The sequence below is a fragment of the Schistocerca gregaria genome, chromosome 6, assembly GCF_023897955.1.
Source record: "Schistocerca gregaria isolate iqSchGreg1 chromosome 6, iqSchGreg1.2, whole genome shotgun sequence".
In the NCBI taxonomy this organism is placed as follows: Eukaryota; Metazoa; Arthropoda; class Insecta; order Orthoptera; family Acrididae; genus Schistocerca; species Schistocerca gregaria.
In genome coordinates, this window is record NC_064925.1 from 435422728 (window position 1) to 435564770 (window position 142043).

Sequence of the window (142043 nt, forward strand, 5' to 3'; positions counted from 1 at the left end):
GCTTTACAAGACGGTAAATGACAGAATCATCTGCAGATAACCTAAGAGGGCTACTCAGATTGGCTCCTATGTCGTTAATATAGATCAGGAACAATAGAGGACCTATAACACTTCCTTGGGGAACGCCGGACATTACTTCTGATTTACTCAATGACTTTCCATCTGTTACTACGAACTGTGACCTTTCTGACAGGAAATCACGAATCCAGTCGCACAACTGAGGCGATATTCCATAGGCACACAGTTTGGTTAGAAGACGCTTGTCAGGAACGTGTCGAAAGCCTTCTGGAAATCTAAAAATATGGAGTCAATTTGACATCTCCTGTCGATAGCACTAATTACTTCATGAGTATAAATTTGTGTTCCGCAAGAGCGATATTTTCTGAATCTGTGCTGACTATGTGTCAATAAATCGTTTTCTTCGAGGTACTTCATAATGTTCGAACACAGTATAGGTTCCAAAACCCTACTGCAAATCGACGTTAGTGATATGGGCCTGTAATTCAGCGGATTATTCCTATTTCCCTTTTTGGGTATTGGTGTGACTTGAACAACTTTCCAGTCATTAGGTACGGAACTTTCTGTGAGCGAGCGGTCGATTAAAGCACCATCTTCATGTCAGAGCTAAGGAAACAGTTGTGTCACCAGTGATGTATCTGTGAGCTGAGAATTGGCCCATTGCTTTCACAGGCTAATGGAAGAGTGGAACACAACCACTGAACAATGAATAAGAAGCTGAGCTATTTCATCAACAGTCACCACGACGACTTTACTTGCCATATGGTGTGGTAGCATATAATCTGAAAGTACATGACAGCAGTTGTCTCCTGCCATACAAGGTAGCGTACAGAAGGAAAATGCCATCACCGTCTGAGATTATTAGGAAATAATGGTTACTTGAACAGAACTTCGGTGAACGTTTAATGGTATGAGGAAGCCAGTCCAGAAGCGAACACTAGCACACTCAAATGTCAGGAAAAAGTGGAATGGCATATTGGTAAATAACCAGTGTATGGTGTTGGCTAACTATCCCATATACTCATCGTGGATAGGAAGATGTAATCGCGAAAGCGTAGGAGTAGGCTGCCATGCTGTATTTTAGGGGTGTCCACTGTGTGTGCTTACTTATATAGAAAGAGGGGGATTCATGGGGATGTTACTAATGGCTTTGCCTTGTTTGTGAAACTTCTCTTGCTTTAACATGGAAAGATATATGTTTATTCATTTTGATATATTTTGTGCTATTATGGAATGGGTGGTATTTATTTTACTATGAATTAAGTAAGACGAGAGTGTGATGATACAGCAGAAGGATTTATGTCATTGATGATGATGATGATGATGATGTGTGTGTGTGTGTGTGTGTGTGTGTGTGTGTGTGTGTGTGTGTGTGGTCTGTGGATGGATTGCGAGCATCAGATCTTTTCAGAAAGGGGAGGGATCGTGAGTGTTACTTCCTTTCTCCAGTTAGCTTCACCGCCATGAATGACTACAATGTGTGCTGTAGTTCTGACAGTGCTACACATCTTCAGTGGGGAGAGTTTAGGCACACTGCAGAATCAACAACTGGAAGGAAGGGTACTGTTCTCCAGGCAGAAGGATGTCATCCTAACCAGCCAGCATTGGATGCCAAAGTTAACATGCAAAGTATGGGAAGTGAGGTCCAAAGTATGGAGGCTGGAAGGGATATTCTCAGAGCTACACTTTGAGCCCAAGAAAACGGGAATGTTGAAGGAAATACGAGGGAAGTAAGAGGGATTGCATTGCTCCTACGAGAGATTGTGAGAGTAGCTATGCTAATCAGTGAATCTGGTACCATATAAGTGGGGGTTATTTGAAGCAGGTTGTAGGTTGCCAAAGATAGTCTTTGGGACCACAGATACTGATGATATTTGAGAGCTGAGAGACATCTGGGATGAGTGAGAGAAGTATCAAATAGACAAAGCTTTAATTAAGTGACACTTTACACAATTGGCAAACTGGAGACAGTGCATACTGAATAACAGTTGAACACTACATGAGCTGACAGCAGAATTGGAGAGGTATGTGAAAACGACCATCAGTATGGTGAATCAAGTTCTGAGGCTGGTGCAGACCTGGTTAGATTTGTTAAATGCTTGCATATCTATCAAGCATAACTATCAGAAGACACTTTCCGTCACTATCTTAGAGTCTAGAGGATGCTAGAATAGATGTGACAGTGTTGCAGGAAGCCATATGGCTTGCAGTTGATGGGCAGTTAAGACCTATACGTTACTCCCAGAACAATTCCTAGCTGGCAATCTAAGGTCCTGAGAGAACTGACAGCTGTACTAGAGCACATATCTACCCTGAATAAACAGACCTTATCATTATTCTATCACACTGCAATAGTGGAGATGAGCACCAGTGGGTCCGACTCTATTTACTGCATCCTTACTCTCTATCTACTGCTTCTTACTTCCAAAGAGTTGGTATATATTGAATACTAGCATTTACCCCACAGCTACAGCTGGGTACATGTTCGACATACACTAAGAAGCCAAAATATTATGACCACCCGTGTAATAGCTTGTTTAGCCATCTTTGTAACGCAATATATCACCGATTCTGCGAATGATCGATTCTACAGTTCGTTGGTCGATTTGTGGAGCTATGTGGCACCAGGTGTCTATGCACAAGTCATGTAATTCCTGTAAAAAACTGGCTGCTGGTAAGTGTACACGATGATGGCACTCGATAGCAACCCAGAAGGGAACAATCAGATTTACGTCAGCTTCACTATCATGCTCCTCAAAGCACTGTATCACATTTCTGGGTCCGAGACATATACAGTTGTATTGCTGAAAGATAACATTGGGGAGATATCAAGCATGAACGAATGCAAGTGGCTCGCAGCTGTCAGTATGTCTTTGATTACCACCACAGGTCCCATGCAAGCTCAGAAGAATGTCTCCCACAGCATAATGCTGCTCCGACCATCATGTGTCCGTGGTGTGCTGCACATTTCAAGCACCCACTTGCCTGGATGATGGCGTTTGTGGAGATTCACCCAAAGAGTCAACATGTTTCAGTTGAACGATAGTCAAATACGAACGGTACTGTGGCCACTGCTACCGTAATTGACGTTGCAGTTGGGAATAACATGTGATCACGTAAGAGTGGTCTGCTGCAGAGCCCCTTGTTCAACAATGTGTGCTAAATGGAGTGCTCGGAAACACATGTGCGCCCGTCGGCTCTGTATTCTTTCGCTACAGGTTCCACCGATCGCTATCTACCCTGCTCTATAGAGCAGACTAGTCTCCAAACCCCATGTTCTGTGAAAAGTCGTGGAAATCCAACCACTGACAATAGCCGTGCGGTCTGAGGCGTCTTGTCATGGTCCGCACGGCTCCCCCTGCCGGAGGTTCGAGTCCTCCCTTGCCATGGGTAAGTTATTTCAAGTTAGATTAAATAGTGTGTAAGCTTAGGACCGATGACCTCAGCAGTTTGGTCCCATAAGACCTTACCACAAATTTCCATTTTTTTTATTTTCTTTTTTTATTTTTTTTTCTCACGACATAGCCGTTCAGAGATACTCAGTCACAGGCTCTGTATAATAATAATCGGCCCTTTGGAAAAGTCGCTTATCTCAGTGGATTCTCCCATTTGCAGCATATCGTTGCTAGCGTAATCCCCAATCCGTCTCTGCTTGGCTTACATACTTTGCTCACTGCATTACATGCCTGAAAAACCACTAGGAGGCATCCAACCTTGCAGTAGACAGTGGTCATTACGTTCTGGCATATCAGTGTGTATATTGTACTATTTCCTCCTCCCCCATTCTTGGTCCATCTCCTCTCTTTCCTCTGTCCTTCTTTTCCTTTTCCCATCTCTATGCCAATACCTCTTTCCCCCCTGCCCATCTCCTCCTCACTGCTCCCTCTCTGACATATCTCGCCCTTGCTCCTCTTTTTGCCCATCTCCTCCTTGCCCTGGTCTGCCTGCCTCCTCCTCACTCACTCTCTCTACCTATTACTCCCCCATTTCTGCCAATCTTCTCCACAACCATCTCTGCCCATTTCCTTCTACCCCCCTCACTCTGCCCATTTCCTCATGTCCACTCTCTCTTTCCATCTCTTCCTCCCGCTCTTCTCTGTACATCTCCTATTCCCTCCCCTTTCTGTCCAAGTATTCCTCTTCCCCATGTAACTCTATCCATCTCCTCCTCTCCCTTCTCTCTCTGTCCATCTCGTCCCTTCTTGTCCATCTCCTACTTCCCCCTCTCTCTCTTTGTCCATCTCTTACTCCCCCTCTCTCTTTGTTCATCTCTTCCTGCCCTCACACCCTATCAATCTTCTCCTGCGCCTCTTTCCCTTCACCTTCTTCTCCCTACCTCACTCTATTCATCTCCTTCTTCCCCATCTTCCCATCTATCCTTTCCTCTCTCTGTCCCCCTCCTGCCAACCCTCTCTCTGCCCATCCTCACCTTCTCCCCCCTCTCTGTCCATCCACTGCTACTCCCTTTCTCCTTCCATCAGCTACACTATCTATCTCAAATGTCCCCTAGCCATGCTCATCTGCACATATAGCCCCAGCACAATATGTCGATAAAGTAGGCCAAGACAACTGGAACAATATGTCTGCCATGCAGGGCAAGCTACATGTTGCAGCCCAGAAAACCATTTCTTGCTTTGACATGTAGGCTGCCCTTCCAAGCAGGTTGTTTTGATAGGCCAATACTATTACCAAAAACTCATCTGTCATACAGGGGCGCCTATACGCCAGGGAATGGAAAAAAACACGTTTTTGCCTGTGTCTCTGCTCCTATTGGAGCTAGGAAGTTGTAAATCTCACAGTGCTGATATTCGTGAGTTCTGCTGCCTTTTTGCCAAATCGATCCATGGATTTGGCAAGAAATACTGGGGACACACACACACACACACACACACACACACACACACACACACACACAGTGCTTTATATAACAGGTAACAGATACTCCAAGTACAACCTCGAAGTAGTTATGATAAATTGCTATGAGGATGGATGACCTAGGCACATGACATGACTAGAACTACACAGCAGTTGGTTGCTTATTACATGGATAGCCTCTGACATCTCAGCAGCAGCTTTTCATTTTTTATCTTCCAGCAATCATAACCGGGACTACTACTATAAATATGGCACAGTGTTTGTTGTTCTGGACGTATAGACCACTGGAGGTAATTTCATCCCAGAATCTACCCTACCATAATGTCACCTTGGAACCTGACCTTCTCCATTTACTGAATGAACAAAAAGAATGAATTACTGTGGAGCAGATGTTTTGGCACCAACAACAGACTCTGAAGAATGACATAGTAAAGTCATAAGGATGAGTGTCTCTATTTCCAGAACCATTGTGGTTCTTACTCTACTCTGTGTAGCTTGAATTTACTTCAGGTAGAAAACTGCCCATTCACTTGTGCTCCCAGTACACCAGTTGCCTGCAGACTGAATTAATCTTATAAAATTATAATTAATGTAGCAAGCAACCAATGTACATTGTGGTTCAAGGAGGATTAGAATAAGTGGAATGAAAATGTATTGCACATATATTTCAAACTATGAGATATGTTGTAAAGAGTTGTAGATGGTATATGAGCCAAAGCATCATACCTTCGAAATAAGGGAGGCGTGAAGTGCCAGGATCCAATTCAGTGCCGCAGCAGTCTCCTGTGACTGTTTCAGCGAAAATACATCCTCAGAAGGATGCCACAAGTAGTAGGTGTTCTTGCACAAGAGGACATATTTTGCACACTGACATCGCGGAAGTCGCCACCCAGGGCTTATAAAAGGAGAATTTGCGACATTATCATAGTACACCAGAAGCTGCTGACACAATGAAAAAAACCGGAGCAATGATGTCATGGTTGCTCAACGCCTTGCCCTAGATGGAAAAATTGCTACCATTTCAGAAATGACAGTGCACTGGGCTTTCATAATACTGCCAAATTTAGATATTCAGTCGTAGCAACCTGCTAGCCACAAGGGGACGTCCACAGAAGACTGCAAGCCAAGGTAATTCAGCAAGCTGCCACGACTAGACTCTGTCTTCATTGGCTGCTGGCCGCTGCCTGTGCTAAGTCTGAATGTTGCTGACATGGTGCCTATCCAACAGTGGGTCACCTGCTGGATGACTGTGATCTGCAGTTGGCCACCTACCATGGTAGACTGTGGTTTGAACGTAAGTCATCTGTGCACCCAGTCGTAGCCACCCTTAGTGGGAGAGTCTGTTCGCTGCCAATATGCACGGATGGTACGAAGATTTTGTTAGCTGTGTGCATTTTGTCAACTGTGTGCATTTTAACTAGTGGATTTTTATCAGTCTGTGTCTACATGTGGAGTGCATTTTATGCTTTGACTTCACGTAATGCAACTTAGCAATTTTATGACAAGTTGCACAAGGTCAGATGATGGTAGCATAAGACTGTTGAAACCAGTCATCTTGGGACAATAAAAATGCCTACACTGCGGTTGCAGTGTACAAAGTGTGTTCTTCATTTCCAGTCATACAGAGATCGCCACATCACAGCAAGTATATCTTATGGGAAACAAACGTCGCTGTTTATCGCCCTTTGCAGGCACACGATGCTACTGTTGGCCATCGCCCTGTGCAGGCACACTTTGCTGCCATAAGCTGCCATTATCCACACTGGGGACTGTGGTTTCATTGTCCCTGACGTGGCGCACTTCGTGCTGAGTAGTGGGAATGGGCCAGCTGCTGCAGATGCTATGCACTGTGCATTGTGCGCTGCTCCTCCCCAGAACTATAACAACACTACAACCACTGTAGCTGCTGTCACCATCAGTGAGAAGATATCATACACTGCCTATATGATGAGCCATTTTTGTCCCCAGCTCTCTTCTGTCAGCTGAGGCCAACCTGTATCGTGAAGGGCACTGACTGGCTTCCAGTACCAACATGTCTGTGTAATTTGTTATGGAATAAAGGGATTGTCTGACAATTCTACTTTCATGATGGATTGTGGGGCAACCATCTGACACTCACCACTAGATCACCGCAGATATGACCAGGGCAGTGATTTTCAGGCATCCTGAAATATCACAGCTGCCCTCATCACCCCAGTCACTAAAAATAACACAGTAAAAATAGTAATAACTGAGAGGGGAAAATGACATCATTTAAAGTCTACACCGACCTGTTACCATCCTAGCAACCGAGCGAGGAGGGGCAGTGGTTAGCACACTGGACTCGCATTCGGGAGGTCGACATTTCAATCCAGCATCTGGCCAGCCTGATTTAGGTATTCCATGATTTCCCTAAATCGGGATGGTTCCTTTGAAAGGGCACGGCTGACTTCCTTCCCCATCCTTCCCTAAGCCAATGAGACTGATGACCTTGTAGTTTGGTCTCTTCCCCCAAAACGCCCACATCTCATGGTCGTGCGGTAGCATTCTCGTTTCCCATGCCCGGGTTCCCGGGTTCGATTCCCAGCGGGGTCAGGGAGTTTCTCTGCCTCATGATGGTTGGGTGTTGTGTGATGTCCTTAGGTTAGTTAGGTTTAAGTAGTTCTAAGTTCTAAGGGACTGATGACCATAGATGTTGAGTCCCATAGTGCTCAAAGCCATTTGAACCATTTTTTCCCCCAAAACAACCCATCCATCCTAGCAATGTTCTCTCAGTGGCTATTGTTATACCTACATGATGACTCCAAACACTGGAACAAAACTTGAGAACTGGTTGCACTAGGGCATTAAAAATTAAATAGCACAGCTATTCTTTTAGACATGCACTGCACTCTCTCAGAATCCTTCTCCTCATTCAGATTTTACGTGATTGTCACATTTGTCTCTTCTTAGTATTACTTCAAAATCCATGTATCATGTGATATGCTCAAAATGTTCACTATTAATCTTGTAATCAGATAATATTATGAGCATTCTCATTTTTATAGGCGCTAAAATGAAATTATTATATGGAATTATTGGCTGGGAGAATCCATCTGGGGTTGTTCACCTATCTAGTGCAAGTCTTTCTGTTTGAGGCCACTTTGGCGACTTGTCTGTCCTTGTGATGGATGTGAGACGATATGATTAGGACAACTGAAACACACCATCCATGAGCAAAGAAAATTTCTGACTCAGCTATGAATCGAACCTGAGACCCTGCAATCTAGAGGTAGAGACGCTAACAAGTAGACCATGAGCAAGCATTATCTTACAACTATACAAACTTAACCAGAGCATTGATTTATTAACTCAAGTCTAACAGGTTCTCTTTGTGCCCACGACAAAACTTTCTTGTAGACAACACAATCGTCACATAATATCCCTGTGGGGCTACTGAAACTGTCTGGTAAATAGTTCATATACACTGAGAACGTTAAGTTTCCTATTACACTTCCTTTGGGCACACCAGATGTCACTTTCGTTTCTGTAAAAAAGTCGCCATCCAGTACAACATACCGAAGCCAACCACATATTTATAGCTATAATCTGTAAGTTTGAATCTTGGTTAATAGCTGACGATGTGTAAAGGGGAGACGTTCATGATATTGACCGAAAATGTAAATTTTCGCCAGCCAGTGTGGCCGAGCTGTTCTAGGCGCTTCAGTCTGGAACCGCGAGACCACTACACTTGCAGGTTCGAATCCTGCCTCGGGTATGGATGTGTGTGATGTACTTAGGTTGGTTAGCTTTAAGTAGTTCTAAATTCTAGGTGACTGATGACCTCAGACGTTAAGTGCCATAGTGCTCAGAGCCATTTGAACCATTTTTTTTGTAAATTTTCAGTTTATTTTTTATTTGTTGGAAATTATGGCCAATAATTTCCCAAAATTTGGCACGACCTTACCGCCACAATCACTTTTTGAAGCAACACTTTAATACTACATCAGTGGACAGCGATTCCATGGATTACTTTCGAGCAGACTTGCACAGGATACATCTAGGGCGCTGAACTTCTAAAAAAAGTGTGTTCATAGCAAAACCTAGTGTCCAAATGAGTCTCTAAATTCACTCATGTGGGAACAAAGTCCTAAAACCACATTTTCTTTTGCTACAGATCTCAGAGTTGCAACTTATGACGCAGCTTTTGTATTTACTGATGGGAAAAATGAGAAGATTTAGGTATTAGAGGGAATTTGCTTTAAAATTGGAAATTTCACTCAAGACAGCTCGAGAGAAGTAGATTTACAGCGCCTCTTTAAAGCTGAAAAGTCAATTGAAGGCCTGGTAAAAGAAAGAAGACAGAAAACAAGGAACCAGAAGAGAAGCCTTGTTCAAGAGAAAGAGGATTCTGAGAACAAATCTGAAGCCTTTTGAAGAGGAGACATAACAAAAACATTAGGTTAAACTTCAAATTGCATTTCGTGAAAATTATGGTTTTTAAAATTTGTGTACCTTTTTCCTCAGTATCTGTGAAAGCTAGAATTATGAAACTTTGTACACTTATTTCTGCAAAGCCAACAGGTGTTGTCTCAAGAGCACATTTTGAAATTCTGTGTTTAATCTGAGATATGGGGCAAAGTGCTTGCAGTTTTTCATGTTTTTCTTATTATACTTACATAATTATATTTAAAAAGTTATCGAATTCGATACATTCAAAACAACTTCATGAGAGAAGCTTCCTATATTACAGAAATTAAACAGATAAAAATTTGTAAAAATCTCTTGAATAGATTCTGAGAAAAAGGTACTTTTTTTAAATAAAACTTTTAAATTCTATAACACGAGATAAACATATATAATTTAAGAAATTTTACAGTAAATGTGTTAATTTCATGCAAAACATGGTACATATCATTGCTGTATCTTTAAAACTGAGAATTTGGTGCATCTTTCGAACAGTGTGTGTTTTTCGTGAACATCCCCCCTTACAGCAGGGACGGTCAAGAATTCTGCCAGTAAGCAGGGCTCTGGCTTGTGCACTGTAGCTCTCTCGTCTGACTGCTCACTTCCCTCATCGCCACGCCATACTATTTGAGTGTGGAGAGGGGGAAGAGGGATACCGAATACTTCCAAGAAGGACCAAGAAAAGCTGAGACATGCTGAGACTCGGCCTGCAAATAACCTGCACATCATGACTGTGTACAGTTCAGCTTGCCATGGTTGACCATTTGTTAAAGTTTCGAATCCCATTGGGAAATCTACACCTATTGGAAATCTAGTAAGATGGAGTCTACCTGTTCACCTGCACCTGTTGTTTGCAATGTTTCATGTATAAAAGAAACCTATGATTAATATAAGGGGTCTTTCCAGAATCTGTGGTGAATATCAGAGAGAAGCTTGTTTTCCTCTAGGCACAGCATAATGTTCAAGCATAGAACATGCTCTGAGATCCTGCAACAGACAGATGACACTAATATTAATATGTAACTGTGCACGTCCTTTGTTTTATCCTTTTTAACACAGGAATAACCTGTCCTTTTTTCCAATCACATGGGACAATTCACTGTGCAAGAGACTCTCGATAACTCTGAACTGGGAAGGGAGCTAATTTTGCAGTGAATGCAGTGTAAAATTTAACTGGAATTCTATCAGTGCTTGTTTACTTTAAGGGGCCTCCATTACTTTTCAGAATTGGAGGTGCTAATATCATTATCTCATACTTTAGAATCTATGTGGGACTTAAAAATTGCTGCAGTAGTATCCTCATGCGAAATTTAATAGTTCTTTTTGCAGTTTCCATACCACTGTCAATGAACATTTCCATCAATTCACCATCTTTTGGACCAACTCATAATGTAGCATGTGATAAGTGCACATGACTTTTGTTATACACCAACATAACATTTAGCATCCAGGAAGAGTTTTCACTCTGCAGTGTAGTGTGCACTGATATGAAACTTCGTGGGTGTTCAATTAGGGCTCGAACCCAGAGAATTTGCCTGTGGGCAAATGCACTATTGAGTGACCTATCCAGGTGTAACTCACGAAATGCTCTTATTGTTCTGTGATTTAGTGCAAGAACAACCAATGTTGTTGATGTTGTTGTTGTGGTCTTCAGTCCTGATGCAGCTCACTATGTTACTCTATCCTGTGCAAGCTTCTTCATCTCCCAGTACCTACTGCAGCCTACATCCTTCTCAATCTGCTTAGTATATTCATCTCTTGGTCTCCCTCTACGATTTTTACCCTCCACACTGCCCTCCAGTACTAAATTGGTGATCCCTTGATGTCTCAGAACAGGTCCTACCAACCCTTCTTCTAGTCAAGTTGTGCCACAAACTCCTCTTCTCCCCAGTGCTATTCAATACCTCATTAGTTATGTGATCTACCCATCTAATCTTCAGCATTCTTCTGTAGCACGACGTTTCGAAAGATTCTATTCTCTTCTTGTCTAAACTATTTATCGTCCATGTTTCACTTCCATACACAGCTACACTCCATACAAACACTTTCAGAAACGACACTTAAATCAATACTCAAAGTTAACAAATCTCTCTTCTTCAGAAACGCTTTCCTTGCCATTGCCAGCCTACATTTTATATCCTCTCTACTTCGACCATCATCAGTTATTTTGCTCCCCAAATAGCAAAACTCCTTTACTACTTTAAGTGTCTCATTTACTAATCTAATTCCCTCGACTTAGGTCTTTCAGTGTTCTGTCACACTCTTCATGCAGTATCATATCTCCCATTTCATCTTCATTTACCTCCTCTTCCATTTCCATAACATTGTCCTCAAGAACATCGCCCTTGTATAGACCCTCTATATACTCCTTCCACCTTTCTAATTTCCCTTCTTTGCTTAGAACTGAGTTTCCATCTGAGCTCTGAGCTTCAGGAACCACACGTTTGTCTGGCCTCTCAACAGATACCCCTCTGTTGTGGTTCCACCTACGGTATGGCCATCTGTATCGTTGAGGCACACAAGCCTCCCCACCAATGGTAACAACCAGGGGCGGAACAACCAATGTCAAAAGGTATATCAGTCTTTGCAGGTATATTCTTCTTTTTCGACAGCTGCATAAATAGAGTCAGTCTCTATTTAGGTGTGACCAGGTTTAAGAAACTTATGATTAATTTTGTATCCTGCCTGGAGGGCGGCGCCTGGATCTGCTCCTGTAAACTGAAGGGTAGGCCGAATCTAGGAAGCGAATAGGAGCAGGAAATTGTTGTCCTAAAAGACACAGATGTAAAAATTTTGTATGGGCTTTCATGACTGACAGCTGATACGAAGACAGCATCCACTTCACAAAACCCAGATCCTTCCGGTCACATTTCTAATGGCACCCAGTCAAATTTGTCCCATTTCAGTTGGAAAACCCACCAATACCTTCTGGGAACGCTAAACGCAATTTTGGCAGTCTGAAATTAGTTAAATTTCACGAAATGCCGATCTTTTCCTTGCCTTATTTTATCCAAACACATCCACATAAAACATCAAAGCTGTTTTTCTAATATCTAGGTCGCTCTCAGTGTTGCTGTCAAGGTGGCTAGAATGTACCTGTCACTTGTGATCGCAAACAGCAGCGTACAATGGTCGTTTTCAAAATGGAAGTTCATCAAAAAAGCTTTGAACCTTCATCTTAGTAGACAGGCTCAACATTTTGGCTTTGACCAGTATTGAAAATGGTATTTTAATACAACCCACCTTATGAAGAGTATCTTCATTAGTATGAAGTGTAGGCTTAAACCGATTAACCAATAAGATTATTTGCAACTTTCTTCTTAAGCCTCATTATTTGGAGAAAGTACTATATTTAAAATGAATATAGGCAATATGTAAAAACCAAAGCAATCTATTATAAATATTTGTTTTATTCAGTGACTGATTTCAGTCATAATAATCACCTTCAGTCCGATCTGTATTCTTGAAATTAACAAAAGAGGCAAATAAAATATATACCCCTGATTTGCATCGTTACATGGTATAAAAACATCACAGAATTTTAATAAAACACTAATGTCCCGTAATGCAGGGTCATCATTGGCACACTCACGGTGTATACCATCATTTTATTATGTTTTTGTACCATGTGACGATGACAGTCTTGTTTATATATCTCATTTACCTCTTTGGTTAACTTCAAGAAAGCAGATCAGTCTGAAGATGATCATTACAATTGAAACCAGTCATTGCATAAAACAGGTACCTGTGATCATACACTTGTGGTTTTCATAGAGTGTCAAACTTTGGTTTGTTGTTATCTTCAAAGTGACTATGTCGTCCCTCATAAGAATTTGCTAAATTAATACATTCTTTTCGTTATTTTGCATTTGCCTAAAAAATATGTTTGCTTTCAAGTACAATATGTTATCCATAAAACTGAAATAATTATTTTTGCATCGACATGAACCTCAACTAATAGTTCTTTTTTAAACATATAGTTGTTCATAGCGATGTTAATTACAAAATATAAGTGTGTATCTGTACACATTTTCTGCAAGTTACTTTGAAGAACTTGGCAGAGTATTTAGCATTGTAGCTGGTGTTAGGCTTTCTTCCCACTGGAAGAATGCCTCTGTGTGTGCTTTAATTAGTTTAATTTTGTCTTCACAGATCTTATAGGACCGATACATAGGGGCTGAAGAATATTTCTAGATTCTTCTTTAGACACTCGTTTTCGGAACTTTGTAAGTATGCTTCCATGAGATAATTTGCGTCTATCTCTCCCAATTCAAGTTTTTCAACATTTCTGTGGTGATCTTCTTAAATTAAACAAATCTGTGATCATTTATGCTGCCTTCTTCGTATACATACGATATCCACTAATATACCATTTGCTATATGTCCCACAGACTTGAGCACTTTGTTTGTTGAATTCCCTGACGATTTCAAACGTTGTGGGGCTAGCACTCCTGGAAGAAAGGACTTTGGAGAACTGACTTCACAACAACCTTGGAGATTGTTTCCAGAATGAATGTTTCGTTCTGCAGTGGAGTGTGCACTATTCTGAAATTTCCTTGCAGATTACGTCTGTGTGCCAGGCCAGCACTGGAACCAGAATCTTGCCTTCCTCATTCAATGCTCTTACCAACAGAGCTGACAAGTCTTGACCCATGATTCACCCTTACAGCTAAGCCATTGCTCTGCAATGTCCTTTCTTCCAGGTATGCTAGTTCCACTATGTCTGCTAGTGAGCTTTTGTGAAGTTTGAAAACTAGCAGAGGCCTATCTAGATAAGATAACTCTTTTAACATATCCAAGAAAGCAGGTTGTTTAGAGACTATGAATCTCTTAAGGTAGCCTTGAAAGAATACCTGTTTAGAAACTGTGACTCTTTAGGTAGCCAAGAGGGCAGGCGCCTATAGTAACTATCATTCTCTCAAGCAAATCAAGAGAGTAGGCATCTTTAACAATTATGACTCTCTTAAGACAGCTAAGAAGACTACTGGATTGATAGTTATAACTCTCTTAAGGAAGCCAAAAAAGCAGGCTTGTTTAGTATTGATGACTTTCATAAGATAATGCAGAAAGTAAGTGATAGTAGTAATTATGATTGTCATAAGAAAGGCAAGTGAGATTAAGTAAGAGGCTGCTTATGATATTCTTCAAGTCTTTTATTGATCAGTAAATAAAATATGATAGTTGTTTTTTGGATTTTCCATTATTACAATAGCTGTTAAAAAACTCTACACCTTTATTGGAAAAGGAAGTGTGTTTCAGGCATTCACTCATTAAGCAATAATTAGAAACAAATTATTAATTACATACACAGGTGTTTACAGAAGTAAAAGTAAATACATACAGCAGAAATATTTCATAGTATTTTTAGTTTTTGTGTATGAAGACACAATGTCTGTAGTTTATGTGTTTGCACATACTTATTATAGCTCGATGATCCCAGTTGTATGGGTTTTGTATTATCTGTTGTCCCACTTCTTGACAGATTTCGTTGGTATATTACTGTAACATACAGTCAGTATTCAAAGACGATTGCTTAGGAGACATTCACACAATCCGTCCTAGAATACTGCTGACCTGTACAGGACTCATAGCAAATAGGACTAATGTGGGATAGTGAACACATAAATACATGGGTATACTAATAATCCTAAGACCATGCATGGAACATTACGGGATGATAGTAAGTTCAAGAGTGCATTTTTAGGAGATCAGCGACAGATTGCTTTAGGTAAAGAGTTGTTTGATGAAAGAGTAGATTCTGAATGAAAAATTTCAACGTGATTATTACAAGGTTTTATAGGATGGAAGTTAGTATAATTTTTATTGGACACAGAGAGTCAATTTAGTTAGTTGTCTAAGGATGTATACAGAAGAAATAAAAATTACTCAAGATATCCCTCTTTCCTTGTCACCACTGTATAAGCTCGGGATTGATTGTACTGAAAGGCAGTATACTGGTGGCATTCTAAATATCGGGAATACTGTCCACCAACCCATGTTACTAGTAGTTGATGCCAGTCTATCTGTGTTATTGTGTGTATTGACTGGAAGATGAGTCGCAGTATGTTATTGGAATTACTAGGGAAGTGACATAAATAAATGCAAATATTGATCAAACTTCAGTCAGGTTAAACAGAGGTCCGATACAGAGAGACCTGACTGATTATGTTAATAATTGGAAGATGAAACTCAAAAAAGGCTTAGATGCCAGCGACAGTGATGAATAGAGAGGAAACGTTGAGGAAGAATGGAAAACATATAGAAAAATAAGGTTAAGACTAAATGTAAAAGATTGTTAGGATTGAAACACAAGAAAAGAGAACAGTTAAAGCAGGTTTAATCATACAGTGCCTAGACATTTACAGTGAGACAAGGTGTAATTGAGAGTTATAATGTAAATTTAAAACTAAAGATCACATATCATTTTTAAACCATCTTGTACTCTTACCTGTGGACAAGAAAATATATAACATGACCAAAGGGGTACCATTGAGAAATCTCATAGTCCTTGGGTAACAAAGCAGTGGTAATAAGAAAGACAGTAATTGTTAAGATTAGATTGGTGCTGGATGCTCACATCCTCAATAAAAATTATAGACATTGAAAGAGACAGACCCATCCCTACGAGAGAATTGTTACCTGTTTCATAGATAGTACTCATGACAGATGTTATGATGAGGAACATGTCAATGGAACAGACATACAACATCTTTGTATGGATGTGTAGTGGTTATTTGCATGTTTTTTACTGTGTAAATGACTATTTGTATTCGAAAATTTCTCTGTGGTAAAGAAGGAGTTGTGAAGGCGAAACAGTCTTAATCTTTGTTTGATGTGCTGGTTGTATCTCAGAGTTGGGATGGTCACGTATCCAGTTTAGAAATTTTATTGGATGAATGAATAAAGAAAGGTTTGCCAATACACAATTTGGATGCAGCAAGATTACATTTCTGAGGATCACATTACTGCACTGAATTTCTACAAAAGTCAGATTACACTAACACTCACATTGTTTGATATTATTAGTGACATACAAACATCAGTTAGTTCTACAAAGAAATTCGTCAGTGGACTAGAAGGAACTGGTCACCAATAAATCCTTTAGCCTCCTCTCAAATTGAACTTTATTTGTAGTTAAACTTTTTGTGGCTGTTGGCAGGTTATTGAAAGTTTGTATTTTTGAAAAATGGACGCACTTTTGGCCAAAGTAATGACTGTTTTAAATCTTTGTGAAGTTTACTCTTATTTCTAGTACTCATTCCATGGACAAAACTGTTGGTTTGAAAAAGAGATATTTTTAACTAGGAATTTCATTGAAGAATGAATATACTGGGAAGCTGTAAGTAACATCCATATTTCTCTAAACGGTCCTCTGCAGGTTGTTCTTCAGTTCACACCACAAGTAATTCCTATCACACGTTCCAAAAAATGGTTAAAATGGCTCTAAGCACTATGGGACTTAACATCTGAAGTCATCAATCCCCTAGACTTGCAACTAATTAAACCTAACTAACCTAAGGACATTATACACATCCATGCCCAAGGCAGGATTCAAACCTGCGACCATAGTAACAGTGCAGTTCTGGACTGAAGCACCTGGAACCTCTCGGCCACAGCGACTGGCCCACACGTTTCTGGGTCCACAAAATTTTAGCTTAGCTTGATGAGTTACCCCAAAAAATAATCCCACATGAAATAGTGTGCAGGCTTTTTTTATTTTTATATCACATTGCAAATAAAGATTTGCTTAGGTGCTTCAGCAGTTCGATGGTGTGCTCTTCCCAGATGAATTTATTACCAAGCAGTAATTTCAAGAATTAAACACTGTCAACTTATTCTATCTGTTTCTCGTTATGTTTTAGGTATATACTTGTGGGAAACCTCTTACAAGTCCTGAACGGCATGTCATTTGTTTTTTCTTAGTTTGATGATACAGAATTGACTAGGTACTATTTATTAATTTCTATGAAATTTTCATTAACTGATCTCTCTAAGACCACTTGAATTGCTATTTATTGCAAAGTCTGCATAATTTTCAAACAAAAAACTTGGATTTTGATAATATAAAAGGTCATTCGTGTTTTATTTGATTTTTATTTTTTGGTTCATTTGTAACTGGATTGAGACCATACAATGACTTACAGTAATGTATTTAAAAAAATTTATACAAACCCTCAGTGCTTGAGTATGGCATTTTCGTTAGAGGTCTGTTCATGTATTTTTAACTGTGTTGCTTTTCTCTGTGTTTTCACTAAATTTGGACTTTGTAATATGACTGCATCTGAAGACAATGGTGGATCGAGCTGGACGAGTTTTTGCTTAAAAGTACAGAATATTTTTCCGTGCCAGTCCATCCAACAATCTTACAATGACTAAAGACACTAAATAAAATATACATAGATTATTAATAACCATGTATTATGAAATAAAAACACAATTTGAAAGTACACTTACATAACATGATTACGAGAAATGTTTGGTTGTGACTGGTGAATAAAACAATAAAATAATGTCGTATTAATGGCGGTGTGCCATGTATATCCGATTTGGACAACACCTAGAAAACAAAAGGTGACTCTTCCTCTTTCGCCAATAATTCAATGATCAAAAACCTTCAAATGTTTCCAACAGCTGCATACAGTCTTTATACAGACATGGACTATATCTATGGGTTAAATTATTTCTTTTTTTATTACTTATAACTACGTTTCCTGCTAATATATACCATACAACAAACCATAGGAGTACTAAGATAGAACCCTGTGGGATACCACATGCAATTATTTGCCAGTTGGATCATGCCTGATAGGTTAGTACACGTCTCTTGTCTAGTGAAACCCTTTATCTCCCTTCAGGGATATAGAATTTGAACCACTTTGCAGCATTTCCTGTTAACCATAATCTTATAATACTTGCAATTTACTTAAAAGGATATTGTGGTTTCATAATCAAATGCCTTTGACAGATCATGAAATATACTAGTAGCCTGTAATTTATTGTCTAATGAAGTAAGTACATTCTCACTGTATATTTAGGGAGCCTTCTCAATATCCGAACCCTCTAGAAATTTGAACTATTAATTCGACCATATCCTATTTGCTGTCAGACGTTTAAGAAGCCAATTTTATATAAACTTTTCTAAAATTTTCGAGAATGCTGGCTTAAGTGAAATTGGGCAGAAATTTGATCATATTTTTTATCTCCTGTCACAAACAGAGTCATAACTTCAGCATATTTCAGCCACTCAGGAAACATTTGACTGATAAACGACTGGTTACTCAGATAGCTTAATATGTTACTAAATCCAGAAGCATAATATTTAATTAACTTTGTATTTTATCATGACCAATATAACTTTATGATTTTAAAAATTGTATTGTGGACATTACTTCTATTGGTGTAGTAAGAGGCACATTCATATTAGTGAATTTATTTGCAATGACTGATGAGAGGTACTCCATGGCAGCATGTACTTAACGTACGAAACCCATCGTTTCCGAAGCAGTTATGAAATTATTGATAAAACGTTTTGCAACAGAGCAGTACATTACTTTAAGTGAACACTGATACGTCTCAAAATGAGAGATGATGAGAAGAGCCGCAATTAATTAAAAAGGAACTTAGTAATCCAAGAATATTATGACACTGATATGGATAAAGAATTTTGTTTAGGTGTTGATGCCTCTTAAATTTAAAGTTTTAGGTTATTTTATCATTAGAATTAGCATTGTAATACAGAAATGTAAATTCATTTCACTGTACTGCACTTAAACTAAACATACATTTTTGAGTTCTTTTCACATACCAATACACACCAGAGATCTCTCCTCATGCGATCCATGAAATATGATAAAAGACCGATTCACAGTAGACATCAACGAAATGAAACAGAATGGCAGACAATCTGATTGGCAATTGGCGTTCTCTCTAGATTGAACGTCAGCACAACATCTCTTCGCTTAACCCTGTAAGAAGTGGTGAATATGAAGTTATATATCAATGATATAAAAAGTCGGAATATACGAAACCTATCCCAAAACAATCGTCTGGCGATAATAGGTCTGAATGAAGTTTCATACATGCAGCGTTGTCTACTGACGCCTTAGGTAACTACTACAATGTTGGTTTGATTTAGTAGTTGTTTGCCAGTCGGTGAGAGCAGATCATAATGGCCGAGACAATAATACATCCCGCCAATTGTGAAGTGCGCAATGTGATTATATTTTGTAAGGGTAAAGGATCTTCAGCTGCTGACCAATCGTGACACATGCCTAGTCTATGGACCTTAAATAATGAGTTACAATCAAGATCGAAACTGCCGACAAGGATTTCAAAATGGCCGCACAAATTTTCCCGATGAACAACGGAGTGGGCAGACCTAGTATTAAGACCGATGACATCGTCGATCAAGAGAGCCAAAGACAAATCTGTACAAATTGTAGACGTTTTCGCTATCCACTTACTTGAAAGGTCAATCATCTGTCGATTTCAGATATCTAGCTTCTCTTGTAGAAGAACACTCAATTGAAAAAATGTTCAAGTCGTCACGAAGCATCTGCAATGCGTTGCGAAAACAAAGCAAAAGAACAGAAATAAAGAATAAGAAAACACAGAAGCATAAGATCCACTACTATAACTCAACACATCGAAAATATCTTAACTACTGATATTAGCAGGCAACAACTCCAGTCACCCACCAATGTCAACCTCAAAACTTTCTGCGATTGAAACTTTGTCCCAGACGTCCTGTTCTATCAATTTCCAATCCTTTGACGGTCTGCGTGAATACCCCATTTGATATGTATTATGGATTTTTTTGAAGTTCCGTTTCAATCATTTCCATCACGACAAGCATGAATGGATGTTTATGTAACAATGTACCTCTTTTATTGTGGCGTTCGTCACTCCTTTAATATTTCTGTGGGAAATGCACTTTCGTACCAAATATTTGTAGGACCATTAGCCATTCTGTAAGCTCTTGACCCAGAATCTGTTTAACTAGTACGAATTATTTCAGATGGCTGCATCTTGCAAACTTCCTGTTTCGTGATCGCGCTTTCGGTAACAGATCCTGACTTCCGAAGGCGATGATGCGCAAGTTTTCATTGCCTGTGGAAATCTGGCATATGAGAGGTTGGCAGTTCAATATTTACAGTTTTCACTTCTCATCAGAGATCACTGCTTCTCATGTGCACTTGCGGCAAGTACAACATCTATGAGCAGAGCTGTCACAGGAGTGTAACGCGATAAAAAAAAAAAATTGTTTTTGTTTGCATTCAGTAACACGAAGGAATGTGAAATAATAGTTTATCGTCGCCATGGCTGTTTGTGTTGCTATTATAGGCAAAGATGTGAGGAATCTGTTGTTATGTCTTACCACATCTGCTCACAGTAACTTCTTAGTGCCTACAAATCGTATTTTTTCTTTTCAGAATTCGCCAAAATATATATCATGCTTGAACCCAGAACTCGAACTGCAGTTTCACTACAAGGTTCATACTTCTCTAGATGTAGTTGAAGAAAAATTGACATCAGTTGGTAAAACTACGGCAGATGTTAGAGAATTATATCTTGGTTTGTTATACTCAACAGAAGAACATAAAATGTATCCTGTGCGCTTTTTAAATGTTAGACATAATTAGACATATTACAGTTAGTTATCACCTGTTGCCCAATTAAGCTGCGATATTGATAGTTTGGAGTTATTCTTCTTCCTGACTTCGAAGGGACACGAAGCTCCCATTCGGATCTTACATGCCGCTTTCGAATGTGAACCTTGTTACAACCATGGCATATGTGACATATTCGTAATCGCATAGTTCCCCTGTTATTGGTTATTAGCTCTGTGTAGGACACCCAACCTCATAAACTGAGTGTTTTTCTGTAGGTGCTTCCCATCCTTAGCCCTTGTAGATTGCTCTGCGCACCACAAAGAAGCAGTGCTGGTTTTGGTCCACCCAGAGTATTTTACTTTCTCAGTACCACACATATCGGATGGGCATTCAACCATCTGCTTCCTGGGGAGGTTCCAGTTTGAATACCACCAATTTCAAATTTTGGTTTGTTCAGTATCAGTAGGACCCCAATATTTAGATCTATATGGAACCTTAGATCTGGGGTAATGTGTTGTGGAACAAACTTTTATATGTTTGTGATGCATGCATATTTAATTAAAATTTTTGTGTTCTTTGGCTGTTGTTAAATCTAAGAATGCAGCTAAAACTTCACTATATTCAGCCTGAAACAAAACGAGAAAGTAAAATGTAGTAATAGGCCTGCAGATTGTTGGCATACAAAAGTAGACACAAGTAGTGCTAGTGGCTAAATATGTAGCCCAAATAAGTGTCCCACTTAGGTAGAGAACTTTAAATCGTAGCAAATCTTCCCTTGTAGGTATGTTATCAAAATCATAGTTCACTATATTTATTTATCCAAGAAAAATCTTGTCTACATAACCCCCCCCCCTCACACACACACACACACACACACACACACACACACACACACACACACACACACACACACTCTCTCTCTCTCTCTCTCTCTCTCTCTCTCTCTCTCTCTCGTTAGGTCCATATTCTAGGAAAAAGAAAATATTATTTTTGCCCTTGATTTATTGATAATTTAAGCACATATTATTGTGTATTAAGCTTTTATCAGGACCAAACGAGATTGTACCAAAAAAATGGTTAATTTCATGCTAAATAAGACCCATTGCTTTGTAGAGTTACTGAATGGAGAGTGCAAAACAGTATGACATTGTTATTCCATGTGAGATTTTGGAAAATGCCAAGAACCTACCGTAAAAGGTGACTAAATTGTAGTTACACTGTAATTGAAGTCGAGGGCTGTTTTATAAATAAAAATAAAACATTTAGGGACATAGAAGGGGCTTATGGTGTTCCAAAGTCAGGCATATACTACTAAATTAAAGGTAAGAAATCATATTTTTCCAAGATTCTGCAGTTAAAGAATGAAAAGAAGAAATTGAAACTAAACCCTTATACTGGATTATCATAATTCTATTGCGTCCACAATGAGATTTTCATTCTGCAGCAGAGTGTGCGCTGACATGGAACTACTTGGCAGATTAAAACTGTGTGCCGGACCGAGACTAGAACCTTTGCCTTTCGTGGGCAAGTGCTCTACCATCTAAGCTACCCAAGCATGACTCATGCCCTGTCCTCACAGCTTTACTTCTGCCAGTACCCCATCTCCTACTTTCCAAACTTCAAGAAGCTGTCCTGCAAATCTTGCTGAACTAGCACTCCTGGAAGAAAGGATACTGCTTAGACATGGCTTAGCCACAGCCGTGGGAGATGTTCCCAGATTGAGATTTTCACTCTGCAGTGGAGTGTGCACTGATATGGTAGAGCACTTGCCTGCGAAAGGCAAAGGTTCCGAGTACCAGTCTTGATCTGGCACACAGTTTTAATCTGACAGGAAGTTTCATAATTCTATTGTAATTTTTTTCCTTTGTGTTATAAGATACCATTGGATAAATTAGACCTTGGGCATCCTTAAGCTCTTCCTCCACATCTTGAAGCTACACTGGTCAGCTGATTAATGCTCATGCAGAAATAGGATATCAATGTGACAAAGAACAACTTAAATCATTTGTGCAACAATACGTTTAACAGAATTTATGGAACTCCATTTAAAAGTGACTGTCCTGTGGGAATCAGTATCAAGTTTTTATGAAACGCAACCTCCATATTTCTTTGAAGAAACTTGAGCACCTTCAAAAGTCCCAAACACTTAGAGATCCATTTGTAACTTACCCCTTCTATAGTGAACTGAAGAATATGTATGAAATGTGTGGGCTAAAAGATGATGATAAAATCATGCTACGACTACAGTTGTGGTGGTTCTGGGTTTGACAGAGACCTAACTAGGGTAAGAGCTCTTCGGGTAAAGGAAAATCTACTGAATAGGGCATCTGCGGGATCAGGTAGGGATTCAACTAGTATTGTTGCCTACATTGCTGCAGACAGTAATTCGTTGCTGTCACTGATCATAAGTAAGTATAGTGCAGTTCCATGGACTTCAAGTAATGCCTACCCAGGAATATTTTATGCTCCTTCAACAAGTGATTGGATGAAGGAGCCTCAGTTTTATCTATAATTCACTAAAATTTTTATCTCTCACATACAGACATGTAATACAAATCAAAATCTACATCCATACTCAGCAAACCACTGTGAAGTGCATGGCAGTGTGTGTCCTATTGTACCAGTTGTTAGGATTTCTTCCAATTCCATTCAAAATTAAATAACTTCATGCCACAAGTACTCATATACAAAATACAAAGGTTAATTCAGCAGTTTAGACTAAAACGAATGAGTGTCTTCACTACTTGAATGCCAATATTGCTCTGCAGCTTACAAGCAGCCAAATACATATGAGCAGCTACTTAAACATTATATAGAATGGAGTCTCTGCTCATCTTGAAAATGGACCACAGAATTTGGCCAAAAGATAAGCTTATCGTTGTAATCCCTGCCCAGCTCTCAGGCACTTAATATATACTGTATCTTAATAAGTCACTCCCAGCTTGGTGGTCAAACATAGCAGTCATGCCAATGAACAAGCTTAAAGTACTCTTCATAAAATAACTAATACGAGTGGTATTACTAAACTTTGAAATCAATGAGACAACCATACTTTGCATTCAGTTAATTAACAACAACATAATTCTTGCTGAAAATAAATATTTAAAATAACTGCTTGTAAGAGGTCTTTCAACACTTCCTGTGGACCTTTGTGTTCCAAAATTTTAAGTAAGTTTAACACACAGACCACCAGGTTTAGCTATTGTCCAGTATGCAACACCATACAAATGAGCAATGTACCATTCACTTACAACCCTCACAGTGACAAGTTCCAACATACAACTGACCCCAGTACATCACTAGCTGCATTTGTAGCTACAGTAACCAGTCTGGAGTGACACACATGCTAGCTCCATTGTAAGCCCATTCCACAAACGACCTCCCACCCCCACCTGAGTCTGGAAACTGGCTATAGGTCTTCCTGACAAATCAAATCAAAGAACTGAGAAGAGGGAACACACCAGAAAAACACTCAACAATTAAGAGCAGTGAGAACATACCACTAGCATTCCATACGTGGTTCAGTGGAGTGCAGCTATCCACAAAATATTTGCTCTCGAAAATTCAGCTACGCTCAACTAGATGCACCATGTTTTATGTTGGAAGCTTAGTTTCATTTCAGGGCAGATTAAAACAAACAATGTTCTGCAGGTACCATTGCAAACAATAATGCCATTAAGCCACCATCTTCTCATATAATACTATTCCACTCAGAAATATCACTCAAAAGCTACAATAAGCAGTTCATTAACTACTACCCCAGCCAACCTTCTAGTTTGGAAACCCACACAAGACTCCTCAACAGGCTGCTCCAAGCTTCCTCCTCAGTTTCAGCACACAGGGGGTGGCACTGCTCAGAGACAAAGATTACAAGCAGCTCCCAACAACGAAAATGTGTCACAAAACGGCACAACATTAAGTGGAAGTTCCTTACCATTTGAATTTTTTCAGTAGATTTGTTTGACCCTGTTGATTTGCAACAATACAGACATTCTGTTCATAACACACTGAGTCCTACCTCTTCCAGCACTTCATGCACCAGTTCATTGGGCACATGACTTGAAGGTGGTGAGCAGCTGCTAGTACTTAATTATGAACTTGAAGATGAAGTTTCTGGTGAACATGACCAAGATCATTTTGATTGATCTGTCCCAACATAATCTTCAATTAAAGCTGCAGCAAATGTACTGCTCAGTTCTTTCCGGAAAAGGAGACTCCTATTAACTATACCTATGCTGCTGTGCTGTGACATAATTAAGAAAATATTCCAAGCATAGCAAGACCACATATTTGCTGTTGATAGGAATGATTTTTTAGGTATTTTGCAGCAACCAGCTCAGCAAAAGTGTAGAGAACAAATTTAATTAGTTTATGAAAATTCCATTGATTTCCATGAGACATAGCCGCATATTTTCGTGTTGTGTTTGTGTGTACTGACAAGGTGTATGTTACCCACTGTCTCAGTTTTACTATTATTTGATAAATTCCTTTCAAAATTGCTTATTTTGGAATTTTTATCATCCAGTCCATGTTTTGAGATTGCAGTTTCTATCTGTCCCTGACCTAATTGGTAAATATAAACTTATTGTGATGTCATTTAGAACCAACAGTTTAATGAATCCAACAGCATAATTTGTATTTCAGGCCTGTTAACCCTTAAAATTGCAAAAGTAAATGGCTCACGTTAAGCAAGGTAGTAATTCAAAGTCGAAACTTTACAAAATCATTTTTCATGTTACCTTACCAGACCCCATAGATACACCTTTTCTGAGTTACGGAAATGACGGAATTAGATGACATACTACCCCATAATTAATTCCTTACAGAATATAATTCCTTACATGCTGTGAAACTGGGCAAAGTAGGCAAGTCTGACAGCGTGAAAAGTTCTTGTAACAGGAAGTTAACATAGACTACAGTGTTTTATTTTGTGTGCCATTTATTTTGTTTATATATGTATCCCATTTGAAGTCATTTTGAGGCTAAATGCTTAGAATTCTTTTTCTATGTGATTTTGTTGGAGTTTGTCACATTGGCATTGCAAGCATCAACTTGAATACAGAAGTTCAGGAATGTTACATCTTTGACATTTTTCAATCGCTTATTCCCCTCAAACCATCCATTTAGTTGGGTTTCTATTTTATTTACACTTGCTTGTAGTCGCTTTGGTTTTTCTTATGAGTAGAATGCTTGTCATCTGCAACAACAAAAAAAGTTATGTTTTTGATTCAGTTCTAAGTCATCTTTGTACAGGAGAAGAGGACTGGCCCAAGAATGGATCCTTGGGCACCTCCTTTTGTTAGAATTTCTGCGACTGAGAAACATGTCTTAGTACTCTCCTGTAGTTCATATTTTATTTATATTCTCTGTTACCTGTTAGTCAAGTATCATATGAACAATTTTGATCCAGTGCCCCTAATGCCATATACTTAGAAATTCTCCAGCAGTTTGTTGTGATCCAGAAAGTCGAGAGCTAAAAAAAAATGTCAGTGGAATTTTGCTTTTTGTCCACTGTAGCTATAAGGTTTCATACAAATAAATAGTTGCCAATTAATTTTCTTCAGTCCTGAGACTGCTTTGATGCAGCTCTCCATGCTACCCTATCCTGTGCAAGCTTCTTGATCTCCCAGTTCTTACCGCAACCTACATCCTTCTGAATCTTCTTAGTGTATTCATCTCTTGGTCTCCCTCTATGATTTTTACCAATCGGTCCCTTCTGCTTGTCAAGTTGTGCCACAAATTCCCCTTCTCCCCAATTCTATTCAATGCCTCATTAGTTATGTATTCTACCCATCCAATCTTCAGCTTTCTTCTGTAGCACCACATTTCGAAAGCTTCTATTCTATTCTTGTCCAAACTATTTATCATCCACGTTTCACTTCCATACATGTCTACACTCCATACAAATACTTTGAGAAATGACTTCCTGACACTTAAATCTATACTTGATGTTAATAAATTTCTCTTCTTCAGAAACGCTTTCCTTGCCATTGCCAGTCTACATTTTATATGTTCTCTACTTCGACCATCATCAGTTATTTAGCTCCCCAATTAGCAAAACTCCTTTACTACTTTAAGTGTCTCATTTCCTAATCTAATTCCCTCAGCATCACCCGACTTAATTCGACTACATTCCATTATCCTCATTTTGCTTTTCGTGGTGTTCATCTTATATTTCTACTAGCCCTCGTCTTTTTACCTACTTGATCCTCTGCTGCCTTCACTATTTCATCCCTCAAAGCTACCCATTCTTATTCTAATGTATTTCTTTCCCCCATTCCTGTCAATTGTTCCCTTATGCTCTCCCTGAAACTCTGTACAACCTCTGGTTTAATCAGTTTGTCCAGGTCCCATCTCCTTAAATTCCCACCTTTTTGCAGTTTCTTCTGTTTTAATCTACAGTTCATAACCAACAGATTGTGGTCAGAGTCCACATCTGCCCCTGGAAATGTCTTACAATGTAAAACCTGGTTCCTAAATCTATGTCTTACCATTATATAATCTATCTGAAACCTGTCAGTATCTCCATGCTTCTTCCATGTATACAACCTTCTTTCATGATTCTTGAACCAAGTGTTAGCTATGATTAAGTTGTGCTCTGTGCAAAATTCTACCAGGCAGCTTCCTCTTTCATTTGTTATTCCCAATCCATATTCACCTACTACGTTTCCTTCTCTCCCTTTTCCTACTCTCGAATTCCAGTCGCCCATGACTATTAAATTTTTGTCTCCCTTCACTGCCTGAATAATTCCTTTTATCTTATCATACATTTCATCAATTTCTTCATCATCTGCAGAGCTAGTTGGCATATAAACTTGTACTACTGTAGTAGGTGTGGGCTTCGTGTCTGTGCTTTCACTATGCTTTTTGTAGTAGCTTACCCGCAGTCCTACTTTTTTATTCATTATTAAACGTACTCCTGCGTTACCCTTATTTGCTTTTGTATTTATAACCCTGTATTCACGTGACCAAAAGTCTTGTTCCTCCTGCCACCGAACTTCACTAATTCCCTCTATATCTAACTTCAACCTATCCATTTCCCTTTTTAAATTTTCTAACCTACCTGCCCAATTAAGGGATCTGACATTCCACACTCCGATCCGTAGAACGCCCGTATTCTTTCTCCTGATAATGATATCCTCTTGAGTAGTCCCCGCCCAGAGATCTGAATGGGGGACTATTTTACCTCCGGAATATTTTACCTGAGAGGACGTCATCATCATTTAACCGTACAGTAAAGCTGCATGCCCTCGGGAAAAATTACGGCTGTAGTTTCCCCTTTCTTTCAGCCGTTCGCAGTACCAGCACAGCAAGGCTGTTTTGCTTGGTGTTACAAGTCCAGATCAGTCAGTCATCCAGACTGTTGCCCCTGCAACTCCTGAAAAGGCTGCTGCCCCTCTTCAGGAACCATACGTTGTGGTTGCACCTGCGGTACGGCCATCTGTATCGCTGAGGCACGCAAGCCTCCCCACCAACGGCAAGGTCCATGGTTCATAGGGGGAGGGATTTCACTAATATCTGACAATAATCTCAAACAGTAATTGCAAAAGCGACCCGTAACAGTAGTCTGCCACAGTTTGATTCATTAATGTACAAGTGACTTGTTCCACGACCATGATGCTTATATCTCTCACAAATCCAGTGAATGGTAAAGCTCTTACATGAAGTACCACAGCACCGCAGACTTCACTGACTTGTGGCTCACATTCATCCTTGCACAAAATCATTTAAACCAAAGGAACACTGCTGAAACTTAAAATATTATGTCAACCATTGTTTAATGAAAACTGCAGTACTCCCACTTGTAACTATTTCTGTAGAAATAATTTACTTGTATGTAGCCTGGTATAGAAAATGAAATGTGGTCAATCTTTAGCCATTAGTTTGTGATGGACAGAACGCTAGTAAAGTGTCGTACATTATTTAGCTGAGACAGATGACCTCACCGTTTGTTCCCCTCCCCCAAATCAACCGACCAACATTCTTTAGCAAAAACTATACAGGATGAGTCACCTAACATTACCGCTGGATATATTTCGTAAACCACATCAAATACTGACGAATCGATTCCACAGACCGAACGTGAGGAGAGGGGCTAGTGTAATTGGTCACTACAAACCATAAAAAAATGAACGGAAGTATGTTTTTTAACACAAACCTACGTTTTTTTTAAATGGAACCCTGTTAGTTTTGTTAGCACATCTGAACATATAAACAAATACATAATCAGTGCCGTTTGTTGCATTGTAAAATGTTAATTATATCCGGAGATATTGTAACCTAAAGTTGACGCTTGAGTACCACTCATCCGCTGTTCGATCGTGTGTATCGAAGAGCACCGAATTATGTATGGATCCAAAGGGAACGGTGACGGGCCTTAGGTACAGAAGAGACTGGAACAGCACATTACGTCCACATGCTAACACCTTTTTGTTGGTCTTTTTCACTTACGCACATGTACATTACCATGAGGGGGGAGGTACACGTACACACGTGGTTTCCGTTTTCAATTACGGAGTGGAATAGAGTGTGTCCCGACATGTCAGGCCAATAGATGTTCAATGTGGTGGCCATCATTTGCTGCACACAATTGCAATCTCTGGCATAATGAATGTCATACACGCCGCAGTACACCTGGTGTAATGTCGCTGCAGGCTGCCACAATACGTTGTTTCATATCCTCTGGGGTTGTAGGCACATCACGGTACACATTCTCCTTTAACATACCCCACAGAAAGAAGTCCAGAGGTGTAAGATCAGGAGAACAGACTGGCCAATTTATGCGTCCTCCCCGTCCTATGAAACAGCCGTTGAACATCCTGTCAAGGGTCAGCCTAGTGTTAATTGCGGAATGTGCAGATGCACCATCATGCTCGTACCACATACGTCGACGCGTTTCCAGTGGGACATTTTCGAGCAACGTTGGCAGATCATTCTGTAGAAATGCGATGTATGTTGCAGCTGTTTGGGCCCCTGCAATGAAGTGAGGACCAATGATTCCGCACCATACATTTACAGTCCACGGTCGCTGTCACTCTACCTGTCTGAGCCAGCGAGGATTGTCCACGGACCAGTAATGCATGTTCCGTAGATTCACTGCCCCGTGGTTTGTGAAACCCGCTTCATCGGTAAACAGGTAGAACTGCAACTCATTCTCTGTTAATGCCCATTGACAGAATTTCACTCGATGATTAAAGTCATCACCATGTAATTGCTGAGCGACACATGAAACAGGTGAAAGCGGTGACGATGCAGTATGCGCATGACACTACTTTGACTCAGTCCACCGGCTCTCGCAATGTCCCGTGTACTCATGTGTGGGTTCATGGCAACAACAGTTAACACACCAACTGCACCTGCTTCCCCTGTGACGGGCCTGTTACGGACCTGTTTGCGTGCTACGACCATACCTGTTGCATACAGTTGGCGGTAGATGTTTTGCAATGTGCGTCACGTTGGATGCTCTCTGTCCGGGTACCATTCTGCATACACCCTGCAGGCTTCAGCTGCATTTCATCGACACTCGCCATAGATGAGTATCATCTCCACCTTTTCAGAGTTCGAATACACCATGGTCACAGTTCCTACAACACTACGCTATCACAGACGTCTGGTAACTCGGTGTACTACAGTTGGTCTGCATGCGGAGACGAATGCAGCAAGCGCTACATTCGGACACTGCGACAGCTAGACCAAACCACAACAGTGCACTACAGCCACACTCGTAAACACGGTCGTCATCGTAAACATGTCCCTGCAGATGCTGCTCACTGACCGTGGCCCATGTTTGTTACAACACGCAACTGAACATCGGAGGTTTCAAGCGTCAACTTTAGGTTACAATATCTCCGCCTGTAATTAACATTTTACAATGCAACAAACGCCACTGATTACGTATTTGTTTATATGTTCAGATGTGCTAACAAAACTAACGTGGTTCCATTTTAAAAAAACGTAGGTTTGTGTTAAAAAACATACTTCTGTGCATTTTTGTATGGTTTGTATTAACCAATTACACTAGCCCCTCTCCTCATGTTCGGTCTGTGGAATCGGTTCGTCAGTATTTGATGTGGTTTACGAAATATATCCAGCGGTAACGTTAGGTTGAAATGAAATGTGTGTGAAAGTTTATGGGACTTAACTACTAAGGTCATCAGTCCCTAAGCTTACACACTACTTAACCTAAATTATCCTAAGGACAAACACACACACCCATGCCCGAGGGAGGACTCGAACCTCTGCCGGGACCAGCCACACAGTCCATGACTGCAGCGCCTTAGACCGCACGGCTAATCCCTCGCGGCGGTAACATTAGGTGACACACTCTGTATATTTAAAACTTTGTGATTGAGTCAGATGGCAAATAGAGTTTTCACTGTGTAGTGTTAAGTCCTCACTGTAATCTGATCTTGAGGCGACTAAAATAGTGGGATAGGTAGAGGGGAGAGAGGAGATATAAGTTCATCCTTCATCATCATGTGATTTGCTAACGTTAATCAGTTTTTGTAATTCTCCCTCGTCATACGAAAGAGACCAGTATATTTTCATGGAACGTCATTTCTTTATTTTTAAAACATATGTTATGTCTGAGGTTCTTGTTGTATCTAATATCTATAATCTCCAACCCGCCCCCCCTCCCCCTTGCATCCAGTCACTTCTAGCAACCATACTCTGTCCTGTTTGGTGTTATGTATCTCTTCCAAATCCCCTAACCTATCCTGAAATCGTAGCCTCCTAAGCTATTACTCCTGTCCTTGGGTAGGAGGGAGGAATACATTGGGTAAGGTTAAAAAGGAAGATCACGCCACTCAGACCATTGGATGAAAGGATCCCTACAGTTGTGAGGATGATCAGAGACGAAAATGAAGCGAGAGATGTCAGACAGAGTACGAACTTCCCCTTTTATCCTTGTCTCCCCTCATCCTCACAACAGGTGAGTCCCTATCATCTTAGTGTTGTGACCCTCTCTTTAATCTTCCCCAACATATTCCTCCCTCCTCTCCAAGGAAGAATACAATAGTATGAAAAGCTGGGATACCGTAATACTTCTGTAGCTACCAAATGTTTCAGCTCTTAAAGTTAAATAATGACCAGCATTTCTACTTCATAACTTTGTAGTTTTCTCAAGTGAAGTTTTCTTATCCTGAGATCATAAAGTTATGCAGTTTATTGTTCCTCTAAAAATACATGTGAAATATTGATGTTTGCCTTAATGATTTAAAAGATTCGGGTATGTAACAAACACAAAAATCAAATTTATAATTGTTGTTGAATCCTCAAACACTCTCCTGCGAGACAATGAAGTCAGAACGGTAAGTCATATAAGCCTGATCGATACTGAAAAACTCATATATTCTGCAATTAAAAGAGCGATTCCAAATGTGGCATTTTTCAGATGTTTCGGAAACTACACAGCCTATATACTGATGTGGTGTGTAATCCATTTTACATACCAGGGGATGTTATTACATCAAAGTAAGTATTTATCATTTTATACTCAAAGTATTAAGGTTTACCCAGCACATTCAGATATAGGATATGCATGTAATTGTAATATCATTGTGAAAGCTATGTGGCTTTGTTTTTATAGTGATACAATTGCTGTCACAACCTATCCAACCAACACAAGTTGTCACTATGCAGCTGTGTTTTCCAAACAGCTGAGGTATAGGTATGTTCGACACATGGTAAAGTGAATGATGATGGATAAGTCAGTAACGCAAATTATTCAAGGGCTAAATCATGAACTGGCACATCCAGGTCGCACTTACATCATACAGTGTAGTATATGTCATGTTATGTATAGATAAGCTGCAGTTTTTCCCTGTTGTGTTACTTGGTACGCTGTTTGTGTTCATGTAGACAATCACCTATGTATATTAATAAATGAAATACTTTGTACCGTATTCAGTTTCATACAGTATCATCAGTCAGTAATAACTTTAAAATGAATGTTTCATTCTGAAGTGAAATGTGTCTATAAGGAAATTTAACTGTGGTCAAGAAAGGTGGAACAGTGATTAAAACAATGAACTCATGTTCAAGAAAAAAAATCAGGTAAAATCATCACACAGGCAGCCATATTTGATCATAATCTCTTCCCTTTCTCAAGCGATGCTCTTACCAGCTGCAGTGTACGTACCCAACACACAGCTCTGTTAATTATTTCATTTATTTATATGCTTCAATAGATCCCATTAGAAAGAAGCACCTTCAGGGATGTGAAACAAGTGAATGTACACCTTAGAAAATGAGCAGCTGTTAGAAACCATATTAATAATTAACTATTGTTAAATTTGTGCCTGCACAAGCTAAGTTTAGTTAAGTAGCTGCTGCTCTCTCAGCTGTATTAAGTAATTACTGTTTATCTTGTGTTTCCGGCTTAGTATCTACATGACCACACTGAGATTTAAGACAGATCAGTGGTTCAAAATTGTTAAGGCTTATGAGGCCACTTGTTAACAAACTGCCTATTGGCTTTTGTCTCGCGTTCTTTGGCCGACGTTCATCTAATGATTTTTCTGACATTTCGCCAGCACTAGTGGCTGGCATTGTCAAAGCTTCACCCTCCATTGCCGGTGGTGAACTGGAGCCGAGCTCGCGGCCGTAGACTATATGTACCTGGCGCGCCAACATCCGAGGGCTTCTCCGCGGTCATTTCCATGTGGTTCTCCTCTTGCTACCTGCGATGGTTGTTCGCTGCAGTACGGGAAGTCAGGATCCATTTGCCTTTGTGCTTTCCTCTTTCTTGTTGAAACTGTTCGTTTGTTTTTGTATTTCTACAGCTTCTCTGAACAAGTGCGTTTGGTGGTGCTTCTCTACAGCCAGAACTTCTGTGTCGGCCTTCTCTACAGCCAGAACTTCTGTGTTGGCGAAAAGAAATCTCAGGTATGGCCTTTCTGCCATACATTCCCAGAGTGATGGACAGAATCGGCCGTATATTGCGCAAAAACGGCGTAAAGTACTGGGGAGATGAAGTACTGGGAGATTATGAAGCCTGCACAGGATAGGGTAGCATGGAGAGCTGCATCAAACCAGTCTCAGGACTGAAGACCACAACAACAACAACAACATGGCATAAAGACGATTTTCAAACCGACAAGGAATATCAAAGAGTGTCTTAGATCGGTGAAGGAGAAAAGAGACCCACTTGCAATGTCGGGAATATACCATATACCATGCACATGCGGAAAAGTTTATATCGGAATGACTGGACGATCAATTAACACCAGGATCAAAGAGCCTAAGCGACATTGCAGGGGTAGATGGAGAAATCGGCCGTGGCAGAGCACCTACTGAATGAGACCGACCACGTAATAAAATTCGCCGACACAGAAGTTCTGGCTGTAGAGAAGCACTATCACACGCACTTGTTCAGAGAAGCTGTAGAAATACAAAAACACGCGAACAGTTTGAACAAGAATACCATGGTGTACTTCATTAATTGAATGCTGTAACTGTCATTCCCTCGAGGGGAGGTGCCTATAATGCATCTGCCAAACAGTTTAATAATTTGTGCCATTCACCCTCTACACTCTCCTTTGAAATGGAAAAAAATCTTTTTTCCCTATTTCTGTTGGAAGCCTATTGAAAATTAAACCTACAGAATAGCAGGTGTTATCAAAGTGCAAATTGTTTTTCCATCCAGCATTCACTGAATATATGTGGAAATTTGTTTTGAATTGGTCCAAAATCCCATGAGGGAATATATGTTCAGAGATGGCAGCAGATTTAGGATTTCGAGACAATTGAACAACAACATGCATCAATTGACATGTCAGAATGTTCTGAACGCCCTTTTATGGGCGATAAAAATTCATTGGCATTACTTTTTACATGTTTCACATTGTCTTGTCACCTTTAGATTATTTTTATTTTATTATTATTATTATTTTTTTTAGTGATATGCCTGCCACACTGAGTGGCATATTATTGATATTTATGAGGAGTAGTGTTCCAGTTATCACTTTAGAACAGTGGTTTCCAACAGGTGGTCCGTGGACCCCCTGGGGTCCACAAACTATGCCAGAGGGGTCCGCAAGATGCTATTAGAATAAAAAAATATTTTAAATATGTTTCATATGATAACAGATTTTTGTTTTGGCCACTTCCTGCATGAGCAGAGCCTTAGCGAACACCTTCTGCTTCCAGCGTCTTCCTAGAGTGTAAAGAAATCGGCAGTGAGCCTGAGCAACTTCTTCATACGGAAGCAACACGGCTTTCTCGAGATAGGATCTTGTCAAGATTTTTTGAACTTAGAGACAATGTTTGTGTCTTCCTTCTTGACACAAAGTATGCGGATTTTCTTATTAACTTCTCTTGGATTTGCTCATTTCCGTACTTACGTGATGTGTTTGACCACTTGAATGTGTTAAACTTGAGTTTACAAGGAAAAAATGTAGACATGGTTAAAGTTGAGGATAAGATTAGTGCTATGGTCAAAAAGTGTCAGATCTGGGCGCCAAGGATAGAAAACGAGTCACAAACTAACTTTTCTACTTTAAAATAATTCTTGGAGTCATCAGAAGAGAGTTTGCCTGACCAGATCAAGAACAATGTAGCCGAGCATCTACCTGACCCTGATGACAGATGGATTCGAAATCCCTTCAGCTGTGAAGAAATAGACAAAATCCAAGGCCTCAGTGAAGAAGAACAAGATCAAGTTGTGGTACCTTCTACAAAATTAGTATTTTCTTATTTTTCACACACGTCTACTCAATGCAATCTCAAGTGTAGTACACTTGAAAGATCAATACACTCAGTTTATATTTTTTTTTCCTGTCATTTTGAGTTCATACTCTATTTTTATTTTTTTAAGAAGTTTGTTATACTAAACATCTAGATTTGAAGACAAATATGTTGAGCAATAATCAAAAATTTAACAATAACAATGATGGCTAAATTGAAAAAGTTTAAAGCTCAATATTTTTTCAATAATGAGGTACCAAAAATAGAACATTTATAAAAAGATTCTTAATTTGGCTTTTTCAAATACACTCCTGGAAATTGAAATAAGAACATCGTGAATTCATTGTCCCAGGAAGGGGAAACTTTATTGACACATTCCTGGGGTCAGATACATCACATGATCACACTGACAGAACCACAGGCACATAGACACAGGCAACAGAGCATGCACAATGTCGGCACTAGTACAGTGTATATCCACCTTTCGCAGCAATGCAGGCTGCTATTCTCCCATGGAGACGATCGTAGAGATCCTGGATGCAGTCCTGTGGAACGGCTTGCTATGCCATTTCCACCTGGCGCCTCAGTTGGACCAGCGTTCGTGCTGGACGTGCAGACCGCATGAGACGACGCTTCATCCAGTCCCAAACATGCTCAATGGGGGACAGATCTGGAGATCTTGCTGTCCAGGGTAGTTGACTTACACCTTCTAGAGCACGTTTGGTGGCACGGGATACATGCGGACGTGCATTGTCCTGTTGGAACAGCAAGTTCCCTTGCCGGTCTAGGAATGGTAGAACGATGGATTCGATGACAGTTTGGATGTACCGTGCACTATTCAGTGTCCCCTCGACAATCACCAGAGGTGTACGGCCAGTGTAGGAGATCACTCCCCACACCATGATGCCGGGTGTTGGCCCTGTGTGCCTCAGTTGTATGCAGTCCTGATTGTGGCGCTCACCTGCACGGCGCCAAACACGCATACGACCATCATTGGCACCAAGGCAGAAGTGACTCTCATCGCTGAAGACGACACGTCTCCATTCGTCCCTCCATTCATGCCTGTCGCGACACCACTGGAGGCGGGCTACACGATGTTGGAGCGTGAGCGGAAGACGGCCTAACGGTGTGCGTGACCGTAGCCCAGCTTCATGGAGACGGTTGCGAATGGTCCTCGCCGATACCCCAGGAGCAACAGTGTCCCTAATTTCCTGGAAAGTGGCGGTGCGGTCCCCTACGGCACTGCGTAGGATCCTACGGCCTTGGCGTGCATCCGTGCGTCGCTGCGGTCCGGTCCCAGGTCGACGGGCACGTGCACCTTCCGCCGACCACTGGCGACAACATCGATGTACTGTGGAGACCTCACGCCCCACGTGTTGAGCAATTCGGCAGTACGTCCACCCGGCCTCCCGCATGCCCACTATACGCCCTCGTTCAAAGTCCGTCAACTGCACATACGGTTCACGTCCACGCTGTCGCGGCATGCTACCAGTGTTAAAGACTGCGATGGAGCTCTGTATGCCACGGCAAACTGGCTGACACTGACGGCGGCGGTGTACAAATGGTGCGCAGCTAGCGCCATTCGACGGCCAACACCGCGGTTCCTGGTGTGTCCGCTGTGCCGTGCGTGTGATCATTGCTTGTACAGCCCTCTCGCAGTGTCCGGAGCAAGTATGGTGGGTCTGGCACACCGGTGTCAATGTGTTCTTTTTTCCATTTCCAGGAGTGTACTTGATACTGTGATATGACAAGGTACCAATCATGCTCGATGAGGGGGTCCTTGAAAAATTTTTGTTGGGAACCCCTGCTTTAGAAAAATGAAACTGTGTTTGTGCTGGTGTTAATCCTCCTCTGCATATTCTCCCTTCAGCACAACTCTTCCCAACAGCAGATGGCTTGGAGATCTAGGTATTGGAAGTAGGGATTTTGGCTGTGCAGAAAAAATTCTACTTAAAAAACACCTCGTTGTCATTCAGTAAATGTCTGCCACACACTGGTTTCTTCATCTGCGTACAGAGGAAAACATCATTTGGTGCCATTTCAGGAGATTTTGGGGCGACGGGAGGGGGGGGAGGTGGAGCGAAGGGAGGGAGACAAAATTGATTAGCCCAAAGCAACAGCATGTGAGACTGTCTAGTGCAAAAAGAGGTGGGACATTGGAACCAAAAACATTCACAACACTTTGACTTGATTCCATTATGCAGCCTAATGAGGAGATTTCACTAGTAGTCCCCTGTGCTCCAAAAAAGCATTGATGGTTGCATCTTCTCCTTTTTTGCTGGCTATGAATTCACATGCTTGCACTGCTTCCCTTGTTTTGAGGTTATAATGATCACCCATCATTTGACTATAGTGATTAGGCAGCTACAGCAGTCATCTAGATTAGCCCAACACAGCTGCAACATTCCTATTGCTGCCCTTGTTTGGCAGGCATTTTGAATGGATAGAAGTATTGTGGATCTCAGTAGGCGACAACTTTTGTTCATTTTCAGAATATGACATACTAGATTAAGAAAACTGTTCCACAATTGATATTTACTTTTTCAACTATGCTATCTCAATTATAATATGTCTATCTTAGAGCACCAGGTCCTCCACTTCTCTTGCGATTCCCAGTTCTTCACAGATAGGTGGTCTGTCACTCGTTCTTCATCATTAAGAATTGTTTGACTTCACTGACACTGTGAAATTCCACCTCACCCAACCAGTGAGCCATATGATAGTGCATTGTTGCCATTCACTTCTATCAACTCACCATTTACATCTGTGTTCCCTTTCGAATGCAGAAAATTAATTACCACATTATCAATGGCCTGTACTTAACTACAGCACTGTGTTGGCCAGCATTATCACAGTACATTAAAGTTTGCCCACCATATATAATATTAGCTGTAATCCCTTTTTTTAATTCGCACACTCAGATCTTATGATAAAACGACTGTTATTTATGTCCTTATATGTTTTGTAATATTTGAGCGACAATATGTCATTCAGACATGTATGACACTGTCTTTGTAAATGATGCGCCTTAAATTGTGCTTATCAAATGTTATCATGTTATAGTGAAATAAATAATGAAAACTTGCAGTCAAATGGTGGCAGTGATTTAATTTAAAAACTGGAATATGTTTGTGGCATTTGTAGACCTAGAGAAAGCCTTCAGGTAGCATAAGACTTTTAAAATCCAAACTTTAATTAAATACGAAGGTACCCCAGTAATCTGATAGGTGTGCAGAAATGATGGACTAGGGGGAGGAGGAGATAATGAAAAAGACAAATTAGTCTTAAACAAAATATAAGGTAATACAGGAGTGCATAGTTTCATGGCAATATGTACTAATAAAAGTTTCTCAGGCTTCTGGCCACATCAAGTGATTTAAAATCCATGAGCTTATGGCCGAGTATTCCTCGGCCATTGTCAAGTGGTGATTGTCTTCTGGTTGCTGCTACCATCCTTATATAGCGGCAGTGCCTTCTGTGACATCACTGGTACCTGCTCCGGCACCATATATGGTAATGTTTGTGTTGTGTGACCACCACGCCCGCTTCAACCTTCCGATGGAAAGGTCCCATGCTGTGCTTAGCTGCAGGCCGCCGTTTTTATGGAGCGTGTTGTCACAAAATTTTATTTCGATTGCTTCTTTTATATCTGTACCCTAACAGCTATCATCATTCATTTCGTATTTCGCAAGCTCCCTTTCCGAACATACGTTAGCAGAAAGACTCTGAGGAGGGCTCAAAGAAGTTTGCGTTTTTGCAGTTCTGTGGCTCAATAACAGGAAAGATAATCCAGCTCCTAAAGAGGTATAAAATCGATTCGGTCTTCAGGGCTCCAGCAAAAATGTGACAACTCTTGAGGCCTGTGAAAGACAACGTAGGCCTCAGAACGCCAGGAGTATATAAAATACCATGCGGATGTGGACAGTTATATAGCAAACAGACTGTGCATATGATTGAACAGTGCTGTGTAGAACAGAGATGTTTTTGTCTATGGTATCCAGAGAAATTAGCGGTAGCAGAACATGCATTAAAAAATGGTCATTGTATTGTATTCGACGAGACATCTGTTATCACACGGACTAATAGTTTTAGTGATTGCATTATAAAAGAAACGATCAAAATAAAAATTTGTGTCAACACGCATAATAAAAATGGTGGCCTGCAGCTAAGCAGAGCGTGGGACCCGACCATCGGAAGGTTGAAATGGGCACAGCGGCCGCACAATGCAAACATTACCATACATGGTGCCGGAGCTATATAAGGATGGCAGCAACTAACAGAAGACAGTCACCACTTGACAATGTCCAAGGAGTATTCGGCCGAAAGCTCGTGACTTTAAACCACTTGACATGGCTGGAAGCCCGAGAAACATTTATTAGTAAAATATAAGCTAGTATGTTAGTTTATAGCCACTGTTGTTTGTATGTTGAAGTGGTAGAATCTAAACTAAAAGCAAAGCCCAGGATGGAATTAAAAATTCAACCAGAAGAAACTGCTAGATTTTGCTCTGTCCAAGACACAGATGCTGTGCTGGGCTGCCTAGTGAGGATGTGGGTTATAAGGATTAACAGACCAAAAATTAATGTTATGAACTATAATTAAAAGAAGCATAGCAGCATTCTAGTACCAGCTGAACCAAGGTGCAGCAGGAATGTTGCAGCTGTGTTGGGCTGATCTAGATGTCTGCTTCTTAATGGAAATGGTCACAAGTGATTTGGCAATAATCAGCAAAGCTACCCTCACCAAAAAAGTAGTAGCAACTAGTATCATGGAATTGAGGAAGAAATTTCTGAGAGTGCATGTCTGATGTATAGCACTATGAGCACTGTGCGAAAATTGGAAACATTTCAAATAGGATGCTTCAGAACTGTATTAGAAATGAGGTCAACTGTTTAACTACAAAATATAAACCACAAGGAATAATTATGAAAATAAATCTTTGCACACTTATGAGAAGAGAGCATAAGTTAGTGGAACATATGCTAAAACTTTCAAAAATAGTTAATTTTGGAGTGGAAGAAGCAGTAGGGTAAATGTTAAATTATGTAAACTAAATTAGCAAAAACATTGGACATAATAGATATGCCGAGACGAAGAAATTAGTATATGAATAAAAGAGGTGGAAGTTAGTGTGAAACCAGATCAGATGTTTGGACTTTCTTTTAAATCTTAAAATGATGGAAAACAATTTAGTTTGAAGGTATTTCACTGTAATCACTTTTTATATACTTGCACATTCATATTCCTTACCTCCTTCCCATCCTATTCAATTATGCATTATATTATAACACTCATTGTAATGACTAAAAACATGTTTGAAATATTCTTTTTTTTCTGCAGAAATTTCGACACAACAGTGAGAAATATGATGACTGGAAATGCATGACTGTACAACACCTTTATTTATTTGAGGCTGGAGTTGAAGCTAAGGAAAAATTTGAAGTGCAGATGTATGCTGGAAATATACGAAAACAAAGGATGCAAATACATTCCCATGCCTCTGCTATTGAAAATTTTTAATCCTTTTTATGTGGGACCCAAACACAGCATTGCACTGAATAAGGTGTGATTTCATCATTATACGATAGTTGTTCTGTGATGGATATATTGTGCAGTTTTTTCCCTATGTAATATTGTAGAATATGTTATAACTTTTCCTTTTGATAAAATAAAATTATTTTTCAACTCATTTCTTGTTTAAATAATTGGTAATCCCTTGTAAAGCTTGCCATTTTATAGAACCAGAAAAATACAGAGTTATAAGTAGATAATATGACACCTCACATTCTATATTGAAATACAAACTAAAAGCAGTGTCAGAGAGAACCAATATATGTGCAAGAAAACAGTTAAGCAAACTTCAGGGCAGATCAGATTGCCCGTCGGGTCCTAGTAAACGGTGATCAGCTAGAATCATCAAGACTGAAACAAAAATATTGGTGATAAATCACGACTAAGTGCCTAACACTTGATCCTTGCCTTTTACACGTGTCACACTGGATTTTACTCTTTTCAGTTGGGAAAACAGCTGGCCTAGATAATTCATGGGTTGAAAATATCATAAACTTTGTCATTGTTTCACAAATTTTTCTTCTGTATGTTATTGGAAAAGTACCAGAGCTTCAAGCACTGATAGAAAGCACTGAAGCTGAAATCGTTATAGGAACAGAAAGGTGGTGGCTAAAGCTGGAGATAAATTCTGCCAAAATTTTTACAGAGGCACAAACCGTGCTCAGAATGGATACATTAAATAAAGTAGCTGGTGGTGTGTTTGTGTCTGTTTGTAGTAGTTTATCTTGTAGTGAAGCTGAAATAGATAGTTCCCGCGAATTACTATGGGTAAAGATTATACTCAATGGCTGTACCAAAATAATAATTGGCTCCTTCTACCGACCCAGACTCAGATGATATAATAGCAGAGCGCTTCAAAGAAAATTTGAATCTAAATACAAATAAGTACCCCACTCATACAGTTATAATTGGTGGCGACTTCAATCTACCCTCGATTTGTTGGCGAAAATACATGTTCAAAGCTGGTGGTAGACAGAAAACATCTTCCGAAATTAAACTAAATGCTTTCTCTGAGAATTACTTTGAACAATTAGTTCATGAGCCCACACGAATTATAAATGGTTGCAAAAACACACTTTACCTCTTAGCCACAAATAATCCTGATCTAATAGATAGTGTCATGATGGGTACAGGGATTAGGGAACACAAGGTCATTGTAGTGAGACTCAAAACCATATCAACCAAATCCACTAAAAATAAATCCAAAATATATCTATTTAAAACAGCAGATAAAAATTCGCTTGATGCCTTCCTAAGAGAGAGTCTCCATTCCTTCCAAGCTAATTATGTAAGTGTAGGCCAGATATGGCTCAAATTCAAACATACCGTATCGACAGCAGTAGATAGATTCATACCACATAAGTTAATAAAGAGACGGGACTGATCCACCATGGTACACAAAACACGTCAAACACTGTGGCAGAAGCAATGAAAAAAGCATGCCAAATTTGGAAGAACGCAAAATCCCCAAGACTGGGTAAGTTTCACAGAAGCTCGAAATTTAGTGCGGATGTCAATGCGAGATGCTTTTAATAGTTTCCTCAATGAAATATTGTCTCAAAATATGGTAGAAAACCCAATGAGATTCTGGTCGTATGTAAAGTACACCAGTGGAAAAAAAAAAACAGTCAATACCGTCACTGAGCAATGGTGATGGAAATGTTACCGATGATGGTGCCACTAGAGCAGAGTTACTAAATACAGTTTTCCGTAATTCCTTCAAGAAAGAAGATGAAGTAAATATTCCAGAATTCGAAACCAGAATAGCTGTTAGCATGAGTGACATAAAAGTATACTACTGGCCATTAAAATTGCTACACCAAGAAGAAATGCAGATAATAAACAGGTATTCATTCGACAATTATATTATACTAGAACTGACATGTGATTACATTTTCACACAGTTTGGGTGCATAGATCCTGAGAAATCAGTACCCAGAACAACCACCTCTGTCTGTAATAACGGGCTTGACACGCCTGGGCACTGAATCAAACAGAGCTTGGATGGTGTGTACAGGTACAGCTGCCCATGCAGCTTCAACACGATACCACAGTTCATCAAGAGTAGTGACTGGCGTATTGTGATGAGCCAGTTGCTCGGCCACCATTGACCAGATGTTTTCAGTTGGTGAAAGATCTTGAAAATGTGCTCGTCAGGGCAGCAGTCGAACATTTTCTGTATCCAGAAAGGCCCGTACATGACCTGCAACATGCAGTCATGCATTATCCTGCTGAAATGTAGGGTTTCACAGGGATCGAATGAAGGTTAGAGCCACGGGTATTAACACATCTGAAATGTAACGTCCACTATTCAAAGTGCCGTCAATGCGAACAAGAGGTGACAGAGACGTGTAACCAATGGCACCCCATACTATCACGCAGGGTGATACGCCAGTATGGCAATGAGGAATACACGCTTCCAATGTGCGTTCACCGCGATGTTGCCAAACATGTATGCGACCATCATGATGCTGTAAACAGAACCTGGATTCATCGGACAAAATGCCGTTTTGCCATTCGTGCTCCCAGGTTTCTCGTTTAGAACACCATCGCAGGCGAGCTGATAGTCCATGCTGCTGCAAACATCGTCGAACTGTTCGTGCAGATGGTTGTTGTCTTACAAATGTCCCCACCTACTGACTCAGGGATCGAGACGTGGTTGCATGAGCTGTTACAGCCATGCGAATAAGATGTCTGTCATCTCGACTGCTAGTGATACGAGGCCATTGGGATCCAGCATGGTGTTCCATATTACCCTCCTGAACCCACCAATTTCATATTCTGCTAACAGTCATTGGATCTCACCCAACACAAGCAGCAATGTCACAATATGATAAACTGCAATCGCGATAGGCTACAATCCAACCCTTATCAAAGTCGGAAATGTGATGGTACGCATTTCTCCTCCTTACACGAGTCATCACAACAACGTTTCACCAGGCAACACTGGTCAACTGCTGTTTGTGTATGAGAAATCAGTTGGAAAGTTTCCTCGTGCCAGCATGTTGTATGTGTCGCCACCGGCACCAACCTTGTGTGAATGCTCTGAAAAGCTAATCATTTGCATATCACAGCATCTTTTTCCTGTTGGTTAAATTTTGCACCTGTAGCACGTCATCTTCGTGGTGTAGCAATTTTAATGGCCAGAAGTGTAGATACGGTGTTGCAAAACAACTCAAAAAACTTATGAAAGGCAAGTCTTCCGGTCCAGATGGTATACCAATCAGATTCCTCTCAGAGTGTGCAGACACAATAGCACCTTTCTTAACAATCATATACAACTGCTCACTTGACCTAAAGTCTGTTCCTGAAGACTGGAAAGTAGCACAGGTCACACCTATATTCAAGAAAGGAAATAGGGGTAACCCATTTAATTACAGAACCATATCACTGACCTCAATTTGCAGTAGGATTTTGGAGCATATACTGTACTCGAACATTATGAATCACCTTGAAGAAAATGACTTATAGATATGTAACCAACATGGATTCAGAAAATATCATTCTTGTGCAATACAGCTAGCTCTTTATTCCCATGAAGTAATGAATGCTGTCGGCAAGGGATCTCGGATCGATTCCACATTCTTAGATTTCCAGAAGGCTTTTGATACCATTCCTCACAAGTCACTAGTAATCAAATTGCGTGCATATGGAGTACCGGCTCAGTTGTGTGACTGTATTCATGATTTCCTCTCAGAGAGGTCACAGTTCATAGTGATAGAATGGTAAATCATCGAGTAGAACAGAAGTGATATATGGCGTTCTGCAAGTTAGTCATACGCCCTCTGCTGTTCCTGATTTATATATATGATCTAGGTGATAATCTGAGCTGCCCCCTTAGATTGTTTGCAGATGACACTGTAACTTACCATATAGTAAAATCATCAGACGATCAATTCCAGTTACAAAATGATGTAGAGAGAATTTCTGTATGATGCGAAAAGTGGCAATTAACACTAAACAAAGAAAAGTGCGAGGCCATCCACATGGGTACTAAAAGAAATCCAATAAATTTTGAGTATACAATAAAATTCACAAATTTAAGGGCTGTCAGTTCAACTAAATACCTAGGAATTACAATTACGTGCAACTTAAATTGGAAAGGCCACATAGATAATATTGTGGGGAAGGCGAAACAAAGACAGAGCTTTGTTGGCAGAACACTTATAAGATGTGACAAACCCACTAAAGAGACAGCCTACGTTGCATTTTTCCATCCTCTGCTGGAGTATTGCTGCTTGGTATGGGATCCTTACCAGGTAGGATTGACGGAGGACATAAAAAAGTGCAAGAAGGGCAGCTCGTTTCGTGTTATCGCACAATAGGGGTGAGAGAGCCACTGATATGATACGCCAGTTGGGGTGGCAGTCACTGAAACAAAGCCGGTTTTCTGTGTGGCAAGATCTATTTACGAAATTTCAATCACCAACTTTCTCTTCTGAATGCATAAATATTTTGTTGACACCCAACTACATAGGGAGAAATGATCATCATAATAAAATTAGAGAAATCAGAGCTCAAATGGAAAGATTCAAGAGAGGAATGGTAGAGAAGTAGTATGAAAATGATTTGATGAACCCTCTGCCAGGCACTTAAGTGTGAATTGCAGAGTAACCATGTAGATGTAGATGACAGTCGATTGTTGACTTCTCATAAGAACTACTGAGCTAGTGGTTAATGCACTGAACCCACATCTGGGAGAACGGCAATTCAAATACTCGTCCAGGCAAGAGTTTTTCACGGATTTCCTAAATAACTCCATTTTAGGTATAATTTCTTTTAAAATAGCATTTTCTTCTGTCAGTCTGAGCTTATGCCGCGCCTCTAATGACTTCACCACTGAAGGGATGTTAAGCTCTTTTAGTCTTAATAAAATCTGTAGTACCGCCAAAGTGTATCACATTTATTCAGTCAGTAATATTCTCAAAAAGTCAGACTAGTTCATGGAATTTTAAACAGAGAGAAATATGCAAGGAATTTGGATGAATGGATCAACTGAGAAGAGTGCCCTTGATCCACTGTTGTTTATTTAGCACTATCAGGAGCAGTCCAGTAACTGCAATTACTGCTGTAGCTGAATTTTTTGAAAAGGTGGAGCAGAAGTTATCTGAAGCACTGAAGAAATTATTTCCATATTGTTGGAAAAATCAGTCCAAGCCAAGCCCATTCAACATTCAAATGTGCATTTCCACCTGAGGAAAAAGCAAGCTGTCAAAAACTTGGAGACCACGTGGGATGTGACAAGGTCCATGCAAAGTTATGGGGCCTACAGTCATCCACATCGGAGACATCAGCAGCATTTGCATTATATTACTGTATTACAGAGCTGATAAGCTCCTATCTTATATGGTATACTCTAGTCACACAGAAACCCTTTTAGTCATTTGGAAAACTGAAGGATATGGAAGTCGCTTCACAGACTGTGCTCTGGTACCACAAAACGCAAGATGAATGTGTAGAAGTCAGATGTTACAGTTGGTCAATATTTGGTGGATGTATAGCTGTACAAGTGAGGGACACCTCTTCCCTTGTGTTCATTGAGGAGGAATGTGAACTCAGTAGAATCTACCAAGAAGAGGACGACATGCAATTCATATTGTCAATTGTTGGTTGTCAGTTGTGGTTATAACGCCCTGAATATTGGCTGACAAAAAGGTTTATTGCCTTAGTTTTTAATTATTGTCATCTGTCATTTGCAGTGTTGTGCTGAAAGTGACTCTGAATTTTGCCGATTTGAGGTAGATTGGTGCTGTTTGAAAATTAGACATTGTGAAGCCTGTTTACAGGATCTGTATCTGATTGGTCTTTTTTTTAGTGAATATGATTATTCTTTCTGTGTGTTTATTCATTGTGTTCTACAGATCCCATTATGATGTCTACATAATGAGTCAATGTTTATTAACAGAGAGAACTAGTTTTTAGTAACTGCATCAATAATTATCATTAAACTGCTATAAAAAGTTTTTGCTTCAGAAAAAATTCAAGTGTAGTTTGCTCACAACATCCTGAATGAATTCTCAGGGAAGGGCAGGGAGTTGAGGTCACAAGTTCTGCCTATCGACTCCCAGTACATTGGCTTACGAGAAGTGCAGTGCCAGCTGCCATTACGCATGTACTCACTGGTTCAGCAAGACAGATCAGATTAGATTAATACTAGTTCCATGGATCATGAATACGATATTTCATAATGATGTGGAACGAGTCAAATTTTCCACTACATGACATAATTAAGTTAATTTAACAACATAATTCAGTTAATACAACAACTTTTTTATTTTTTGTTTTTTTTTAATTTTTTTATTATTTTTTTTGTTTGGTTTTTTTTTCTCTTAATTTATATCTAAAAATTCCTCTATGGAGTAGGAGTTGTCATTCAGAAATTCTTTTAATTTCTTCTTAAATACTTGTGGGTTATCTGTCAGACTTTTGATACTATTTGGTAAGTGACCAAAGACTTTAGTGGCAGTATAATTCACCCCTTTCTGTGCCAAAGTTAGATTTAATCTTGAATAGTGAAGATCATCCTTTCTCCTAGTATTGTAGTTATGCACTCTGCTAACACTTTTGAATTGGGTTTGGTTGTTAATAACAAATTTCATAAGAGAGTATATATACTGAGAAGCTACTGTGAATATCCCTAGATCCTTAAATAAATGTCTGCAGGATGATCTTAGGTGGACTCCAGCTATTATTCTGACTACACGCTTTTGTGCAATAAATACTTCATTCCTCAGTGATGAATTACCCCAAAATATGATGCCATATGCTAGCAATGAGTGAAAATAGGCATAGTAAGCTAATTTACTAAGATGTTTATCACCAAAATTTGCAATGAACCTTATTGCATAAGTAGCTGAACTCAAACATTTCAGCAGATCATCAATGCGTTTCTTCCAATTTAATCTCTCATCAATGGACACACCTAAAATTTTTGGATATTCTACCTTAGCTATATGCTTCCGATTAAGGTCTATATTTATTAATGACGTCATACCATTTACTGTACGGAATTGAATGTAGTATGTCTTATCAAAATTCAGTGAGAGTCCATTTACAAGGAACCACTTAGTAATTTTTTGAAAGACATTATTGACAATTTCATCAGTTAATTCTTGTTTGTCAGGTGTTATTACTATACTTGTATCATCATCAAAGAGAATTAACTTTGCCTCTTGATGAATAGAGAATGGCAAGTCATTAATATATACACTCCTGGAAATTGAAATAAGAACACCGTGAATTCATTGTCCCAGGAAGGGGAAACTTTATTGACACATTCCTGGGGTCAGATACATCACATGATCACACTGACAGAACCACAGGCACATAGACACAGGCAACAGAGCATGCACAATGTCGGCACTAGTACAGTGTATATCCACCTTTCGCAGCAATGCAGGCTGCTATTCTCCCATGGAGACGATCGTAGAGATGCTGGATGTAGTCCTGTGGAACGGCCTGCCATCCCATTTCCACCTGGCGCCTCAGTTGGACCAGCGTTCGTGCTGGACGTGCAGACCGCGTGAGACGACGCTTCATCCAGTCCCAAACATGCTCAATGGGGGACAGATCCGGAGATCTTGCTGGCCAGGGTAGTTGACTTACACCTTCTAGAGCACGTTGGGTGGCACGGGATACATGTGGATGTGTATTGTCCTGTTGGAACAGCAAGTTCCCTTGCCGGTCTAGGAATGGTAGAACGATGGGTTCGATGACGGTTTGGATGTACCGTGCACTATTCAGTTTCCCCTCGACGATCACCAGAGGTGTACGGCCAGTGTAGGAGATCGCTCCCCACACCATGATGCCGGGTGTTGGCTCTATGTGCCTCGGTCGTATGCAGTCCTGATTGTGGCGCTCACCTGCACGGCGCCAAACACGCATACGACCATCATTGGCACCAAGGCAGAAGTGACTCTCATCGCTGAAGACGACACGTCTCCATTCGTCCCTCCATTCACGCCTGTCGCGACACCACTGGAGGCGGGCTGCATGATGTTGGAGCGTGAGCGGAAGACGGCCTAACGGTGTGCGGGACCGTAGCCCAGCTTCATGGAGACGGTTGCGAATGGTCCTCGCCGATACCCCAGGAGCAACAGTGTCCCTAATTTGCTGGGAAGTGGCGGTGCAGTCCCCTACGGCACTGCGTAGGATCCTACGGTCTTGGCGTGCATCCGTGCGTCGCTGCGGTCCGGTCCCAGGTCGACGGGCACGTGCACCTTCTGCCGACCACTGGCGACAACATCGATGTACTGTGGAGACCTCACGCCCCACGTGTTGAAGAATTCGGCGGTACGTCCACCCGGCCTCCAGCATGCCCACTATAGGCCCTCGCTCAAAGTCCGTCAACTGCACATACGGTTCACGTCCACGCTGTCGCAGCATGCTACCAGTGTTAAAGACTGCGATGGAGCTCCGTATGCCACGGCAAACTGGCTGACACTGACGGCGGCGGTGCACAAATGCTGCGCAGCTAGCACCATTCGACGACCAACACCGCGGTTCCTGGTGTGTCCGCTGCGCCGTGCGTGTGATCATTGCTTGTACAGCCCTCTCGCAGTGTCCGGAGCAAGTATGGTGGGTCTGACACACCGGTGTCAATGTGTTCTTTTTTCCATTTCCAGGAGTGTATTAAAAACAACAAAGGACCCAAAACCGACCCTTGTGGAACCCACTTCTTGATAGTTCCCCAGTTTGAGGAATGTGCTGATCTTTGCATATTGCTCTGTAACAACCGCGATAGACGTGAGTACTGTATTCTCCCAGTACATTGGCTAACGAGAAGGGGGGGGCGAGCAGAGGGAACAAACCTCACTTTCATCATGCAGTGCCAGCTGGCACTACGCATGTACTCACTGGTTCAGCACGATATGACAATAGCTACAACAGTCATGAGTACTATATTATTAATTCTCCAGTGTTCGCACCAGCCGCATTCAATATATTATGAGGCGGAAGTCGACTGATTTCTGCCAATCCAGAACTAGGCAGTCATGGTTTTTTTACTTATAATTACATCACCCTTCCTATTAATATTTCCTATGTATGGATCAGTCATCTTGCTTCTCTTAACACAAAAATAATTAATTCAATATATGCACATGATACTCAATGTTAATTACAGGATTTCAGCATAAGTATTGCTTTACAGTATTTAATTACAAAGGAATTGAAAAAAATATTCTATATCTTAACTGTACGTGTAACAAAAGTTGACAGTGTTACAAACTCTTCTGATACACTGTGGGACAAAAAAAGTGAAGCACCCAGAAGACATGTCAGATCTCAGTGTTACTTTAGGCATATATACACCATTGACGGGTATGTAAATGATTGACATTACAGTTCTCTGTACCATGTAGAACGGCTACCAGAGTGCATTCATGTTGTTACCAGGCCTGGTGGGGCATATAAGGGGAGTGAACAGTTTCAGATGTTGAGTGATGACTGGGGAGGACATGGAGATGCCACATACTCGTGTGGGACAGTGTTATCACCACCTGACTGAGATTGAAAGGGGCCTCATTGTGGGTCTCCATTTGACCGGCTAGTCATATTGTGCAGTATCTAGATCTGTGACACATTCAGATGTCAGTGGTCCTATGTTGGACTGAATGGGATTGTGAGGTCAGCCACACTCAAGGGGAAAAGTTCTGGTCAAATATGTCTGGCCACCACAAGGAGGGGTAGGTCTACTGTGCACATAGAACATCATAACTATAACATCTGTGCCTGCCATCTGATAACAAGTAATGAACTCCTTGCAACATTCTGTGTCTTTCTGCACATTGGTCAGATACTAGCAGCAGCTGCACTATGGGACTACTGTCTTAAGCACAGGCTGTTGTTAACACTGTAACAGAAATGGTTTCATTTAGAGTGGTGCTGTCACTGGGAAACATGGACTGCCGATAAAAGGTGTAGCATTGTGTTTAAGTGATTAATCATGGTTCTTCTCTATTCCAGATGACCGTCATTGGCAAGTACAGCAATGACATGAGGAAGAGGCGCCATTATTCAGTGTTTTGGATTGGCAAAGCAGTGTTATTTCTGCATCTTGGAGTGAGGAGCTATCAGGTATGACTTCAGGTTATGGTTGGCAGTGTTTGAGAGAAGTCAAATGGCACAATGGTGCATCACAGACATCCTGTGTCATACCTCATAGTGTCTTTTTGAACAGGACAATGCTTGTTCACATTGCATGTGTCTTTATGAAGTATCATCATGATGTTAAGGTACTTTAGTGGCCTGGAGGATCCCTAGATCAGTCCCCGATAGAACATGTGTGGGACCAGCTTGGAAGCCAACTTTGTGCCAGTGCCGGTGTACAGGACATCAAGAACCAGTTAAATGAGGCCCTATTAGACCAAATAAGTGCATGCATCTAGGGCATAGGGGGTGCAGTGCTGTACTGATAAGTGGGTTTATACTGCCAAGTTCTTTATAAATTTGCAGTTTTGTAACTACTGAAATAACATCACATACCCTCTTAGCGCACAATATTTCATTTTGTTTCTTCCTCCACTTCTGGGTATATAACTTCTGTGGTAGGCAGCGTTTTTTGAATATCTACATCTTCATACTTACTCCGCAAACCACCAAACTGTGTGTGGTAGAGGGTACCCTGTACCACAACTAGTCATTTCCTTTACTGTTACAATCGCAGATAGAGCAAGACAAAAACGACTGTCTATATGCCTCCTTATGAGCCCTAATGCCTCATATCTTATCTTAGTGGTCCCTACACAAAATTTATGATGGTTGCAGTAGGATAGTTATACAGTCGGCTTCAAATGCTGTTTCTCTAAAACTTTCTCAGCAAGGTTCGAAATGAATATCTTCTTCTCTCCAGGAATTCCCACCTGAGCTTTTGAAGCATATCCTAATACTTGTATGATGAGTGAACCTACCGGTAACAAATGTGGCAGCTCGCCTTTGAATTGCTTTGATAGCTTCTTTCAAACCGACCTGGTGTGGATTCCAAACACTTGAGCAGCACTAAAAAATAGGTCACACTAGCATCCAATATGTGGTCTCCTTTACAGATGAACCACACTTTCTTAAAATTCTCCCAATAAACCGAAATCAACCATTCGCCTTCCTTTCCACAATCCTTACATGCTCATTCCATTTCACACAGCTTCGCAACATTATACACAGATATTTAAACAGCATAACTCTTTCAAGCAGCATGCTACTAATGGTGTATCCAAACATTAGGGGTTTGTTTTTCCTACTCATTTGCATTACTTTGCATTTTTCTACATTAATAGACAGGTGCCATTCATCACACCAACTAGAAATTTTGTGTAGATCATCTTATATCAACCATAGGGAGTGCAGTGCTGTACTGATAAGTGGGCTTATACTGCCAAGTTCTTTATAAATTTGCAGTTTTGTAACTGCTGAAATAACATCACATACCCTCTTAGCCCACAATATTTCATTTTGTTTTTTCCTCCATTTCTGGGTATATAAATTCTTTGGTAGTCATTGTTTTTTGAATATCTACATCTGCATACTTACTCCGCAAACCACCATACTGTGTGTGGTAGAGGGTACCCTGTACCACAACTAGTCATTTCCTTTCCTGTTCCAGTCGCAGATAGAGCAAGAGAAAAACAACTGTCTATATGCCTCCTTATGAGCCATAATTCCTCATATCTTATCTTAGGGGTTTGTTTTTCCTACTCATTTGCATTAACTTGCATTTTTCTACATTAATAGCCAGGTGCCATTCATCACACCAAGTAGAAATTTTGTGTAGATCATCTTATATAAACCTATAGTCACTTATCAAAAACAAAGATTCCAAGACTTACCAAGCGGGAAAGCGCCGGCAGACAGGCACATTAACAAAACACACAAACACACACACAGAATTACTAGCTGCAGATGTCTGCTTGTGTCTGTGTATGTGCGGATGGATATGTGTGTGTGTGTGTGTGTGTGTGTGCGCGCGAGTGTACACCTGTCCTTTTTTTCCCCTAAGGGAAGTCTTTCCGCTCCCGGGATTGGAATGACTCCTTACCCTCTCCCTTAAAACCCACATCCTTTCGTCTTTCCCTCTCCTTCCTGAAGAAGCAACCATTGGTTGCGAAAGCTAGTAATTCTGTGTGTGTGTTTGTGTGTTTTGTTCATGTGCCTGTCTGCCGGCGCTTTCCCGCTTGGTAAGTCTTGGAATCTGTTTTTAATATATTTTTCCCATGTGGTAGTTTCTTTCTATTTTATTTACAGTCACTTATCTTTTGACACCTTCCTGTACACAACAGCATCATCAGTGAACAACTGCAGATTGCTGCCCACTCTGCCTGTCAGATCATTTATGTATATAGAAAATAGCAACAGTCTTGTCAAACTTTCCTGAAACACTCCTGACGTTAGCCCTGTGTCCAATGAACAATCACCATCAAGGACAACTTTCTGGATTCTATTACTTAAGAAGTCTTTTAGCCAGTCACATACCTGGGAGCCTATTCCATACGCACATACCTTTGTTAACGGTCTGCAATAGGCTACTGTGTTGAATGCTTTTCAGAAATCTAAAAATATGGAATCTGCTTGTTGCCCCTCATCCATAGTTCACAGTATACCATGTGAGAAAAGAGCAAGCTGGGTTTCGCAGAAGCAATGCTTTCTAAAGCCTTGCTGATACACGGAGGTGAGCTTTTTTCGGTCTGTAGCAAATTTATTGTATTCAGACTCAGAATATTCTCTAAAATTCTGCAGCAAACCAATGTTAAGAATATTGATCTGTAATTATGTGGGTCCATTCTTTTACCCTTCTTAAATGCAGGAGTCACCTGCACTTTTTTTTACAGTCACTTGGCACTGCGCTGGCTGAGATATTCACGGTAAAAGAAAACTAAGTAATGGGCCAATGATGTAGAATACTCTTTGTAAAACTGAATTGGGACTCCATCCTAGCAGAAACTCTCTCCTAGCCCTCTTAACTGGTTTGTTAACTTTTGTAACCATAATTGCTATGATGATGACATCATGACTGCTAATCCCTGTCTCTATGCTGACACCATCAATAAAGTCCGGCCTGTTTGAAGTGACAAGGTCCAAGATGCTTTCTTTATGTGTGGGCTGCCAAAGTAGCTGCTCAAGACAGTTTTCGGAAAACACATTCAAAAGTATTTCTCAAGACTCTCTGTCTGTACCCCCTGCAATGAATCCAAGACAGTCCCAGTTTATACCCAGCAGGTTAAGGTCATCACCAACTAGTATTGCATGATCTGGTTATTTATGCACAACTGACCAAAGACTTTCTTTGAATTAGCCTAGAACTGTCACAGCGGAGTTGGGTGGATAGTAAAAACATCCAACAATTAACTTGGTTTCATCTAGACCTGTTATGCTTGACCAGATGCCTTCACCATCACATTCAATTTCAACCTCAGTAGAGACAATATTCTTGTCAACTGCAGTGAATATTACCCCTCAAACGGCATATAATATGTCTTTCTGATAAACATCCAAGGCTCACTAAATACCTCGGAACTTTTTACTTCGGGATTTAGCCAGCTCTCAGTCCCAAGATTAATTTAAGTTTGAGAACATTCCTGGTGGGCAGCAATAGCTACAGAATTGATGATAACAAGATTGTTAGAATGAGGAAGGAGAAGAAACGTGGACATCCCACAAATTATGGAAGCATAAGACGATTCCAAAATTTACATAAAAATTTCGTAAAACTACTTTTCGACCTCATACTTGAGAAGCTGGTGCGTATGAATGAAATGTGAAACTATTTCCTAATACGCATTTGATATTGGTACTTCGTCGATTATATTTTGTCGTTATAAAAATGGCCATTTGTGCCAAAACAGTCTCGTTTATTTGGTGTGTTACAAAATTGCTGCTATATTATAAGGGCCTATTTTGTTTTATCTAGCAGACAGTGACAAAATAGACGTAATGAGATCAAGAAACCACACTAGTCTTGGGTATTATTCGTATTAACAGCTTTTTCAGTATTAGATAACGACATTTCGATTTTTCATGTAGCAACTTTGACGAACTTTGATGAGGTAATAGATTCTTTCGCAGAAAGGAAAGCACGCCATGTAAAGCTGTAGCAAGCTTAGAGAGAAAAAATGCTAGGAGCTAAGGTTTGAAGAAATGTGTAATTTCTTGCTTATCTCTTATCAGTGTTGGTTTTATATATCCTATATTTAATTTTATGTCACACAAAACAACAAGTTATTAACTAATAGGCAATAAAGATTACAGATTTTCTGAAGAGTACTTGTTCTCTCGATTACAAATAATCCCATCCGGTATTAATTGCCAGATTTTTCTTTTTTTTTAAAAAAAAAAAAAAAAAAGGGGAGAGAGAGAGGGGCAGGCTGTCAAACCGGCCGACTGGGACCAGGAGAGGCACCACAGGGCATTTCAATTTCCACTCTCCTGAATATAGTTTGGACGTGCGGTAGAAAAATGCTTTACGAAGAGGCGTGGCACTGCACTATGGCATATTTACAACCAAATAATATATCTTACATTTCTTCGAATACATATGTTTTATGTTTCAGACTTTTCAGAAAGATGTGCGCTACAAGATGAACATACACTCCTGGAAATTGAAATAAGAACACCGTGAATTCATTGTCCCAGGAAGGGGAAACTTTATTGACACATTCCTGGGGTCAGATACATCACATGATCACACTGACAGAACCACAGGCACATAGACACAGGCAACAGAGCATGCACAATGTCGGCACTAGTACAGTGTATATCCACCTTTCGCAGCAATGCAGGCTGCTATTCTCCCATGGAGACGATCGTAGAGATGCTGGATGTAGTCCTGTGGAACGGCTTACCATGCCATTTCCACCTGGCGCCTCAGTTGGACCAGCGTTCGTGCTGGACGTGCAGACCGCGTGAGACGACGCTTCATCCAGTCCCAAACATGCTCAATGGGGGACAGATCCGGAGATCTTGCTGGCCAGGGTAGTTGACTTACACCTTCTAGAGCACGTTGGGTGGCACAGGATACATGCGGACGTGCATTGTCCTGTTGGAACAGCAAGTTCCCTTGCCGGTCTAGGAATGGTAGAACGATGGGTTCGATGATGGTTTGGATGTACCATGCACTATTCAGTGTCCCCTCAACGATCACCAGAGGTGTACGGCCAGTGTAGGAGATCGCTCCCCACACCATGATGCCGGGTGTTGGCCCTGTGTGCCTCGGTCGTATGCAGTCCTGATTGTGGCACTCACCTGCATGGCGCCAAACACGCATACGACCATCATTGGCACCAAGGCAGAAGCGACTCTCATCGCTGAAGACGACACGTCTCCATTCGTCCCTCCATTCACGCCTGTCGCGACACCACTGAAGGCGGGCTGCACGATGTTGGGGCGTGAGCGGAAGACGGCCTAACTGTGTGCGGGACCGTAGCCCAGCTTCATGGAGACGGTTGCGAATGGTCCTCGCCGATACCCCAGGAGCAACAGTGTCCCTAATTTCCTGGGAAGTGGCGGTGCGGTCCCCTACGGCACTGCGTAGGATCCTACGGTCTTGGCGTGCATCCGTGCGTCGCTACGGTCCGGTCCCAGGTCAACGGGCACGTGCACCTTCTGCTGACCACTGACGTGTTGAGCAATTCGGCGGTACGTCCACATGGCCTCCCGCATGCCCACTATACGCCCTCGCTCAAAGTCCGTCAACTGCACAAACGGTTCACATCCACGCTGTCGCGGCATGCTACCAGTGTTAAAGACTGCGATGGAGCTCCGTATGCAACGGCAAACTGGCTGACACTGACGGCGGCGGTGCACTAATGGTGCGCAGCTAGCGCCATTCGACTGCCAACACCGCGGTTCCTGGTGTGTCCGCTGTGCCGTGCGTGTGATCATTGCTTGTACAGCCCTCTCGCAGTGTCCGGAGCAAGTATGGTGGGTCTGACACACCGCTGTCAATGTGTTCTTTTTTCCATTTCCAGGAGTGTATTTTGAAAATTCGATTTCTTTTTAGTATTGACCCAGTTCGCAAATGTCATAAATCCGGGGCTGATGCGCAGAGCAGTCTGAGTTATAGTGGGTAGTCACCACGTGACCTGTGTTTACATTTAGCGATTTTGCTGTTTCCCCTTCGTTTACTCTCACGTCAAATGAAAGCAAAACGGACATTTGTGGCCGGGAGCTATCAAGTGAATAAAACATATTCACATAATTACGGTAGGCTAAAATATGTCATTAGTTTCAGATTTTATTTTATTTCCCCTTCCTGACAGTCAATCATTAATCGCCTTGCGGAAGAATGAAGTTATTTTTGTCTGTTTGCTAAACTAAAGAAATTTGGCTTTTATTAACCTTTTCCGCAGAGGCAGTCAACGTATTTGAAACGAAATGTTTAATTCCACAGTACTTGCTAGTTCCAACTGTTCGCTGCATTTCAAGTGCACGTTTTCATTCTCTATCACGTATGGCATTATGCCATAATAAAGAACCAGACATGATATAATACAGTACTGGTGCTCCAAGAAAATTTACATCCCGAAAACCACACTGAAAAGCTTAATATCAGGTCGAGATCTACTTCATTGGGAATCTGGACATACGAATGCCGTGTAAGCATGCACTTTAAATGTGCACATTTTAATATGGTTCACGAAATTCCGATGCTCTTGCAGTGTCCTCTGATGTCTTGTTTCTTTTATGACATGATGTATGATCTTTCAATGTTTTACACGTACAACATCCGGGCTTTCTACGTCATGATAGCTACCCAAGCACGGTGTCGCCGTTATCCGCGCTCTGTGGCAACTGCTGAAACGAACCTATTTCTAACAGGTTGCGGGAAAATATTGCGAATAGTGGTTTGAAAAGCGTTACTTCCAAAGTAAATAACCTTTTACGTAAGTTGAACTATGTGCAAGAATGTGCCATGAATTTATGAAATCACAGAGCATTTGACTCTCATCCAACTCTTTGATGACGAACCATTAAGAAGAATTTCGAACCCTGGAGATCACACATTCATGTCATTATTAAAAATTTTACTCGCACATTTTTGTGATATATCTTAAAGTGTAACACGTGCATAAAAAGATCAACAGTATATGCGAAAGCTTCTCTTGCAGCTTGAGACCAATATTATATGAGAAAGCTTTTCTTTTCTTGTAGCTACACTATGTATGTTAATTTTAACTATTAACTTTTCCTGTTTGTGTGTTCATGCTACTTAACAGTGATGTTGCTGTTGGCTGACTACATCACGTGTCCTATGCTCTGAACATTTATACACAATTGACAATCTTTGCACCTCACTGAAATCTTATCAAGATTGGATTGAATATTTCTGCAGCTTCATTATAGATAACTGCATCATTTGCCTTAAGTCTGAGGTAGGTTAGTTTTATATTATGCAGAGATCACTAACGTACAACATGAACAGCAAAAAATTCTAACGTGCTTCCCAGGGACTCATCTGAAGTTACTTCTGTATCTGTTGATGACTCTCCATAAAAGTCAACATACTGTGTCCTCCCTACTAAGAATTCCTCAATCAAGCCACAAATTTTGCTTGGTACCCCTAAAATCATATTTTCCCATAATAAGCATAGATGCGTTCAGGTTAGATGATTTTCAGCAACAAGAAATTCTGCAGCTACCTTACTACTTTAAGCTACAGCTTTCAAGATGTGAAGAACTGAGTTTCACATGATGTTTCCACAGCCCATGCTGGTTGACATGGTGGAGGTCACTACTTGTGAGGCCTGCTGTACGCCACATCAGGAGAGTAAGGACTACACGTCTGGTCATTGCAAGTATCAGGTCATGAGAAAAACTGCCAAGCAACGCCACTTCAAGAGAGAGTGCCACACTCAGTAAGCAGTCAGATTTTAATATCCACAGAAGCAAGCACTACTTTGCTCTGCACTAACAGTTGCTCAATTCAAAAGGAATCTGGAATCTGCAAAAGGCTGGCATGTATGTAACAGAACGATAGTTTGTAATAAGCACTCCACAACGTTGGTAGGTGCCTAAGGCCTTGTGCACCTATTTCACCACAATTCCCAATCAGTGCAGCAGCGAAAATAACATGCTGTTCTGCTCCATTGTTTCCTTCAGCCCCATGCTGTACATGTAAACAAAACCTGGAAATGTGACTCAAATTATGCCCTGAGTGTTGCAGCAAGCACTGACACTGCATTGCACAGGAGTCTGCTAGGTTTGCGATAAGAGAGAACCTCTGACTCACGTGTGTCTCAGTCATATAAAATCATCACCAAAATACAACACTCCACGGCATAAGATCAAGTCACTGTCCACAGCATCCACTGAAACTTCTGGCAAGCTGGTGATTACACTTAAAATCAGCTTCTACAAAGTGGAGTTTCAAGTTGGAACTGGCGCAAGTGTCACTCATCAATTTGAACTTGTATTGGCATCTATGCGTGCCACTACTATAAGTCAAATAACTTATGATAATCACTCAGTACCTCTCAAAGGCCAGAGCAGCAACAGATAAGTATGTGAATGTATATAGATCATTTATTGCCAGTACCGACCAACCTTTCTGGGCTAGATGCATTTTCACTAGTCAGATTCCAGATCAATGTGCTATTTAATTTAGTTGCTAACTACATTCCCAGAAATATTATGCCAAAACTGTGGGCATTTCTTTGATCCGATGCTGGGCTTTGAAAAAGAATATTTTGCTCAGGTATCAGTAGAATCTTCATCCCAGCCACATTTGCCAGTAAATTTTACAACGCAGAAGGTTTTAAAAATGGAACTCGACGGACTGCTGGTCATGAATGTCATCACTCCCGTCACATAAAGTTAACTGGCTTCACCCATGGTAATCATTAAACTGAATGAGACTACTGATTTGTGGTGACATCAAAGTCAAGTAAATGCACAGTCTAATATAGATCGATATACAATTTTGCATCCCAAAGACTTGATAGCCAAGTTAGACATCGGGGCCACTACCTCAAAAAATTGATTTGGTGGACTCAAATTTGCCTGCCAGTAGATCTGGAACCGCAACAGATACTTTGGCAATGAATAAGTTCAATAGATAACCACTTGAAGTCACAAATGCTGCCACTATTTTCCAAAAGTATTAAGAGCAGTTCATCCAAAAGATACCACAGTGTTCCAGCTGTTTGGTTGGCATTATCATTATGGGCTACGTGAGCAACACTTGCAGATTCTACAATCACTTGTACATTGACTTTAATCCAATGCTCTCCACTGTTGACTCAAAAAATGCATTTTTTTCCAACCTCAGATTAAATATATGGGACATGTATTAAACAAATTGGGGTTAGTGCTGACAGCAGATCTTATCAATGCCATAGACAAATTGCCAGTTTCCAAAAATCGGAAAGAACTGAGTTTGTTCTTTGGTAAGGTTACATACTATGGGAAATTTATGCCCAAGTTGGCCCACATTATGTACCCATTCAACCAATTATGAAATAAATGCATCAAGTTTGTATGGTCCACAACTCGCCAAAAGACTAAGTAGCTGAAACAGCATTTTAAATGCACACCATGGCTAGCGACTTTTACTATAGACAAAACCCTTACACTTAAAATAAATGCCTTGGATTATTGGTCTGGTGCAATATTGTCCCCAAAAAATACTGACAGAATAGACCAACCAATTGCATATACCTTCCAAACAAGAGCCACCACAATTTATGAAATCAATAATTTACACATTTGCTTGTATGGCATAAGATTCCATTTGATCACAAACCATAAACCCATGATTTCACTGTTCAGTCCCCTGTCCACGCTCCCAGAAAAAATGAAACAATAACTGCAGTAGAGAGCACATACATCATCATCCCACTGCTCAGTATATCTTACTTGTTAGATGAATTTCCTTTCGCATCCCATAATGTAACTCACTCTACATGAAATTTTCTGAGTACTGTCATTGACACAGCACAGAGGGCAAGAGCATGTACCTAAAACAACAGGCCAAATGCCCGCAACAACTTTGGCACATCATCCATCCAGCCACTGCCTCTCATCATTACTTAGCTTCCCAGCTGGCATAGAATGTCTCCCCCATGCCCACCACCTGCCCCATCTCAATGTGAACTTCACTCTAGCAAGTGTGGTCCACTGCAGTGCCAGGCGGAGACCTGTCATGGCAGCCTATGGGCTCCTATGTCAGCCTGAGCCACAGCTTTTTCCAAAGCTGTTTCACAGAGGAAGACTGCACTGTAGTTCCTTCTCTAGATTGTCGCACAGATGACAAAATGGTAGATATCGAAATAGACGACAGAGGGATAGAGAAACAATTAAAATCGCTCAAAAGAGGAAAGGCCGCTGGACCTGATGGGATACCAGTTCAATTTTACACAGAGTATGCGAAGGAACTTGCCCCCTTCTTGCAGCGGTGTACCGTAGGTCTCTAGAAGAGCATAGCGTTCCAAAGGATTGGAAAAGGGCACAGGTCATCCCCATTTTCAAGAAGGGACATCGAACAGATGCGCAGAACTATAGACCTATATCTCTAACGTCAATCAGTTGTAGAATTTTGGAACACATATTATGTTAGAGTATAATGACTTTTCTGGAGACTATAAATCTACTCTGTAGGAATCAGCATGGGTTTCGAAAAAGACGGTCGTGTGAAACCCAGCTCGCGCTATTCGTCCACGAGACTCAGAGTGCCGTAGACGTGGGTACACAGGTAGATGCAGTGTTTCTTGACTTCCGCAAGGCGTTCGATACAGTTCCCCACAGTCGTTTAATGAACAAAGTAAGAGCATATGAACTATCAGCCCAATTGTGTGATTGGATTGAGGAGTTCCTAGATAACAGAACGCAACATGTCATTCTCAATGGAGAGAAGTCTTCCGAAGTAAGAGGGATTTCAGGTGTGCCGCAGGGGAGTGTCATAGGACCGAGGCTATTCACAATATACATAAATGACCTGGTAGATGACATCAGAAGTTCACTGAGGCTTTTTGCAGATGATGCTGTGGTGTATCGAGAGGTTGTAACAATGGAAAATTGTACTGAAATGCAGGAGGATCTGCAGCAAATTGACGCATGGTGCAGGGAATGGCAACTGAATCTCAATGGAGACAAGTGTAATGTGCTGTGAATACATAGATAGACAGATCCCTTATCGCTTAGCTACAAAATAGCAGGTCAGCAACTGGAAGCAGTTAATTCCATAAATTATCTGGGAGTACGCATTAGGAGTGATTTAAAATGGAATGATCATATAAAGTTGATTGGCGGTAAGGCAGATGCCAGACTTAGATTCATTGGAAGAATCCTAAGGAAATGCAATCCGAAAACAAAGGAAGTAGGTTACAGTACACTTGTTTGCCCACTGCTTGAATACTGCTCAACAGTGTGGGATCCGTACCAGATAGGGTTGATAGAAGAGGTAGAGAAGATCCAATGGAGAGCAGCGTGTTTTGTTACCGGATCATTTAGTAATCGCGAAAGCGTTACGGAGATGATAGATAAACTCCAGTGGAAGACTCTGCAGGAGAGATCCTCAGTAGCTTGGTACGGGCTTTTGTTAAAGTTTCGAGAACATACCTTCACCGAAGAGACATGCAGCATATTACTCCCTCCTAATTATATCTCGCGAAGAGACCATGAGGATAAAATCAGAGACATTAGAGCCCACACAGAAGCATACCGACAACCCTTTCCACAATCAATACGAAAAGAAGGGAGAACCAATAGAGGTACTCAGGGTACCCTCTGCCGCGGAGTATGGATGTAGATGTAGCTGTAGAATCTCAGTGGATCCCCAGCCCATATCAGTGAAGCAAGCATGGACAAGCTACCTCCAGGGATGAAATATTCCACTACAATAGACAGCCTGAGCTCCATCATGCTAATGCCCATCACTGATCCCTTGACAGGCATGTTGCCCTGACATGGTACAACAAATTTTATTAGTGTGCGCAACATACAGTTTTTACTTTCCTCCAGAAAGAGTTGCAAGTGAATGTCTTGAAACATTATAAATAAGATACTAAAATGGAAATGAAATAAAGTTATTTTAAATAAGAATGAGAGAAGGGATGAGAAATCAGCTGAAATGTTCCATTTCTCTTTCATTTGTGTCAGTGCAGAGTGCCAAGAGAATATTTTTCCAGTTGATGGAAATGCAATTTATGAACAGTATTGTGAAACAAATAGCAAAAATGATTGTAGTTAACGCCAACAGAGAGCAGCAGCTGAGCCTACGAAAATTAAGAATTGGAAGTGCAACAGGGCAACCTCCAACTCATGGAACATTTATTGAGAAAATACTTTTTATGAAAAATCAGTAAATATTGTTATTCTAAATGTGTCTCTACTCTTGTTTTGTCTTCAGTCTCTGATTGACATTTAGAGAAGAATACTATGAGTGGACCGCCAAAGGACTCAGTATTATTAAAATATTAAATAATTCTGTGTGTCAGTATGACTGAAGTTTAATTTGTAACAGCAACTTCATGTAAGTAATAACATGATGGTCTATCTCTTGAATTATTAATGAATGTGAGTAAGAATTTCATGTGGCTCAACAGCCTCATTCAAGTTTTTTCACTAGACACCACAATCTCCTTTTACATTTCCCTAAACTATCCCAGTAATTCTACCAGAAATCAAAACCATTTGTCATTCCTGGTGAATCTTTACATTAATAAGAGTTGACGGCTAGGTTAAAGGCAGACTGAAAAATTCTGTGGTGCAACCAGGATGCAATCCTCCTTCCTTTCGCTTTCCATGTACCCACTTTGCCACTAGATCACCAGACCCAACAATGAGTAATGATAAATTAATTTTCGTTTTAATCCAGCTGCAGCAAATGAACTGAAATTTTATTCAACTTTTTTTTCTTTTTACATGTGGAAGTATTGTTGTGATCTTTATTACCAAGGCAGATGAAATCTAATAGAGTATCGCAAATATTAATTATGGACAATACAAAAGAATTTGACATGTTCTTTTTCAGGTCACTTTCATGTAACAGTTTTGGCTGTGAGAAATATTTCACGAATTCAGTCACTTTGCACTTTCACGGTCAGACATACAAAGCAAAGCTGTATTGAACATAACAAGTGTATTGGAAAGATCAATTATACTAAGATCTTGCTTTTCTTATTGATCAGTTTGTTAGTGCTGGAGATATGCTTAGAAATTGAACTATGACATTCAGCATACATATTACAATGTTGACCCAACAGTCATTTTTCAGAACGTCTTTTAGGAGAGCTCTGTTTTCATTGAGATCACTAGTGCAATTGTAAATATACACATCACACATGCTAATAGAGACTATGTTGATATGCTTTATATGCCTAGGGATGAGTATCATGAAGTTATGTTAAAGCTTGTTCTTTAGCTGTGATGGTCAGGCACCCTAGGCACCAGTTATAATTTTGTTGTATTTTAACAGAGATGTGATACTTCCAGCAGCTCTCCCACCCCTGTGTCACCAGCTCAGGTGACATCCCATGCAGTAGGCATTGACAGCAAGAAGGAAGTGATATTATTGCGTCCCTGATGGCCAGCAACAGTGATAAGGAAATGAAGTCACTGGCCAGTATAGATTCTACAGCATCACTAACTATTAATGCCAGGGCCACTGCAGCTGCTGCAAGCTTGAACCATGTGTGATGTGGGTGCAGCTACTTGCTATTCAGGCATGGCCAAGTTAGTTTGCAGGAGTATACGTCACTTTGTTGTTTGCTTCACACCTTGTTTGCTATCTTTGGCCCTGGTGTTATTTTGAACTTCACGCTGTATCTGCTTGGAATGTTATTTCTAACTCATGATGACTTTGGCTTTTCCCACACTTTGTTCAGACTTCTATGTTCATCCCACTTTCCTTTAAAGCATGAAATTTGAACTTAGTATTAACTCTGCTGCACTTTAGGGTGTCATAAACAACAAACAGTGCTTGTGTATCTTCAGGGATACAAAAATATCATCCACAAAGTCACTGGTAATTTATGTGTACAGCACTTAAAGTGTTCATCTTCAAGCATCTTATTCACAAGAACAATAGTTTTGATGTAGTGCAATAAACGTCATTTATGCTGTAACATATTTGCCATTTGGTTTGGGGAAACAAACCAACTTGATTATCAGTGCTGTAGTTTGTAATTCTCATAATGCTGCAGTCCATGTTGTAGCTCCTCGTGGAGAGGTATTGTAGCAGCAATGGTTGGTAGTTTTAAGCCCCTGCCCCCTTTCCAATCCAGAATGCCACAATTGAAAAACTACTAACAGTGGGGGCACTTAGTGGGCACAGTGGACTTCTTAATGCCATTTTGTCAACAAAAGTCTTAGAGGGTGTTAATTTTTTTCCAATATACTTGTATGTACATTTTGAGCAAATGAAATAACAACTTTTTTTGCCAAACTGCTTGCACTTCTGTAACTTGGTCCATCTAAAGGTAGCACTAAGCACATTCCAATGGCATTCCAAATTCCAGTAGAAAAACCTGTGTTTTTATTACAAGATATCTATATCCACACCCATACTCTGCAAATCATCGCAAAGTCCAAGGATTATGGTTTCTTCTTGTTCCATTCACATATGGATTGCTTCTGTGCACACTGCAATTAGTGTTATCTAGTCTTCATGATCCCTGATGGAATAAAGTGTAAGGATTTGTAGAATGTTTATAGATCCCTTACTTAATACTAGTTGTTTGTGTGTTTTAAATAGGTTTTAACAGGGTACATGGCTTCTATTTTCAAACATCTGTCAATTCAGGTTTTTCAGCATTTCTGTGACACCATTTCACAAGTGAAACAAACCTATGACAATTCATACACCCCTTCTTCGTACACACTCAATATCCCCTGTTAGTGTTATTGACTATGTGCCCCATCCACTTCAGCAACATTATAGAAAGGGATGCAGCAGCAGTTAGAAAGCAATCTCCTTTGTACCGTGGCTGCATCTCCCCAAAATCAAACCACTGAACTAAAGACTGCCACTTGTTTTACGAATAATTAAACCTATGTGATCATTCCACTTCATATCCACGCAAATTTTTACACCTAGGTATTTGTATGAGTTGACTGATTCCAATATTGCCTTGTTGATATTGTAGTTGTTGGATACTGTGCCTGAAATCAAGTTGCCAATTTGTATATCTTAAAGAGCTGGATATTTGAGCGGATTTTTTTTTCTTTCAGATAATTCTTCAATGTAGGTACCTGTGACACTAGCAAAAAGTCAGAAGTTACTATTTATATTGTGTGCCAGGTCATTAATGTGCTACATGAACAGTGCAGACCCTAACAAACCTTCCTGGGGAATATCTGAAGTTATTTCAATATCTGTCAACGACTCTCCATCCATAACATGCTGTGGGCACCTACTGAGAAACACCCATTTCAGTCACAGATTGCATTTGATATGCCAACTGATACTATTTTTGTTAACAATCAGTGTTGTGGTACAGAACCAAATGCTTTTTGGAATTCAAGAAATACTGCATCCACCTAACTGATTTTCAGATGCCATGTATGAAGAGCAAGAGTTAAGTCTTGTATGATTGGTGTTTTTGGAATCAATCCTGGTTGAGATGGAAGGGTTTGTTCTGTTTCATTATGTTTCATTGTGTTTGTCCTCTGTTTCTCACCCTGCAAAATTTCTTGGGTTTCTTTCTGATGAAATGTCAACTTCAGCGCCTGTTGTTGTAGATATAATGCAATGTTTGCTTTGTATTAACAACACTAGCACTTTGTGAATCACTTATCAACCAAGCAGTTCAACTATGTTCTGTTGCCTCATGCTGTGCTCGCCTTCAGATACCTCCAGTTCTGCCAATTTTGTGGTTGCAAAATAGACAATATGAAGGGTGTCAAATGCTCTAAGGACACAGAGAAGCATATTTAATGCATAAATCAACATATTATAAAGAGAACCTTCATTCAGAAAGAAAACATCCCTCACTTAACTGTTTGTATAGTAAAATCCTATTGCCTAGGTAAACTGTTTGGGAAACACACTTTTTGCAGATCAATATAGTGCTGTATTTGTTTCTTGCCTGATCTTCAAGATTCTTCTCAAAGTGTTTACTTAACTTCTTGTACTCTTCTTAATATTTTCTTCTATCTACTGCGAAAATTGGTTACAGTTGACGAACAATCTTTTACTTATTACTGAGGCACAATTCCTTTCACTGCTGACTTCATGAAATAGGATCTTGTAAGTGCAGTGCCTTAATAGATATAAAGATTGTGTTACTGCCAAACCCCAAATCGTGTGACATTATTCTCAAGCTAACAGGTATAATGGAGCAGTTGTACTTATTAAATGTAACACTGAACTTACTATTTTACCTCTCCTCAAAAAACAATATCAAAATAGTTGTTATAAAAGTTATGGAAGTAAATATTATAAGTGACACTTTTTATTGCTGGCTGTGGGCTTGCTTCAAGCAATTCATGAACAAACTTGAGTTTCTCTTGCTTAAAATAAGAAATTTGTGACATAGTGGGGATTTGAACATTTCTCTCACTAAAGGTGAAAAATTTCATGAAAGCATTTATCTATTTAATAAAGTGAGGACCCTGACTAAAATAATAACCAATTCATGGACCAGATTATTGTAAATGGGGCTACAAAAAACATATCATTGAAATCACGTGTTTAAGGACACACTGGCCATCTTGCACAAGTATACTACACATCTGTTTTGATGTGCATATAGTGAGCTTCACCATAACAAAAACCACTCATAGGTTTTTCAGTGATATTATGAACTTATTTAATAGCTATGCAAAGAAAATTGTGAAGTATTTATGAGACTGACGTGTTACATTGCTAATGGCATCCATGTTGCATGGATGGAATCTCACGTCAATAACAGAAATCAGAGGATCTCATTAACACACTGTATCTCGGGCACGAAAATAACTTCAGATTGGGGGAACATAACATGTGGAGTGCCACATGGATCAGTACTGAGCCCATTCTTTTTTCTAATCTTTATAAATGATCTTCCAATGATTATAAGGGAAATTCAAAAGCTGTAAGGTTTGCTGAGGACACAATCATCCTAATCGAGAGTACAAATAAATCTTAGCAGACACAGCTCAGGTGACAACTGAACAGGCCTACAAGTGGTTCACAGCTAACAGTTTAAATCTTAACCTCTCAAAACCTCATATAATGCAGTTTGAAAAAAATCAATAATGATCTTTTAACTTCAGAAATAGAAATTAATGGTCACACACTCACTCAATAAAACGCAATGTGTGAAATTTCTTGGGAGTCATCTGTATAACAAATTACAATGGGGTCAACACATGGATAAATTAATCAAAAACCTCAATTCAGCATTTTATGCTCTTATCTGTTTTGTATATTTTCAGTTCCTGTTGTTCTATGGATTTATCTTGTGGGGCAGTGCACATAAAGTAAATAAAATGTTTGTTCAGCCGAACGGAGCAATAAGAATATTGTGTAAAGTAGATAACAAACAGCCTGTTTAGGGATCATAAAATTCTTGCATTCACTTTCCAGTACATTTATTCCTTAATGGTTTCTGTCATTAACAGTAACAGTCAATTTCAACTGAACTGTGCTCTACACTGTCACAAAAATAATCTTCCCATAGGCTTAGCCTCTTTGTTCACAGTTAAGAATGGAGTTATGTGCTCTGTTGATAAGATTATTAATAATCCCCACTAATTTAAAAGAAAATTAAAGCGAATCTCATTAACCACTTTTTCCACAGATCATCTGAATATTGAGACTGAAAGGTTTATTTTCTTTCCTGTTTTTGTTATAAAGATGTATGAAAGGTAATAATGTACTATAAATAGGACTCGTCAATTATAGATGCTAAAACATTTTCTTCAAAAAAATCCTTTGTAAAGAAGTAGGCCTAAATATTACACTACTAACAACAGATTAACAGCAGCTATAAAACTAAAACTGAAGAGGCACATTTTTTTTTTTTTTTTTTTTTTTTTTTTCAAAGTAGCAGCTTCCTTCAAAATTAACTCAATTAAATTTTGATGGTGTAAGCGTGACTATCATTAAGCAATATAGTGACAGTTTATTGTTAATACAGTACACAGATTGAATTTGTATTATGTCTACATCTTATGTTACGTATACTTTGACTCAGTTCACAACCCTGAAGATTCTCCTTCTTGATGGGATCTATGGAACATGATGAATGAGTGAACGAACTAACTTCAAAATGATGTTCCCATTAAAACTGTAACTATAACAAGTAAAAATGTCTGTAAAATACCTGCAGCCACAAAAAAAGACTTCCACTCAAAACGTTGAAACAAACCAGTGCTTAACCAGGATTACATGTTTACTTTAAACCATGTAAATAAAATGTTAAGGCTTGCGAAAGAATACACTACAACAATTACGTAAATAGATTAGCATATATGATTTGATTTTTATTGGTCCATTTTTACCATATCAGTACAAGAGATATTGGAGAGGTCAAAACGAAGACACAGTTATATTTAGTATCAACTAAAAAGAAATGAAAGTAAGTAGTAACCATTCTTATAATCTAAGTTTATCAGTAACTGCATATTCAGAAAATGATACCATATTGAATCAGTTCAGTATGCACCAGTAACAATTCAGCAGTGGCACTGCAGAAAATATGATAAAATAAAACCTGCATCTACCAAATATAAAGTTAAATCATGTTCCAAGAAAATTTTCATTTGCACTGTCACCAGAGATGCAGTTGTGAGACCAATGAGATAACTAAACGAATTCCTACAATAATTGAAGAAGTGTAATCCCTTTAACAAGGTTATGCAGTTCTTCTTTATGAGTGGGCGCTTTTCCGAATTGCAACATTAACTCATTTTCAAAGCTGCAGGACAGAACATGACAACATAGGAATTTTTTTCTGTTTATTATTAGGCCAAAGATTATAATTGATGTTAAATTCAGGTAGTTATGTAAGGAATTCCTTAAGAATAGTCAGTGCATAATTGCAAAGTATGACATGTTCAATATCTGTAACATGCAGTGCTAATATTGGTAGAAAGACCAACAGATAAATAAATACAAGTAATAATATAAAATACTGTGCACTGAGTTTGCTGCATCAGAGCTGTATACCCAATTCTTAGTCCTCAAAGTAGTGTACTAAAGGACTTAAGGAGAAAAACTTTATTACGCATGCTGTTCCAGAACTGTCTGATGCTAATTAATGCTAATCTAGGCTGGTATGACGAAATTCAAAAAGCATATGTTGTTCAGCATGTACTCTTCTGTTTACATAAACAACAATACAATATCAATATCTCTCTCATTATTGAAAAGACCTGCTTAACCATTGTCTATTGGAAGTGCAAGAAAAGCCCCATTACTGAAATTAATAAATATTTAGCAAAGTTGCTGGCTGTAATTACAGTGCTTGCAGATTATCATTGTCTCTCTCCTGCACTGCCCCCCACTCTCCACTCCACCTGCTCTGTCTCTGAAATACTGGAATAGCTCTCTCTTAAACAGTAGCCAGTGAAGCAAAACTGTGTGGCTTCACCAGTAAACTTTCACTCTCCTTGCCCAGATTTCACTTTTCTTTCCTGATGTCCAGCTCCAGATATTCAGTAGTCATCATTTGTTGGAAGCTTTTTGCACCAAGAGTGAACTCTCTCCTCTTGTTTTATCAGGCAACAGTTTTTGCATGAGAAGCGTACCATTCCGTGCTTGGCTTCAGATTTTCATGGCTATATAAGAGGCAGAATAGCATCTCCTGTCATGCATTCCAAGAGGGAGATCACAACAGACAACATCATGAACCACTTGGTGAGTTTGTGTCAGCACAAGCCTAACTCTAGTCTTGTAATACTGTTAGTAACAAAATTCAATAACAACGGCTTATAGCAAATTTCATTGTAAAATTCTGTAAGCAAAATTCAATTGTCAACAGGCAATTCTTTCCTGTGTTGCTGTCTGCGTGTGTGTTGGGCTGGTTTCAGCTGCAAGAGTAGAACTTGTACCTGTGTATGATCAAGTCGTTGATGAATCATCATTTGTTCCTCAAGTTATTCCCAGAAGTGCTTCAGATTTAGAAACAGCTGCAAGTGGTCATGGTGAGTTGTTAAGTAAAAGAAACAATTATTGTGCAGTTCAGTTATCACTTTGAAAAATTTAATTACATTGTTCAACAAAGAAAAACATTATACTGTCAGGTATCTGGTTCATTACTGTATATGCACTTATATTAGAGTTTCATACTGTCACCTAAATACTTTGCTAATGATTTTATGTCACAAAATGTTATGTTATTGCCATATATTACGACATAGTTGAATGGGTTCTCTAGAATGCTTCTGATGGTTCATTATAGTCTGTGGAGGACAAATTCAAGAGTGTCACGACTTTGTTTCAGTACACAAAGAGCCTTGCTGCTGGCTAAATTTTCGTTTTGTAACATCTGCACCAGGACCTAACATCACGTGTTTTCTTGAAATTCAATTGTGGTTGGTCATTGTTAGTTGCTGTACACTACTACTACTATCTCACAGTGGGAGATCGGTGCACTTCCTATTTAGTACTGGAAGTCAGATATCACTATATTGAATGCCTTCATCTTCCCAGTTATCGTATAATAATACAGAGGAAGGCTTTCATCTCAGTGCTATTTGGCTTCTGTGACTGAAAGGAAGTGCACCAGTCCCTCAGCTGGACAGTATTGATAATAAATGATCACAACTAACAATGGCTAGCTGTGCTCAGTTTTCAGAAATAGGTCATGATAATCACACCACAGTGTGGATACACCTTGCTACAAAATGTCGCTTCAGTCAGCAGCAAGGCACTGCTCACAGTGCCTCACAGGCATGACTTTACGATACACTTTGCAGATTGGCATAAAACATGTTACCACAAAAAAAAACATTTGATCACAACCACATAATAGCCCAGAAATATCTCAGTAAATGTAATAAAACCAATAGATAAGCAAGTGAGAAGATGAATGGAATATCTTGTCTGTATTTAACATTTTATATCAACGATGTACAGAAGAGACTTATTGCTTACCATAAAGATGCGGAAAAATAAAAACTTACACATTAGCTGGGGGTTGGCAGTGTGTGCTCATGTGAATGAATTACGATTGTTTCTCTCCATTTTTCTGATGAATGCTGAGGCTGGAAGCTAATGTGTAAGTGTCTTTTAATTGTGCCTGTCTGCAACTTAATGTATCATCTTTACAGTAAGTAGCAATATAACTTTTCCTTACATTGTTGATATTCCAACCTGGAGTTTCCATTGTTTGATTTAACATGTTATAATGCCATAGGCATTTTCAAAATTTCAAGTATGTATTTGTGTGTTTTATACCTTTACTTGTGGCAATCTTGACAACAGATGTTTTAGCCTAGACTAAATTAAAATATGTCAAAGGATCACAGTCATAATTTGGACATAATCCCATACTTGAATGCATGTGTGTTCCCTATAAAAATGGGTGTTTTTTTTCCCACAGGTCACTATGGTCGAGTGCAGATCAAGGTGTACAGAGGACCTACAACACATGGACACCATGAACACTTTGCTCCTCATGGATTCTGGGTGAAACAACCAGCTGATGACCATCATTAACTGTGTTGCTGCAGTACTTGTTGATCAAAGCAAGTGTAATAATTTGTTATCTGTTTTTACAATAAAGATGTTGAAATAATTTTAAAATCTTTTTGTACCAGACTGTAAGTCACTGATTTACACTTCTGGGTCAGTCACAAGAAATTATGCTATACATGTCATGTAGTATTCACACTTTGGGAAGAAGGGGGAAAAGAGAGCTAGAATGAGGGAATGAAAATTGTACCTCTATTTACATCAAGTAATAAATATAGTAAGCAGGAACATACTGGCAAAGAGTATTTTTGAATCATTTTTTAAACTATACAAGAATGTACCAACAGATTACAATGTACATAATATGCTAAAATTACTTTTATCAGAAAGCTGTAGAATGTTCTTAAACAAAGATCTAGTTGTCATTAGAATTATCAACATCTTACACTCACAAAATTATGGCTGACTTTGACTACTGCTGCCTTAAAAAATTCAGTTCAGACAGTTATAAGAACTGCTTGCAAAAAGGAGGAAATTATATGTTAAACTGCAAATATTAGTTTTGTATCACTTCATATAATTATCCGATATGTACTGCATGAAGGGGCTTATTTACAATGTAAACACTGCACAATACATGTACTGACACACAAATATAAGAACTCTGGTCTTTAAATTTTAGGTCTCTGACCAAGGATTGCAGACATTGGCATAATAGACACTACACTAAGTATGGATACATTGCTCCAGACAACAGTGAACACAGACATCAGGGAGTGAAAGTATGCAGATACCACAGACATTTTACCTTGCATTCAGCTGATTGCGCTGTTTATTTCTGTGTTAATTCCATCTTATATATATCAGTGTAGCCCTGGCCATTCAAGTTGCGAGCAATTCGTATCATAATATCTATGCCTCCAAAGTTAAATTTTATAATCCACATCAGTAATGATTTTGGCAAGGTTACCGAAAATGTAACCAGGATACCTTCTTCTCTTATTTGTGAATTCGAAAAGGAAGTCATACTGCAAAGTTGTTAAGTAAATGAATGAAATCATATGTAATTCAGTAAGCATTTTGATTTTTTAACATGATTATAATTAAAATGTCATGTATGGTATTTGCCTTGTAAACATTGTTTTTAATCTTAATACATTAAAATATCATTAACTGTCTGCAGATATATATATATGAAATCTTATAACCATTTGGTTTGAGGCAAATGCATAAGATTGTCTTGGCATTGTATGACTTTCTTCACAAGCAGATAGCATCAGTGTTTTAAGTCAGTGCCATGTAAGGAGTTAAAGAAGCTATCTTTAAAATAATTTTACAGATTATGATAAAGATCTAACAGAAATCACCACAAAATACATAATATTACAGCTTCCATTTGGAATACACTTTAAATTGAAACTTGCTTATTAAAAGTGCATGTAAATGAGAGGCCAGATAAATTTCACTCCACAGGTACAATATAAAGGAGTGACTCCCTAATTGGTTCTCATATATTTTCTGCTACTGTTCTGTCATCCCAGATAATGCTTAGTGGATGTGACAGAATCCAATTACATCTTTCAGATTTAATTATCTGTGAAGTTGAGTGGCCCCTTGTAATTGGTTAGGTGGGTAAGAAAAAGTTCGTTGAATGCCATTTCCAATAGGACCTATAAAGAATTGGAGTGCTCGGTCTGCAAGTGGAAGATGGTTCATTTGTACGGTAAATTAAAGTATGTGAAACTCTTGACACAGATTAAAGAAAAATATTATCAAATGAAACAGCATGAAAGGCCTATAAAAGCACACAATATTTTTGGCTAGTTTTGTCAAAGTTCTGGAAGCTTGGAAGTATGTATTATTTTAAGTAATTGGCTCTCATTAAGCATACTGTTTCCAATACATATCATTATTCTTGAATTTGATTTTACTCCTGTTGTGGATAGCTATTCTGTTTGTATTTTATAAGTAGGGTAATACAAATGTTTCCTGATTTCCACAATTTGCAGGTCTCCTACAGTTCCGATAGCTCAAATGACATTATTTAAAATTGCAGAAATAATTTATTCTTGAGCCACTTTTTAAAGTGGAGACCAGTCATGTGTCAAGAAAAATATTCAGTACAAGTTGCTGGTTTGACCAGTGACATAAAGTTAGTGGCTGCTGTAATATCACATTTTGGTGAATAAACTCACAGTTTTGTTGTTAGGTGACAAAGCCAACGAATTGGGGAGGGGGGGTGACAAAGTGATCTGTAATGTAGCCCATTTGGAGAGGGGGGGGGGGGGGGGGGGGAGAATCGCCACTGATATCGTATTATAGTCATCACATTGTTTACGCCATTTTATCATGTTTCCTGCATCACTAGTCACAGCAGACAATTTGTATCAAATACTCCTCTTTATCTTCAGTTAGCTGAGTCAATTTTTTTTTCATCTATTCTCTTATAATTATTGACTGGAGCAGTAAAGTGAATAATTTGACATGCCTTCACTACTGACAGGCACTCTTACCAATTTACAACAATAACTTATGTCAGACAAAATGAAGAGGAAATGGCAGCAATTGGTCAAAAGATCACATAGATTAAATATGCAATAGTATCACAAAAAACTGTTTACACATTACAAAACGGGTCCCCTTGTAACGTTTTATTGAAATACTCTTTCATTTTGCCGTCAGTCCACTTTCAATCTGCAGCAGCCTCATATTCACATGGTATGAATTTACAGGCAGTTTATGTGTCATACCAGGGGCAGCTAGTCGCTGGAAGCAAGTTGCTGGTGAAAATGTTTGGAATTTATACAGATTTTGCTGTTATGCACGTAAATAAATCACTGCGGTGGTATTTAGTTACTTAGACATTATGTAATTCAAGAAGTTATATGTAACATAATAACACCACTACCCTTTATTTATTTTTTTTGTATATAAATTCCAACTATTTTCACTGGATCCTCTATTCCAGCAACTAGCTGCATCTGATACAAAACATAAACTCCCTGTAAATACGTAACATCTGAAGATAAGCATGCTGTGGCTCAAAAGTTAGTTCATGGAAAAACAAGAGCGCCTTTAAATTAATAATAATAAAAGCAGTAACAGTGCAAAGCGTTTTAACCACGGCTGCAGGCTCAATGTCCATTATGGATAAATCTATTAACATGCAAGCAAAAAGGAAGTAGATGAAGATAAGCTGGGAAGTATGATACTGCAACAAGACTTTCACTGAGTTGAAACACCAAAGTCAAAACAACGCCCTTGGTACATGGAACTTCATCACAACCATAATGCTTGGGAAAGCTTAAAAACTAATGATTAACAGTGTGTGCCATCAGGCAGGAAATATATTTGTATTTACTTAAATGGATCTCATCACAGCTGTTGCATTTTCAATGTGCACTTTTTTTAAAAAAAATACCTTCTGAAAATATAATATTCCAGTAAAAACAAAGGTATATCGTGTCTGTTTCAAAAATTTGTACATTGTTTTCGGTTATTTTCTAATATGACGGGAAGATAATTTAAAGCTTGGGCTTCTCTTTCTCCTGCACAGTGAGTCTTTAAAAGTACTTTTTTTAATTAACATCTCAGTTATGAAAAAAAAAAATCTGGTCAGAAAAAAGGGCGGGGGATGGGTGGTATGTGTTTAAACAGTACTACTTCTCTCCCTTCCCGTGTTTTGAAGTTTATGTATGTGCATTATTTGCATCAAAATACCTTTACATAATATGCATTTCCTGAATCTACCTTGCTGATTTAGTTTTTATAATGAAAAGTCCATTATAATGGATGGCGAAGTGTGTTAAAATACAGTGTTAACATACACAGTAGGTCACGCGACGGGTCAGTGTGTTAGCGAACTTTATCTAGCATTCACATTTCCTGGTTTTGGCAAACAGCAAACAAATTATCGTCTTCCACCTAACCTAGAGACCTCAGGCTACGTTACAGATCAGTCACCAAAACGACGTCCTCGGGGATGGAGTCAATTTCACACTCGTGCCCGTTCACAGTTTTCCTTCATTTCCCGAAGGAAAAACAGCATTGTTAACTGCTGTTCTGCCTACCTCCCAACCCTTCTTCGAAATCCAGTTCAAATTATACCAAATGGCTAGCCAAACATTATACACTCACAAGTGTATATATGTACAAATTATAGCTTTTGTAAATACTATACAAAACTAGATAAACTTGTCATTGAAAAAAATGATGCATGAGTGAACAAATAATTATAAGTTCGATTTATTTGGACGACAAATAAAACTTTAAGAGGCAATTCACTCTTCATATCAACAGCTACAAAACCTTCGATGCATTGATACTTCCGCATCTTCACAAATTTTATTGCATTCTCCCGATGATATCCGCATATATTAACGTTCCAGCAGCGCATATCCGCATACACTACATGGCTGCCCTCTTGCGGCCAATGTTCGAACATCGTGTGCCAGCATATTCTATGGACTAGGTTTGACCATTCAGATCGCTAGTTGTGTCCATTTTGTTAGGTGATTGGAGAGTATCTCATATTCGCAGTGATTGGTGCTGGGACAGTTCTTACAAACGCGGGTTTTGTAATTCTACTGTGTAAAATGCTGTAACTACATACCTGCAAATAAATAAAACTGATAAGGAAGTGTGCACACCACCAATCATGTCCGTTTTCTTCGTAAATACGTACGTATGCTTGTTGACAAGATGGCCTAGAGTGTAACACGTTTATAACCTTTTAAATACGTGTGGTTGACAAATGCATTTTGACGTGAGAACGTATGATCGTCATAACAATGTCGGATGTGCACTGTCAGGATATATTTGTAAATAAGCGTGACAGATTGACATAGTCTGGACGACACAATAAATTTACATTTTGTTGATTCCAGCGCTGAAGGGGAGAGTGAGCCTGATGCATCTTCAGATGGTAATTCAAACCCACAAGCGCAATCGGAGGCACATCAGGCATTGGCTACGTTTTGGGATCGTGTTACAGATGAAATAAAAAAGATTGGAACGGTGAGTACGACGATGAAATTTGGCAAAACGTCTAATTTTCATTCCGCGCCAGTGTAATTTTTTCCCAGTTCTTCGAATTAATAAACCTGTTCAGGTGGTTAAGCCGAATTTCCTCATTACAGATGGACTTGAAAACGCAAGCACTGCCTTTAGCCAGAATCAAGAAAATAATGAAATTAGATGAAGATGTTAAAATGATAAGTGCCGAGGCGCCAATGCTATTTGCTAAGGCTGCTGAAATCTTCATTCATGAATTAACGTTAAGAGCGTGGATACATACTGAGGACAACAAGAGGAGGACATTACAGGTAATATATTTCTTGTTTGATGACGTTAATGTTCACATTACAGTAGAAGTATTTCATGGTCCCCGGAGAGTGGTCCCTGGGATGTGGAAACAATTTTAAGGCACATTTTATTTTGAGTGCAGTAGCATGAAATGACTTCACATTTCTGTTTTTCAGTATTAGTTGTAGTTATAAAATATTGCAAAACTAAATTTAAGAGCTTCTATTAAAATATAGTCTTCAATGGACTTAGAGTTGCTCAACCGTAAGCTCTTTAATTTATAAATTCCTTCACATTATTAATGTGCTCAGGTAGATTGTTAAATACATATTTACCTACAATGATTCCTTTCTGTACTAACATTAACACCTTTGTGGAAGTTGTTTTTCATCTAGGGATATATATTCATGCTTTTCACTGTTTTTGTGAAAAGCGAAATGCTGATAACTAAGGACATTAATGAATATAACTCGAATTTCTGTAGACAATGATTCCATAACTCATTAATGAATGGAAAAATTTCAAACAAACTTTTTTTTCATTTTTAAATTGCCTTTAGCACTAATTGTGTGCACTGCAGAAGTAACTTAATCACTACTTCTTGTACTGAAGTTGTTTTCACCCACAGTTGTCCCAAATTCAAGAATGACTCTGCCAGAGATATGGTTCCTGCAGAGACACGATTGATTTTAAGATGGAAGTTTGTAAGACATTAAATTGACTAAGAATACTAGTATTTTTGTTAATTTTATAATGAATCTACAAGACTTTTAAAGAGCTGTAGACTACAGTAGACCATTAGGGTGCCAAGATGTAACGACAGAAACAACGTGGTTTGTTGAATGACAAATTGTGAGAGTACATGTAAGCATCTGCTGATGAAATTTGGTAAATATAAGAAATGATCAATTATATGTACACACATAAAGATTTTCCTTACTCAAGTATCTGTTCTTGGTTACATAAGTTGTTATGGAGCACTTGTAGGTTGTTGTTGTTGTGGTCTTCAGTCCTGAGACTGGTTTGATGCAGTTCTCCATGCTACTCTATCCTGTGCAAGCTTCTTCATCTCCCAGTACCTACTGCAACCTACATCCTTCTGAATCTGCTTAGTGTATTCATCTCTTGATCTCCCTCTATGATTTTTACCCTCCACACTGCCCTCCAATACTAAATTGGTGATCCCTTGATGCCTCAGAACATGTCCTGCCAAATGATCCCTTCTTCTAGTCAAGTTGTGCCACAAACTTCTCCCCAATTCTGTTCAGTACCTCCTCATTAGTTATATGATCTACCCATCTCTGTAGCACCACATTTCAAAAGCTTCTATTCTCTTCTTATCCAAACTATTTATCGTCCATGTTTCAATTTTGTGCATGGCTACATTCCATACAAATATTTTCAGAAACGACTTCCTGGTACTTAAATCTATACTCGATGTTAACAAATTTCTCTTCTTCATAAACGCTTTCCTTGTCATTGCCAGTCTACATTTTATATCCTCTCTACTTCGACCATCATCAGTTATTTTACTTCCTAAATAGCAAAACTCCTTTACAACCTTAAGTGTCCCATTTCCTAATCTAATACCCTCAGCATCTCCCGACCTAATTACACTACATTCCATTATCTTCGTTTTGCTTTTGTTGATGTTCATATTATATCCTCCTCTCAAGACACTATCCATTCCGTTCAACTGCTCTTCCAAGTCCTTTGCTGTCTCTGACAGAATTACAATGTCTTCGGCGAACCCCAAAGCTTTTATTTCTTCTCCATGGATTTAAGTACCTACTCCGATTTTTTTCTTTTGTTTTCTTCACTTGAATAACATTGTGGAGAGGCTACAATCCTGTTTCACTCCCTTCCCAACCACTGCTTACCTTTCATGTCAGTTGACTCTTATAACTGCCATCTGGTTTCTGTACAATTTGTAAATAGCCTTTTGGTCCCTGTATTTTATCCCTGCCACCTTCAGAATTTGAAAGAGAGTATTCCAGTCAACATTGTCAAAAGCTTTCTATAAGTCTACAAATGCTAGAAATGTAGGTTTGCCCTTCCTTAATCTAGCTTCTAAGATAAGTCGTAGGGTCAGTATTGCCTCACGTGTTCCAATATTTGTACGGAATCCAAACTGATCTTCCCCGAAGTCGGCCTGCACTAGTCTTTCCATTCATCTATAAAGAATTTGCCTTAGTATTTTGCAGCTGTGACTTATTAAACTGATAGTTCGGTAATTTTCTCATCTGTCAACGCCTGCTTTCTTTGGGATTGGAATTGTTATATTCTTCTTGAAATCTGAGGGTATTTTGCCTGTCTCATACATCTTGCTCACGAGATGGTACGGTTTTGTCAGGACTGGCTCTCCCAAGGCTGTCGGTAGTTCTAATGGAATGTTGTCTACTCCCGGGGCCCTGTTTCGACTTACGTGTTTCAGTGCTCTGTCAAACTATTCATGCAGTATCATATCTATCTTTTCATCTTCATCCATTTCCATAATATTGTCCTCACGTACATCACCCTTGTATAGACCCTCTATATACTCCTTTCACCTTTCTGCTTTCCCTTCTTTGCTTAGAACTGGGTTTCCATCTGAGCTTTTGATATTCATACAATTGGTTCTCTTTTCTCCAAAGGTCTCTTTAATTTTTCTGTAGGCAGTATCTATCTTACTCCTAGTGAGATAAACCACTATACCCTTACATTTGTTCTCTAACCATCCCTGCTTAGCCGTTTTGCACTTCCTGTCGATCTCATTTTTGAGACGTTTGTATTCCTTTTTGCCTGCTTCATTTACTGCATTTTTATATTTTCTTCTTTCATCAATTAAATTCAGTATTTCTTCTGTTACCCAAGGATTTCTACTAGCCCTCGTCTTTTTACCTACTTGATCCTCTTCTGCCTTCACTACTTCATCCCTCAAAGCTACCCATTCTTCTTCTACTAGATTTCTTTCCCCCATACCTGTCAATTGTTCCCTTATGCTCTCCCTGAAACTCTGTATAACCTCTGGTTTAGTCAGTTTATCCAGGTCCGATCTCCTTAAATTCCCACCTTTTTGTAGTTTCTTCCATTTTAATCTACAGTTCATAACCAACAAATTGTGGTCAGAGTCCACATCTGCCCCTGGAAATGTCTTAAAATGTAAAACCTGCTTCCTAAATCTCTGTCTTACCATTATATAATCTATCTGAAACCTGTCAGTATCTCCATGCTTCTTCCATGTATACAACCTTCTTTCATGATTCTTGAACGAAGTGTTAGCTATGATTAAGTTGTGCTCTGTGCAAAATTCTACCAGGCGGCTTCCTCTTTCATTTGTTATTCCCAATCCATATTCACCTACTACGTTTCCTTCTCTCCCTTTTCCTATGCTGAATTCTAGTCACTCATGACTATTAAATTTTCTTCTCCCTTCACTATCTGAATAATTTCTTTTATTTCATCATACATTTCTTCAATTGCTGTGTCATCATTAGCATATAAACTTGTATTACTATAGTAGGTGTGGGCTTCGTGTCTGTTTTGGCTACAATAATGCGTTCACTATGCAGTAGTAGCGTACCAGCACTCCTATTTTTTTATTCATTATTAAACCGACTCCTGGATTACCCCTGTTTGATTTTGTATTTATAACCTTTGTATTCGCCTGCCCAAAAGTCTTGTTCCTCCTGCCACCGAACTTCACTAATTCCCACTATATCTAACTTTAATTTATCCATTTCCCTTTTTAAATTTTCTACCCTACCTGCCTGATTAAGGGATCTGACATTCCACGCTCCGATCCGTAGAATGCCAGTTTTCTTTCTCCTGATAACATCATCCTCTTGAATAGTCCCCGCCCGGAGATCTGAATGGGGGACTGTTTTACCTCCGGAATATTTTACCCAAGAAGACGCCATCATCATTTAACCATACAGTAAAGCTGCATGCCCTCGGGAAAAATTATGGCTGTAGTTTCCCTTTGCTTTCAGCTGTTTGCAGTACCAGCACAGCAAGGCCGTTTTGGTTAGTCTTACAAGGCCTGGTCAGTCAATCATCCAGACTGTTGCCCCTGCAACTAATGAAAAGGCTGCTGCCCCTCTTCAGGAACCACACATTTGTCTGTCCTCTCAACAGATACCCCTCTGTTGTGGTTGCACCTACGGTACGGCTGAAACACACAAGCCTCCCCACAAACGGCAAGGTCTATGGTTCATGGACTTGTAGGCAAATAGTGTAATAGCGAAAAGAAAAATACTTTAACATATTGAGTAACCAAATTAATTAGCATTGCAGTAGCCAATTGGATGACTGCACAGACAAATTCAAGCAGACCATCAAATACAGTTAGTGTCATTTGATATTGTAGCATAGATGTTAGTGTGCAAGACTGTTACGCCTTCGGATCGAGTTCGAACCTTATTGCCATCACATGTCCAATGTTTGTATTACCCAGACAATATTGTGAAACTGATAGATTGATCACCATATAGTGGAGAAGACTTGCAACAAAAACCACAAACACACACTTTTACATTTTTAGCAGTCTTTTTGTACCTGTCTGCGGCTCAGCTTCGTCACTATATATATCCTTTTCATAAGTTTGCTGTTGTCTGTCCTGAATTTTCCATTGTTTTGTATTGCCCTCCTGTTCAGTTTTAGGGAACCAAAAGAAGAACACACTTGGCAACACCATTTCTGGCAGCCCACTTGAATTTGCACGCACAATGACATGATTGACTAATATAAATACTAATTAACTCTGGAATGGTGTAACAAATTGAGTTGTTTCTTAACACTTCATTTCTCAGTGCAACCGTCCATGTAACAGGCTGTCTCTGACCATCCTGTAGAAGCAATTTATGATAGCTAATGCAGTCTAAACCATTACTGGTATTTGAGTAGTTGTGTAAGTATAACGAGCATATTTTTTCCCTACATATGGAGACATCATTACTCCTAAACTCATATACTTGTATCATTCATTTTTCTTAATTTCTTCACCAAGCCAGGTGGCACAGTGGCTATCACACTGGACTCGCATTCGGGAGGACGACAGTTCAATCCCGCATCCGGCCTTGCAGATTTAGGTTTTCTGTGATTTCCGTAAATCGCTCCAGGCAAATGCCGGGATGGTTCCTTTGAAAGGGCACGGCCAACTTCCTTCCCCGTCCTTCCCTAATCCGATGAGACCAATGACCTAGCTGTTTGGTCTCCTCCCCCCGTACAACCCAGCTTTTCAAGACAAGTCAACCTTTAATTTTCCTGATGTGCATATTCCTGTCTGTTATTTCTATGTTTGTTCTAGATGTGTTCCTTCTACAAAATTTGTAACACAGTCATATTCTCTAGTTTCACTCAATGAAAGAACATTTATTCTGACGCTTTCATTTGTGTGATACACAATCGATTGATCTATAGAACCTCAGATGTTTATACCTAGAAGTTGATATCTTAATTCTGAATATTTTGTTGATAGAGCCATTGAAGAGTAATTCATTTAGGCAATCATGAGTCATGTGGTACTTTCTGATGATGCTGTGAGGCTATGATGCAGCTGTTGCTAACAAGACAATTCTATTTGTGTTAGTATAGTGTAGATTAAATTTCTGGTTTTGTCTTGTTCTCCGTCAAATTTGTCAGTAAAAGAGCCCCTACAAAGTCTCCATTTCCTGCCCTTCTTTCCAAGTGTTTACTATTTAAATCAGATCTTGGAAAGCATTGTTTCTTCTGTAATATGAGAAGCCCTACTTTGGCAGCTCAGCTACTTTTTGTACAGATAGTGTCTTTCGGAAATGTATGTTTTGTTTACTAAAAGTGTTTGTCACATATTTGTGTAATGGTAATGTCATTTTGCACAGGATTTTTTTTTTGTGCTCTGTGACAAATAGTCTAGTGTTCATACATTTATGAACTCTCCTATTGTAATTATAAAAAATCAAGGACGACTTCAGAAGAGCATTAACTCTTCATATGAGATTGCCAGTTTCTCCTAAACCCAGTTGAACTATTTCTGTAGTTGTAATGGCTATGCTCACAGTCACCTAATGAAAACAAATTGCTATATTAACAGAATTGTGAAAGGTACACTGCTTTTCTATACATTAATACTCTCTGGCTTTAACTGTGAAATCATTCACATTTGTTGTGGATTTGTGTAGTAAGTTATGCTCTTTAGACCCCAACACAAAGGAGAAACTTTAGAGTGATTAGAGGCTAGGCATGCATCAGTACACAAAAGTAGCTGTAGTGCATGCCACACTAAATGCTGATTTATTGTATATTTATTACTGTGCTAATAGTAATAAACAGCATTTTCATTATTGCGGACAGCCAAAAGAATGTTTGTATGTGCATTAAGTTCTACTTTGAAAAAAAGTCACTATTTTGCCATAGTATGATCCCTACTCTTTGTGGGGATATGGATATTTTCTTTGTTGCTTAGTGTAAGAATTCAGTGTGTTCACAGTTTAGTCTCTGTTGGTACTAGGGCTTTTGGTTGTTGCTTCATGCGGTTTTCACTGGTTTTTTTTTGGGCTTTGTTGGAATGGGAAAAAAAAGTGTATCATAGTTTGGATTCTACTATAAACATTTGGGCTTCTTTTAACTCTTGGAGTTGATCCACAGGTGATAGAATGGAAATGCTTACTACCTCCAGTAAGACAACAAACAGAAATGGCTTTCAGGATGTTTTGTGAGAAAAGCACAACTTCGATTTTGTGCGATCAATATTTTTGAAAACCATGCTGGATGACATCATTTGATTCGAAATGCCATTACAATTCAGCACAGACTGTACTATAAGATTCTCTGACAAATAGATATCAAGGTTATTGGTCAGTATTTATGGATCACTTCTGTTCCTCTTCTTGTAGACAGATGTTATCTGTGCTTTCTTCTAGCCACAGAACACAGTTTTTTGTTCTAAAAATTTGCGACTTATTGTGGTTAAAAGAGAAGTAAACTCACCCACAAATTCAGTGTAGAATCTGATAGGGATTCTTATCAAGCTCTGGAGCTCTGTTCAGTTTTAAAAATTCCAGCCTGTTCTCAGTGACAGTGGGAGTATTATCTCCATTATTCACCTTTGCAGTGATGCAAGAATTTAATTAGGGCAGTTGTCCTGGATCTTCCTTTTTCCAGAAACGTGCATAAATTTATGGTTTGTTAAATATCAATAATTCAAATGCACAGTGAGTTATGGTACCCCATAGGGAAGTGGCCATAAGCAATAACTAGATGATCGCCTAGTCCACTTAGTGTGGATACCTAGACCCCTCATTCAACATGTTGCAGAGGCTATTCAGACAGCCATTGATAGAAGAATATGCAACTGTGTCCAGATTATGCCACACATGGCAACAAATGATGTGTGTCATCTGGCCTCCGAAGTGATATTTTGATCATTCTAGTGCCTGGCATTGAAGGTTGAGAGCACCAGGCTTGTTCACAGTGCTATGGAGAAGCTCCTAATCTGCAGCATTATCCCCAAAACTGATTGTGGTGTCATTTTACTGAGTTCAGTTGAGGGATTAAATAAGAAATTTCAAGGATCTGTAACAAGCTAGGCTGCAATCTCTTAGACTTAGACCATAAGCTCGAGTCCTGTAGGGTCACCCTAAATGGGCCAGGCGTGCTACACATCTCAGAGGCTGCGATCATGGTAGCTGTCTGTGTATGAGATGGACACAAGGTGGAACAAAGTACAGAAATTTGAAGCACTCATAAAAAACAGTGGAACTCACATAATACTAAGTACAGAAGGTTGGCTAAAACCCAAAATTGACAGCAGTGAGAGTTATCATGTATATATCAAAAGAGGGTATTGGGAAGTGGAAGTATTGCATTTATCACAGTAGAAAAGAAACTCCAAGCCATTGAGACAGAAACTAAAAGTGTATCAGATTTCTTGAACAAGTTAGTACGGAAGGTGAACATAAACTTATTTGGATCCTTCTGTCAATGAATAGAATCACTCCCAGACATAACTGTAAACTTTAGAGAAAAAAAAATCTTAGTTCAGAAGATATTTCCTAACAGTACTGTTATAACTGGATAATGTTACGGTTTTGTAACAGATGGAAAAATCCAGTAAAGCAATAGTAATGACTTTGACTGGTTGTGAGGTAATGGCTGCACTCAGTTAACAAGTAAAATGGAGATTCAGCCACACACAATGCAAAAACACTAGTTTAACGCCTTTTGAAGAAGCATGCTTCCATAATCAGAAAAATATACACATCAAGAACCGTCATTGCGTGAGTACATTGAGAAATGTTTATCCAGACAAAGTCCTCCATTATATCCTTTATTTTTAAAATGTAAAAACTTATAAAAGAAACTTAAAAAGCCATAAAAATTTCACATGCAGTTCACTAATAATTGGACAAAGGTCATTCAAAATAAGGTAAAGTGAATACAAGGATGTATTTCAGCTTCATGATGATGAAAAGTCAGCTGTAGCCATGCATATTTATGAAACAGCCCCTGTTTTGTTGGGAACTGAAGAGCATCTCAGTCTTGCATGTGAAAAATAAAGTTGGGAAACTGGATTTGCTGGAACAATTGGAAATCATGATACGTAGGACAGAAGGTGAAAATATGTTAAATGAACAGGTGACAAAAATGAATTAAAAAAAATTGGAATCATTATAATTTTAATTTCAACTGTTTTAATTACTTGAAATGCAAGTCATATTAGTGATACAGGTGCCTAAACATGTTAAGTGTGTTGATTTGAAGTCCCTGCCATTAATGTAGGGGATGTTTGATACATGCGATGTCTGATGGAAGTGTTTTTAATTCATCGATAACTTACAAAGAGTTGTTCTGCCGTGATGCTCATGTATTAATGTCCCGATATGTTTTGCATATGTTGTGCTACATTTTTAAAAGAGGGTGTTGTTACCAGGAAAGTGACACCAATTTTATTGAAACTGTGATAACATAGTGTGAATGACTGTTTCTAAATTTGTTCCAAGCGAAGATGTTTTGTGTGTGTGTGTGTGTGTGTGTGTGTGTGTGTGTGTGTGTGTGTGTGTGTGTGTGTGTGTGTTAAATTTTACGTTGTGTATGGCCAAGAATCTATTGTAGTTTTCAAACTAAATGCCTTCCTTAGAAACTACTTACAACAGAAAGTTTAGAAACTAGCTCATGACGGAAATGTGTTAAATCTATTGGTAACAAATAAACTTGATTCCTTGAAAGATGTCAACACTGAAACAGGTAACCACATAGCAGTTGGAAAAACTACGCTTACCAAAGTACAAACAACTAGAAAAATTGAGATGTTCAGTACACTGAATAGAGACAGTATCATCATATCTGAAGGAGGAACTCGAAACGTTTAGCTTGAAATATGAGCTATTTGTGCCACTATAGAAGGATAGTTGACCAAACACTGAAAATATGTGTATCTAGTAGAACAGTTAGAGTTGGGGTAGGGGGTGGGAGGAGGGGACTCTGTGGCTTACCTTCTCTGCTGTATAGAAACAGCAACTACTGCACTGTGTGTGTGTGTGTGTGTGTGTGTGTGTGTGTGTGTGTGTGTGTGTGTGTGTAGAAGGGGGGAAGCAGTGGGCTGTAGATCTAAGTGATGCTAAATGAAATACATGAAGGACATGCGAAAAAGAAATAATGATTAAACTGTTGATAGAAACACATTTTACTTTCCACATGACAGGGTAACATTTGTTAATTGCGTACCAGGTTACAAACATTGCTCATTGTGATTACTGACAGCCTGGAAACAATCTAGAGATACTATATCACAAAGTTAGCAGCTCTTTCCAACCAGTGGACCATAGAATGTTCAGCTGTTGTGACACAGCTTATGTGCTGTTTGATGGTTGGGCATTGCATCCAGCATTCTCATCCATAGCAACAATAACTACAACAGTTTGTGGTGCTGTTGGGCATTTCAAAATTGCCAGTTAATTTGAACTTCCGAATCATGGTGGGGAAAGAGGGCCGCTCCATATTCCTTTAATGTGTCGATACTTGCGTAGCAGGAGCACTATTGCCATTGTTTTGATAAATCAGCTTTACAAGTAAAGCCCTTTTCACTTTGTCCAGACCCATATTCATTGTCTGCAACTACAACTGTAACGCGCATTGATGCTTGTGTTCCAGCCCTATGTCACCATACCAGTACTGGCACCTAATATCAGGTTATTACACTAATACTGATAACAATGCAAAGGCTCTAGCCCACAGTCTAAACAACATTCTTATTAAGCTGCAATTTTATGAAAAGGATAGATTACTGCACACCATATAGTGGAAATTCTGAGCCACAGCTAGGCACAACAAAAAGGTCATGAATCTTCTGGCCAGCTCAACTTGATTCCTTGGAGGGTACCCACAGCCTTGACCCCACAGAATTATCAGTCTTTCCAAAGGCCTCACTCACCTTTTGCCCCACTCCTGAATTCAATCATACAATATTTGTTAAAGAACTTCTCCCAGTCCCTACAGTGTAAACTCTTTTTTTGCCACCAACTCTACCAGTTGGACTCGTTCGAAGATCAGTGTTGAACTCTGCCTGACAGTTCACTCTTCTATCCAACTGTGATCCCCCCCCTTGCCCTCAAATCACCCCTGTTAACTTCCCAGATTTTTTAAATTTTGAACCTTGCCTCACCATCGTACCCCAAATCCCTCAACATGGAAGCTAATCTTACCTCCATAGAAATAACTGCAATCCACCACCTAAAAACTAATCCCAGTCCTACAATCGTTTTGTTTTCAACCGCAAGGATTACCTGACAGAAGGACTCTGCCAGGTGTCAGATTCACCGGCCTACAAACTCTGCCACTGTGACCCCATTCCAGAAAGCCAGCAGGATCTCCAGTCTCTCCTCAAATCTTTGGTCCATCCCAGAACATCTCCCGAAAGTCCATCTCTCTCCTCACCCCTACCACTCCCTGCACTCCTACCTTCTACATGCTTTCTAAAGTCCATAAAACCATCCACCCAGAATGCCCCACTGTGGCTGGCTACTGTGCCTCTACTGAGATAATCTCTACTCTCGTAGACCACAATCGTAAGTGTATCACCTGCACATGCGCAGCCCCTGCTCCCAACCTCTTGCCTCATGGCTCATATCCATGTAACAGGCGTAGATGGCAAGACCTGTGCCTTACGTCATCCTTCCACCACCTGCTTCCATTCCAGTCACAAGCATCACCTATCCCATCAGAGGCTGGGATACCTGTAAAATCAGTCATGTGATCTACAAGCTAAGCTGCAACCACTGTGCTGCATCCCACATGGGCATGATGACCACCAAGGTGTCTGGTCACATGAATGGCAACCGACAAACTGTGGCCAAGAAACAGCTGCACAGTCCAGTGGCTGAACACACTGTCCAACACAACATTCTCCATTTTAATGACTGCTTCACAATCTGTGCCATCTGACTCCTTCCTACCATCAGCTTTTGTGGATTGTGCAGCGATAACTCTCTGTGCAATATATCTTATGTTCCTGGTCATTGTCCTACACCCACCTATCCCCTTCCCTGTTCATACTCCAGCACTATAGAGCCCTCTACTCCACCTACTCACCAACCATCTTTTTACTTCTCTCCTTCTATTCCACTGCCCCCCCCCCCTCCTCCGTCTAACCTCCCTACTTGCACCTACCTGCCCTACCCTCTCTCCGCCTCATCCCTGTATGCTCCCACAAGCAGTGCTTTACCATCCTGCCCACCCTAGCCTCCTCCTTACCCCCTCCACCCTGACTGCTGCTTCCATCATGTGCTGCTGCTCACAGTCTGGTCTCAGCAGCCAGAGACTGTGGTCATGTGCATGTGAGTTGTGTTTCAGTGAGTTTGCATGTGTATGTTGTCTAATTCTGATGAAGGCCTTTTAGGTTGAAAGCTTACTTGTTTGACAGTCTTTGTGTTGTGCCTGTCTGAGGCTCAGCGTTTCCCCCATATGGTGAGTAGTGATCTATCGTTTTCATAATATTGTGTTATTCCATCCTGCATTTTCCATTGTTTGATATCTATAAAGTTGGGTACCCAGACAGTAAATAGTTTCCCATATACACCGGCTCAAATAGCGAAAGTTTAATTGTAACTACCCTGTTGATATTAGTGCCAGTGGCATTAGGAAACATCTAAAATCACTGAAATTGAACAGGTCACAATTGAACCTTATTGTTCGTGCTATATTTTAATAACATGTTATGCAATTTTAGTAGTAACATGAGTCTTTTGTGGTTGATACAGTTACGTATAATGAATTTACTTACTTTTAAGGGCTTCCCCATTCAACAGTTGCCCAGTATTCCCAGTCATCACATTTCACGATCATGGCAGTTTTCCTTTTTCAGGTCTCTTTTTCTCATTGTTCCAATGCTCTGCGTGTTACTCGTGGCTGTCTGTGCTCCCTTATTCCTGGCAGCGATGATTCCAGTTTTGCTTTCAGTGCTCCCTTATTCCTGGCAGCGACGATTCCAGTTTTGCTTTCAGCTACTGTCCTTCCTCCATTCACCATACATGGTGATAAATTGAAGAACTCAGTTCTTTGCGTGACTGGTCATTCCATATGTATTATCTCCATAATTTTCTCATTTCTTCTCCTCTCTTTTCTGGATGTCTTTGCTGTCCTCCTCATTCCATCCATCTCTACTGCCTGTCCTCTACTTTTCTGTTGCTGCCCCAGGGTCCATCCTTCTGCACCATATGTTAGTGCACTTTTCACTACTGTCTGCAAAATCCTCTTCTTTGCTTCTTTTGCTTCACTGAATTCCATTTAGCAACTAATTGCTCCTCTACTCTGGTGGATTCTGCGTTCCACAGTTCCTTGACAGCTTCCTAAGGAGTTTCTAAATCTACAAATGTAAGTTGTGCTTCCTGAGTCTTAGAGCATGTCCTCTCACTTATTTGTCTAAGGTTAAAAATATAATCAACACCAGATTGTCTAACTGTAAAATCTGTTTGGTCCTCTTACATCTTTCCTTCGATCTCATTCTCCAACCTATTTTTCAGTATAGTGCTAAAAACTGTGCTGATGAATGTCATAACACTAATTCCCCTATAACTGTATGCTGCTTGTTCCCTTGTAGCAATAGCAGATACATATGATGCCCACCACTCTCTTGGTACTTCCCCTCCCTCCGCAGTTTGATAGAGCAATTTACATATAGGTCTCACGATTTGAGGGGGGGGGGGGGGGGCATATTTTCACAGTTCCATCATAACTGCTCCCAGTCCAGTTGCCTTTTCATTTCTTGCCTTCTCAGCACCTCATTTACATCTTCCTCTAGTGAGGTTCTTTATTACCTAATGTACTTCTTTTGTTGTAGACTTCTATCACATGGTATCTTCTCTCTTCCACCAGAAGTTCTTAGAGTGCTTTTTCCACTGTGCAATAGATGTAGTTTGTATCATGAGTGTGAGTTTACTACTCCTTTTATCTTCCTTATCATCCTCCACACCTCTGGCAATCTATATCCAAGCAAATGCTGTATTTCTCCAAATACTCTTCTCCAAAAAAAATCAATACTTCCTTGTTAATTTAATTTCTTAGCCCTTTCTTTCTATACCTTGTATCTACTCCAGAGCTTAACCAAACCCTATAGAGTTTCTTCTTTTCCTCAACTACCTACAACAACTCCATGGTAATCCATTCAGTTCTTACTCTTCTCTTCCTTTCCCTTCTTAAAGCCTCCTCCACTGCTTCCTTAATTGACTGTTTCAGGTGACTGTTTAGCTCATTGACACACTAGTCCTCTACAGATTTAATCTGCTTATACAAACATTTGACACTTTCTTCTTGTAGCAAATGAGTCCTATATTTTGGTTCCTATATAGTTCTACTTTCAGTATCCTCCTTTTCTCCTCCTGTTTTATCTTGGTCGTAATCGGAAAACCAATTTTTGAAGTAATGATAAAACTGATCGAAGCCACACACCATTTCTCTTTTTACTCCAGTGTCTCGTACTGAACCTTAATTACCTCCTGCCTTGCACTATTACACAGTCTATAATTGATATTAATTTCCTTGACGAATTTGCTTAAGTGTGTTTATGTATACTGTGTGATCAAAAGTATCCAGACACCCCCAAAAACATACATTTTTCGCATTAGGTGCATTGTGCTGCCAGTTACTCCATATCAGCAATTTAAGTCCTTCATTTTAAAAATTCGCATCCATCCAGCAGCCCCTTCTTGTAAACCGTTGAAGAAGTCCCTGCCTTTCTTCTTGGAGCCATATACCCTAATTAATTTCATTTTTATTCGATGAACTTTTATTGTTACACTGTTCATCCTACAAAATATGGTCTCCAATTATTTTTTGCCAACAGCATAACTATTTTCATTGTTTCCATTTTTTAAATTATATTCTCAATTTTTCTGGTAATCCGTATTTTTTTCCCCCCTAAATAGTCCTTGTCCTTAACCAGAATCAAAGCCTTTTGATCAATTTGGCTATTTTATTTTGTTTGGGAGACATAGCAAAACATGTTTTTACTGGGTGGGAGGCCAAACCCTAACTTCGAGGACTGGGATTTTCCCCCTGGGTTTATTCCCCTATGGGAGCTGCCTTCTCTGTGACTTAGTGTCTCGGTCCCCCTCCCCCTCCCTCCCATCCCCTTCTCGATCGTATCTTATCAAGATGATAAAGGAAAGTTCAGGATCAGATAAAGGAGAAGGTGGAACATTGAGAGATAACGTTTGTCTGGCTCCTCTGCAAGATGCATCCCCAGTGTGGGAGACTCTGCCAGTAGCTACACCATTGCCCATGTAGCCATCTGCTTCATTGTAGCACACACACCCTCTTGCCCCCACAGACAGTGCTACTTTAATGTGGTGTCGGGTAAAAGCTGCACAATCATTCAAGGGGCTCACAACTCTTTTGTGAGTACATGTGCGGCAAACACAGGGCCCCAAGCTATTGTGACACCTACTTCCTTTCCTGTGCTGCAATCTCTCGTCTCTGAGTATCCTTCCTTATCTTGCACTATGTCCCAAGCTGGCAGCCTTTAATGTCAGTCCTGCTAATCCCTAGGTTTTGCTTTCCTTTCTCAGAATATTCGTTCATTCTTCACATTTTGGTTGAAGTAATTTTTGGTCTCCTGCGTCTGACATTCATTTTCCAAATTTTTTGACCCAATGAAGACGAACACATTAAATTGTGCCTACTGCATGCAGTGTTAAAGTTCATATGCACACAGCGGAATACGCCTCGCCACTGGTGCTTTCCGGACCAGCCCAGTGGTCAGCATACTTGCGGAGGCAGGTGTCCCTCCATTGCGGTTAAGGTGCCAAAATTTACTGGCCGCTTTTGCTGCCCATGTTTTTCGCTTGCCCGGGCATCCAAACTATCATCTCCTGTTCCCGCAATCAGTCGTCCATCAGCCAGAACGTTGGCCCCGGTCAGGTTGTACGATCGCGGTCCACGTCAAAGAGCTTATCTCCAGGCTTGGGGTTTTCACTGTTCCACCTCCTTTTCGGGCCACTTTGCGTACACCCCCATGGTGTGTTCCTCACCCTTGCCTTCGGCTCGACTTGGCACAGGGCCCGAAGGACTCAGTCCCTCCAGAGGCCTTCCGCCGCCGCTTTTATTCCATCCTGGCCACATATCAGGGCTCTGGCATTGTTTACACTGACGGCTCGATGGTTGCTGGTCGTGTCGGTTATGCGCTAACTCTAGGGGACCATTCCGAACAACGTTCATTGCCGGCTGGCTGCAGCGTTTACACAGCTGAGCTGCTCGCCATCTTTCGTACCCTAGAGTATATCCGCTTCTTCTCAGGTGAGTCCTTCGTGATCTGTAGCGATTCCCTGAGTGGTTTACGAGCTCTCAACTAGTGTTTCCCTCGTTCTCGTCTGGTGATGGCTATCCAGGAGTCTTGCCCGTTGTGGCCGCTCTGTGGTCTTTGTTTGGACCCCGGGCCATGTTGGGTACCCGGCAATGAAAATGTCGACCGCCTGGCGAAAGAGGCCACCAGTAAACCACCTCTGGACATTGGCCTCCCAGAGACTTATTTGCGAGCAGTCCTCCGCCAATAAATTTTCTCACTTTGGGACGCTGAGTGGCGTGATCTACCCACACCCAATAAACTCTGTGTTATAAAGCAGACATCATCTGTGTGGCATTCCTCCATGCGAGCTCCTCGCAGCGACTCCGTTGTCCTTTTCCGGCTCCGTATTGGCCACACCTGGCTGACGCACGGCAATTTACTGTGTCGTGAGGACCCGCCTCTATGTCGATGCGAGTCTGCTTTGGCGGTGGTCCACATTTTGTTGGACTGTCCACTTTTAAGTGTGCTCAGGCAGACGTTTGCGCTGCCTGATACGCTCCCTGCCCTTTTAACTGATGACTCTGCCATGGCATGCTTAGTTTTACGTTTTATTCGGGCAGGGAGTTTTTTTTATCATTCAATTTGAGTGTTTGTTACATTTTTTGTGTTGATTCGGGCCTTTGGCCTATAATTTTAAACTGAGTTTTTAATGTGTCTCTCAGTGGTTAGCTTCCCTTTTTTTTTTTTGTTCCTATGGTCGGCCAACCACCATCACACTCTGTGTGATTTTATTTTGGTTTTTCTGCTCCTTGTCTGTTTCTCTTGCTCTGTGTCGTCTGTCTACGTTTCTCTTGCTCTGTGCCGTCTGTCTACGTTTCTCTTGCACGTTTTTTTATTCTCTGTGTGCATTTTTAGTATTTGGAAAAAGGAACTGATGACCGTCGCAGTCTGGTCCCTTTAACCCCCACAAACCAACCAACCAAGTTTAAGAATCATCCACAAGAATCAGTGGGGAAGGAAATGGGATACTGAAGTACTGAGAAACGATGATACATGTTTGAAATTTGCTAAGGTTGTAGACACTGCAGTAACAAATATGAGAGTAGGTAGTTCAGTTGAAGAAGCATGGGCAACTATAAAAATGGCAATCACAGATGCTGGACAGACAAACATAGTTACAGGGAAGGTAACTGCAAAGAAGCCGTGGGTAACAAAAGAAATACTTAATTGATCAATAAATTTCAATTCAGTTTATTGCTATGAATTTTCGACCTGTTACCTGGAGAAGCTCGACACAGGTCATACATATTAATTAATCATGGTGACATACTATGTTTTATATTGTGTGTGCAATGAAGAACCAATTTAAAAAAAGTCTTATGTTAGTTACTGACAGCCTCGTAAGAACTCGAGATTTGCCGACTATAAGAGAGAAATTTTTGTAAATTTGTGTGTACCTATCATGATCATAATTGAGAACACGCTTCTTGTGACCTACGGACATTATTTTCATATTCAGAGCATCCACTTTATCTTACAGACTGCAACTGAAGCAATTGCCTTTTAGATAGCTGATGTGCTATCATATTGTCTTTGGCCAACAGCCTTGCCTCAGTGGTAACACCAGTTCCCGTCAGATAACTGAAGTTAAGTTCTATCGTGCTGGGCTAGCATTTGGATGTGTGACATCTGGTCTGCTGAGTGCTGCCGGAAAGTGGGCTGCACTCAGCCCTTGTGAGGCAAACTGAGGAGCTATATTGAATGAGAAGTAGTGGCACTGGTTTAGCAAAGTGACATATGACTGGGGGAGTGATGTGCTGACCACATGCCCCTCGATATCTGTATCCAGGGAAGCCTGTGGGCTGAGGATGACATGGTTGGTACTGTTAGGTCTTCATGGCCTGTTCGGGTAGGGTCATCATATTGACTTTAGTTCACAAGTTTTGATCGCTTAAAGTTGTTTGCAGATGGCTGTCTAATTATCTTTGGTCTCTCTCTCTCTCTCTCTCTCTCTCTCTCTCTCTCTCTCTCTCCCCCCCCCCCCCCCTCTCTCCCTCTGCGTGAAAAACAAGGAATCTCCTTCACCACAATCACAGACTTGTGTGTTACTATATCCCATTCGACGCAGGTGTTCAGGATATGGATTGTGACTTGTTAATAGGTGCACCATACTTCGAGTAGGGGCAATGTCATGCAGTTGGAGCCTGTTCCTGATGCTTGGGAATATCCTGTACACATACCTTGCAGTGCTCATAGTGTCCTACTCAGATTGGCATTCATCTACCTTCCGGGCTTGTAAATGTTCTTTATCAGTAACATGCGTTCATGTGATCGCATACACACAATCGTATTGCTCAAGCCTCAACCAATACAACGCTGCCCTATAACTTATCACAATATCCATTGGGTATGTCCCAAGGATCATCAATATATCCTCTACAGGTGTAGTGCAAAAGGCACTGGTGAGCCTCAGAAGTATGCTCCACTGAATTTGTCGCAGTATTGTTTTGTAGCTGCCTAGTTTAAGGCAATGCACACAGATGCTGGCAGTGAAGCCCACAACAATGCTGAATATAGCTTCATGTTATGACTGCATCACACACAGTGGTAATTTATAGTTAGCAATGCCAGCATGGGCAATCTTTGGGGCCTTTCTAAGTAACAGCTTTTACGTGTTCTACAAAAGTTCTTTCATTGTCTAGAAGAATGCCTAAATATCTACAAACAGTGCTGCATTTTACAGGTATTCTGTCAAACCTCAGGGAAGTATTTCTGGCAAGAGGAAGTCTTCTCTTCAGAAATGTGTATGTGGGTTTATGAACAGCTACAGACAGTTTGCTTCTCTTGCAGCAACGCTGCATGTGAGCAAACACATCACTCGCTTTTTCCTCAAGTCTTGCCCTGGAATCTGCAGATACAACTATGTATGCAACAACTCCTTCAGTAGAATCTAACAAATGCAACAGGGGTTCAATACTTAGATCCCAGAACAGCAGATCACTTATGGGGCCTTGAGGACACCCCTTCGTAACCTTTGTGATTACCTTGGTCTACTCCAAAGGACCACTGGATGCTATGCCCACTATAATAATCTACAAAGCCTGTCATACATTTGGGGACCCAGAGATCTCGAAGGCATGCGAACATGCAGGCCACCAAAGATTGTCGAATGTGGTTATGATTTCAGTTGTGAGCATGGCTGCATACTTAATTGTTGAATTTTCTACAATTTGAAGAGCTCTATTAATTGCATCATCTATAGACTTCCCTTTTTTGAATCTATATTGGCACTGGTTTAGACCCAAGAGCTCCCTATATGCCTACAACTAATCACAGAGCAGACATTCTTGAACTTTGCCCAAGACCTTTAATAAGCAAATAGGTCTATAGCTTTTCGGTGATGCCAGGTCTTTACCCTTTCCCATTTTAATCACAACTGCTCTGACTTAAGAAATTGCAACAGCAACTTCTTGAGTAAACAATATCACCAACTACTGATTGTCATATTTGTTATCTTGTTCACTTCTAAATTGTGCATGTATTACAGTATCTGTGTCCATGCTAGGGTGGTTAGCAGATATTCTGCTGATTCCCTCCTTCCAGCTGTCACTTAGCCATCCACTTTATGAACTGTGCAGTGACAGTAGGTCCATTAACCATTTCAGCCAGTAATTTATATGGTCTTCCCACTATGTCAAATTGCAGTTGCCTTCATAGAAATTTTTCCCAGTGTATTCTTTTAGTTTCCTGGAGTAATATTTTCTAGTGCGTCAATGAAAGAAACAAGTACAGAATTGTTCAAGGAAAACAGCAATATAAATCACTTAGGAATTAATTTGTAGGAGGTGCAGGAAGCCAAGGCTAAATGGCTAGAGGAAAAGTGTGAAGAAATAAAAAAAGAAATGTTTCAGAAGGACTGACTCTGCATATAGAAAAATCAGAATAACCCTCTTAGAAATTTGTAGCTAGAGTGGCAAAATTGAGTGCAATGGGAGTTCCACTGTCAAATGCAGTAAATGAAGGTCTTCATGAGGGAGAGGACTTGTCTAACAACTTTATCAAAGAAGAAATTATAATTGATGTGAAAGACATAGGAGATCTAGTATTAATCATAATTTAAAAGAGCTCTGGAAGATTTGCGAACATATAAGGCAGAAGGGATAGATAACATTCCATTGTAATTTCTAAATACAATGTGGAAATGGCAACCAAAAGACTGTACATGTTGAGGTGTAGAATATATGACATTGACGTATACTGTCAAACTTTCATAAAAAATATCCACAAAATTCTGAAAATAGTAAGTGCTCATATTTGTGAGAGCTACCACGCAGTCAGATTAACAGCTTGTGCATCCGTGCTGCTGGCAAGAATAATATACGAAGGGTGGAAAAGAAAATAGAGGATATTTTAGACGGCAATCAGTTTGGCTTTAGGAAAGGTAAAGGCACCAGAGAGGCAATTCTGATACTGCGTTTCAAAATGGAATGAGAACTGAAGAAAAATAAAAACATGCTCATAGAATTCGTCAATCTAGAAAAAGTACCTGACAATTTAAAATGGGGCAGTGTGTTCAAAATTCTGAGAAAAAATAGAGTTAAGCTGTAGTGAAAAGTGGCTGCTACACAGTTTGTACTTGAGCCAAGAAGGAACAGTAAGATTGGATGACCAAAAATGAAGTGTCGGATTAAAAATGCTGTAAGACAGTAATGCAGCCCTTTGCCTGTACTTTTCAATCTGTGCATCAAACGAACAATGATGGAAATAAACGAAAGGTTCAGGGACACGATGAAAATTCGGGGTGACAGGATATCTGTGTTAAGATTGGCAGATGACACTGCTCTTTTCTGTAAAAGTGAAGAATTATTACAGGATCCATAGAACTAAATGAACAGTCCAATGAGTACAGAATCTGGGATGAGAGTAAACCAGAAAAAGATCAAAGTTTTAAGAAGCAGCAGAAATGGGAGTAGTGAAAAACTTAACATTAAAGTTGTTGATCACAAAGTAGAAATAATTAAGAAATTCTGCTGGCTTGGAAGCAAAATAACTTACGATGGATGAAGAAAGTATGATGTAAAAAGGAGACTAGTCGAGGCAGAGAAGGTTCATGGCGAAGAGAATGTTACTAGTATCAGACATAGGCCTTAATTTGAGGAAGAAATTTCTGAGAATTTATGTTTGGAGCACAGCATTGTATGTAGTGGATCATCAGTGGGAAAGCCGGAACAGAAGAGAATTGAAGTGTTTGAGATGTAATGCTACATAATAATGTTGAAAATTAGGTGGAGTGATAAGTTCTGAAGAGATTCTCCACAGAATCAGCGAACAAAAGGACATATGGAAAACAATGACTGGAATAAGAGACAGGATGATAGGACGAGTGTTAAGACATTGGGAAGTAACTTCCACGATACTAGTGGGAACTGTACAAGTAGAGGGCAAAAACTGTAGGGGAAAACAGAGATTGGAAGATATGCAGAAAGTAATGAGGACATAGGGTGCGAATGCTACTCTGAGATGATGAGGCTGCTGCAGGAGAGGATTTAGTGGCAGACTGCATCAAACCAGTTTGAAGACTGATAACTGAAAAACAAAAAGGAATGCTGAGAGTACTCTTACCTCCTCCCTGGGAACATATGCCTCTTCATCCCTGGTGTGGACCAAGCACTGTAGTCTTCTGGGCCACCGAAGATTAACAGCTGCACTAGGTCTGTTCCTTCTGAATTGCCTCTGTACTGATACATTGGTTGTTGCTGAATACCTTGTGACCCACTTGACACTGGCATAATATTCTTATGCAGCTGCCTCCTGGGCACAAAAAGAATGAATTGAAGACATCCCTTTCTCCTTCACCCCTTGACTTGCTGAATTCTATAGTGAACCTTTACGTCACTGACTGGGAATTTCTTCAGGCTCTGACCTCATCTCACAATACTGCCTCGAGCCCTGATTAAGTTCACAATCACATGCTGCCACATCTGACTATTATTCAATGTATTTGGCTCAACAGTGTTTGTCTTTCCTTTGCAATGGTGAAATAGTATCGTGATCCCAATCCTTAAGCCAGACAAAAACTCAACAAACATTGAGAGCTACTGGCTGATTAACCTCACAAATGTGCTCTACAAACTGCTCGAAAGGATTATGCTGGGTTCTTGAACTCAGGGCTTCTTGACCCTCTATCATTGTAGTTTTTGGGAGGGACGATCACAAGCGAACATCTTGTTAGGTGGAAATTATTATCAGAGAGGCTTTTTATAAATGCACAACACCTCATTGTTGTCTCTTTTAACCCATATAAGGCATATGACACTGCCTAGCGCCATCACATTTTACTTGCCTTCCATGACGGGTTTTCAAGGCTCCCTAACAATTTTTATGTAGTGGTTTTTATCCCAACAGTTGTTCTGGGTGCAAGTTGGTACTTCATTCAGCACTCCACGGGTCCAAGAGGATGGCATCATGTAGGGCTCCATGCTGAGTGTCACACTATTCCTCATCAACATCAGTAAATTAGTGATCTCTGTTAGACTAGTGGTCACCCCTGTGCTGTATGTCAGTGACTTCTGCATTTGATACGCTATAGCTGTAGCTGAATGCCAACTCCAAAGTGCTATCTGATGGGCCTCTTCTTGGACCCTTTCTCATGGTTTCCAGTTTGCTCCAACAAAAATGCAGGTCAAGCACTCTATTTGTGTACCCAGCACTCCCACATTGTTGCACAGTCCCAGTTTTTAGGACTAGCTGCAAATCATGTTAGTATCCCAGGGAGTGAATTGGCCAACCATTTGGCTAGAGAACAATTGTTTGCCACCCTCCTCCCTCATTTGCATAGACAACCAGATTTGCAGGTGCAGCTAAGCCTCTGCTCAATTAGAGATAGAGCAGCATCTGGTGGGCTACTCCCCCTGTAACAAAGTCTGCACTATCAAAGAGATTACTGCTGCATGGCACCCTCCCTTCTGTTCCTCCCTAAAGACATCAACTGTGGTATGCCACATTAGCGGCTGTCATACCATACTGACACACAGTTTTATAGTTTTATCTTACGTAGTGGATTACCCCCACATTGTGGTTGTGGGCCCTTACTGATATTTGCTCATCCCAGTGGAATGCTGCTCCTCCTGGCTCTCCATGCTAAGCATAGTCTTCCAATTTTTTTTCTTCTTGTGTTGGCAGGCAACTCACTGATAATTGAACTAGTTCTCTGTTTTTACTGGCAGTTGTTTTTATTCTCAGGTTTTACAACATTTTAAGCTATCTTCAGGGCAGGGGCAGGGTAGTTATATTTGGAATGTCTCCTGCATCATTACTGATGCTAATGTGGCATACAACAGTTGATGTCTTTAGGGAGGAACAGAAGGGAGGGTGCCATGCTGCAGTAATCTCAGGGAACCCTCAGCCCTGTCACATTTGCCGTCTGCATCTGTCACCTTTGCCATCTGCATCTGTCATCCCTCCTTTCCTTCATTTTAATTGCTTTTAGGTGTTTTACATATTTTTGCCACATCCTGTTTCCTTTTTAAGTAGTAGGACTATGTTGATTAGGACTATCCTCCTCTTTAATGCTTTGCCTGTTAAGGACTGGGAATGCGTCTGCTGTGGGAGCAGCCCCAGGGCACACCCATGTGCGGCCGTAATTATTTCTGTCATCTTGTTTTGTTATTCATGGTCCTACTGACATCCATATTCTGCAGTTGTTTTCACTTCTAATCAGGTTGGTGGGGGGTGGGGATTCTCTCAGCATAACTAAGCTCTGAGATACCTCCAGTCTCTACTAGCCTGCGTATCAATCCAATCCATAGACCTTTAATTCTTAGTAAATCGTTTTTCAGCACTGTCATCAATATTACTTTAAGTGCCTCACTTTTACCACTCCAGCGTACTTTTCTCATCTGAGCACATTCCTGGTGGACGTAACTACCTACAGACAACCGAACGCTTGATGGGTGGACTGATGACATCTCTTACCCCAATCAGCTAGCAAACCAAAAGCTGCACAAATACTCAGACATATGTTGATAAGATTTCAAAGTGGTGCAATGATTCACAGTTTTCTCAAAGCCTCAGTTCTACGTAAAACTGGTGACACACACCAGTTTATTGCTAGGGTATTGGGAAAACACAGTTAGATAGTTTACAAAACGCTCATGCAACTATTCTAGAATATTGATCAATTGTGTGGTACCAACACTAAAAAGGACTAACAATAAATATTACATGTTTATAAAGCAGGGCAGCATGACTGCGGATATGTTTGCATGACCCATGCAAGAGTATTACAGAGATGCTGAAAAACCTGAACTAGCAGACTCTTCAAGTTTGTTGACATCTGTCCCACAAAAGTGTGCTATAAAAAGTTTCAAGAACCAGTTTTAAGCAAGGAATATACTACAGCTTCCTATGTACTGCTCCCATAGGGACCAAGAAGACTGGGTTAAGCTAATTGTGGGCGTACAGGCATTAAAGCAGTCACTCTCCCTGCTCAGTACGCAGTTGGAACAAGAAGAAACCCAGATATGTGGTACAAGTGTAGGTGCTGCTCTGACATGCACATTATGGTGGTTTGAAGAGTATGGCTGTAGATAATTGTAGATGTTGTGTATTCATCCTGTCGTCACTGGTTTTCAATTCAGTTTGTAATTATTACACAAAACATTTTTGACTCATAATAAATTATACATCGTTTTCTTTTTTTTGCAGAGAAATGATATTGCTATGGCTATCACAAAGTATGATCAGTTTGATTTTTTGATTGACATTGTTCCTAGAGATGAACTAAAACCAAATAAATCTAGAGATGATGGTGGAGTTCGAACGACTTCAATGAATCCTGATCAGGTAATGGAAATATTTTGTTTTTGACGTTACTAGTTACTACTAATCGTGTGGTTGTTGCCCAATTTAGAAACAGCAATAATCGTTTGATGTGGACAGTGAAGAAAAATCTTTACCTGGCTTGTGTTGTTACACTTGTAATCTGTGAACAATGTGAAATTTTTGTTGCAGAATAGTTTTTCCATCTGACGAATGACTCTTACTTTTATGCTCACTTCTTTGCTATCTTGTTTGTATATCACATCTTTGGTTCTCTAGTGTGAAAACTCTCTTCTATATTTTACAATCTCATTTAGTTTGCTTTCATACACACATTATTTTTAATTGGTCTCTGAATATATAACAGAGCTTCCATGAAAATGAGCTCTTCAAATGCAACCTTTATTTCACTGTAATGTCCCCAATCTTTCCTTTTTGTTTTCTTTGACCCTGCTTCATCCAACTAACTATGATTCTTCACCTTTCTTGTCACCATGTATTAACTGTCATAGTTCTGATTTCTTCAGCTGCTGTTACTCCATTTGTAAAGTCTTTCATCTGACATCTTCTGCAGACTTTAATTTGCCAACTATTCATATCATTTGGTTGTCCTGGATAACATGAAAAGTGTTTATCATTACATTGTTTAGAGTTATACATCTGTGCACCAATTTAATATTATCATTTTCATGCAGATTTCTACTACTGTCTACAACATATCTTTTATTCCCATAACATCCCCCCTCCCCTCCCCCCCCCCAAACAACCTTTGCTAGCCCTTGTCCTCCACCTACCTATCCCCTTCCTAGCTGTCATTCCAGAACCACCCACCAATGCATCTACCAGTCCTCTGCCATTCTCTACCCTCTCTCCTGTTCTGTCACCCCCTCCCTCCCACCCAGCACAGTCTCTTGACACCACACCTAGCTGTCCTGTCCTGTCCTGTCCTGTCCCGTCCCCACCTCGTCCGTGTATGTTCCCACGGGCAATGCAGCATCATCCCCTACCCCTACTCTGCTACCCCTCCTCCGCACCCCATGCTCCCTCCCCATCCAGTACTGCCTCCTTTAACCCCCCCCCCCCCCCCACCACCACCACCACCACCACCACCACCACCACCGCCACCCCAGCAGACTGCTGCTTGCATCAGATACAGTCACATAGTCAGGCCCAAGTGCCCAGAGACACTGGCCAGTGTATGAGAGTTATGCTTGTGTGAATGTGAGCATGTTTTCTATTTTGGAAGAAGGACTTTGTCTGAAAGCTTGATATTTTTAGCAAGCTTTATTCACTGCCCCAGTCTGTGATTCAGTGCCTCCTCTGTCATGAGTAGCAATCTGTCCTTTCCATATTGTTGTTATTCCATCCTGGAAGTCCACCTGCTAAGGTGGGTGGTAACGTGCTCGCCTCCCATTCATGCTGCCCCAGGTTCAATTCCTGACCGGGTTGGAGAGTTTTTCCGCTCGGGGACTGGGTGTCGTGTTGTCCTCATCATCATTTCATCCCCATCACCAGCACGCAATCACCCAATGTGGCTTTGAATCCAATAAGACTTGCACTTGGCAGCTGAACTTCCATGAGTAGGGCCTCCCCGCCAACAATGCCATACACTCATTTCCAGTTTTTCGGTCCTGGACTTTCCACAGTTTTATAATTTACGTTCCAAATTCCAATAGAGCACTATCTTATTGACTCACTGATACCTTACGCTGAAAAACCTCTGTGTGGTAGTCTTACCAAAGCTCCCACAGCCTCAGGCTGTGATATATCCTAGCTAATTATTCATCCCCATTACCAGCAGTTGCCTTCTATTATTGACTAAGTTTCCGCAAACTGTTTTTTTAATAATGTAGGGCAAACTAGAATTTATTAATGTCCTTGTTTTACATTTGCCTGTTTAGTGTTTACTTTGGCAACATAATCCACACAGGATTTTGTTTTCCAGGTACACTACTACTTTCAACTAGCTCAGCAACATCAAGCAGCTCTCCAGCAGACAAATCAACAAACTGGATCAGCAAATCAAGCAACTATTCAGATAGTACAGCCTGGACAGGTTCAGACTGTTGCTATTCCTAATGCTGCAGTTGAGCAGGTATAACTAACATTTTTGCTGTTGTTAGCAACAAAAAATAAGATTCTTTGTTTTATTCTCTTAAGTAGTTAATCAGATAATCCTCCAACTGAAACAATGTGTTTTAGGAAGTTCGTATTAATTGCTGTAACTTTCGTGATTCACTGTCCAATTCTGATGTCATCTGTTTTCCAGCTAAATGCAGTCAGGATGAAGACTTAATAAAATTCTAAATAACTGTGGCAAAGTTTCCTTTTATGTATTATTAAATAATGAACCTAGAGCACACAAAACAGTTGATGGCACCAGCAGTTCTGATCTCTCATGGTTATCAAAAGAATTAATCTCGGTATTCTTTAACCACATTCAGTTGTCTTGTTATGTATCTCCAAATATTGTTGGCCCTCACCCAATCCCCAGCAACAATTGCATTCGGTTGTTGAGGAGGTTGGTACAGTTATCTGTGTTTATTTCCAACTGTGGTGTTATACCGGAGCCAAGGTAGCCCCTTACACAGAGGTCGAGGTTGTCTATGCCCAAGGCACACCAAAAGCATCATGGTAAACACTGGCTAGTAAACACCAGCTACTTACATACAAGATAATGGAAACAGACATTCCGAGCACTACTTCCTGCAGGGGGAGCTTGAGCCACAGCCTGCAGCAAGTATCACTATGCCAAAACCTGATTGGCTGGAGACAGCTATTTAGGGGCTAGAACCAGCCCCGAAGTTCAGTTCACGCTGGATGCCGATGTCATGTACTGCGACCGTTGAAGATTACGTCTTCGTCTCTGAATTGGACTGTTACTCGTGTGTGTGTGTGTGTGTGTGTGTGTGTGTGTGTGTGTGTGTGTGTGTGTGTGTGTGTGTGTGTGTGTGTGTTACCATGAAGCTTTGTGGAAAATTAGAAGTGAACTTTTGTTTGCCTCAATTAAGAGACTTCGCTGGCATCATTATTGTTACCTTTTGTTTGTTGTTCAGTCATCAACCTTGTGAACTTACACCAATAAAAGTTGTGTTTGTGAAAAATTGCGAATTGTCAGTCACAACAGCTGCCAACATGTGCAGATAAGTAATTGACCTTTGTTATTTATAAATATTACTACTGTTCCCAGCAGATCTCAATATAATTGTCTCAAGCTGTTGCCAACAGGCTTTTTACTGGTAGTTAACTCATTTGTTTGAGATTTCTTAAGTAACTATTCATGACAATAGTTTTTACTCACAAAATTTATGGAAGTTCACTTTTGCAGCCAAGAGAGAGTGCAGGGGGGGAGGGGGGGTCATGAGAAAGAGTAGGTAGTGAAAGATAGTACATGAAATCTTTGCTCCAAAGATGCCAGAGTGAGATGTAAAACACTAAGAGGAAGGTAATTGAATTTTATCATTAAAAACTAGAGAAAAAGATAAAGGGCAACAGGGAAGAATGAAGACAAAACAGTAGAAGCAGGAAGAAAATAAAGGAAATATGGGATAAAATATATAAGGAGTATATAAAATATAATGAAATTATGGTGATGAAAAGGGGGTAAATATGTTCCAGGAGGATGTTGGAATGTGCTACGATATGTTGAGAATAAATTCCCATCCCTGAAGTTCATGGAAACTAGTATCAATTTGGAGAATTGAAGTAGCCTGTGTGATGTAGTAAGCATTCAGGTCAATTGGGTCCTACTTTACTGTATGTTCATTAATTGGGCAGTGGCTGTTCTCAAGGAGAACAAGTCTTCTATGGCCATTCATGCACTCGGCCAGCTTAATGGTGCTCATTCCGTATATAAAATGGTATGGATGGACACCAGTTAACCCTTTGACAGCTGTGGATGAGTTAACTTTGGCGTGTCCATTGCTCCCAAGTACTGAGGACGTATTTAAACACAGCCTCTGTGTTTTCCTTGTTAATGTATTTATATGTCCCATTAAAGTAACCGTCTCACTGCTGCAGCAGAGTTACTTACATATATCAATGAATAAAAAAGTGTCAATTATTTATTATGCAACATATGTGCTTCTTTGTATGCTGTCATTTGGGAAAAAAAAGAAACCACTTCATTACAATACCTTGAAACATTTATGAAATTGATAATGATTATTTCTGCATGATTCCTGATGTGCCACATGTCACTGCTGGATATGAAAAGCATGCACGGAATGCATAGAGCATGTCTGTAGCAGAATGAAGTGAGAGAGAATTCTGAGCTCAATTTTAAAGAAAAATTTGATATCTTGTGTGAATTTCATACACATCAGTCTATGAGCTAAAATCAGGCATACACAAAGTTTACAAATGCGTTTTTACCTTTGCAGATTCTTTAAAATTTCACATAATGGTTTAATTAATTTGATGCAGCACAGTAACTGTGGTGAACAATGAAAAGAAATCCAGTCCTTTATCAGATGAAGACATCAGACTGTAAGCGTGCAAACATATTTTCGTAAAATCAAATGGTAAGTATTTTATAGTGGTTGGAAAACCGTCTCTGAGCACAGGCAACAGCTTTGGGCAAGCAGTACAGCAACAACAAAACCATGCACGGAATGCAGAGAGCATGTCTGTAGCAGTCAAAGGGTTAATAAACAGAATGCGTGGCTTTGCAAGTTGTTCTGCCTTTGATATTGTAGAATTTATTAGTGTAGGCTGGAGTAGGTGGTAGTGGGAGGGTGGATGGGGCAGATTTTTTAAGTGGCATTGTTTGTAGGGGTAGGAACCTTGGGGTAGGGATAATGGTTGGGGAATGTCATATGGCTTGATACGTAGTACTTCACATAGTCACATTGCTGCAGTGTGAATAATTTTTTTTTCTTTCCCCTGCAATGTAAGCTGATGATGTATTGCATAAAAACTACTGCATATTGTAATTCCCAATCTATTGACAGACTAAAGCCCTTGTAAGAGAAGTAAACTTTTGCACCTTCAATGGATTTCATGCTGACTGTATTATGAATGTTGCAAAGTGTGCAAATCATTAAATATAAAATGCTAGTCCTCCCATTCTGTTACTAATAGAATGCACAAAAATAACATTTTTGAGCTTTCCAAACTCACGTGTGTGAAAAGTAATCTGGTAGTGGCCACACATCTTCCAACAATAAGCAAAATAAAATTACCGTACTGAGACTCTTCTGTCATACTATAGTGCTCAAGGTAATGGACTCGTGGATTTCAGACAACTCTTCAAAAGTGGTAGCTCAAATATCCGTTGTCTTCAAAAACTAACTACAGTATGCCATGATGGTTCCTTTGCCTACTGAGCCAGTGCTGTGGCCGTAATAGCATCAAGATCTGTAATATGTTAAGTTTGAAACTGAAACTCGCTCTCCTTGAAATAAGCATTGAGCTTTCCATAAACTGATAGCTAAGCTATTACTTCCACAAACAGATGTGACTGCTAAAGGTAAAGCTGACATCAGTCCACAGTGCCTTATGAGGCGTGGTCCTGTTGGTGGTAAGCCATTACTTTTCCCCGATGTTTGAATTGAATTACCCAGCTGGTTATAAAGGGACTTAAACAATACAAAGAATCAAAGTTTCATAAAATCAGACTTTTAACGAGACCTGGAGTCAAATATCTGTATAACACCAGTTGTGGCTGTGCCATGGTTAAGGCGGGGGTTCATGTTCAAAGCCCCCAGCAACTTAGGGAAGCCACAGAAAACTCAAATCTTGGTTTAGATTGTAAATCCACTCCTACAAATAAAAGTTCATTGCTGTAACCAGTGCTCTGACTAACTTTTGCCCTATCCTCATCCAATCAGAACTTTTACTCCAACTCTTTAACGAAGTAGGACATTTAACTCAAATCAAAATAACTTCTGGTGAATAGTGAAATGATTATTCTGTCAGGAAACTGACCTGTTAATTTTCCCACCCTTCTGAGGTGTTTCATCCTAAAAACCTCATTCTGGACAGGAGATAAATCTTTCAAGCGCTGCCACATTAACCTGCCAAGATATTACAGAATAACTTATGAAAAATTCGATATAAAAATCTGTTCATGAAATTCATACAACAACAAAGTAAATATTAAATATATGAGTTGGTGAAGTCCAGATGACGAAGTATTCAATTGTACAGGTGACACAAGTTGGGACAAACTCCGCAACAACAACAACGGTGCCTGCACAGCAGCATCAGGCAGCTGCACAGCAGCCAGCGCAGGTCATCCAGCTGCAGCAGGCAGGGCAGGTCGCTGCTGCACAGCCCGCAGGCGGGATACAGATAGTCCAGCAAATTGTTGCCCCCTCTGGGGACATACAGCAAGTACCGGTAATTATTTGTATTATTTGTTTTTGTTTGGCCTTGGTCTGAGTCATAGTACTAGGCCATGGTGTGTGGGTTTCACTTGTTACTCTTCAGGAAATTTTTAAAAGTGCTTTGTGAATTATGTTTGATGCATTTGACATGTTCATAGTAGTAGCATATTTTGAAAAGAGTAATATGTACATGATTGAGACAGACTTTTTATGTAAATTTACAAGGGGCATTCAATAAGTATTGCAACATGTGTGTCTTTTTTTTATTTCGTATCATGTCTGCCTGATGAGCCTGCGACCTCAAAGCCACTGGCAGCAGCTCCAGTGGCCTTCCAGATGGCGGACTTGCCCTCGCCAGTTCAATATATCCTGTGTGGCCTCATCCTGCGCTGGAGTCACCTTCACCTTCACCTTCCACATCGCCACGGGATGTTGCCAGGGATCCTGGCTCGGACTGCCTGTCACTGGTCCTGTCATCTCATGGTCTGACCAGGGGTGGAGGGCGTCGGGGTGCTCCTCATTCGAGTCACTTTCACCCATAATCTTTCTTCAGCTACTAGGAGTTGCTCTCACCTCCAAGGACATTGACACGTCTCCAAATTGTGACCATCTGACCTTGCCTAGGGAATCAGCGATGCTCCGCCCCCCCCCACCCCCCAACCCCCACCCCCACCCTCCACCCAAGGAAGGAGCTTTGGTATAGTGACATGGACAGATTCCGCAGGTTCTACAACCATCAGATGTCACTACTTATGGATGCACTTGCAGCCTCCTCTCCATGCACTTGACTGGCTGGCCAACAGGTTATAGAGTCGAGCCCTGCCAGCCTCTTCCTCGGTTAGGTGGTGACATTCTGACTAGGATTATCAGACTAGTAGTGTAAACACTCCATGGAAAGTGTCTTCCTGTAACAAATTATTTCCAGGCACAATAAATTGTTGTATCTGTCATTGTTTGTATGTTCTTGTGGTTAGAATAGTACATGGATGACGGGGAGGTTATTGATGTAGCACAGCATTGGCTCTGGCGTCGTGTGGGCATACAGGCCCTCCCAGTAAGAAGGCGTAAGGGTGTCGCATTGAATGGGGATTGTGTTGGAAAAAAATAAGGTATTTTAGCCAAAAGAATGGGGAATTGTAAATGGCATATTGTAATCCTGAATAAAACCAACCTGCTTTCAGGAAAAAAGTGTTGAATTACTTCTTGAATGCCCCTTGTCTTTTTTCTGCAATACACTCCTTATTAAAGTGAGATCACTTTTTATGTAATTGCTTACATAGTACATCGAATAAAAGCAGACTTGATTGTCACTGAATCAATATCATACAAAAGATTCTGTTTGAATGTTGGACTTGAGCCAACTTTTCCAGGATAATAAGCATTTTACTCATGTAATTATGACAAGTAGGCTCCCTTTATTTTCTTTACATCTGTTGCCTTTTATTGACTCTCCCAAATGTGAATATGTTGGGTACGTTACGTTAGTATATACCAGTAACTCCACCCCCAGTCGGTTAAAGAATCAAACTCCCATATATAAAACAGCTTCAAACATCTAATAAATGTTTTCTATTAAGCATGTTAAAATATTTATATAGAAGAAGAAAAACCATAGTTATGTTGGTTTTATTTGTTTGGGATCATTCCCCCATACACTAATAGAAATTCAAAATTGGATGAAGATAGTCTGAGTATCTGAATGATAAAACCATTTTAAATAACCATTGTAGACTGCAGATAGTATATACAATATGACCTTTATTTTTTGTCATGTATTACATTATAAGACAGTTTCAACCTTTAGCCATTTTCAAATGCAGTTCTTTCAGCGATATGTGTATGTAAAGGCTATCTAATGCTACGTGGCGCACATACACACATCACGAAACAACTGCATTTGAAAATGGGCACGGGTCAAGCTGTCCTGTAATGTAATACATGGTGAAACAAAGGTCATCTTGTATAAAGAATCTGACAGTCAACAGTGATCATTTAAAGTGGTTTTATCATGCAGAAATTATGTTGAGGGCTGTGAGTAATTTGGGCACGGTAAGTTACGCTGCCTCAAGACATATAGGCTGTTTCTAATGAACTGCTAGACTTATTGTGTTCAGTCTTTAACATAAGATTACACATCTCTTAATGAGTAGATTATGATAGCATTTTAAATTTGATCAATAATTACATGAAATAGTGAAAAACCAGATTTTTTTGCCCCAATCCAACTCATTAGACAGGCAACCTGGAACTGGGACCAGTTGACAGTTTCAGCAATTTAGAAATATAGATTGAGACAGACAAATTATTGTTTACTGTCTTAAACATATTAACACCACTAATGCTTCAATTTGTTACTTTTGTGTATATTAGTGTGGTAGATTGTTACAAAATAAGTAAAATAAATTAAATGTCGTATGTGCTTGTTTATTGTATTTCTAAAATTTTTGAACATTAAGAAGAATACCTCCAGTCTACAGCAGGTCTGCAACTGGTGCAAAGAAGCATATTTATACCAGGTGTACCGGTATGAAATGAGCGTTGGGTTTTTGTTTGTTTGTTTGTTTTTTGTGAAAATGTAACACTAATTTTGAATTGAATAGTAATAACATTTTATTCAAAGTACTGACCATTGCTTTCTATACATTTTGACCACCTTTCTGGCAATTTGTGGACACCACGCCAATATAAATGTTCGTCTTTTGAAGCAAACCAATCAGACACCTAATTTTCAACTAATTCGTAGGAATCAAAGTGTTCCTCAGCTAATGCGTGTCCCATTGATGATAACAAATGGTAGTCGGAAGGGGCCAACTCTGATGAATACAGCGGGTGGGGTAGCAGCTCCCAGCCAAGTGTTTTGATTGTATCTTGAACCAGTTTTGCTTTGTGTGCAGGTGCATTGTTGTGTAAAAAAATTACTTTTCCATGGCTTCTGGCCCATTCTGGTCTTTTTTCGATCAATGCATAGTTCAAATTGATCATTTGTTGTCTGTAGCAATTAGTATTCACAGTTTCACTAGGTTTTAGAAACTCATGATACACCACACTTTTCTGGTCCCACCAAACACAGAGCATGGTCTTCTTGTCGATTCGATCTGGTTTTGCAGTCAATGTTGATGGTTGGCCCAGATTAACCCATGATTTTTCCTGTATAGGCTTCTTAAAATAAATCCAGTTTTCATCGCCAGTAACAATTTGATGCAAAATTGATTTTCTTTCATGTCTTTGAGGCAAAATTTGACAAATCGTTTTTCGGCTTTCCATCTGTCTTTTTCAATTCATGTGGCACCCATTTTCCACTCTTTTTGATCTTTCCCATAGCTTTCAAACAGTCAGAAAATGTTTGTTGTGCAACATTTTAGCATTGCTATCATTTGCTTCTGGCTCGAAGTATCATCTTCATCCAATATTGCTTGCAATTCGGTATCTTCAAACTTTTTTGGTGATCTTCCACGTTCTTCATTTCTTACATCAAAATCATTATTTCTGAACTGTCGAAACCATCTTTTGCATGTTGCTTCTGATAGAGCATGATCACCATATGCCTTGACAAGCATTCAATGCGACTCTGCAGCACTATTTTCAAATGAAAACAAAAAAATTAATTCTTTCCGCAAATCATCACTTTCTGATACAAAATTCGACATTGTTAGCACGATGAAAACATATGATGTTGTTTGTTCCATGACTTGATGTATAATAAATATCTTTGACAGATGTTATACCAACCAAACAAAAAAAATTAAGGCTCATTCACAACAAATGTTCCCTATCGACACATTTCTATCTTAATGCTCATTTCATACCGGTACATGTGGTACTGTATACTATTTTAGAATTTATTTGTTTCCTTATCTTCATTTGTGTGTGTTCCATTTTACAGATTCAGTTAACTCCGCAACAACTACAAATGATAAGAATGCAGATGCAAGGTGGTACAAATCAGCCAATTATAATTCAGACGGCCCCACTACAGACGATACAGCAGGCAGGGCAGCCTCAGATCATACAGGTTTGTTTGTGTTATTGACCAAACTTACAGTGATATAATTTGATCTTGTACATGTTTACTAAAGTGTCTTCATTAACTGTTACAGGTTGCCCCGCAGTCTGGAGGGGGGACGCCTGTTTATCTGACTCAAGCAGCTGATGCTACAAATGGGGAAAATGAGTAATTAAGGGCACTCAGAATATTTTATAATGTGAATTGTCCACAGTGAAATGGACAGACTTCAAATAAACCTATCAAGTTGCTGTGAACTTTAAAATTTGTGACCACAAATGCGCGTGAATGTTGGGGACCACCAGCTACCCTCGATAGTTATTCCTGTATGCTAGCATACTGCGAACTTGGGAAACAATATTCTCACACCCATGTTCCACTGGCTCATTCGAAGAGTTTAGTGTTATTTATATTTAAATGACGACTGTTTTCAACTTTTGACTTTTGTACAAAAGGAATGAAGTGTGTTTCATTTAAAGTATGTTCTACTTAATTGTATATGCATGTGTGAGTGTGAATGTGCAATAACTGGAAATTTGTAGGTCCAGATCAATCTACATATGTAACATCCAAATGCAATAATTGTGCAGTAATTTATTTTGTGTATAGTTGTAATAAAAGTTTTCATATAACAACCATTTAGAGTTTAAGCTAAGATGTGAGGTAAAGATGCTAGGTGTAAGCTTCTAGGTTGATTGAGAAATGCAGTTATCACCCTGACTGATGTGTGCGCGCGCGCGCGCGCTCACACACACACACACACACACACACACACACACACACACACACACACACACACACACACACACACACACACTGAAAATTTCTACATCTGAATTTATATTTTGTAAACACCCTTACTATTGTCTATGGGCAACAGCCTTGCCACAGTGGAAACACTAGTTCCTGTGAGATCACTGAAGGTGAGCCCTGTCGGGCTTGGCTAGGACTTGCATGGGCGACCATCTGGGTGTTTGCCAAGCAGTGTTAATAAATGAGGTGCACTCAGCCCTCAGGGCCAATGGAGTAGATACTTTACTGAGAAGTAGCGACTCCAGTCATGAAAACTGACAACAGCTGGGAAAGCAGTACACTGACTACACACCCTTCTATATCCCCATTCAGTTATGCCTACTGGCAGTTGGTTGATAGCATTGAGCCTTCCAAGGCTTATTTGGACGGAGTTAGAAGTTATTATGTTGTATGGCAGAGAGTACATAATGTAATACTATTACAGCAGCCAGTGTGGGAAAAAAGGATATAAAAAATTCTTTTCTAATAGTGTGTTAGAAGAACCATAGTTTAATTTATCAAACAATGGAAATCCAGGATGGAGTTAAGATAGTATTATGAAAAGATAGATAGCTACTTACCATATAGAGGCAATGTAGAGTCACAGGCACTACAAAAATATGTGCTAAACATGTGAGCTTACAGCTAAAAAGCCTTCTTCTAAACTAGATAACACACACATTTATGCAAGCACAACTCACACACACATGGCCACTGAGGTCGGACTGGGAGCAGTTGCATCTGACAGGAGAAGCAATTTGGATGGTGGGGGTAAGGAGGAGGCTAGGGCAGGGAGGTGGAAGGATAGAGTAGGGATATGGGGCAGGTACAGTAAAGTGCTGCTTGTGGGTGCAAGCAAGGATGTGATGGGGACAGGGCAGAGCAGCTAGGAGCACTAGGGAGATTGGTTGAGGGGAGGGGGGAAGGAGGCTGAGGGCAGGCCTCAGTATATCCTTTTATATGGGGAGTAGTAATATATCCTTTTCATAATACTGTCTTAAGTTCCATTTATGTTATTTTACTGTCTGATTAATCTTGGTATGATCACAAAGATAAGGTAGGGACCATGCAGAAGCATATAGACAGATCTTTTCCCCTCACTCTGAGAGTGGAGCAAGAAAAGAAATGGCTAACAGTGTTACAAGACACCATACACCATACGATGGCTTGTAGAGTGTGGTATGTATGTAGATTTAGAAGGAAATAATATGTTGATCTACTCGTGTGATAAAGTGCATTTTCAGAATTTTAGCAGTAAGCATCATGTGATGCACAGAGCCTCTCTTCTAATATGTCACTGGAACTGCATAATCATCTCCATGAGAATGTTGTGCTAGTGAAGTGTTTTCCTTGTGTAGATGACAATCTCTATGTAACTTTGTGAATTTATTAATTTTAATTTTATTTATTATCCTTTTTTTTTTTGTTTTGTATATAGTCACCAACTGGTGACTTTTGCAAACACCATAGCATTTTTATAAAATTTTTGTACAAACAATAGGAATTTGCAGTTCACATTTTCAAGAAGGCATTTACAGGTGATGCACTTGGCAATATATGATAAAGTACTTCATAATGCAACATTCCAGTTGTTACATAGTATAGGTATTTGAATTTACAGCATGTTGTTATAAATTAAAATCACCTCGGAATAGTACATGGTATTGATAGAAGAGTTTGGCCTACATTTAGGAATAGCTACATTTTAATATCAGTATTCATTCAGTGAGTACAAAAATTTGAGAGTTAAGAATGATTTTAATTCCCTTTTGCATACTTTACCTCTGTGGCACCTTATAGCACTTAGCAGTTTTTAAACCATATCTGGCCATTAATCCAAGGACTATGATCTGTTGTTGTCTGTAGTTTAGTTCTGTTTCTGAAGAAGCAATCTTGTCTTGTGTTATGGGTATGCACATCAGAGCACTTAGTTTCATTATTTTTATGGTCCACAAAAAATGTTATTAATTTGTACAGGTACAAGGAATATACTGTTAGATATTTATATTGTACAAAGGTTTCCCTACATGAATCTCTGTATCCTAGTCGATTCATGGTCCTGATTGCTCTGTTATGCAGTGTTAGGATTCTGTTCATGTGCCTAATTTTGATAGTTTGCTAATTAACTGCAGTGTACTGCTGATTTTCTTGCATACAAAATTGATATGGTCTACCCATCTAAGATTTTCGTCTAGGTATATCCCCAAAAATTTACATTTGTCAGTGTCTACTTTTTTGAAGCCACTTATATTATCAATACAGGTTTGGTATGAATTACCAAGTTTAAATGGTAATAGCTGGGATTTGATAATATTGACTTTTAGACCTTGATCATGGAAGTAAGTAGTTATTTGACTTTAGCCATCAGTTGCAGCCAATGTCAAGTGATTAGTTTGTTTGCAAAAGAACAAAAGTTAAGTATCATCTGCATAACTTATTAATTGTGAGTACAGAGGTGCCTCTAAATCATTAATGTAGACCAGGAAAAGGAAAGGGCCCAATACGGAACCCTGAGGTACACATTGTTTTACTGTTTCATAGCTGGATTGGAAATGTATTATCTGATCATTAATTTCGTAACTCAGGTTTGTACACTGCTTACGATTGGTTAGATAAGCAATCAGTAGTTGTATGGATGTGGCATTTATATTGTAAGTTTCCAGTCTGCTTAATAGTAGCTCATGGTTCGCTGAGTCAAAGTCTTTAGTAAGGTCTAGTAATATTCCTGCTGTCTGCATTCCCTCATCCAGAGCATCATACACCTTGTGGAGAAATTCGGTAATTGCCGTAATGGTACTGTGATGCTTTCTGAAGCCATGCTGTGTTTCTGCTAGTAAATTATTCTTTGTGAAATAATCAATAATTTGTGTCAACGAAAAAATTTCAAATATTTTACCGAAAATTGACATTAGTGATATGTGCCTGAAGTTTGATAGCTCTTCTTTCGATCCTTTTTTTGTGCACAAGTTTAACTGTACTTTTCTTAAATATATTTGGAAATGTGTGCTCCCTGATACTACTGTTGATCATTATATGGGTAATTATTCCAACTAATTCCTTATTGCATTTTTGATTATAATACTACTCAGTCCATCCCAGCCAGATGATCATTAATAAGGTTTCCTTCATGTTGGGTTCTGTCTATTTGAGCATCTAACTTAGGGGTGGCTTTGCTATATCTATTTATTATATTCCATTAAGTCTTCCCTATATTTGTTGACTGATCTGTTTTCTGAAATTTGAGAGCTGTTGCTGAAATTATTTTTTAGCTTGATAGTACTTATCCTTAAATATCTGCAATTTAGCTGACTTACATAGCACACTTAGATCCTCGATATTTTGCCCGAGTTTAATCATGTAAGCTGGAAGAGTCAGTCCGGTGTTTTTTACATTTTGGTTGTGAGTTACTACTTTCTTAATTTCTTTCACTGGGCAGCAAAAATCAAGATATTGTAAAATAATATCGTAAAATTTGTCCCATTAGTATTCGGACCCTTTTTGCTGAAGAACTAGTTGACATTCCTCAGATTCTAGTTTACTTTTAAGAGCGTTAATGTTTTTCTCTTTAAGCATTCTTTTATGTTCTAAGATCTGAGTCCTTTCTTGGGTGCTTGTGTGTTCATAATCTACAAATTGACATTTATGGTCTGAGTAGTGGAAGTCCACATTCTAGCATCTAATACTATCTTTTACCTCTTTACTTAGTCTACTTGTAGTAGAATAGACTACATAATACTGAGTTACTCTTGTATCTGAATTTACTGCATTCATAAGATTATAGGAGTTAAGGGTTGATATGGAGTTAAACGCCTGTCACTTCAGTCAAGTCTTCATTATTATACAGATCTAGATGGTTTAATTTATTTACTTTGAGCTGCTCTCTAACAAATACTGATACACCACCACCTTTATGATGCTGTCTACAATAGCTATTTCCTAGGAAATAGCCATCTAGTTTAAAGTAAATAATTTCCTCAGATTTCAGACCATGCTCGGTTAACACTACTACATGAGGTGAATGGTCATTTACAAAAGTCTGCAAAACCTTTTGCAGTATAGTAACTGAAGTTTTATTTAAAACTGTACTTGAGACATATGTGGACGGAGTGGTAAGCACCCATCAGAATGCAAGACGAATACAAAATAAAGTTTAAAAAATCCTGTATTACTCATAGGGTAAGTGAGAAGATAGCTAATATAAAGAAAAACTCACACGTGCTGAAAGAAGGAAAAGTTTATTCAACTGCTGAGTTAAGAGAGTGTCTTTGTAGAAGTGTGTTACGAACTAACTGTCAAGATCCAGGTACCAGTACTGGCTAGTTTTGATGGATAATGTTATTTCATTGTTTAATGCTGAGCTTGTAAGTAACAACAGGTTGCTAAGTTAAACAAAAGATACATAAACATATAAATATGAATAGCTTTTCAGCAAAGGGTAGGAGAGGCATTGAAAGAAAAAAGAATTAGTAAATACTTAAAACAAAGAAACATGGTAGAGAGATATTTATTTATTTACTTAATAGCTTCAGAAGCATCAAACATTCTGTATAACAACAACGAATGAAATTTATAAAGATAGACGACACACGGACGGACGCCAGGGGGCTGGCCGCTCTTTGGCAGGTTCTTGCTATGCTACCACGGGGCCCCAGCCTTTGCAGCATCTTTTCCCTTCCGTGCTCTCAGCGGGAGTCTTATCATCCTCTGTCATCTTTCTACCGGTCATACGAAGACCCAAAGTTTTTTACTCCACATTGAGTCATGTCCCCTCAGAGTGACCTATATTTTGCTAGACTGCCCCTGCCTTTTGACCCTTCACTCTAAATATACCCTCACATCTTCCTTGTCCCAGGTGTTAGTAAACAATCCTCACATGGTTAGGATGTCCTCAGTTTTCTTCAAAAAGTAATTTATCCTCTGAGCTTTAATTCTTTGAATTTCCCTCCAGAATTGGAGTCCCTCAGTTAGCATTGGCCTTGCCTCAACAGTTGCTGGATTCTTCCTCCACTTCTTTCCTTATATTTTGCATGTTTTTTTGCACAATTTCATTTACCCTTTTCTTGTGTCTTCTTTCCCTGGATGATGATCCCATTGTGTTGTGATAATTGTTGGGCGTGGGGATCAGGGAGGGTCAGTGACAGTGCTGGTGCACAACGCACATAGCATTTCTGGGTACTCCTACTCTCGCAGTTTTTTCCTACCCCTCACCTGTTCGTTCTTCTTCCTGCTGCCCCAACATTCCCTTTACCTATTTGTTTTCCCTTTCCCTTGCATGGAAGTGCTATTTGTGTTGTTCCACTCTTGGTTTCTGCCATCTTGGATCTTGAGACCGATGAGCTTTGTTTGGGTTTCTACTCCTGTTCAACCAACCAAGAAATCCTCAATCCAATTTCATTAAATACCCCATAATGTCATACTTACATAATGAAATGTAGGTGTGATACTCACTCAAAAGCTTTTCAGAAGTAATGAAATTCTGCATCCACCTAATTTCTTTGCTCCATGGCTTTCATGTCGTCATGTGTGAAAAGCAAAAGTTGATTTTCTCATGTCCAATGTTTCCTAAATACACCATAGCTGACACAAAGAAGATAATTCTGTTGGAGTTACCTTATTATTTCAAATGGGTGTCAGTGATACTGGCAGTAGTTTTGAGGGTCACACCTGCTACCCCTCTTGTTGATGAACATGACATTTGCTTACTTTCAAACACTGGGCACAGTTTATTTGTTTGAGGGAACTACTGTATGGTTTAGAGGTAGGCTAACTCAGCAGGAAGTTCGGAACAAAATGTGACAGGACACTGTGGTTTCTTTTAATTTTAGTGATTTCAGCTTTTTCTCAGTAGCACTGGGACTAATATCTAAAGTGCTCATCTTTGCAGGGGCGTGAGAATTAAACTGGGGCAGTACTACTAGATCTTCCATTTGAAAGAGAAATTTTTGAAAACAGAATTCATTATTTCTACTTATTCTTTGTTACCCTCAGTTTTGTTTCTTATGCCATTCGTAGCATCCTAGATACTAACTTTTATGGGAGTAACAGCTGTAACATATGACCAAAATTTAATTGGATTTGGACAGTTGTCATTTCATAAAATTCTGCTGTGGTAGTTGTTGAAGGCTTTGCACATTTTCCTTTGACAGCCAAACATGTTTAATTTAGCATCTCTCTGTAGTTCTATGTTTTGTTTTACAGTTATTGCGGAATAGTCACTGCTTCTCCAGAAGTTTGTGTACATCAATTTATACCATGGAGGATCCGGACAGTCACAAACTTGTTTTGCTGGATTCAAATCTACAGGTCCTAAGTCAACTATTCTTCTAAATTTGAACCACAATTCTGTTATTTGTTTGTGTATGATTTCTCTTTGTTTTGCTCTTCTTCAAGCCTTGCAACGACGAGATGTCAGTTGCAACTTACTTGTAGACGTTTGGATGACTGGACGCAGAAGAGTGGTTTTAAGTTTTCCACCAATAAGTCCATATGTGTTCTTTTTCATCATTCTCATTTGATTTTAACCTTTCCTGAGGATGAGAGACACTGTCCTTACTTTTAAAGACACTGTGAGATTTCTGGAGCTCATTTTTGACTCAAAGCTTACATGGTTACCTCATCTTAAAAGACCTGAAATGACTGTCACTTAAGGCTTTAAGTATTTTAAAATGTCTTAGCCACAGTACATGAGAAGCCAACAGGACTTGTCTGCTCCAGTCTTACAGGGCGTTTGTGCGATCTCGGCTCGATTATGGGTGCACGGTGTATGGGTCTGCGAGGCCTTCTTACTTAAAGATGTTGGACGTTGTGCACCATGAAGGGCTTCGGTTGGCCACTGGGGCATTCAGAACTAGCCCTATACCAAGCCTCTGTGCAGAGGCTGGTGAACCGCCACTTCATATGCGGCGGCAGCTACTTACGGAGTGCCTGGTGTATAAAACTTTGCCCACATCTGCATACCATACCGTTGCTCAGCTTCCTCTGGCACGGTTGTTTCATAACCGGCAACGAGTGACATGGCCCTATGGGATTCGCGCACAGGATAGCCTCTCTGCGATGGATATGGCTAATCTTCATGTTTCCCGTTGTGGTTAGAGCAGATTTCCACCTTGGCTCCTCCAGAGACCCATACTTATTTTAGATTTGACTAATTTTAAGAAAGATAGTACACCAGATTGTATGTTCCAATCTCTGTTTTTTAACATTTTAGATTTGCATCACAGTTTTACCGTCATGTACACTAATGGCTCCAACCAAGAGAATTTCCTTGGTTGTTCTGTAGTGTTCCTGATCATGTTACCCAGATTCGCCTTCCTGATAAATATACTGTTTTCGCAGCGGAGCTCCACACGATCCTGGAGGCTCTGGAGCAGATGAATTGTGTTCGGGGCAATCGATTTCTCCTGTACTCCGATTCTCTTAGTGCCTTGCAATCCTTGCAGAATCTGTACCCATCTGATGGTCCAACTGTACTTGCTACAATGGCAGGGTAAGGAGGCCTGCAGAGAGCAGGATGTGGTCCAGTGTCCTATTCCCTTGCAGTGTGTCATTTCTGCACTCCACAAGAAGTGCATGGAGTTGTGAGAGGAAGAATGGCTGGCGGTGATGGTCAATAAATTGCGGTTGGTGAAGTCAACAACTCAGCTGTGGCATTCCTCATGCCGGTTGCTCAGGCGGGAGAAAGAGACCCTCATGCGTCTACGGATTGGCCACTTTCCATTACAGCGGGAGGATCTCCCATTTTGTGATGTGCACGTCTCTTTCTAGCACATTTTAACAGACTGTGTTTAATACCGTGATGCAAGGGCAGAAGCACAAGTTGATGGGGATCTGCCCTGTATTTTAGCTAATGAGATGTGTGTCTAGGGTTTTAAAGTTTTGTGATGTGTCTGGACTCTGGCCTAAACTTTTAGGCTGAAGGTTTTAGTGTATTGCAAAGTGGCTGGCTCCTCCCTTTTTTCCTTGCGGTCAGCCAGCCACTTCCATCTGCTATGTTGTTATAGCTCCCTTTACCACTTTCTTCTGCTGATGGCATGCTTTGCCCCAGTTTCGGTGTGGGTAGGCACATATTTTTCCAACCTTGTTACCTGTGTTTTATGTTCTGTTTTAAGTTACTGTTCTGGGTATTTTCTTGACACCCGTCTCAATCTGTTACTGAGCGGGAGCTGAAGACCTTGTCATGCGCCCATACAACCCTCTCCACCATCATCCATCATCAACATGCCCCTGCTCGGTGCTAAATATTTCAAGTACCTCCTTGACAAAAGATGCTATTGCCGCTTTATCTGGTCTACTGAACATGTATGCTGACACTGGTACACCTGCCTAGTATCATGTAGGGCCCCCGCAAGCATGCAGAAGTGCCACAACATGACATGGCATGGTCTGGACTAATGTCTGAAGTAGTGTTGGAGGGAACTGACACCACGAATCCTGCATGGCTGTCCATAAATCTGTAAGAGTACAATTGGGTGGAGATTTCTTCTAAACAGCACATTGCAAGGCATCCCAGGTATGCTCAATAATGTTCATGTTAGGAGAGTTTAGTGGCCAGCGGAAGTGTTTAAACTGAGAAGAGTGTTCCTGGAGCCACTCCATGGCAATTCTGGATGTGCGGCATGTCACATTGTCCTGCTGGAATTGCCCAAGTCTGTCGGAATGCACAATGGGCATGAATGGATGCAGGTGATCAGATAGGATGCTTAAGTACATATCACATTTCAGAGTCATTTCTAGACATATCAGGGGGTCTTGTATCACTCCAACTGCACACACCCAACAACATTACTGAGCTTCCACGAGCTTGAACACTCCCCTGCTGACATGCAGATTCCATGGATTTATGAGGTTGTCTCCATATCCGTACATGTCCTTCCACCCGATACAATTTGAAATGAGACTCGTCCAACCAGGCAACATGTTTCCAGTCATCAAAAGCCCAATGTCAATGCTCATGGGCCCAAGCGAGGCATAAAGCTTTGTGTCATGCAATCATCGAGGGTAAACGAGTGGGCCTTCGGCTCTGAAAGTCCATATCAATGATGATGATTTGTTGAATGGTTCGCGTGCTGACACTTGCTGATGGTCCAGCAATCTGGAAGGGTTGCGCTTCTGTCACATTGAATGATTCTCTTTAATCATTGTTGGTTCCATTATTGCAGGATCTTTCTCCGGCAGCAGCAATGTCTGAGATTTGATATTTACTGGACTCCTGATATTCACAGTAGACTTGTGAAATGGTTGTAGGGGAACTCCCCACTTCACTGCTTTCTCGGAGATGTTTTTTCCCATTGCTCATGTGCGAACACCAAGTTCAGACTCGCTTAAATCTTGGTAACCTGCCACTGCAGCAGCAGTAACCAATCTAACAACTGCGCCAAACACTTGTTGTCGTATGTAGGTGTTGCCGATCACAGCACCATATTCTGCCTGTTTACATATCTCTGTATTTGAATATGCATGCCTATACCAGTTTCTTTGGCGCTTCAGTGTGATTTTTCTATTTGTTTTAGTTTCCTTTAATACTTTCGTAACCATTGTTACTTCAACTGCCTCATGGTAACTTCAGTGTAGACATCTTCAAGAGCAGATCTGTTTGTTACCATTAAATCTAATATATTAATATAATGAGTGAAAAATTCTTTTCCGGTGCAGGTACTTAGTATTGTCTCACAAAATATCTTTCATGCTTACCCCTCACAAAACTGTTATATTCTAATTCATTTTTGGGTGATTACAGTCTGCTCCAATGATGACAGTATGATTGAGAAATTTTTAGATTGATATGTGGTGAGTTTTTCTCCATAGCTTTTTCTTACATCTCGGGATGGAGTCTGGTACTTTATAGATGGACCCAATTATAAGTTTTCACCAACCCTGGATACTAAACATTTTCACATGCAGCTTCAGCAGCTATCTTGGTGGATATGAGTTTCTTGTTTACAGTGACCAATACACCATCTCAGTGCCCCAATTACCTTTAGATATACACTTACATTTACCCAAAAATTCTCAATACTGTCGATTTCAGGTTTCAGTTAGCTTTCTGTACCTAGTATCATGTGAGCTCCAGTGCTGTTTAGGAATGCTTCAATCTTTGGGGCTGTGACTGCTTTGTCAGCTGATCTCTAGGATTTCAAAAGTATTATCTGTAGAGGGAATTTCTCTGGGTCTCCTACAACTATACATATCTGACATAATAATAATAATAATAATAATAATAGCCACCTGCCGTGACCGCAGCCTCTGATGTGTAGTGTAGTAGTGCCCCTTTTACAGGAACCCTACAATTGAAAGCCCTAAGGTACAAGTCTATAAAGTCACAGCCTAGTGTGCCGTGGAACTACTGAAGAGTTAGGTTCACATTGTTCATTTGAACCAAACTACAGGGCTGTGAGTAATTCTGGGGACAGTGCTACAGATTGTGAGATTGGATGAAATACTGCGGGCAAGCCTAGTGTTCTCATTCTTCCCTGTCAGTAACTGGAATGATCCAAGTATGGCCTCAGAGCCAAGACAACTGGCATTGTTTTGCACCCAACTCTCTCAGTGGATGGCACAGAAACCTCTTCAAAATGTTAAATAAGGCTCACAGGCACAAACACTAGTTGCATCCCTTGCACCATTATTCACCATATGTCCAAATTACCAGTGATTAACAGAGCCCTACCCACCCACCTACATGTGGTTCCCCTTGACACAGGCCATAGCAGTCTTCCCAACAAGTGAACTGTCTCAAGTTTCAGTTCAGTGGGAGACAGTACTTCAAACTTGTTAGTACAAAGGATGGTTATAGTACCCTAAGTACGTCCGGTGTAAAGGTTGTATTGCGGCCAAAATAAATATAACAAAAATAAAGTGCCAAGTTTCCAAACAGATGCTTTAGTTGCTGTGGGGTTGCAAACCAAGGTGGGGGAAAGGTGAGTGACCGTGCCAACAAGTAAGACGTCTGTCACTGGTGGAAAGAAAGAAAGGGACTTTCAAAAAGCGTTTTTCTAAAGTAATTAAAAATTAAATTTGATACTGGCAACAAGGGGAGAAGTAGAGACTAATCTAAAATTGTAAATAAGAAATATAAATCTTTTTTCTGTACCAGGCAAAGACAAAACATATTAAAGAAACAGGAGGCTGGAAACTCTAACAAAGGGGAGTGTCCCTTGGTGGGGGGAAGGCTTGGAGGAAGCAACATTTCAGTCATTGCTAATGGCAGGACCGCTGGGGAGGCACAGATGGATTGTTGCCAGTGAGAGTTAATGTTACCAGATGAGTAACAAGGGCTGGCAGTGGAGACTTCAGAGTGTTGCCACCATTCATCTCAGTCTTTGGCAATACGGTCCTGTACACCACCATCAACAAAAACAGTAGCTACCAGGCTTGGAGACTCTGGCCAGAAACATGAGATAAACTGGCATGCAGCATACTAGCTTTACAGGGTACACCCCATCCCTAAAGCTGTCAGCAATTTATTGCAACATAGCTTCCTGAGATTGGGAAAAGGGCAGTAACTTAAGACACTTGCTGGGACATCACCTAATAGTGGTCATTAATGATGTAACACATTGGTTCAGATCTGTTGTCAATTATTGTGGCATATAATGTTCAGAATTGGTTTCTTGAACTAATGAAGTTTCTTTCATCAAAGCCTTAAGCATTCATGACCCTGAATACTTTTCTGTGCAACTTTGCTCGATACACAGAATAGGAGCAGGTAGGACACAGCCTGACATTGCTACATCCTCATGAGTGGACATTTACTTTACCTATAACTGTAGTGAAGTTCTTTCACTTTAGTGCAACCATTTCTGGTGTTGCTGGAACCGTCCTTAAGTTAGTTAGTTTCTTGTGAGCATAATTAGTAGCATAAAATACAGTAGAAGCTACGAGCAGTGTATAAGTCAGGCTTGAGTTGTTCTCTGGAGTCAGGATTGTTATTCCAGCATTGCTATTCTGCCACTGGTGTACATTTTTGTTTTTTATTCAATTGTGATTTTCTTGAAGATTGAAATTCTCACCAAACTGTCCGTGCTGGGTGACCATAAAAGCTTGTACACTCGATGTTGCTATTGATGTTTTCATTGGAACAGAAAATAAATCAACAAAAAGATTTTATATTTTGACTAACTTTTCTTGGGCAATGCCTCATAGTACTGCTTGGTACACACCGCAGAATTCATAAGTTTTTGTGATGTTTGTAACTGTTGCCTGTCTACACAAGCTGATACTGAGTGGTGCTGCAGTACTCTCCTTATTGTTTGACAATGAACTTTGGTCTTAATTTCATATCACTTTCATAGCAACAAGTACCACATGTTAAATGTGAACATCACTTTAATGCACTTTCATGAAATCTTGTTACTTCCATGACTACGGCAAGTGGTCAGAATGTAGCATGAGCTGCAAAAGTTGTCAGAACTGTCACAGATGTTTCCCACTCAACATTCCTAGCCCCCACAGCCACAATAGTGCTTACCCTTCATTTGCCGCCCTAGGCTTCTGACACAACACAAGGGAAGTTGGACAAGCCATAGCCTCATAACTATCACAACCAATTTTACAACACATATTGACAACCGATTGTAATGATGACTGAACACAGCTATCCCCAAATTAAACAGTAAATCCCCACATCCAGTGTTTGGCACATCTGTCAGTGACAAGTAATTATAATTTTTCTAAGGATTAAATATATTTAAATATGGATGGAGAGGCTTTCTAAAATCCCTTTGGTATAAAGAATAATGTTTATTCCATTGATAAAAGTCTTACAGGAATTTAGACTTTGACAATACCATTTTCTTAAGAACAGCGTTAGCAACAATACTGATGACTGTTCTTTTCGCACTTGGCTCCACTGTAAGCTTCCTGGTTCTTTACATGTGGTGTGTTTCAGATTTAAGTGTTGTGCTTGTTTTCATTTATTTGATTAACATTAGAAGTGAAGGCAGTATGCAAGTTTTCGAGTAAATTGGTTCCCTTTCTTGCATTGGTATCACAGGTAGCTGTGAATCTAACAGGCAATTCTCTTTTATTGTATTTAATCAGAGAAGGTTACAAAATCTTAAAAATAATTTTGTGCTACTACTTTGACTGTTATTTAAATCTTTCCTTATTTGTGTAAATATATTTATTTACAAGGTAATGTCAGGCTATGCACATAAACCTGGTACACAGAAATGATCAGAAAACCGTAAGTGTGATGAAAAATTTGTGAAAGAGCTAGAGAAAATAACAAAACAATGTGCAGCCACATTTTGCCAGAAGATAATCTAGTGCCAGCAGACACAGAAACTACTTCTGTACAAAAACCTAAACTATGTGCAGCCACATTTTGCCAGAAGATAATCTAGTGCCAGCAGACACAGAAACTACTTCTGTACAAAAACCTAAACTAGCTGCATATGATATAGGAATTTTGCCACTTGACGATGGAGAGGTAAGCAAACAAATGTCTGAGTCGGTTGGATGTAGTGACTGTGACTGGAATCCAACTGATCCTGGGTAATGGTGATATCCATTTAAAAATTGTGACAGAGATGTCGTTGTTAGAAATGGCTTCTCAAATATTGACCTTCTAACAGTTCAACAGCTTGTAGACAAGAATAGTTTGATTTGATTTTTTATTGGTCCAGTTTTATCATACAGCACAAATTGTACAATTGATATTGCACAGGCCAAAGATAAGTTACAATAATACATCATTTTAGCAAAATAGGTACCTATTACAATTAATTTTGTTACGTATTCAGAAATTCTCTGGCAGTGCTTTATTAGAAATGCCTTTAGTTTAGCTTTAAATATTGGATGAGTAGCATTTTTTATTTCCTCTGGTATCTTATTGTGTAGCATTACACCAATGAGATTATGCTCCTCTGACAGGAGGTTGTTCTGTGATATTTTTGATGTATATTTGATTTCCCTCTGGTACTAAAGTTGTGTACATTTTTGTTCTGTAGCAGTTTGCCTGTTTTCAGGGGTTAGTCCCTAGTGAACAAGATAGCTTCATAAATGAATAAACATGGAAGATTTAGAACACCAAGTTCCATAAAATGGGATTTACAGGACTCCATCTTTTTAAGGCCACAAATTATTCTTAGCGCTCTTTTCTGCATTCTAAAAACCTTTACACTGTGTGTTGCGTATCCCCAGAAAATAATCCCATATCGGACTAGTGAGTGTAACTGTGCATAGTATGCCTGCAGTACTGTTGTTTTCCTTGTTGTAGCCTTTAAAATTCTTAGGCCATCCACACAGATGATAGTTTTCTAGAAAAGTTATTTATATGGGTGTCCCACTTTAAAGTCTTGCTGAACCCATAGACCCCAAAATTTTGTGACACTTAAATTTTATAGGGGATAATTTTTTAATTGTGCTTTAATAGACATTTGACTAGTTGGAGGAATTAAATGAAAATCAACACACACTGTTTTTTTCAGTATTTATAACAAGTTTTTTTGTAAATCACTCAAAGTCTTTCCATAGAACTTTCTGCTGTGGACTGAAAAGTTTCTGGACTGGATCCAGTGAGCAATATGCTGGTGTCAGCGGCAAACAGGATAGTTTTTGTGGGGCTCATATATTCAACTAAGTCGTCCACATACACTCCTGGAAATGGAAAAAAGAACACATTGACACTGGTGTGTCAGACGCACCATACTTGCTCCGGACACTGCGAGAGGGCTGTACAAGCAATGATCACACGCACGGCACAGCGGACACACCAGGAACCGCGGTGTTGGCCGTCGAATGGCGCTAGCTGCGCAGCATTTGTGCACCGCCGCCGTCAGTGTCAGCCAGTTTGCCGTGGCATACGGAGCTCCATCACAGTCTTTAACACTGGTAGCATGCCGCGACAGCGTGGACGTGAACCGTATGTGCAGTTGACAGACTTTGAGCGAGGGCGTATAGTGGGCATGCGGGAGGCCATGTAGACGTACAGCCGAATTGCTCAACACGTGGGGCGTGAGGTCTCCACAGTACATCGATGTTGTCGCCAGTAGTCGGCGGAAGGTGCACGTGCCCGTCGACCTGGGACCGGACCGCAGCGACGCACGGATGCACGCCAAGACCGTAGGATCCTACGCAGTGCCGTAGGGGACCGCAGCGCCACTTTCCAGCAAATTAGGGACACTGTTTCTCCTGGGGTATCGGCGAGGACCATTCGCAACCGTCTCCATGAAGCTGGGCTATGGTCCCGCACACCGTTAGGCCATCTTCCGCTCACGCCCCAACATCGTGCAGCCCGCCTCAAGTGGTGTCGCGACAGGCCTGAATGGAGGGACGAATGGAGACGTGTCGTCTTCAGCGATGAGAGTCGCTTCTGCCTTGGTGCCAATGATGGTCGTATGCGTGTTTGGTGCCATGCAGGTGAGCGCCACAATCAGGACTGCATACGACCGAGGCACACAGGGCCAACACCCGGCATCATGGTGTGGGGAGCGATCTCCTACACTGGCCGTACACCTCTGGTGATCGTCGAGGGGACACTGAATAGTGCACGGTACATCCAAACCATCATCGAACCCATCATTCTACCATTCCTAGACCGGCAAAGGAACTTTCTGTTCCAACAGGACAATGCACGTCCGCATGTATCCCGAGAATAGCAGCCTGCATTTCTGCGAAAGGTGGATATACACTGTACTAGTGCCGACATTGTACATGCTCTGTTGCCTGTGTCTATGTGCCTGTGGTTCTGTCAGTGTGATCATGTGATGTATCTGCCCCCAGGAATGTGTCAATAAAGTTTCCCCTTCCTGGGACAATGAATTCACGGTGTTCTTATTTCAATTTCGAGGAGTGTATTTCCATAAATTAATTTCATTACACATCTCTAAATATCTAGTTTCACAGTTGCAACTAAAGTAGACATAAGGTGACACACCAGTGAATCTGGGGGATTGACCGCTTATAAAAATGAAACTGGGGATTTAAATACAGCATGGACGACAGTGTTATGAGATGGACCAATGAGAGAACAGCATCATGTGGTGGGAGTTTCAAATTTAAAATATTTACTTTATCATAACTTTACATACAGGGTGTTTCAAAAATGACCAGTATATTTGAAACGGCAATACAAACTACACGAGCAGCGATAGAAATACACCGTTTGTTGCAATGTGCTTGGGACAACAGTACATTTTCAGGCAGACTAACTTTCGAAATTACAGTAGTTACAATTGTCAACAACAGATGGCGCTGCGGTCTGGGAAACTCTATAGTTAGATATTTTCCACATATCCACCATGTGTAGCAATAATATGACGTAGTCTCTAAATGAAATTACCCGAAACCTTTGACAATGTGTCTGGCGGAATGGCTTCACATGCAGATGAGATGTACTGCTTCAGCTGTTCAATTGTTCTGGATTCTGGCGGTACACCTGGTCTTTCAAGTGTCCCCACAGAAAGAAGTCACAGGGGTTCATGTCTGGCGAATAGGGAGGCCAGTCCACGCCGCCTCCTGTATGTTTCGGATAGCCCAAAGCAATCACACGATCATCGAAATATTCATTCAGGAAATTAAAGACGTCGGCCATGCGATGTGGCAGGGCACCATCTTGCATAAACCACGAGGTGTTCGAAGTGTCATCTAAGGCAGTTTGTACCGCCACAAATTCACGAGGAATGTCCAGATAGTGTGATGCAGTAATCGTTTCGGATCTGAAAACTGGGCCAATGATTCCTTTGGAAGAAATGGCGGCCCAGACCAGTACTTTTTGAGGATGCAGGGACAATGGGACTGCAACATGGGGCTTTTCGGTTCCCCATATGCGCCAGTTCTGTTTATTGATGAAGCCGTCCAGGTAAAAATAAGCTTCGTCAGTAAACCAAATGCTGCCCGCATGCATATCGCCGTCATCAATCCTGTGCACTATATCGTTAGCGAATGTCTCTCATGCAGCAATGGTAGCGGCGCTGAGGGGTTGCCGCGTTTGAATTTTGTATGGATAGAGGTGTAAACTCTGGCGCATGAGACGATACGTGGACGTTGGCGTCATTTGGACCGCAGCTGCAACACGGCGAACGGAAACCCGAGGCCGCTGTTGGATCACCTGCTGCACTAGCTGCGCGTTGCCCTCTGTGGTTGCCGTATGCGGTCGCCCTACCTTTCCAGCACGTTCATCCGTCACATTCCCAGTCCGTTGAAATTTTTCAAACAGATCCTTTATTGTATCGCTTTTCGGTCGTTTGGTTACATTAAACCTCCGTTGAAAACTTCGTCTTGTTGCAACAACACTGTGTTCTAGGCGGTGGAATTCCAACACCAGAAAAATCATCTGTTCTAAGGAATAAACCATGTTGTGAACAGCACACGCTTACAGCAAAAAGACGACATACAGAATGGCGCACCCACAGACTGCGTTGTCTTCTATATCTTTCACATCACTTGCAGCGCCATCTGTTGTTGAAAATTGTAACTACTGTAATTTCGAAAGTTTGTCCGCCTGAAAATGTACTGTTGTCCCAAGCATATTGCAACAAACAGTGTATTTCTATCGCTGCTCATTTAGTTTTTATTGCCGTTTCAAATATACCGGTAAATGTTTTTTATTTATTTTACTGATCGTGTCTTTGCCCTTCTTGGGCTGCATTGATACTTGCTTTGGGCTGCATATGACCAGCGGGTTGGATACCTCTGTTGTACAGCAATTGTTATTGTCAAAGATGTAAACCCTTAGTTTTATATATTCCATCTCTGTTCTCCACCGTGCACAGGCTTGGCAGGAGTGTGGTTCTAATAGGCAGTCTTGGCAGGAGAAATGTTGCAAACAGAGCTGGTGATCTTTTATAGACTGCTGAGGGCAGATGTATTTTGTGTTACATTACAGGGTGAAATATTGCAGAATATAATCAGTTTAAGCTATCTGACAAGCACAATCTTTTCATCCGTTAATGTTTATTTGTGTGAGAATAGGATGCATGACCATCATCATACCATACAGAAGACAACGAGACCAACTGAGTAATAACTTAGAAGTTTGGATGTGGATATGCAGTTCAGTGTAACTTCTTTCAAAATAATGATTAACGTTTGGTTCGAAAACAGATCACTGAATATCTTGCACTGAAGAGATGTATTACTCACTCAATAATTGATGTGGCCAACCCACCAGAGGCTGAGACTAATAATGGTGGCTCCTATCATGTTCGTCCATGCCCTAATGCAAACTGTAATATTCGTTACAGGAGACCTGTGCAAAACTTTCACACTTTTAAAGTTTTAAATAATTATAGTATTTGGAGTAATTGTAGTCATTGGAATAAGGGGAGTAGTGTGAATGAAGAGAAAACGTCTTTAAAAAAGAATGGAACAATGTGAATTAATAAATCTTGAATTTAGGATACGTCCTTCTACATACATTCCGTGTTTAGCATTTGAAATGTTTGCCTGGCTTGAACGATGGGCAGAGACCAGGGACTATCAGTAGGACCACATAACCTAATTTTAACTCAACAAACATTTGTAATTAAAGGAAGCACATTGAACTGTGGTAGCAATCCAAGGCGGTAATGACTAATATGTTTGTCATTCAGGAAGAATATACGTTTAGAAAACTTAACTTCTGCAACAGGCAGAGATAAAAGCCTACCACAATGGCCACAGTTATTATCTATGACAGGGGTTGTCAAACTTTCTTACTCAAGAGCCAATACCAGCACTGTGGTTTTGCACATCAGGCCGCATATGTACTGATCTTATTATTAACTGTCAACCTACATAAATTGCTACCTTATGTGCCCCCAATAGACTAGCTGTATTAAGGGCATGTTAAGTTGCCTCCAGCCACCACGTATGGACAGTTAAAAGTCTGTATTATTCAAAACACTGTGTCGACTATTTCTGTTTCAGATAGCTGCCACCCTCAGGGACTCCAAAATTATGACACTGTAATTGCCTGATAAAATGTTGTTGTGTTGATTAAGTAATTAATAACAATAATTGTACTTATCTTTAAATGCTTTATACACTATGAGAATGATCATAAAAGTTTACCAGACATTTTGAATATAATTTTCTTTCTACTCATTGCTCTGCATTACGAACTCATCAACTTAATTTTGTATTCCTTCCTACAGATATGTTACACAGTTGAAGATGACCTTCTGTATAACATGCATTCGTAAATCCATGTTACTTCTGTTTGAAGTTTATACCACAACAGCTGATCAGTTCGAGTCGCACACATCTGTGAGCAGTCAATATTGGAAGAAACCATGTAACATTTCACCTCTGACATCATCTAACCCCACAGTGGCTGCATTGCTTACCCCCCTGCCCCTGAGGAAAATAGCCAACGATACTTATCTCGCAGCCAAATTCGTAAATGTCGATTAAAATTAGCCACATTTTAAAATAGTACTCTCTCTTTCTTCTTACTGAGAAGGAAAATTGCACTCTTAAGACACTTAACAGTAGTTTACATTTTTTGATTGGGTGTTAGTTGATAGATGTGTATTATTATGAAATATTCATGAGAATCGTGGATCACACAAATATGTGATTCACACCACATGCCGGCCTGCTGTTTGATAATCCCTGACCTATGACAATGCCGTATACAAATTAATCCAATAATAAATGCTCTAAAAACAAGCAAATGTGGAAAGGGAGTCTCTTATTCACAATTAATAAGTTGGCTTCTTAAAATATAGGTATCAAATTGGGCATCCATGATGCCCTTATGCCTATGATAGTTGAAGTTTCTTGTATGTTAAAATTTTCCACAGGCAGTAAATTAGTGTGTAAAATCGGTATGCAGTGTAAGAAACTGGTTAAAAAAACTTTTAAAATGATACCTCACTCATCTCTGTATGATTAGAATGTGTTAACAAAAAGGGCTGTCGATTTGAGAAATAATATATATATTCCTCCTACTTGATACTCCAGTACTTTGGTGTCACGTCAATACTGTGTTCAGGGTTCACAGCCAGAAAGACAGGCCTGGTATACCAGTTTAATGTATATTTTTAATGTTTATTGAGAATGCTGCAGTGGCTACAAGCTGTGGGGGTAGTATGGATTCTGTTTTCCATATCATTTACAGAATGGTTCCAAGAAAATACTTCCAAGATAAGAAATGTTATCTGCCTGCTACAGATGTGTATCAGAGAGTAGTATCGAAGGCCAGGAGAGAAATTTGTGGGCATTTGGTTTGAGCATTTCTATTTTCTAAGTGTTCAGACTATTACGAAGTTGCCCATATGCACTCTTGAAGAAGATGTAAACAAGCTTATCTTTTGGTACTTGTAAGTTGTAATTTCTTTACAGCTTTCAACAAACCAATATTATAATTTCCTTTTCACAAATCAAATCAAATTTTCCACTGATTTCATAATGATGCTTCGAAGTAAGGCCTATTCCAGCTTTACTACCTCTGTGCTGACTGGGTGACTAGTCAGATGCTCTAAAATATAATTCTGGTACGCTGTGGCGAATGTTTTAATACATCAAATTCAACATGGAGGAGCAGATGAAACAGTTATGAGGCTATTGATGGATATAAGATCTGGGACAACTGATAAGTTTGTGCTTTATCTAAAGCTATTTGCTGTCTTTGTGATGGAAATGTTTTCGTTGTCAGTCATATGCAAGTATTTGGAGCATGTGTTCAGGGCAATTCAGAAGAAATGTTACAGAGTTTGTGAGGTGATTCTACACGTGAAAATAAATCAAAAAAGTCCAATGAACATGTGTCCAATTTTTGATCATTAGGGAACTGGAGCAGATTGGAAACTACACACATCAATGAATGGATATGAGGAAAAGTGTGAATATTACTTACCAAAAGGCTGTATAGGCATTATGGTGGACAGAATAAAGGTAGGTTAGGACAGTGAGCCGGCGATTCATCATGTTGCAGGTACATTTGCTGTCATTGTGCTAATATCAAGTTTTCCATAAGCGCAGGGAGGCCTTCTATCTGGAAATGTGTGTACACTATGGTTGTCATGTGATTTGGCAGGAACACAGGCCCTGTCACTGTGTTGTGGTTGGTTTATTTGGGAAGGAGACCAAACAGCAAGGTCATCGGTCTCATCAGATTAGGGAAAGACGGGGAAGCGGCCATGCCCTTTCAAAAGTACCACCTCGGCATTTGCCTGGAGCGATTTAGGGAAATCAAGTAAAACTTAAATCAGGATGGCCAGATGTGAGATTGAACCATCATCCTCCCAAATATGAGTCCAGTGTGCTAACCACTGCACCATCTCGCTCGGTCCTTTCACCAAGTCATCAATCATATCACACCTGATGTTCACTGAGAACATAACTTGGAATCTTGTTTCCCTAATGTCATGTGGGTTCTCCACCACCCATGTATGAGAACTGCGGGTGTTCATGGTATCATTGCGTGTAAATGTAGCCTCATCCCTAAATGAAGTGTATTGCCCAACATCGCTGTGTATGGCCAACCACTCATAAAATTGTTGTCTGCTTACTGAGTCACCTAGATGCAGCACATGGAATGGGTACAAGGCTTTGGAATGTAACACGTGCCACACGTGTGTTTGTAAAATGTCAAGCTGATGGCTAATTCGCTGGGACTGGTGGTAGGGCTCTGTTGTACTGCTGCAATAATGTCATCCCTTTCCTCAACTGACTGGACGGCCTCAAGTTCTCATGTTACATGTATACTGGGTACCAGAGTCACATAATGTTTGAAAAACCCCAAGAAATACCTTGGCACAGGGGTTTCATACCTCAGGGAAACATCTCTGGTATTCTGTCACAGCCACATGGGCACTGCAGTTACAGTACCTATACATAAACATGTCCACGTATTATGTATGGATGGTGGACCAGTCATCTGTACCACCATTACTCTGTCTACCACAATGCCTACACAGCATTTCGGTAAGTAACTTTCACACTTGTCTCCACATCCATTCTTGAATGTGTGTAGTCTTCAACCCACACCAGTTCCCTAATGATCAAAAATAGGACACATTTTCATAGAACTTTTTTGGTTATTTTCACATGTGGAATACCTCGCAAATCATGTGACATTCCTTTTGTATCAAGTTGTGTACATCATGTCTTGAAGTGTTATGGCAAACTAGCCTTAGTATATAGACCTTTCCCAACCCAGCACTCATTATCACATAATAGAAAGAGCATCTGTCAAGGGAATTTTGGTGAGAACAATGTTCAAACTGCTCGCAGAAGTGATTCTTAGAATTTTAATTTTAGATGGGGACATGCAAGGAAATGACTGATATCTAGTTGTTTCCAGGAAGAGGTATGGAAATGGTCATGTACTGTCAACTCTGCGACAGTAGCAAGCAGATGCTTTTTCACTAATGTAGCCTTTACTGCAATATTCTCCTGTCTATCACTTCCAAAACATAGTTTAGTCCATACAATGTCTACAGTCAATCTAATAGCCTGGTTTCAAATGAAGCAGCAGCAACAATGTGAAAGAGTGCTGGGTCTTCATTTATAAGAGCTATTGTTATCCATTAGGTCCATTAATGTTAATACAATGCCGGCCATCAAAATTTCAAGACCATAAGGGCAGCAAGTAACAAATGTTAAATTGACATGAAGTGTTCCTCAGGATGGGGTATGTAAATGGAGAACATTTCAGCGCAGCAGTACTAAGTAGGTAGGAGAAAGAAAAGATCATGCAGTGAATTTTCCTTTCCCATTTGCATGTTGGTTGATTGTGAGATCATGTTACGCCTGGAATAAGGCAAACAAAGATCTGTCTGCATGTGTCAAAATCTGACAGTGGCAGGAGCATGTCTTATCAAGACTTCAGTTTAACCATTCTGTGACATTGATGCTTGTGTTGGCTGGGATCCAATGATTGTCATGTAAATATGGAATCGATGGGTTTCTGAGGACTACGCTCATAGTCATCTCAACAGCTCTAGGTGACTGTAGCTGGTGACAGCCTTGCTAGCCAATCAGCGCTCACGTCAGTTTCCACATTCTGTACTGTGTGAACTTCCGTCATATTTGAGTTTTATACTGTGTTTTGTGTGTACAAATGTGCAATTGAGTGATTTCTGTGAATTTTCTCATAATGGCTGAAACATCCAGAAGGCACCAAATGTTTCAAAACAGGCAAGGGACCTCAATTTTAAAGTGTACTCATTCTTCAAACATTGAGGCAGAATCAGACAAGCTGATCAGCAACATTGACAAGGTGTAGGAATGTGCTGCAATGGTGTATGGCAATATTGGTGTACGAACCATCAGATGAATTCTGCAGAAGGCCAAGCTGTCTCAGTACACATCTGGAAATGTGGAATTTTGGTCTCCATGGAAGAAAAACAGGAATTAACTTTGATCAAGATGTTTTGTATCGAAAGGCTTTCGAATTTACTGAAAGAGGAGTGTTCCCCACAACAGCAAAATTGATCACTTACGCGTGAAGGAACTGTGTTCAAAGGTGGGAGAAGGTCAATGTAAAGAGTATTGAAGAACATTGGATTTAAATCTGTAACATCTAGTGACAGAGGGAAATGTTTAATGGTGCATAGTCAGGGTTGCCACAAGTTTCCCTGAGTGAAATTCCCTGATTAACAGACAAATTTTGGCATTTTCCCTGACAAATTTTGAGATCTAAAAGGTAAGTTAAGACAATCTGTATTTGCATCTACAGTACAACAATAGCGCAAATGAGGAAATATCTAACAAACTTGTAAGCAATGGCGTTTCCTGACGTGACCAAAAATCTTAAGTACTGATGTCATCATCTTATCCAATGAACTAATTTTAGATGTTGAAAGCAAGCCAAATGGTAAGTGTGTTTCATTATTTTGTTCAATAAAAAGAAACACGTTTGGTGACAAAAATATGCATTTCCTTGGAGTCGCAAGACGTACTTAAAATACCATCACTGATTTCAGAAATAAATTCAGAAAAAAGTAGGCCTCTTGAAAGAAGTGTGGCCAATAAAATATTGGTTCTGCTACATTTGTTATTGCAGGTTCTTACCTACTGTGCTATTTCTTTTATTTTACAGATATTTTTGTATTTTTTTTTCAAGAAATACACTAAAGGGTCAAAGAAGCCGGTACACCTGTGTAATATCGTATAGAGCCCTCACAAGCCCGCAGAAGTGCTGCAACAAGATGTGGTGTGGTCTCAACTAATGTCTGAAGTAGTGCTGGAGGGAATCGACACCATGGCTGTCCATAAATCCGTAAGAGTACAGCGGGGTGATCTCCTGAACAGCATGTTGCAAAGCATGCGGATATGCTCAATAATGTTCATGCCTGGGGAGTTGGGTGACCAGCAGAAGTGTTTAAACTCAGTAGAGTGTTCCTGGAGCCATTCTGTGGCAATTCTGGATGTGTGGGGTGTCGCATTATCCTGCTGGAATTGGCAAAGTTAGTTGGAATGCACAACAGACATGAATGGACACAGGTAATCAGACAGGGTGTTTACGTACATGTCACCTGTCAGAATCATTTCTAGATGTATCAGGGGTCCCATATCACTACAACTACACACACCCCACACCGTTACAGTCTCCACCAGCTTTAACAGTCCCCTGCTGGCATGCACATTCCATAGATTCATGATGTCTCCATACCCGTACATGTCCATCCACTCAATACAATCTGAAATGAAACTGGTCCGACCAGGCAACATGTTTCGAGTCATCAACAGTCCAATGTTGGTGTTGATGGGCCCAGGTGACGCATAAAGCTTTGTGTTGTGCTATCATCAAGGGTACACAAGTGGGCCTTCGGCTCCGAAAGTCAATATCGATGATGTTTCTTTGAATGGTTCACACTCTAACACTTGTTGATGGCCCAGCATTGAAATCAACAGCAATTTGCAGGAGGGGTGCACTTCTGTCATGTTAAATGGTTCTTTTCAGTCATAGTTGGTCCAGTTCTTTCAGTATCTTTTTCCAGTCGCAGCGATGTTGGAGATTTGATGTTTTACTGGATTCCTGTATTCACGGTGCACTCATGAAATGGTCATACGGGAAAATCCCCACTTCATCACTACCTCGGGTATGTTGTGTACCATGGCTTGTGTGCCGACTATAACACCACATTCAAACTCACTTAAATCTTGATAACCTGCCATTGTAGTAGCAGTAACTGATCTAACAACTGCACCAGACACTTGTCCTATATAGATATTGCCGACCACAGCGCCATATTCTGCCTGTTTACATATCTCTGTATTTGAATACACATGCCTATATCAATTTCTTTGGCGCTTCAGTGTATATGAGTACATACCATATAACCTCCAGTGACTGACATAATTTCTTTCTTCTTACAGTCCATACTTTCAAACTTGCAAATTACTTCTGAAGTGCCAAAATGTACTAGAACAAATAAAATGTCTATAAAATGCTACACAGTACAACGTACTTGCGGTGAGAAAGTCGCAATTCCTAAAATCTAGTGCCCATGGTCTCTGGCCCTGTGAGGAGCACCACTGTTCTAGGTCTGCTGCATTATGCCACACACAAACAGAACCGGCCTGCGAGCAGATCGGTGAGACTAGATCTGATGGGCAGGGCCTGCGAGTTAGTGGGAACCCAAATGGCTTCAGATCGGCAGGTCTGATCCGTTACAGATACCCGCATAAACAGCCTGCAGTTTTGGCCTGTCACAGAAAACCACTGTGGCCAGCTATTCACGAGCCACACACATGTTGATGAAATCAGACCATGGTGATAAATCCATGCAACAGATAACTTGTTCAACTATTCTGAGAATCAATAATAATGAGGATAAGTAGCAACACACCATGAAGACGATCACTGAGCTGCAGACAGGCAAACAGAAAAGACAATCACTTTCTCACAACTGAATTTTCAGCCACAGCTTGTCAGAAAACGAGATTACGCACACGTTCACACAATCACTGCCGTCTCCACCAGCTGCATCTACAGTGTATGAGAATCAGATCCAAACAAACCAGTCCTCATGCCCCCTGCCTCTCATTAGCAGCTGTTAGGCTAGCAGCAAGAAGTGGTGCAGCACTGACTGCAAGCTGAGGGGAGTGGTAGGAAGGAGAGAAGCATTAGTGATGAGGGAGTAGGGATGCAGCGCATGTACTTCGCTCCACCCAGCCAGCAATGATACATGACACCTCAGTAAACAAACCATTTCATCTACTGAGACAAAAACAAGATTTTTCCAGTGTATTTTTTCCCAAATTTCCCTGACATATTTGAAATTCCCTGATTTCCAGAACCTTTGGCAACCCTGATAGTGACACTTCTATGACGACGTTTCTAAGAACAATGCAAGAAGTTATATCAAAAGGAACATTAGCTTTGTATTACTTGGATGAGACCTCAGTACCACAATATAAATGTTATTTAGCAAACAAGAGAGGGACTAGGTGGTTTGCCGGCCGGAGCGGCAGTGGTCCCATAACACTCCCCTGTGGCACGCCAGAGGTTACTTTAACGTCTGTAGACGTCTCTCCATTGATAACAACATGCTGTGTTTTGTTTGCTAAAAACTCTTCAATCCAGCCACACAGCTGGTCTGATATTCCGTAGCCTCTTACTTTGTTTATCAGGCGACAGTGCGGAACTGTATCAAACGCCTTCCGGAAGTCAAGGAAAATAGCATCTACCTGGGAGCCTGTATCTAATATTTTCTGGGTCTCATGAACAAATAAAGCGAGTTGGGTCTCACACGATCGCTGTTTCCGGAATCCATGTTGATTCCAACAGAGTAGATTCTAGGTTTCCAAAACTGACATGATACTCGAGCAAAAAACATGTTCTAAAATTCTACAACAGATCGACGTCAGAGATATAGGTCTATAGTTTTGCGCATCTGCTCAATGACCCTTCTTGGAGACTGGGACTACCTGTGCTCTTTTCCAATCATTTGGAACCTTCCGTTCCTCTAGAGACTTGCGGTGCACGGCTGTTAGAAGGGGGGCAAGTTCTTTTGCGTACTCTGTGTAGAATCGAATTGGTATCCCGTCAGGTCCAGTGGGCTTTCCTCTGTTGAGTGATTCCAGTTGCTTTTCTATTCCTTGGACACTTATTTTGATGTCAGCCATTTTTTCGTTTGTGCGAGGATTTAGAGAAGGAACTGCAGTGCGGTCTTCCTCTGTGTAACAGCTTTGGAAAAAGATTAGTATTTCAGCTTTACACGTGTCATCCTCTGTTTCAATGCCATCATCATCCCGGAGTGTCTGGATATGCTGTTTCGAGCCACTTACTGATTTAACGTAAGACCACAACTGCCTAGGATTTTCTGTCAAGCCGGTACATAGAATTTTACTTTCGAATTCACTGAACGCTTCACGCATAGCCTTTCTTACATCGCCGCCCAGTCCACGCCACACAGCCCCTGATACCCGTGTAGCCGCTTGCTGCGTGTAGTGGACTCCTGACCTATCCAGCGGAACCCGAAACCGCACCACCCTATGGCGCAAGTCGAGGAATCTGCAGCCCACACGGTCGCAGAACCGTCTCAGCCTCTGATTCAGACCCTCCACTCGGCTCTGTACCAAAGGTCCGCAGTCAGTCCTGTCGACGATGCTGCAGATGGTGAGCTCTGCTTTCATCCTGCTATCGAGACTGGCAGTCTTCACCAAATCAGATAGCCGCCGGAAGCCAGAGAGTATTTCCTCCAATCCATAGCGACACACATCATTGGTGCCGACATGAGCGACCACCTGCAGATGGGTACACCCTGTACCCTTCATGGCATCCAGAAGGACCTTTTCCACATCTAGAATGACTCCACCCAGTATGCACACGGAGTGCACATTGGTTTTCTTCCCCTCTCTTGCTGCCATATCCCTAAGGGGCCCCATTACGCGCCTGACGTTGGAGCTCCCAACTACCAGTAAGCCCACCCTCTGCGACTGCCTGGATCTTGCAGACTGAGGGGCAACCTCTGGAATAGGACAAGCAGCCATCTACGGCCGAAGATCAGTATCAGCCGGAGACAGAGCCTGAAACCGGTTCGTCAGACAAACTAGAGAAGCCTTCCGTTCAGCCTTCCGGAATGTCTTTCGCCCCCTGCCACACCTCGAGACGATCTCCCACTCTGCCACAGGTGAGGGATCAGCCTCAATGTGGGCAGTATCCCGGGCAGCCACAGTCGTAATCCGATCGGGGATGCGTGGGACGAGCTAGCCATCTCCGACAAACCCCCATCCGGACCCCCACAGTGATGCCCATTGGCAACAGCCTCAAGCTGTGTGACCAAAGCCAACACTGCCCGAAGCTGGGAGCGAAGGGATGGCAACTCAGCCTGCATTCGAACACAGCAGTTGCAGTCCCTATCCATGCTAAAAACTGTTGTGCAAGAACGTCTGAATTAATCTACAGAGCACAATCAAATCGACACAAAATTTAAACGATTATTAA

The 142043-nt window shown here is 40.2% G+C and overlaps 3 protein-coding genes across 5 annotated transcripts; all 3 read left to right on the forward strand.

The window, feature by feature from the left end:
• The first annotated feature begins 20467 nt into the window (after positions 1-20467).
• LOC126278290 (trafficking protein particle complex subunit 2-like protein) lies at positions 20468-41307 on the forward strand. Of its 2 annotated transcripts, XM_049978301.1 has the most exons (5): positions 20478-20669; positions 20751-20923; positions 32155-32242; positions 32326-32405; positions 40959-41307. In XM_049978301.1, the coding sequence occupies exons 1-5, from the start codon at positions 20637-20639 to the stop codon at positions 41002-41004; spliced, it is 420 nt and encodes a 139-aa protein (XP_049834258.1). In that variant the 5' UTR covers positions 20478-20636; the 3' UTR covers positions 41005-41307. The 2 variants fall into 2 exon arrangements, with proteins under 2 accessions (XP_049834257.1, XP_049834258.1); XM_049978300.1 differs by having other exon boundaries at positions 20468-20669; positions 32155-32405.
• Positions 41308-51155: 9848 nt separating this feature from the next.
• Positions 51156-72838, forward strand: LOC126278296 (uncharacterized). Its single transcript, XM_049978307.1, has 5 exons — positions 51156-51266; positions 66345-66777; positions 70694-70956; positions 71081-71243; positions 72644-72838. The coding sequence occupies exons 3-5, from the start codon at positions 70909-70911 to the stop codon at positions 72757-72759; spliced, it is 327 nt and encodes a 108-aa protein (XP_049834264.1). The 5' UTR covers positions 51156-51266; positions 66345-66777; positions 70694-70908; the 3' UTR covers positions 72760-72838.
• Positions 72839-72944: 106 nt separating this feature from the next.
• Positions 72945-113565, forward strand: LOC126278293 (nuclear transcription factor Y subunit gamma-like). 2 transcript variants are annotated; one of them, XM_049978304.1, is made up of 8 exons: positions 72945-77415; positions 77622-77751; positions 77874-78059; positions 102482-102619; positions 104541-104690; positions 108746-108937; positions 112808-112936; positions 113022-113565. In XM_049978304.1, the coding sequence occupies exons 1-8, from the start codon at positions 77393-77395 to the stop codon at positions 113097-113099; spliced, it is 1026 nt and encodes a 341-aa protein (XP_049834261.1). In that variant the 5' UTR covers positions 72945-77392; the 3' UTR covers positions 113100-113565. The 2 variants fall into 2 exon arrangements, with proteins under 2 accessions (XP_049834261.1, XP_049834262.1); XM_049978305.1 differs by having other exon boundaries at positions 77408-77508.
• The last annotated feature ends 28478 nt before the right edge of the window (positions 113566-142043 follow it).

Excerpts from the sequence above, each read along its gene's own strand:
- LOC126278290 (XM_049978300.1), top strand. The coding sequence starts at position 20,637 with ATGGCTGTTTGTGTTGCTATTATAGGCAAAGAT. Across the intron at positions 20,670-20,750 it reads TTGCTATTATAGGCAAAGAT|AATTCGCCAAAATATATATC; the intron begins GTGAGGAATCTG and ends TTTTCTTTTCAG. Across the intron at positions 32,406-40,958 it reads GGGGATGTTATTACATCAAA|AAATTTCGACACAACAGTGA; the intron begins GTAAGTATTTAT and ends TTTTTTCTGCAG.
- LOC126278293 (XM_049978304.1), top strand. The coding sequence starts at position 77,393 with ATGTCCGTTTTCTTCGTAAATAC. Across the intron at positions 77,752-77,873 it reads AAATAAAAAAGATTGGAACG|ATGGACTTGAAAACGCAAGC; the intron begins GTGAGTACGACG and ends TCCTCATTACAG. Across the intron at positions 102,620-104,540 it reads CTTCAATGAATCCTGATCAG|GTACACTACTACTTTCAACT; the intron begins GTAATGGAAATA and ends TTTGTTTTCCAG.
- LOC126278296 (XM_049978307.1), top strand. The coding sequence starts at position 70,909 with ATGCATTCCAAGAGGGAGATCACAACAGACAACATCATGAACCACTTG. Across the intron at positions 70,957-71,080 it reads ACAACATCATGAACCACTTG|GCAATTCTTTCCTGTGTTGC; the intron begins GTGAGTTTGTGT and ends AATTGTCAACAG. Across the intron at positions 71,244-72,643 it reads AACAGCTGCAAGTGGTCATG|GTCACTATGGTCGAGTGCAG; the intron begins GTGAGTTGTTAA and ends TTTTTCCCACAG.